At 35.5% G+C, this 144,179-nt stretch overlaps 4 protein-coding genes across 14 annotated transcripts; 1 reads left to right on the forward strand and 3 right to left on the reverse strand.

Moving 5' to 3' along the window:
* Positions 1 to 4,293: 4,293 nt before the first annotated feature.
* Positions 4,294 to 16,718, reverse strand: LOC18435140 (uncharacterized). Its single transcript, XM_006845191.4, has 2 exons — positions 16,225 to 16,718; positions 4,294 to 5,538 (listed from the first exon to the last, which is right to left on the reverse strand). Exon 2 carries the CDS (start codon positions 5,412 to 5,414, stop codon positions 4,458 to 4,460), a length of 957 nt encoding a protein of 318 aa, XP_006845254.1. The 5' UTR covers positions 5,415 to 5,538; positions 16,225 to 16,718; the 3' UTR covers positions 4,294 to 4,457.
* A 2,242-nt stretch (positions 16,719 to 18,960) lies between these two features.
* On the forward strand, positions 18,961 to 45,724 carry LOC18435141 (Adenine nucleotide alpha hydrolases-like superfamily protein). 2 transcript variants are annotated; one of them, XM_006845192.4, is made up of 7 exons: positions 18,961 to 19,497; positions 38,147 to 38,501; positions 38,585 to 38,671; positions 44,559 to 44,680; positions 44,761 to 44,839; positions 44,939 to 45,330; positions 45,451 to 45,724. In XM_006845192.4, the coding sequence occupies exons 1-7, from the start codon at positions 19,205 to 19,207 to the stop codon at positions 45,497 to 45,499; spliced, it is 1,377 nt and encodes a 458-aa protein (XP_006845255.1). In that variant the 5' UTR covers positions 18,961 to 19,204; the 3' UTR covers positions 45,500 to 45,724. The 2 variants fall into 2 exon arrangements, 1 of the variants encoding a protein (XP_006845255.1); XR_016058255.1 differs by having other exon boundaries at positions 18,962 to 19,497; positions 44,756 to 44,839.
* Positions 45,725 to 64,908: 19,184 nt separating this feature from the next.
* On the reverse strand, positions 64,909 to 79,362 carry LOC18435143 (Copper amine oxidase family protein). 9 transcript variants are annotated; one of them, XR_016058258.1, is made up of 14 exons: positions 78,688 to 79,362; positions 77,314 to 77,429; positions 76,886 to 77,191; positions 72,909 to 73,021; positions 72,488 to 72,818; positions 70,747 to 70,962; positions 70,403 to 70,639; positions 70,257 to 70,318; positions 70,035 to 70,157; positions 68,868 to 69,053; positions 68,338 to 68,478; positions 66,999 to 67,267; positions 65,853 to 65,934; positions 64,909 to 65,268 (listed from the first exon to the last, which is right to left on the reverse strand). XR_016058258.1 is itself a non-coding variant. In XM_020667776.2 (13 exons), exons 2-13 carry the CDS (start codon positions 78,075 to 78,077, stop codon positions 65,149 to 65,151), a joined length of 2,136 nt encoding a protein of 711 aa, XP_020523435.1. In that variant the 5' UTR covers positions 78,078 to 78,106; positions 78,688 to 78,827; the 3' UTR covers positions 64,909 to 65,148. The 9 variants fall into 9 exon arrangements, 4 of the variants coding, with proteins under 4 accessions (XP_020523435.1, XP_006845257.1, XP_088726597.1 ...); XR_016058256.1 differs by lacking the exons at positions 70,035 to 70,157; positions 70,257 to 70,318 and adding an exon at positions 69,258 to 69,574; XR_016058257.1 differs by having other exon boundaries at positions 70,035 to 70,318.
* Positions 79,363 to 130,009: 50,647 nt separating this feature from the next.
* Positions 130,010 to 140,657, reverse strand: LOC18435146 (Phototropic-responsive NPH3 family protein). 2 transcript variants are annotated; one of them, XM_020667647.2, is made up of 5 exons: positions 140,055 to 140,657; positions 136,681 to 136,747; positions 134,419 to 135,591; positions 131,782 to 132,356; positions 130,010 to 130,256 (listed from the first exon to the last, which is right to left on the reverse strand). In XM_020667647.2, the coding sequence occupies exons 1-4, from the start codon at positions 140,123 to 140,125 to the stop codon at positions 131,820 to 131,822; spliced, it is 1,848 nt and encodes a 615-aa protein (XP_020523306.1). In that variant the 5' UTR covers positions 140,126 to 140,657; the 3' UTR covers positions 130,010 to 130,256; positions 131,782 to 131,819. The 2 variants fall into 2 exon arrangements, with proteins under 2 accessions (XP_020523306.1, XP_011623754.1); XM_011625452.3 differs by lacking the exon at positions 130,010 to 130,256 and having other exon boundaries at positions 131,480 to 132,356.
* Positions 140,658 to 144,179: the final 3,522 nt, after the last annotated feature.

Genomic DNA, 144,179 nt, shown 5'->3' on the forward strand with positions numbered 1-144,179 from the left:
TTATTAATGTAAAAAATAAAAATAAAATAATATTAATAATAATAAAGCTCACAAACTTTATATACTACACAAAGGGCTTACTTTTTTTTCACTTTTTTTATCTCCAAATTACCCAAGATTTAGTCATGCGAACAAGGTTATTTTCCTTAAAGTGAGAAACAGATTTAGGCATTGGACCACTTCACTTGTACTATTTGTAAGTAGTCCAACTCAAACATTTATAATATCTGAAATCATCTCCCATTTGAAAATTCACAAGTTTACATGATCATACATAGGGCATTTGAACCTATCAAGTTGAATTTTTACAACGAGGAAATGGGTTCAGACATGGGTTCAAATACTCAAAAACCATATCCTGTTAGAAAAAAAAACTCTTTTTTTTGAGAGAAAAAAATAAAAAAATAAAAAAATAAAAAATAAAAATAAAAAAATAAAAAAAGTCCTGTTAAAAAGAAAAACTTGAGCGGGTTTAAACATTAGGCATCTGCCAATCTAATTTTGCTCCACTTGTGAATTTTTAAATTCAAGAGACATGTTTAGATATACAATGTTAGAATGAACCCGCTTACGGGAAAAGAAAAGAAAAAAACATAAAAAGGGTGAATTAAACACCGATCATTTGCTTTATATATATATATATATATATATATATATATATATATATATATATATATATATATATATATATATATATATATATATATATATATGTGTGAAGAAGGTAAGACCTTTGCTTAACTTGTGTATATACAATCTTTTTTTATCAAATAAACATCTTATAGCGGAATTCATATGTATACTGCAAAGAAAGCATGCCCATGCATTGGGCATCTCCCACTTGGAAATTTATAGGTTAGCATGCACATGCCTTGGGCATCGGAGCACACCCGCTTGAATTTTTATATGTAGGAAATAGGTTCGGACATAAAGAAACCATCTCATAACAAAAAAGAAGAATTAAGTGGATTTAGACATTGGGTATTTGCCTATTCAAATCTGCTCCACGCATGATTTTTTAAGTAGGAGACATTGAAGAAGCCCATTTATAATAAACAAAGAAGAATAAAAATTAAAATGACAACTCCTGCTTACATACATTAATTATCTAACCATGAGGCAATTTAAAAAATTAAAAAAATATATATATAACGAGAAGTAAGACCTTTGGTTAAGTTGTAGATATGCATTTTTTTAAAAAAAATATACATCTTATAAGATGAAAATGAGTTGTTCTTGTCGATCTACGGTGAAAATTATCTATACATCCAATTTTCTCAAAGTCAACGGCTTGGCTAGGTCTTTTGATGAGTTCGCCTCTTGTTGGGGTAGCATTAATGTCCAGTGAATATTCCATGGATGCAAGTTGACTATGATTGCTCCAAACAAATATGGTATAAAAACTAAAAATACAGGCAATTATAGTTCATAAAATCGAACCGGAACAATTAATAGAACAGGGGCCAGAAGCGGTTTAATTGGTAAACTGGCCAATTCAACCGTTCTAACGGGGCAAGTTTCGGGCAGTCAAAAAATTGATAAAATAAAAATAAAAAAAATAAAAAAAAATAAATCTACTAAAATATGAATAGCATATAGATAATGATTAAAACAAAACAAATTCAAATAGAGTTGAAAATTAATGAAAAAAATGAATTTTAAAGAATTGATTTGTGTCTAGCGGTATTTTTAAAATTTTCTAAAAAAGATGAGAAAATAGAAAAGTGAATATTAATGATCAAAACAATTTTTAATCTTTACCATAATGTAAATAACGTTAAAAAATATATTATAAACCGAATTCCTTATTTTTTGGATTTTATATACATTTTTTTTAAAAAAAATACCAGTCGATCACCAAACCACCCGAAACCAGAAACGTCAAGGGGCCGGTTCCGATCAAATGGGTGGTTACCGGTTAGATCGCCCGATTTTTCTAACATTGGGGGCAATGCAAATTATGAGCTATATAACATATAGATGCCTATAGTCTTGTTAATTGTAACGAGTGTTTTAAAATCCTCCATATCGGATTGCTAGATCGGAGTTTCAGATTGGGTTTGAACCAATCCAAATCGGTGATTTAGAAAAAAACATTAAAAATAAATAAAATAAAGTAGAAATTAAAATAGAGATTAATGGGGTAAGAAAAAATATATAAGGGTGGCTTTAGGAGGACAACTGGCCAAGACCCATACCAACGCTGAACCAGTTTTGCCCCGACTGATTCCCATCCAAATTGGGTCCGCATCAGAAATACTAAAAGTATGCAATTAAAGTATGGACGAACGGTCAGAAGTCTCCTCTCCGTCTGCACCAAATATTTGATTGGACCATGGTGATACTAATGACAGTTCTCTCCTTGTAATCGTATAGATCACAGTGTTGTTTAATGACCATCCAAAATAAATTAACTCTACCATCCATAAGGGGGGGGCTGGGTTCCTCTCAGTAGGATAAAACCTTCTGAATAGGCATTGAATTTTTCCTGGGGTGACATAATTTTCTTTACATTGTACTCGGGAAAAGCTCTGATGCATTTTGGCCTCCGAACAGTACAGCCACAAAAACGAAAACATTGCAAGTACGATCGCCTGTTTTAATATTCTTACCCCATAATCAACAACATCCTTTGAAAATAATGGATGGTGATGAAAAGCAAATAGGACCCATCAGAACAAGAAATAACTCGTGCATGATGGCAATGGGCCGGGCGACCCAGCCTAGCGCCATCAGCTCGGCTCAGTCAGCCCAGGCCCTAAAAAACTAGGACCAGGGCCACAAAATGTGGCCCGAGGTTCAGGACACTACAGCTCTAGGCCAAGGCCGGGCCTGGCTTGGGCCAGGGTCGTCCTAGTTCGTTCTTACTTTTAATCTTTTAATTTTTCTTTCATACATTTGGCCCTGCCTAGCCCTAATAGGTTCTAGGCTATTTTTCTTTCATATATTTGGCCCTGCCCAGCCCTAATAGGGCCTAGGCTAAGGCCTCTTTCGCCTGGGCCAGGGTTAAGGCCAATGTTGTCCCTACCTAGGCTTGGCTTGATGCCAGCCCTACTCCTATTGGAGGTCCCACTCTTTCAACATTCAACATATTGTTATGATTTTACTGAACATGCGCTCTATTTTAGTAATTGGTTTTCTTATTTGTATTCATGCCATTTTCAGTATCGAAAATCTCTGTGATGACCTGAAAATTTGTTTTAATCTCTAATTATAAAATTTAAAGCTTCAAAAGTAGTGCAGATCAAACAGATCTACGAATATTTGAAAATCTTTAAAACTGATGGTCTATATAATGGATTACATGATACACTATTTTCAAGACTTGAAGTCCACATTTTTCTAAATCCATGTATCTCAAGGTCGAGATAATCATATTTGAGGGTTTTTCGGCATCGAAACAACTCTTTCTAGTGAACTTTTGAAGTGCGCCTTAGTTTTATTGTTTAGGGCCTCAACCTTATATAAACTTTTTCCTTTTATTTAACATGCATCAACCTTATATAAACTTTTTTCCTTTTATTTAACATGCATCTAGTTTATTGATGTACACTACAATAGTCCCATTAGGACAGTTAAAACCCTATTACCTTATGTAAACTTTTTCCTTTTATTTAAGATGCATCAAGTTTCTTGATGACACTACAATAGTCCCACTAGGACAGTTAAACCTATTAGGTGGATAGACTGTAGGACTCTGATTTTGTTTAATATTGTGATGCTAGGTTAACATGTTTGATAAAGCTTTTCCAAGAACTAAAATTGTTGTCCTCCTTAAAAAGCACCATATAAAAGTTGAATTTGGAGCTTGGTTGAGATTATTATTGCTAACATTTGAAAAAGCAAAAAACGGTTGGGTTAATGAGACCTGTTAGAGCATAGTGTGTGGGTAAAATGATTCATGTTGGCTGAGTGCTTGACCAATGCCTAGCCTGCCTAAATGTTTTTGTTTTTACAAAATTTGCCAAGAATTGAAACAATGTTAACAGTTCAATTTCAGCTTAACAATAGGCTCACCAAAGTTAGTAATTCTTATTAAAAACAACCTGCACGGTGAAAGGATTCAGCACAACGATAGGAATGCAAGTTCTTCTTTGCTAGTTTCCGAAAGCCCAAGTGGCAGGCATTAGGCATGGTTCGCTAAAGTTTAACAAAATTCACACGTATATTCTTTTTTTGTCTGCTTTTTTTTTTGGGGGGCGGGGGGGTTGTAGTTCAGTCATATGAATCAAACTTGAGATGTAGCGTTAGGTCAGCCTTTGTCTGATAAACAGGTGGAACATTACTTGGAACTTTGTTTTCAATGAATAAAAGACAAGACCTCATTATAAGGAATCATAATCGATCGTATAAAAAACCTTTTTACATTGACAATTCATATGTACACAGGGAGAAGGCAAAAACGGTTACCATTTGAGATCTGATTCGTATCACATTGGGACGCATATCAGGATATATTAGGCATTAGATGCCTTGTAATAATACGGCTGGCTAAGATTATCAATTGCATGTATCAGTTTTCTCCTTGGTCCAACAGCATTTGCACCCATGTCTTTTAGCTTGGCCATGGTTAACTCCAACAACTGAATCCCATCAATCTTTTGTGTGTGGAACAGCTCAACAAACCGGTCCAAGCCCAGTGATGAAAGCCATTTGCTCATACCCCCAGCCCTTTCAAGCTTCCTTTCAATGTTCTGCACTCGCCTACTCTGGTTGTCCAAAGCACCTATATTGATGAAGTCTGGACCCCCACTAACTTCTCTGCGCTCATAAATGCATGGGCAAGAACCAGGAAACCCATGATTCACTGATTTTGGTAGAGTGCTTTCTTTTCGCAATCCTATAATATTCTTCTGTGATCTAGGATTCCAACATTTTACTTCTGAAACCAAGGCATCACCATTGCGGAGCTTAAGATGTGGAGAAGGTGGTATACTTTCACCAATACCTATCCTCCTATTTGCTTCTTGTGTTATTCTCCTTACTTTGGCTGATCCACCTGTCAATAATGGCTGCTTTGCTGAGGGATTAATTGATGCTTCTCTAATGTGGATTTCAGAAGACTTTGTTTGCTCATTTCTAAGCGATTTTGCCCCTTCCAAATAACCCACCTTGGATTTCTTCTCTTTAATGCTAAGATCCTTTTTTACATGTTTGCTTGCAGTTTTGGGTCTATTCTTAGCAGTTCTCGATCTGGCTCTTGTGATCTTGTTTCTTGAGGCTTGAGGAGGTGGTTTTGCACTTACTGGTAAAGGGGGAAGCAAAATTGTGATTCTTTGTTTTTTTACTTTAACCCAATCATTCTCTTCTTCTGACTCTGCATTGAGTTCTGAGTTTTGAGGCTGCAACCCCTTCGACACTGTGGTGTGGTTTGGAGCAATTGCCCCTAGCTTTTTGCGCTTCGGTTTAACCATTTAAATGAAGTATAGATTAACACTGCATGAGTGGAGTTTCCGAACGCTCCAAGCAAGGAACATGCAGAGAGATTGCAGCATAGAAATAGGAATGTGCAGAGATTAGTTGCACTTTACATTCCTCCTGGAAGTGAATAGAAGGTAGATAGGTTATTCACATTAGAAAGAAGTCCAAGAGCCCAAATAACTATCAGAGAGCAGACATTGATGATCAAAAATAAATTATAGAGCAGTAATTGCATCAAAGCATTTTCTCCAGGAGCTTATACTACCTAAGATACACCTTTTCATACAAAATGGCAAGGACATTTGGGGCATGGAGATAATGGAGTGTAGCTACAGTGGCTGTTTCAATTTGCTTGGTTCCTGTAGTCTGTAATTCATAGAGACAAAAATCATGGATACTATAATCAATCAGCAACCTCGTGCTTCCCACATTTTACCAGCTGGCTAACAGCAGAGCCACAACAGGGGCCACAAGTTATAAATACAAGTACGAATATGAGATCCATAACTCGTAGGAGCTTAGACACATAACCTCTGATCCATCCTGCACATATGACTACAATATGTATACATCTCATCTCTATACACACACATACACAGACATAGAGAGAGATAGAGTGGTTAAAAATATAGTAATCAAGTAGATAAGTGATGAAGAATAAGAGAGATTTTAGGAAGTGAGAAAGCTATAGAGATATAGGGGTGAGTAGAGAGAGAGAGAGAGAGAGAGAGAGAGAGAGAGAGAGAGATGGAGAGAAAATCATATGAAGGAGAGGATGAGATGGAGGATTTACAGTGGTGTCTAAACTGACCCCCATGCCCCACTTAACGCTTTTTATAATACTAAATAAAAATATTAAATTACAATACGGCCCTCATGGAAGGGAAATGACAAATAAGTCCTTATAAAAGGGAAAATGACAAATAAGTCCTTAAGAACTCAAATACAGGAGAAATAGATATAAAGATTGCATTCACAGAATACCCCCTCAAGCTGGTGCATATATGTCAATGATGCCCAGCTTGCTTAAGATGACTTGTAGTTGACGTTTCTCAACAACTTTGGTAGAAATGCCTGCTAGCTAGTCTTTTATTTTAACATATGGAAGGTAAATTTCTCTGGCGGCAACTTTTTTGAATAAAATGTCGATCCACTTCTATATGCTTAGTTTTATCATGTTGGACTGGATTCTGAGCTATACTTATAGGTGCCTTGTTATCACAATACGAGGGCCCTTCACAGGATAGCCAAGTTCTCGTAAAAGAATTTTAGCCAAAGTAATTCACATACACCATGAGCCATTGATCTGTACTCAGCTTCTGCACTTGTTCTCGCTACTACTGACTGCTTTGTACTCCTCCAAGTTACTAGGTTACCTCCAACAAAAGTGTAATACCGTGATGTAGATCTTCGATCTATAATAGGACCAGCACAATCTGCATCTTTATAAGATTCAACTCATAAGCAAACCGTCCTCTACATGGTGATGATTTTAGGCACTTGAGAACTCTATAAACAGCCTCAAGATGGGTAGTTTGTGGAGCATGCATAAACTGACAGTCATGCTCACAGCATATTCAATATTTGGGCATGAAAGTGAAAGGTCTATTAATACCCGTTTGAGAGGATGGATAACTAAGAAAAACACATTGTGATCCCCTTGAAGAGAGGGGTAGGAAGAGGAGCAAGAAACCTCTCTTCCACATTATGGTCCCCCAGAAGGAAGGAAAAAAGGACTGAACTCAAAGTAGGTTACATACATTGAAACAAATTTTTTCCCTGCAACTGGATCATAACATTTGTGACACTTTTGAGAGGATGGATAACCAAGAAAAATATGTTTTATGTATTTAAGATCCAATTTTGTACAATGCGGACCAAGAACATGAGTAAGTAAATACAACTAAATACTTTAGGAGGAACACCAAACAGTAGATGATCACGATGGAGAAGTTTATAGGGAGATTTGTGGTCTAAATTGCAATATCCGATTGATAAGATAGGACGCAATGTGCACAGCTTCTGACCAGCACTTCTTGGGTACATTCATACTCGAGTGGAGCACCACTAACTTCCAGGAGGTGTCTATTCTTTCTTTCCGCCACCCCATTTTGTTGTAGTTTGATGATCTGCTCTATGTTCTTCCAAATAAGATAGCTGCTCGCCATTGGAGTCCTCCCCACCTTGACCAGATCAGAGCACCTTGATTTTAGTGTCAGATTGTGTATGGATCATCATATGGAAGACCTTGAGGATATTAGGAAGTAGGAACCTCAACTTTGGTTTTCACAAAATAGATCCATGTACACCTAGAGTAATTTCCACAAAAGAAACAAAATAACGACAGCCAAAAATTGAAGTAATTATCCACCATTTTTTTATGGCCATATTTTTCTCCCAAATTCAAAATTACCAAGCTCTTCACCTCAATTCAAACTGTCACCACAAGGCATCATAGACACTTCTTAGCTGTGTGATGTGTGGATGTAACTCTGGGGTTTAAGTGGTGTGCCTAGAATATAGGTAAACATAGAACACTCCTGAACTGGACTCAACAAGGAGAAACAGATAACCTTGGGAACATCATCCTAGGAGTGAAACAAACCTATCAGTGAAACAAATCTAAACAAAATAACAAAAAGATAAAATGGAGCACAATGAATGGAAAAGAGAACTCACAAAATGCTCAAAAGAAAGAAGCATGTAGGCCCAACACCTAGACAATGATCTAATTGAGACTTTTCCTACCTTTTGCAAAAACTCAAGCAATATTTTGAAAGGCGCTCTGTTCCTCCCGAGTAGGAATTAGGTCGGTTGGAACGGGCTCTGAAGTCCCTCAAAGGCCCCAACTAAACCAGTAAATGGGTGGTCAGTCCCCTATTTGGAAAAGAGGATGTACTTTTATGGAAGTTCTCAAGGAAACAAAAAGAGTATGCAATTGACAAAAACTTATGCAAAATAAATTGGATTTAACATGATCCAAATGCTAGGGGCGTCATGTTTATTAATTGCACTTGAAATTGTTTCACTTTTGTGAGAAAAACCTGCTCGTTTGGATTGTGGTGTCCCATGCCCAACTTGACTCATCTCTTGGTTTGGTTCCTTGCCTGCTTATCACTATGACGAGCTAGAACAGTACAGTTTTCACCATTTGCCATTTTTTGTGGACTTCATTTTGATCTATGGAACAAAAGTGGAATCCACAAAATGCATGTTTTGTTTCATCTAAGAGAACTAACCATCACACTTGAGGGGACATCTAAAATTTTGGGTATTTAACATGGAAAATCCATCATCTTTTGCTTCTTTTTCCAGATTGTTTGGCACTATCCACTAAAAAATGAGGCTTCCCTTTTCACAAAGCACAACATCAAGATGGTGTGATTGGTAAAACTACAAGATGCTTTTCTTCAAAATAGCCATAGAAACATGACTTGCACTCAAACCATGCCCACACTTGCCCTCCGCTTTTGGCAGTCTCTTGTTCGGGAAAGAAGGTAATGAGATAGATGAAACCCATATGGACTGTTTCTGGTAATACTACTAGCTAATCAGTCATACCTGCCATCCTGGGACGCCTTTACCATGCCATTTGCGATTCACTCCCACTGCGCCTTTACCATGCCATTTGCAATTCACTCCCACTTCTCTTTTTGTGGCTATTCGGTGTTTGGATCAACCTAGATTCCTTTTTCTTTCCTAAACCCACTCGATTCTAAAACCTATCAAAACTCATGTTCTGTATTCTCTTTTCTCTCTAAAATCCTTTCAAAACCTTCTTTTTAAAACTCTAGAAGTTTTTAAAAACCCACAATTGTGCAGCCTTCCCTCTCTCTCTCTCTCTCTCTCTCTCTCTCTCTCTCTCATCGTGTATAAATTAGATCTTAAAGCTCCATCTTTCCTGAAACCAATTAAGAAATTTCATGTTGTCTCTCTCGTAAGCCCTTTAATCCATATTTATGCCCCATACACCACCTGGAATCCCACACAGCCCCTCCACAGCATCCTTCCACCATGTACAACCCCCCGTCTAAAGTCAAGCACCATACACAACCCGCCCCTAAAAATTCCAGAAGCTGTCCATGATTCAGAATTAGTTGATGTTAAATCCCCACAGAATCCAGAAGTTATGGGCTTAGATTGCAAAATCTACACACAGCCCACATAAGACTCTGCAACCATACACAGGCTCGGTATAGTCTTTTAAACCATATTCTACACTGTCACGATTGTAATCCCCAGGTTATATCCTGACGTGCAGTAAAATACTCCCCATTGCATCTTACAATCCTTTGTTCCACTTAAGATCCAACTTCAGGCCCATTTAGACCTCATCATTAACCCATATATAAAAACCCCACCCTAGGCCCCCTTTAAACCCAGCTATATGCCCACCCTTGGCCCATTTAAGACCCACCTTTAGCCCCATTTAGCTCCATTTGGAAAACACTTTAGATCCACTTAGATTCTATTTTTGGTCCATTCTAGGCACATTTTAGGATCCTCTTAAACCCAATTTATTTCATCATAAACTGCATGCCTTTTTTGTTCTCCTCAAGAACTTCATGAGTGCATCTCTTTTCCATATAGGAGATTGACCACCCATTAATGGTTTTGGATTAAGGCCTTCGAGGGGCCTCAAGGCCTTTTCCACCTAACCCAACTTTTCCCTATCAGGGGGAACAAAACTCTTTCCAAAAACTCTTTTAGAGCATAGAGTAGCACACTTAGGTTAAGTTTCTAACAATATGAGAGAAAAGTTTCAGTCAGATCATTGTGTAGATGTTGAGCCCATAGGTCCTTCCTTCTTAGCATTTTAGAAGAAAAGTTTTGGTCGAACCGATTATATATTGCACTCCACCTTAGTTGTTGGGTGCTTTATCTAGGTTTAGATCACTTCTTAAGTCAAGAAAAACTCTAAGGTCCCTAGACCTTAACCCTAGGGTGGCATTCACTAGTTTAACTATTTCTCCTTGTTGAGTCTAGCTCTTGGACGTTTTATGCCTACTTAGATAACTAGATTCTAGGCTCACCAATTAAACCCCAGGCTGAGATATCCACATGAGGTACTGAAATTTGCAATCTTTGAACACCACTCAACCTCTTAAAAGAACGGTCATAGCTAAATGGATCAATAAATAACAAAAGATGCAAGTTTTTGTTACCAACCTTTCGAAACAATTAAGTCGATATTGCAGCGCCAACTTGTGCTGTGCCACGATCCATAAACATCTCAAACTCTTAAAGAGCAATTAATTGTTCTAGACTGCCAGTGATTCAACATGCATGCATCACATCAGCAGTGCTTTATTGAAAGGTAAGAAAAGAAGCCTTCTCTATCTCATGAATCCAGGATATTTATAGATTTTGACTCATTTTTTGCAGGAGTATCCTTCTTATTTTGTTACTCATGACTCACGGGTCAGGTGGATGGTAAACTTTATCAAAATAGACTAGTGGAGAATAGCGTGCACTCTACCATTTTAACAAGGTGTGCTGCCTTGTGTTGCTTCCTTGCATATACCTGAATTAACAATTATTAGAAGAATTACGTAACCAATGGAACAATCAAACACATATTTCTTGGTTTGGAGGTCCACCATCTTCCAAAATCAAAGAAAGTATTTGGACAATGCATCTTGACCCTTGGCTAACATCATGGTTGTCTGTCTCTTTTACCACTTCACGACACTAACAAGCATAACATCACTGATGCCAGTTTACTAGGTTCACCCTATACACACTCAAGTGAGCCTGTGAGGGATAAATTCTTTACAAACACACCTAAATCTTTTTAATGCACCTCATAATTGAGGAGTATACTGTGCACATGATCCCAGCTACTAGATCAGGCCCTACAGTTTCATCCTTCAATAACCAAACTACGTGGCTATGGTCATGGAACCTGGAGGCTCCATGCTATCCACATGCATAACCATACCAAGAATGGGCGCTAAGCAGAGCAGATTACTGTTCTAGGTGGTTTGTCTATCTGGAGATCCAGGTTGTGCCACAGACTAGATGTCCCAAATAGTTTGTGCCACATGGCAGGTCATGAAGATGGCTCAAGTGCGCCCATTAAAATCACGGCTTTTTCCACACACCAAGGCACGAAGCAGTCTCTCTAGCCCACATTGGTCCATCATGCACTCACCCATAAAGGCCCTACATGCCTAAGGGGCAAGGGGCACTGAACCAAGAAGTACTACCAATAGTGATATGTCGGCCTGAAATACTTTCTACTAGGAGAGTGTGCTATTTTAACAAAACTAACATGTGATTGTATAATCCTTCTTTCTCTTCAAACTTTTTTTATTGGTAAGTGAGGATCCCACAGGTCCCCCTCCTTGACCGAAGTACATGAAGCCATGGGGCGTCTGATACTACAGGACGAGCATTTCAATATTAAGCACATAGTGGCAGCGTGTTATAAGGACCGGACTCATCATCAAACAAGGAGAGAAACAGCCAGGTCCAAACTGGTCATACAAGCCGTTCACCAATAAGACCAGGCTGTAACTAGTAAATATGTTCCTCCTCATGTCAACACATTTCATTGTTTAGTGGGAATCACACTTACTTGTTTTTTAGTACAAGTAGCTACAGGTTTTGCTATGACCTTTTGCTATGCCTCTGTTCAATATATAATGATTGAAGTAAACTTTGTTTGGTTAATCCGATCAGTTCATCGATGGTTGATATCCAAGCCTTATCCCAATTATTTGGGGTCGGCTATAAGAGTCATGTTCTTCCACTCTTCTCTAACGGTTGAGGATTTATGATAAGATGTGGCAAAGTTTTACACTGGCTGGCTACCTAACACAACCTACCTCCTTTACCCGGGCTTGGGACGGGTTAAGGGAAATTTTAAGGTCCTCACCCTTATTAAACTAAGAGCAGGCTGAAAATATAAACGAAAAACACAAAGGAAATCAAATTAGTTAGCCGTCTGAACCAGCAAATTCAATTAATCTAAACTGACAAGTTTAGACCTATTTTGACAGTCTTTTGAGCAGCCAAGTGCTCCCCGGGTGGGGACCCCTAACCCCGTTAGGGCACCAGTTTCTCATTCAGAACTGGCCAGTGAGGTCCGGTATTGATAACCCTGGTTGCACCACATACTGCTCATTGTTCCATGCAACTTGTCCCACAAAATTGGTGGAGCAGTCAGAAGCTAATTATCTATCTCTAGGTGAAGAAGTCCCATGGAAATGGACAATGAGCAAAGTAAATGATGATGAATAATAATGGTCCCCTTTCCAAGAGAAAAGAAGACGTAAATAAACTTACCCAAACCAACAACATATACCAAGTCTACACAGTGATCATTAAGAGCTCACTTCCCAAACACTAATAGGCAGCTGGGTCATTAAATGTTCTCCCTCAATTTGACCTAGACGTTGCTTTAGCAGAACAGTTGAATGCTTGAATCTCTTAGTTCAGGCCCCAACTTCCAGGTACTTTACAGTAGAACCAATGTATGATTCAATTGTGATATACCCTCTCAAGGAAAGGGTCACTTCATTCCCCAAGAAGTACTCCGATGGAGAAGTCTCCAATAGCAAAAACATTAACTAGAGGGGTCATTATTCTGACATGGACAGTTTAATAGACTCAGTGAGTCCCTAAGTCTGGATCAAGTCCAGTAGGACTTGCCAAGCCCAACATATCTGGATCAAGTCCAGCAGGACTTGCCAAGCCCAACAAAATAGTTTAAATACAAGGGAAATGGAAACCAGACCCTATTTTGTCCACACTTTCTTCCCCTTCAAAGCTTCATAGGCGCTGAAAATTTTCATTTGGGGTATTTCTGCACCCTCTGACTGATTGAAACCTTGGATTCAACAAAAAACTTCAAAATCTCTCAAACTCAAGATTTTGATTTTCGATTTAGGGTTTGACAAAAAAATTTGGGCTCAAATCTTAAGATCAAGTAGATCTAAGTCCAATCTTAACTTTATTTTTAGGGTTCCAATTTGGGGCATTTGAGGATCAATTTCCAAGGATTGGAGGCCTTTATTCTTACAAGACATATATTTGGGAGTGTCAACTTTAAAACTTTCGGTAAGCAAAATTGGGTTCAATTTGAAGTCCTATAAACATTGATTTTAGACAAAGTTCACTATATCTAGTTATATCTTCTTTAATCTTGTATTTTTATTGCATTCTCTCAAAAGAAAATGATTAGTTCTTTTACATTGATACACAAAATACTTTTATACGTGTACAAATGTGGAAATTGGCATTTCATATGAACTACAACACTATCATTTCTCCATCTTGTATAATTTTTCCAAATGTTTATGATTCTTCCTTTTTATTTTTTCTGAATTTTCCCTATTTTTCCTTTTTTGGGCCTTTTTTTTTTTGCTTTTGTTTTTTTTTTCAGAACAGGGAAAAACTCGCCAAATAAACGTGGGACTCACTGAATTGACCCAAACTAGGGCATGCCTCCTTGCCGAGCAGGTCTGTTGTTTAAAACATCCGTTGGCGCCACTTCTTTCAAACCCAAATGCAACTTTTTCCATGAAGGTTGAGGTAATAAGCTAGAGAGAGTAATTATCTCGATAGTTAAATTGGTTGAATCATCTTACAAGTTATAATGCCTATAGTACATCTTCCTTAAAGGAATCTACAAAGGAGGGTAGCTAAGAAGCACAAGGATAGAGATATGGAAGTAATTATTGGCCACAGTCAATAACAATCATTGACAGGCTTTTTTAGAAAGTTAATAATCATTGACGGGTCATTTTCATGTCCATAATTAGTCAAAAGCAAGTCATAAGGTGATGTGACAATGCACTTTCACAGATACAAATGTGCAATTGAATCTAATTCAATCTAACCCTATTCTATTGAAGTCTGGATCAGTCTTGTTTTCCTCTATAAAAAATACGCCCCTAATGTATATTAGAGATCCTAGATGGTAAGAAATCCAGTAGAATGGTGAGAACAAAATTAGGTAACATTTGAATTTATTTTATGGTTTGGTTTTAATTGGGATTTATATTGGGGTTGGTTGTTAGGAAGTTGGAATGTTTAGAGGCTCAGTTGTTTTGATTGTCTTGGAAGATAAGGAAGGTTTCCAAAGGCAGGAAGAAACAAAATGGGGAGAGAGTAGCACATATAAAAAAGGAGCTTGGAAAAAAAAATAGAAGTCCAAAGAACCCAAGGAGGACCAGCCCCCTCAAAGGGACTTGTATGGAAGTTTGCCAACCAAAAAGGCACCCTTTTAATGAATTTTACTGTATTTCTCAGTTTAGGCATTTATCCTCTTAGTGGTTAGTGGGATCGTAACATTTGGTATCAGAGCCAAATACTAGGCCGTTTCAATTGGCTGTGACTGCAATGGGGGAAATAAAACAAGGCATAGAGTAGATCAAGGAAAACATCACCGATCAAAGGCAAATCTTGACAACTATCAATTCTTTGATTGCCACGCTCAAACACACTGATGGAGCACGTTATGTGTTGCAATTCATAAGAGAGATAGTTGCCTCAATATGTAGATGGGTCATGCCTACATGTACCATGAATACCATTGGTTCTATGGAGCTAACAATATGGATGGTCAAAGCGAGATCCCAACATATAAAGAAGTTGAAGAAGAGAAAGAAGAACGTGAGGATATAGAACTCTCTGGAAAGAAATGGAAGTACGAAGGGAGAAAGCTGCATAAGTGATTGAGGAAGGTGCAGTTGCAAGAGATCTGTACGGAGTACTAGAAGTAGAAAGCCCACACAAGCAAAGTGGCATCACAAAAAGTAAGAATCATGAAGAAGATAACAACCCTATGGAATTGGAATGGCAACTGGGGACAAAGGAAAAATAAATCTAGAGGACAAGATTGTTTTTTAGGGGTCGTTTGATACGAACTTGGAGATTAAGGATTCTAGCAGGTATGAAATCTACTGGAATAGAAAACAGTGATTAATGGGTTGATTTTCCTAGTTAATAGGGATTTTTGGTTTATAGGGATTTATGATGTGGTAGTTTGTTAGGAAGTTTTGATGCTCAGAAGGTAGGTCATTTTGATTGGGTCGGAAGATAGGGATGGTTTCGAAAGGCAAAAAGAATAAATATGGAGAAAGTAGCACATAAAAAGGAGTAAATTAAAAACAAAATACACAAGAAAAAAAAAAAGAAAAAAAAAACACTAAGGAGGATTAGCCATGTCCAAGTAGTTTGTATGAAGGTCTGCACCCTTGAAGAGGCAAAACTTTTAATGAGTTTTATTGTAATTCTCAGCTTTCAGCCATTTATTTTCTCATTGTGTATTGAGATCCTAACAGTAAAACAGAACCATTTTGTTTTGTCACTGAAAGTGGTACAGTTAAATGTCCACAAATACCATGAACCCTTCACCGACAATTTCTGAAATCAATTCATGCAATCATTCTCTAGTGCGGAATTTCTAATTGAAAACAAAAGCAAATTCACAAAATCCAAGTAAAGCATTGTAAGACGACTAAATGATACAGAGAAGGACTTGGGATAGTCCAGCACAAAGAACAAAAACAACAATTAGAGCCGATCTTTCCCTCTTATTTAAGTTGAAATTTCTTTCTTTCCTTTCTGAGCAGTAATTTTCAATGAATAGATCGACTTAGAGTTGAAATCATCCATAAGAAATTGTTTTCACTGTGAAAATCACAGGCAGAAGCATCTAATTCTTCAATGCAATGACAAAATCGCAGAGAGGCGACAGTTTTAGAAGTAAAGAAAACAAAATCCAGCAGATTTCTCAGATGAAAGATAATTCTCAGAAAACCTAAGCAAACAAAACTGATCAAGTGCATATACCTTCGGAGGAAGCAGAGCATGTAAAAGGCGACCGTAATTGGTAATTGAAAATTTTTGCAACTTCGATCCAGTTGATAGTTGCAGTGGCAGAGAGAGGCCATAATCAAGAATAGAGAGTCGGCATTAACAACCTTTAAGACTTCGAAGCAACGGGTCTGGGAATATTTCCTTCAGACTTTGAGAGCAATATTTTCCCTGAATTGCCCTTTTTTTTTTCTTTTTTTTTTTGTTTCAGTCAAAGAATCTTAGTCGACGAGCGCTGCATGTCGAGCACCACGGTGCAATTTTAACGCGTATAATTTATGGGAAAGTGTAGAATCAGACCATTTACCTTTAGGAGAAGGTATCCCATCAATCTTAGACCATTGGATGTAAAATTGGATGGCTGTAATTATTTTATTATTAAACTCAAACCTCAAAAGAAATTTTTTTTGATGATTGTGATACATCCAAGCTATCAAATTTGACCCGAGATGATTATAGTTAATTGTGATCACCTTGTACCAAAGTAAATAATCTCATTGTATACAATCTTAAAATTTATATGGGACCCACTTCTCAACCATTGGATATGAATGATTACTCATGTTATAATTTATAAAGATTGTATACAATGAGATCATTTATCTTTTATATAAAGTGGTCACAATTATGTACAACAATCCCCGAAGTGAAATTTGAAAGCTTGCGTGTGTCACAAAGTTCTAGAAAAATTTCTCTTAAAGTTTGAGCTTGGTCATTAGAATAAATGCTGCCATCTAATTTTCACATCCAATGGTTAAGATTAATTGTGACCACTTTGTACCAAAGATAAATGATCGTATACTTTTCCTAATTTATATTCTAATAAGTTTAATTTTTATTTTTTTTCTCAAAGCTCTCTTTTTTTTAGTTGAAATTTTAACGTCCTATTTTCTTGGAGGGGCGCACTAGCAAATAAATAAATAAAAATAATATATATATATGAATGGGAATGGATTATGTCAATCCATGAGCTGACTGCTTCAGTGTCAACCCACGGCCCAAATTCAATCTAGGCCGATCTGACGGTCAAAACCTCATTTTGTATTTGAATTCTTTTTTTATAAATCCAAATCACTTGAAATTTTAAGCGTTCATTTTTCTTAACAAAGCACACCCTATAAAAATCTTAAAGAAATAATTCGTAAAATAAAAATTGATCAAAATACTTTTGAAAATTTTTAGGGGTATTTTAATCAATTTATATTTTACAAATGATTTATTTTATATTTTTAATTAAATTCTCCTATTTTTGAATAATAGATGTTAAAAATTTTAAGTGATTTGAATTTGCATAAAAAAATAAAAATTCAAATACGAAATGAGGTCTTGACCATTTACTGGGGTATTTTGGTTAAATTTTTCATATAAAATAATTTTTTGATATTTGTCAAAGATTCACTTGTTTTTTATGAACACGCGCCTAAAATTTCAAGTGGTTTGGATTTATAGAAAAAAAATTAAAATTCAAACATTACCAAATCATTAGATCGGCCCATATTCAATCTAAACCGTTGGGCTCATTTTTATTTGTGAGCCCACTAGCTCAAATGATCATTTTCTTATATATATATATATATATATATATATATATATATATATATATATATATATATATATATATATATATATATATATATATATATATATATATATATAGGGATAATCTAAATTTCACAACCCTTCAAATTACAAAGGTTCAAGATAGAGAGAATTGTGAAGGGTAGATTTAATTAATTTTGTAATCTATTTTTTTTTTTAAAATTACTTTTTTGGGGCAATTTTGTAAATATTGTTATAAGACACAGGGTACTTTTGTCATCTCCATAAATAGTAAAATTGAAATTTTAACTAAAATATAAGGGCATTTTACAAATAAAATTTTAGGATACTAACTTTAAAAATGCTATTATAATTTTGTGAAAATTTCAAATTTGTCATTGCTTAATGGTAAAATTACCTATTTAAATAATTTTTTAATAAAAAAATTAATCTTTATTTTGATAAATACACCCATCACAACCCTTTCTAACTTGAACTTTGTATTATTAAGGGTTGTTAAATCTAGACAAACCCATATATATATATATATATATATATATATATATATATATATATATATATATATATATATATAGTGCGATTTGTATATAGCCGAGGCTCTAAACAATCAAAGTAAAGTACACCTTTGAATAGTATCGAGAAATGTGGTTTCAATACTGGAAATTTTTGGGATAGCCTTCAAATGTATTTTTTTATTTAATTATAAAATTTAAAACTTTAAAAATAGAGTAGATTGAGCTGATTTATGAAAACTTAAAAATTTTGAAAATTGACGATCCAAAAATCATTACAAGATGCACTAGTTTCAAAACTCAAATTCCATTGTTTTCTCACGTTCATGCATCTTGTCAAGATGGTCAATTTGAAGATATTTGAGCATCACAACAACTTCTTCTAGTGAAATTTTTAATGTCGGCTCTAATTTGATTGTTTAGTGACTCGACTCTATATAAATTTTTTCTATATATATATATATATATTAGGGTGTTCAGTATAAAATAATTTATTATTGTACTCCATAAAATTTAGACAATTATATATATTTGTTTTATATAGAGTAATAAAGGTATTTTTTATCATTATAAGGGTATGATATTATCCACGTGGGTCACATCACCTATATAAAGCATTAAATAATACTCGGGTCAAAATTAATGATTAGATAGGTAAATATTATTGAAATCATATTATTTGACGCTATTTGGAGGTGTGCATTACTTCGTTGTTTCGGCGCTATTAAAACGTCACCCAAAAAAAAAAAGAAAAAAAAAAAAAAAAACAAAGAGGCGAATGTTCAAATTGGGGGATCCATCATAGGTAATTTTCCTGAGAACATATGACAATTATTCATTCATGCACCAGAAGACGTAAAGCTCCCCTCTCTCAGTAGCGGACCATGGCTTGTTTAGGAGGCGGACCTTGCAGTGGTGACGGGGGTGCTTGTGGCGGCAGGACGCAACGCCAGCGGTCATCACTGCCTCCATCATCAACTGGCATTGCAAATACTAAGCTTTGCTGCAAGTGCCAGGAGAGAGATGGAGTGGCAAAGGCGAATCAGACCGAGTCTCTTTGCCCACCCTGTCTCCGTTCCTCTCTCTTTGCCAAGTTCAAGCTTGCCGTCACCTCTCACGCCATGATCTCCCCAACTGATAAACTCCTCGTCGCCTTCTCTGGTGGCCCGGCTTCCAGGTATCTCTCGCTCATTCATTCTCTCTTTCCTTTCTCTTCTCTCTCTTGATGAGTATCTATTTAAATGGCATGTAATAATCCTATTTCTTCCTCTTTTGATAACTTTCTCTTTTACAGAGAATTAATTGACATAATGGTTAGGATTGATCGGGAAGGCATATCGCCTTTTTTTCAGTGCTCTTTTATGGTCTAGAAGTAGTTCAATTGTCATAAAATTGTTTTCGTTTTTGAGTTTTTGTTCTGATTTGAAGAGACTCGATGAATTCCTCTGTGAAAAAAGAAAAACCAAAGGAAAAAATAGTGGGCGTAATGTTATGGTTAAAGTGCCTAGACCACTGTTCTCTAATGAGTTTATGCTTGATGCTTTTCATGCTCTAGTTCACAAGACCATTTACCAGAAATATGTGAATCTGCTGTCCACTTCATACAGACAATTTACTCATCGAGTACAAACCCTATAATGATTTTGTTAGAATACAGTTTGAGTAGAGCTTACTTCTTCTAGGTAACATAGTTATTTTGAGGAGTGAATAAGATTCAGTTGTGGTTCTAATGTTTTCTCTTGTAATTTGGCCACAATCTCCCTGAAAAGTTCTGGCAATTTTTATGTGATTCGGATTGTCAAAACTTATTATTTCAATACAGATAGCATAATATCAAACATATATGCTATAAGAAGGCAATCCCCCTGAAAAGTTCTGACTGTTTTTCTACAATGTGGATTTTCGAAAGTTCAAAACTTATAATTCCAATACAGTTAGCATAATATCAAACAGATATGGTATAAGTGGGCGGATTGTGTAAATGATTGAATATCAGTTTTTTTTTTTTTTAATATATGCAACCATCCAAATTCCAACAGTTACCATAAGTTATATTTAAGTGTTTACAGGAGGTGAATGTCACCCTCTCTTTCTTAATATTTAGCATATAAACTCATGTGGCCTTAGGTAAAGTGTGTGTGGGTATGTTGAAGGAGCTCTTTTTAGTGGTTCTTTAGGATGGATTTAGACTCTATGATTTCTTTCTTTTAGGTAGACACTTGAGCCATTTAAAAGTTCCGAAATTTGTACAAGATCCGTCTCCTTGACAATCCAAGGTAGCCTTCATCAAATATGAAGCCTTCTATCGATGGTGATTGTTTTGTAGGAGAGACTTAGTGGTAGCTTTTGGGCATGCCATGGATAGATATCCTACTGGCAATTAACAATTCAAAAAGAAAACATAATATGCAATGGTTCTAATTCCATTTTAATCTTTTATTTGTAAACTAATGGATGTTCAAAAATTAATGATTACATTTATGATATCTTAGCTGTTGGATTTGGAGTCTGTCCCTTGTTGGTGCAGGATGTCCATAAAATTTTCAGAATTCTTGGTGGCTAATAGAAAGAGGGATGTCCATGGGATTATTGGACTTGTTAGTTAGTGGTAGAGAGAAAATATATGAGAATCCATTTTATATAGGATTTCAAATAAGGTATAAGCTTCACTTGAGAAATATTATTCAAAAAAGGTAAGATAACTCCATTTTGAATAAGAAAAGCTTCTTCTTCATCCATTCCTCCTGAAGGTGTAAATGTTGAAGATGGATATAATGGTGATGCAAAGGGTGCTAATAATAATAACATAGTGGTGGCTAATGAAAAGGAGGTTGCCCTTAATGGTGAAGTGAAGGAAACTATTTTGCACTTGACAAAAGATGAAAATAATTCATATGGTGTAGACTCTAGAATTCGGTTTAGTGATTCAAAAATACAATTAGGAGACAAGACGCCATCTTTTACTGACTCTACTCACTCCAATTCAAGCTTTGAAAATGATAGACAAAATGGGACAGTGGATGTAAAAGCGAATGAGATAGAAAGAAAAAGAAAACATATGGAGAATTTCATGAGGTGAATGAAGCCCCTAAAAAGTAACTTCTTTCTCTCACCTAAAGCTCCCCTCTTTCTTTTAGTTTTTTCTCTAGAAGCCCTAGAGTGAAGAACCCATAGGTGATCCAAAAGCTCTCGGAGCTTCCATCAAAAGCTCAGGATTTATACTTTGTATACGACACTACCGGTTCTAATAATCAGTAGTCGGCCTGAGGATGTTAGCATCAAAATCTCGAAATGGAGGATACACGCGCGAAGAGAACGTAATGATCACATCAACTGCACATGAAGAATCGAATTTGAAAAAAGGTATGTGATTTCTATTTGATCTGCTACTTTTTTTGTTTCTGCTACTTCAGATATTCTCCTTAGATTCCAACATTGGTATCAGAGTGGATGTTACCATTAAATATGGTTATGACGTCAGTTTTGGTCCAACAATCTGGGGCTTCCCTCATCCCAAGTGCGTAGAGCATATAATGAATCAACATGGTCTAATCTAGAACTCATGATGACCAAGGTGACCCTATACACACCGATCCCTTAGTGATGTTCCCCATCCAATACTCGCGCCTCCCACTTGAATAAGGAATATTGACGAACCCATCTTCCTCCCATGCCATTTTTTGATGCTCCCAATTTCACAATCCATCATCATCATTTGAGCCTTATCCCAACTATTTAGGGTCGGCTGCATGAATCTTGTTATGTCATTCTGCTCATAGGTTTAGGATTCATGACAAGATTTAACAAAGTTTTACGTTGAGTGCCTTACCTAACACAAACCTCCTCCTTTACCTGGCTACATCTCTTCTTGGAAACCAACTGAAGACATTTTGGTGACCTTGACCAAGACCAATAGGATGAAATTAGTTTGTCGAGTTGATGAGGCCTTCAAATAATTGTAGATCCCAGTTCCACGAGAGAAGTGAGACATGCCTAATGCTAATGCCATTAGACCACTTTCATTCAACATAGACAAACTAGGGAAGAATTAGGATTGCTAGTAGTATACAAACATTCTTGAATGACACCCTTATTTCAGAAAATGTATTCATGATTTTTCATATTTGCAAAATTTAACATTCACAAATACAATGCATAAAAATATTACTCATGTTTACTTTCACAAAGTCAGGGAATGTATATTGTGTTAAGAGTCTCATCCCTATTTTCTTCTATGTATAGAAATCTGGGATTTCACAAAGCATGTATTAACTGTTAGCATCAGAAATTTCATTTTTCTTAAATAGTATCATCAAGGACTCCTGAAATTCTCAAAAATACTGCACGTAAATTTCTCAATAACTAATAAGGAATATGTACTTTTACTATATTTAGACATGTAACAGTAATACAACATGATGTTTTCAATTCACAGATAAATTTGTATCATAGGATTTGGAAGGGGTCACAAATGTGTACATGATAAAATCACAAATTAATGCAATGCACATTTGCTCCTTCCCTGTGCAGGAAAAAAAATACATACAGTTAATCATTCATGTGCATGACATTCTGCACTGGTCCTCATACATGTTACTTTACATAAAATTTCAAGGACCGGAGCTAAGAGGCATCTATCCTTCTTCATAAGTGGAATGGGATGTGATAGCCCTAACCCAATAACAAACATAAGAGGGATGGCGCCCATCCATATGGTAAAAGGGGTAACTCGAGGACCAACATGACTTTTCAGTCTCCATTCCTATGGAATCTAGCAATATTCCATTCTTGTCTATGAATGGGGCACAATTGCACTCCATCCAAATAAAAATGAAAAATAAGAATACAAGTGCTTGAAAATAAAAGAATTTTGCTTGCTTTTTGAGGCAACATGATAATCATTTCAAATGAGAAAAAACTATTGTGGGAGGAAGTAGGACATGTTATGGAGTGGATGGTATGGGTTTGGGAACACTTATTTTGAGAGTGGGTACAATTTTCCTTTGAAGAATTGCTCCTTAAACATGGTTCCAGAGAGGGAGTCCCATGCAACTAAGGTAGGAAATAATGCAAACACTACAACTAAAAGCATGGTAATAAGTACCCTAAAAACGAAAAAGGAAGAAAAGTGTATGCATCAATTACATATGAAATTTACATGAAATTTGCTAATTGCTTTCATGTGAATTCACAATCTTCTATAATTTAATAAGTGAACATGGATCACACCTTCTTTTGAATTTTCCTATCACTAGTAACAACATCTATATAATAGCTACCTTGATGGATCTACACAATTCTGCAATCCAACTAATGGAGAATGAATGAGCATAATTGAATAGATGGTTCATGCATTCACGAGTGAAGTAGTAGATCTATCCCGTGATCTTAGTATGTTAAGGTTGACTTTTCATATTGGATAGCTTTGCTTGCCTCACCTCCGTTCACTACCAGCATCCTCAACCTCCATGGACTCTTTTTTCTTGGAAATGCTGCCACTGGGTTAGCCCTTTTGGTTTGCTGCTACCCTTGGGCCCACCCACTTTGGCAAGCAAGTTAGTGCTATCACTCATAAAGCAGCATCATGCTTCTAACCCTAGATGTTGAGATAAGTGATACTCCAAAAAAGCAGGATCAATATCTCCATTTGGTCCTCGGAATGAGGAAGTGACTAGTGCACAAACACTATTTGTGCTTGCCACTAGCATCACTCATGTCACATATCTCTGTGATTCTTTCTCTCAAATGCTCCTTCATGGAGATATTTGGTGGCCCATTAAATGCCCACATGAGTGCACGCATTACAGAGCAACCTTGTCTTATATGCCTGACTATTGGAAAACTTTTAGACTGACATTTTTGGATATTGTGCATGCCACTCAATATAGGGTAGTATGCACAATGATCATTACTGATCCATGCCTGACAAGTCTCCATCTAATGACAAGCCTAGGTTATGTACCCTTTCCTCCAGGGGGTCCATGCTGAAGTTTTGATTTCCCAATACTGCTTGCTCATCTAGCATTTTCCCAGTACTGCTTTCTCTTCTAGCATTACTTGGAAAAACACATATCAAAAGGCTTCCATTGTCAAGCATTTTCCCTTTAAGGATGTGGAAATGCCCTAGCAATTTATGACTGTGAAAGTGGAAGGAAAAAATACAGTAAATTAATAACATGGATAGGCGATTTTTTCCACACAAGGTTGCTCATTCACAAAGAGTATTATTGTCTTTAACACTTCCTTGAGTCTTCAAGAATAAAAAATGTATTACTTCCAAAGCAAACCAAAGCAAAAATTTTGCACAGTCAAACAGGGGCCAGGGCTAGTGATCAACATCAGATCAGATTTGAGGAGCCAGCTCTTGGTCCTCGTCATCAAAGAAGTGGTCACATCCCATATGCGAAATCCCACTTCAAAAGGGTAAATTGATTGTAGTCTATAGTCCAACATGACATGCAATCATTTTCCCTAGGCATTACTAGCATCAAATGGCCACAAGAAACAACAAAAGCGGAGCTCAAACTATGTAAATATGTTTCTAGGGCCTAAATAGGGTTTTTTGAACACAAGCAATAGACAAGACCCCATTGGCTGCATCCAGCTTTCCAAGTTACCCCAAAAACATATAAAGATTGCCAAAAAGTGGCACTGGATGCCAGGTCGGGCCCCTCGAAAGTTTGAGGCCGTACAATAATAGTGCACAACCTAGGCCACAACAAAAGAGGGACGAACAAAAAGGTTGTGGCCCGCACAAAAAATAATGTGGCTGCGGTCAAACTGTAAAGTGTGTGGCCCAGGGGACAAGGGCTGAGGTCGTGTGAATACATGTGAGGCTGCAGCTACTGCATGAGGCTTCGGGTAATAGAGTAATAGAGTCGAGACCTCACAAAATGTTTGTACTTTCGTTGCCTCACCTTATTTTGTGTGACCTCAGAGGCAGATCGCAGCATGTGTGCCTGCACATGCCATATGTGTGACGAGTGGTGCACATGTGCACATGCAAGGCGTGTGGGCAGTGGTGGTCTGTGCGTAGGTCCACGTTGGCATTATGCACTCTCGGGTCCATCGTGCATCCACTGCATTGGACAGGTGCTCGTACATGCGCTCGCTCGTGACCTGTGTGTAGCGCGTGCACCAAGCACGTGCGTAACGCATGCTCATGCGGTGGTCCCCTATGCAGTAGCACCACCAGTCCAGGGTGTGCGTAGGCCCTCCCAGGGCTCATTCGGCATGCTCGGACAAGCTCCGAGTTTGCCGATCGTGCCTGTGCGTGTGCTGCACATCCCCTGAATCAAATCTGACCACCACAGAGGCTACGAATTTATGGAAAACCCCAAAAAACCACAAAAAGGGATGGAAAAGTTTCTAGAAAATACAAGTTTTTTTGTTTTCGTGTGCCAACCACGCCGGTTATCTGATCTAAAAGGCAGACTTCTGCTGTAATGGCTCTGATACAAAAAAAAAATAGATCGGATAGATCACATACCTTTTTCTAATTCTGATTCTTCCCATGTGGTTGATGCGATCGTTCCGTTTCTTTTTGTGACCATCTCCTCTAGTTCTAGAGTTCGATATTTGCATTCGAAAGCCAAGTACTGATTATTAGAAACGATAGTATTGTATACACAACTAAAATCTTGTGCCTTTGATAGAAGGCCTGAGAGTTCTTGGATCATCTATGGTTTTTCATTCTAGGGTTTCTAGAGAGCGAACTTGGAGAGAGAGAGAAGAAGCTTTAGGTTGTAGAAAGAATATTTTTGAGAGATATGTAGACCAAAATGATATGGGGACTTATGAGGGTTTGGCATTGAATAGAGCAGACTGGCAGACCAAGATTAGTGTAGCTGACCTCAAATAATTGGGACAAGACAATGATGATGATGATGATGTAGACTTAAGAAAGTTTTCACTTTTTCTCTTTTATATAGAAACTATCCCATGAAGGTATCTTATTCAAAAGGGAGTTATCTTACCTCTTTTGGATAATATTCCCACAATGAAGCTTATCCCTATTGAAAATCCCATATCACATAGGAGTTCTTTACCTTTTCTCTTTACCACTGACATGTCTAGTAATTCCATGGACATTCTCTTCTCTCTTAGCTACTAAGAATATAATTTCAAGGGCATCCTTGCACCCATAAGGAGTGGATTCCAAATCCAACATCTCCCACTCATCCCGCAGTGGGTACACAAGAAAAGTATTAGGCCCGATAATCATCATTTGGTGATACATCTCACCACAAGAACTCTCTCATACTCTATCGAGAAATGCGCCTTACATAAACCATTATAGAAAGGTAAGACTCTGGAATTTGTTCACATAGTTGTTCGAATGACATTTTTTCAAAGAATAGTGGGAGTTTCATGATCTCGTTATTAAAAGTTAACAAGATCCTACTGGTAAGGAATGATAAAGAGAAGATCGATACCACTAAAAGAGTGGTTGTCCCTAGTTTCTATGAGAAAGACATGGGCAAAGTGCATCACATGCTCGATATTGAGATCAAGCACAATCATTCTAAGAGGCTCTTGAAGTTTGTCTTAATTGGCTTAAATTAGGAAATTCTTAGTTGGATTTAGGATGCATGATATAGGGCCGATCGATTGTCTTTCCAAGGAAGGTCCATATGTTTAATCTAAATCTCTGTACATAGATGGAGGCTGATATATGAAAAGATGATTTGTGTATCACATGCTAGTGTAATAGGCAATCTTATGAATGTCATTTTTTGAACATGACAAGATGTGATGTAGGGCTTGTCAAGTCTCTACTAGAGCGATCCAAGTCTAGAACATTGGCAAATTGTGAACTTGATACTCCGATATCTCTAGAGAACCATAGACTACTCATGGATCTATCTGAGAATGATTCCCACTATGAGGATAAAGAAAGTCTCATTGGATGGGTGATCTGGATTATCGGTGGTTGACATCAGAAAATGTCTCCACTTAAGGAGTGGAACTGATTTCTTGGTGCAACAAGTTAGGGGACATGATTGGCATGTCCAATATGGAAATGGAGTATATGGATTGGTATGTAGCATTGCGGGAGAGCGTATGGCTCATGAGGAACCTGCAAAACTAGGGATCATAGTGAGTGCTGGAGAGCTAGTGAGTGTGTTTTGGGGATAACACAATGGCACATGCTTTAACACAAGATCCCAAATATCACAGTACGACATAGCACATAGAGACCAAGTATCACCATGTGCAAGGTGTCATTGAGAGGAAAGAGACAGTTATGACATGTAATTCCACTAGCAGAGCCATGACTAAGTTTATAGCTTGAGAGAAGTATAGGGCTTGTGTCTAGGGATTAGGACCTGGGAGTCCTATGTGGATTTTTGCACCATTATTATTGTCTGACTTTTTCAATACACGGTTGTTGTTCTTGACTTACCATTTATTTGTGAGGAATTTATGGTATTGTGTTTGTTCAAACTTCAAAGCACAAAAGTAGTTTGATTGCATGGCGTTGACCACCCTTAATGTTTGGTACATTTGAGGATGAGACACACATGGGGTGTGTGAGTATCGTCTCGATATGAGATTCCATAGTTAGGAATCGATATGATCCATATGAGTATGTTGTTCCACCAGATTATGTAGCCTATATGATATCCAGGTGTAAACATTGGGGATGTTCAAGCTAGTTCCTTGGGTGCGACCCAAGGGCGCATGGGATGTGGCAGGTTGCATGTTTGTGATTGAACTAAAGCCTGCATGGTGTAAATCTAACTTTGATCTTAGTGTTGTTTATCATTTACACGTTGGCGTGTGACTCATACCACACGTGTTTAGCGAGACCACTACTACCATTGAGGTAGAGGTGTATAGGATGATCTTTGTTTCCTATTACACTGTGTGACATATGGCCAATCACCTAGTGACCGTGAGCGCCTTCATTGAGCGTGTTACTTTATCAGGAAGTGGAGATTTGATGTTGCAACTTTAGTATGCTCTCCCATGGTCATGTATGATTGGTTGGGTTTGGGGTCGAGCTAAGAAAGCAGCTAGGTCAAAATAGAATAATAGTAGGGCTAGGGGGAAGACCTTTGGCATCACACTCTAATCGGTAGAGAATAAATGTACTCTAAAGATGCTATCAGTTGCAGCGACATGAGGTTTTTATATTGGGTGTTCTTTTGCAAAATGTTTTCCAAAACCTAGTATAATGTAATGTAATACTTTTGCAATTGAATTTCTTGGCTTGCATGAGAATGATGTTTTCATTAGATGAGCTGATTGGGAGTACACGAAGGAGTTGAGCAATCTTTTGAGAAGAGAGTATCTCACAAGGGATTAAGAAAGATATTCCATCCCATGTGGCCAAGTGAGTATAGGGTAGGCTGGAGCATTTTAAATAAAGAGAGAAGAGGTTTTCCATGTTAGTTTGAAGGAGGCTTACCTTGGTTCGCTTTGTATAGATGCAATGCTCCTTAATGTCTCATGATACATTTCCCGATAGAGAATAAAAGAATTCTAGTGTTGTGATGTATCACCAAATGATGATTATATGATCTAACATCTTTTTGTGCACCCACTACAGGAGGAGTGGGAGATGTTGGATTTGGAGTCTGCCCCTTGTGGGTGTAGGGACGATCATGAAATTTTTAGAATTCTTGTTATCTAATAAAAAAGAGGGATGTCCATGGGATTATGGACTTTTTAGTGGTAGCGAGAAAAGATATGAGAATTCAATGTGATATGAGATTTCCAATAGGTGATAAGCTTTACTTGAGGAAATATCATCCAAAAGGGGCTAGATAACTCCCTCTTGAATAAGATTATCTCATGGGATATTTTTTATAAAAAATTGTTAAAGAGAGAGAAGAAGGATGGAGAACTTCATGAGGTGAACATGCCTCTCAAAAAGTAACTTCTCTCTTTGCTCCCAAAGCTCCCCTCTCTTTCTTCCAATTTTCTCTCTCTAGAAGACCTAGAATGAAGAACCCATAAGTGATCTCAAAGATCTCAGGTCTTCCATCAAAAGCTCAAGATTTATATTGTATGCTACTTTGCCGGTTTTAATGATCAGTAGTTGACCCAGAGATGCGAGCATCAAACTCTCGAATTGAAAGATATGCGCACAAAAGAGAAAGTAAGGATCGCATCAACTGTATAGAAGAATTGAATCTGGAAAAATGTATGCAATTTCTATCCGATCCGCTACTTCTTGTGTTCCGCTGCTTCAGGGATTCACCCCGGATTCCAACAATTAGCAAGTATTTTTGATGGAGAATTACCTTAAAAAATGGATCAAAATAAACTTGGTTGTACTCTAGACTCGGAAATATTAGAAATGTTCTCTACATACTATCTAGTCTGAAATGTATTTCGTTCACAAAAAATTTCGACAACAATCATTTATTGTCAACCTATCAAAAAAAAATTGAATTTGTTGTTAAACATAATGTGACCAATAGATATTCTATAAAACTTAAACTTGTAAGCAAAGGTTTAGGACATCATGAATGGATCAGCTTCTATGAAATTCACCTATTTGTAGCTTGTTCTATCTATGTGCTTCTAGCTCTCCTTCTTCTTCTTTTTTTAAATGGATCAAGGAAACACAACCCTCGTAACTGAGGTGTTACTCTTCATACTATTTGTAAGTTTTACACATTGATTTGTATTCTATCTATTTCCACTTGCTGCCCTAGTTTCAAAGAGTAGACACTATTTCAAACTTGTTGGAATTTCTCTACTTGTGAATGGACCTTTGCTTTTATTTTATTTCTTAAAATATTCATGATGATGATGATAACAATAATTCTTATAAATATATGACAAGATTCTATGATCATGCAAAATCATCCAACTAAAACCATTTTGAGACTTCGATAGTATAAAACTTATATTTCTCCTCTTACCATTTTGGTTTAAGAAGGGTGAGAACTTTAATTTTCCCTTAACCCGCCCATAGTTGTTGGGTACGGGAGTGGGAACGGTACCGGGATCGGTGGTAGGATCGATAGATCAAAGCTATACTGATGATCCCTGTGTTAGGGATTGATGCCCGTACCTCAAAGGTCGGGATTGAGGTCCATGTGTGTTGGGGATCGAGCTCCTTTATTACATAGGATCGAGAATTATTATATAAAGGTGCGAGATCCTATACATAAGAAGCGAAGTTCCTAAGGGCATGTTTTTGAGTTTCTTAACTTAGGGAGCGCATTACTTTAAGTGATCCAAAATATTATGGAGCGAGGAGCAACTTTTATAGTAGCGAGCTCCAATTTCTTAGAACACAAGGAAGGGCATTTTTTTGAGTTTCTTAACTTAGAGAGCGTATTACTTAAAGTGATCCAAAATATTATAGAACGAGAAGTAACTTTTATAGGAGCGAGCTCCAATTTCTTAGAACACGAGTTCCTCGTGTAGCTAATAAGGATATGTGGCTTAAAAATGTATCTCCTAGCATTGTTCACCAATAACATGCATGCTTAGTCCTTCTATGAAATAAATAAGGAACTTTAAAGCGATCCCATATTGGTGGGATCTGGATGCCATATATGGTGATGCTTGTGTTTCGTTATTTTGAAATCTAGATCTCAATGCACTCTAGAGCACAAACCATAAGACTAGGGAACTAGATCCTATAATGTTCAGAAACATGAAATTAAATCTTAAGGAACTCGTTCGCTTATCAGATGGAGCGAGATCTCGAAAACACTAAATTAAATTCAAACGAGATACTCTTTGGGATCGAGAGAATTGAGGCTCTGCAAGGGATCACTAAGCAAGGGAGGAGATCCCGGTAAAGGGGTTGGGTCGTGTTAGGTAGACAGCCAACGTAAAATTTTACCAAAACTTAGCGGTCTCCAATTAATTGGGAAAAGGCTATGATGATGATGATGATGATGATGATTTTTCCTATCATAGATATCTTCCTGAACTTTGATTTGTTTGAAGTAAATAAAAAACATGGAAAGAACTCACCAGTATGCACCAAAAGCTTGTCATAAGGTTCCCATTTATGTCTTAGAATACAGTCATGTGATGTGCAGTGTGGAGCACGAACCAGATGTGGCGTGCAGTTTACAATGGCACATGAATAAAAGTAATCTATAGGTGCATGAATCCTGAGTGCTTTAGAGTCCCCCCGTGGTGCATGATTTGTAACCACTTCCTGGGCTATGAATCCAGGGAGGTTTGGAGCTCAATCAAGCGCACTATCCAATCTACTGTAGCAAATGCAACTATAGTCCTCTTGGAAGCACAAAACCAGAGTTTTGTACTCTGTTTTTTGGAGGGAAAGAGAGAAGAGGGAGGGGGGGGGGGGGGTGGTTGGGGGGGGAGGAAGGGGGTTGGGGGGTGGTGGGAGAGAGAGAGAGAGGAATGGAACCCCTGTGTCCCCTCGGGTCTTCTTTAAGTGTCATTTACCTGAGAGATGCTGGATATCTAGCATAGCATGTCACCAAGGGTATTACAAAGAGAGACAAGAGCAAGATGCCAGATGCCTAGGTTATCAAGTCACTAGGGTATGACACAGAGAGAGAGAGGGGGGGGGGGGTGGCAGTTATGGAACTCCGGTGTCCTTGCGAGCCGTCTCTCTTACTCATTTACCTGAGATACACAGGACACCTAGCTTAGCAAGTCACCAAGCTGTACTTGTATTACAAAGAGAGACCAGAGAGGTGGAGGGCTGTGTGTTGGATTGCTCAAACCCTTGCAAAGCCTCCTTTTGTAAGTTGTTTCTAATATTTTAGAGAAAGAGACATGGGTAATGTTTACTTCAAAAAGATCATGTGCAGCCATTTAGAAAATCATGTGTTAATGTTTTGAGGAGTTTGTGGGTGGTTCTTTTGACATAACAGACACTTAAAAAAGAATAATGAAGCTTTTTATTTAAAAGAATGAAGATACACAATGCCAACAATTCCTCACTTTCATTGAATAATTTTTCAAAAAAAGGTACCATCATTTAGGTGATGTTGTATGTTTGTATACTGCAGCTAATGAAGCAATTTATTTGAGAAAAGTGTTGGGTTTTGTGGCCTTTAAAGGCCTAGAGAGCTTGTAAATGATAACTTTGTAGTAGAATATGTACTACAATGGGCGTGTGTGCATTTGCTGACCATGGGTTGGGCAGTTTATGACCCTGGATATGTCCAAAACCTTTAACCTTGGGCATGTGGCACTACTGAAAAAGGTACAGTGGGTCGTCCCTTGTTGAGGTTGGAGGGATGCCCATGGATAATGTTTGTAGTCCAGGAGAACTGTGTGGTCTCTTATGTACGGTTGTAGGCCTGTGGGAGCAAGGTTCAATGCCTCAACAACCTTCTTCACAACATGTACACATGACAACCGCATTACTGGGAAGCAGCCCTATAGAAGGACACGTGTACATGTACATAGAGAGCCCAATTTGCATTGTGGTGACAAGTGTTGTACTTGCTCTTAAATGCAGGGACTGAAATCCACATTCTAAGATCATGGTCCTACTGTTTATTGTCCAACATTGACATGCCAATTATGAGCCCCAGCATAGAGACTGTGGATCATGAGTCTTTGTTGGGTTGGATAAGAAAACAATAGTGGATCATGATTCTTGGATCAAGTGGAGTGCTCTTATTGTTGCTAATTTTAACCCATTGGTACCAGTCCATTCTCAAAATATTTTATTTTAGTATTTAAAATATTATCATGATTTTTAAAAAAAATTCAGAATTTTAAAATTTTATTTTTGCTATAAAATTCATTAAAAAAAAGTATTTCTGAAATTTTCAGAACTTGAAAGGACACATGTGGGGACCAAGGATCCAACCCCCATAGGCGTGTGCCACCCATGTGTGGAAACATGTGGCCTTGTGGAGCCCACATAATCCCCCTAGGGTGGCACACCCCATTTTTTTGTCACTTTTAGTTGATAGTTTTAGTTTGTCAGGAATCTTTTAAAATTAAAAAGATTTGATTCGTTTTCAAATGAGAATTTTTTGTTAAAAGATTATCTTTGACTTCCTATAGATTGGAAGATTTCGATAATACTAAAAATAATTATTATTTAAATTTAAATAGAAGTTGGATATGGGTTAAATTATAAGGGGATAAAGTTCTTACTTTCCACCCAAAATCATGATGGCTGATTTGTAGGACGAATGACTCTGATTCGATCCCTTTAACCCCACATATTCCCTATATATTCTATTCCCTATATATTCTATTGGTCAAGCTGAGAATAAGATAATGTATACTTGGATGGAATCCTACTTCAAGTGGGACATAGATTTGTTTCTATTTAACAAAATTTGAACCCCTCTCGCAAAGTATCAAATCAAGATCTCTCTCTCTCTCTCTCACCCTAAGATCTCTCACCCCCTCATGCCAACCTCTCTCTCCCATACTTTCTCACACCAACCTCTCTCTCCCCCATACTTACTCACACCAACCTCTCTCTCTTCCCATAGTTTGGGATTCCATCCTCTCTCCCAATCTTTTATGCCTGTAGTCACTTAATGAAAATAAATGAAGAAGGATGGGATGTGAAACCCTAAGTGGGGTTTGCTAATTTTTGAAGAAAAGAGAAGTACATGCAGCCTAGATAGAAATCAACACTAATGTTCAGCCCAAATTTGTTCCTATAGGGCTTGTACAAATCCTAGTAGAGTTTTTGAGCTCTCTAAAATCCTAGATTGAATGGTATTGCCTGTAGAGCTGCCCTATCTCAGAAATTCCAGCAAGACCTAAAAGACTAGAAGTGCACCATCGGTCAGGGAATTGGGTGTGGGGTGTATCAAGACCTGAGAGGGTAACTCCAGACATCTTCTAGTAAGTTGTTTGCTCCTGGATGATTTTAATTTGTTTTGGTAGTTAAAGTGAAGATCCTAAGTTGTGTCTAGGGTATTAAATTTGATTTACAGTACAATGTGGCCTATGTAAGTGGAATTCAGGTATATTGAATAAAAAAAAATAAAAAAAATAAATTTATTACCTTGAGTTCCACATAGCCACTCCTTTCGAGAAGTGCTTAGTGACTTACCATTGGCAATTTTACAATAGATTCCAACAATCATCCATTGTGACAACCAAACTGCCAGAGCTATCACTAAACGCCGTATGAACAACAACAATTCAAAACATATCATATTGATAGGAAGCCAGAGAACATATAGAACACTGGAAAATAGAGGAAATATATTAACCTGATGATCTTATAGTTGCTGATCATTAACTAATTGTTTCGACACTAGTACACTTGATTGGAGTGTGATTGATAGGGATTGAGATGCGCAGGAGCCATTTTGATAGGCCTGTGATGTGCCACCCTGACATTCATGAATTTCTTATGGAAACATGACCTGGGCCATGTTATATGTTGTCTTTGGAGCATTGGTGCATGTGTGGTATGATGGGTTGCAAATGTGGCAACATTAGCCTTCAAGCATATGTGATTATGTAAGTGATCTTTGAGGGTGATAGAATATGCCGTTGGGACAATTTTTTATTTTTTTAAATATGATTTGTCAATGGGTATTTAATTGGTCAGTGTGTGGTGAAAACCCTCGGAGGTGATTTAGTGTCACTAAGCAACCACTAACTAGCACGTCTTCATAGACCATGACATCTGCATTCTCTAGGCCACAAAGAAGCAATGAGCAAGATTTGTTATCCATTCTTTTGTGGGTCCTTATGGGATTGTGGCCTGACTTGCTGCAACAATCGTTTATCCACATGTTAAGATGATGGTTATCCACCCATATAGTGATGTATGAGATCCACATATTAAGGAGATTTGTTTCATATTGTGTGATATATATTATGTGGTAGAGTGTCCAGCCGACAATAACCACTACTAATTGATTAGATGCAACTTATAAGTCTGCAGATTTGCTTATGTGTCTGCCTAAAAGACAACTTTTTTTTTTTCCCCTCAAATAATTTGAAACAAGTGTGGGAATATCGGCTTTTTGTTTCTTTCTTATTTGTTATGACATTGCCTAAAAGACAACTTTTTTTTTTTTACCCTCAAATAATTTGAAACAAGTGTGGGAATATCGGCTTTTTGTTTCTTTCTTATTTGTAATAAAAATTTAAAAGTAAATTTTCTTTTCCCAAAGATATTTTCCAGTATATCCACTGCTTTTCAGAAGCATTGCATGTCTTATACATTAGACCAGCCACCTATGATATCTATATGTTGAATTACTGTTTTTAAACCGTTCCCCACGTTTTTTTCAAAATAAGTGTTACCCATCTTTCTCTCTTTATGAAACATTATAGGCAAGTTACTAAGAGGGGTTTTTGTGAGAGTTTGTGCGATGTAATGCATGGCTGTCTTTCTATCTACAAAACCACATCTCTATAATATCCTCAGTGACCTGTTAAACCTGGCATGTGATCCCTCTCTCTCTCTCTCTCTCTCTCTCTCTCTCCCCTCTGTGTTAAAAGAAATAGAAAACCTCCAGGGACACCGGGCTTCTATTCTATTGCCGTCTCATTCTCTTTCCTCTACACAGCACACCACTATTTTTGTGCACTCAAGAACACTCTAGTTCTGTGCACCAAAGCGGATTGCATAGTACTCTTGATTAAACACTACACTACTCCATATTGGTGATCCAGAAAACACTCTGAAATCGTGCACCATGATGGACTGCATTCATGTACTGTACTGCATGCCAGGCCACCCTGGTCTGTGCTCCACTATAGATGACGAGACTGCATTCTAACAGAGGGATGGCAACCCTTTGCCAAGCTTTTGGAATTGTTTTCAATTTTGTATTTTACTTAAAACAAATTGAAGTTTGAGATGATATTTGACGTTTGAGTAATGTACGTTCTATACATCAATACTATTATATAATGCTTGTGCATTTGTATATTTTCACAACATGCTGTGTAATGCTGTCACATGGCATCCAATCAATTCATTGTAATAAATATCAATATAGATATAAGCAAATTGTTCATGGTAAGTTTTAGTTAGTATGTATCACAGTGATAAATACGAATTGATTAATGATTTTATCCATATCTAGTTACTACTCTTATAATATAATCGTTTTTACTCTTTGACACAATCCTATCAAACCAGGATCTCTTTGTAACCTTAGGCTCAGTACATTTTGATGACTAAAACTGTCCTTTTTTTAATTCCACCACACCTGTCCCCTCTTCTTTCTCAGTGTTTGCTCATGCATAGTCTAGTGCTAATGGCCTGTGATGTTTTGCATGACAGAACTACTGCTATATGTTGGTGGTATCAAAGCTAATGGTTATTCCGCTCTTGGAAAAATAAATTGGCTAAATCAAAACCAGTTTTGGCTGACTATTCGATAGTTATAATTTTTCCTCTTGGAAAAGTAAACTCTTGTTTTTATTGCATACCATGTGATTATTGTATGTTTTTTGAATGGAAGCCATGAGGAATCTAATAACAAACTACAGTAGGCATAGGAGAATAATGAGGTGGTTGGAGATGAGTCTGTATGTAAGGGGTGCTCTTTTGAGTTGCTTATTGGATTATATGAGCTTCTTAAATGATACAAGAATGCGTAGAAATTCAGAATGCAATTGAAAAGAGACACACTCAAGGGCTAAGAGAACATTGCAATCAGGACTAGACTATTTTGATGTTATCAATGTCATGGACAATCAATTAGCTAGATATGGCAATCTTAGTTTTAAGAGAAGACAGTAATGAAGTTAATTGAAAATCTACCTCTTGGAAGGACATAAAGAAAAATTCTAGTCATAATAAAACAATTCAAACCTTAGTGCCACGTTTGGATCCTTGGAGAAACTTGTTTGAAAAAAAACTATTCCCTGTTAAATATATTTTTTGGAAGAAACATTTATGTAAAATGAGTTTTCACTATTTGGATAACATCTGGATGCAACCTGGAGGATTCATTTCTACTTGGAAATGGGGTTAAATGCAAGGAATTCTAGAGAGCCAAGCATGGTAGAGATAGAGAGAAAAGGAAATGACTAGAGCAAGATGGAAGTTGATAGATATTTTTGTGATGGGGGAGAGACAGAGAGAGATGGGAAATAAAGATATCAGTATTAGGGGATTTGGGGTTAGGCTAGAGGAGGGAGATGAGAAGCGATTGCCCTTTTCTGTTTGGGCCTCAATGAGCTATACGCTCGTTTTAATTTGTTTTTGTTTGGCTTTGTAAGGAAATCTGACAGTGAAATTAATGTTTTAGTTTTTGGGGAGAAAACTAATTTCTCTACTTTGGGCTCAAAATGGAGACATTGATTTCTGCCCCAGATTTCGGATGCAAATGGCAGAAGTGGGGAATCTTCTTGAAAAATATTTCTTGATAGTGTTGTTCTAGGGATCCAAACGGCGTCTACATGACTTAGGAGGGCATGTTAGAATGTAAGGAAGTCATAGAGCAAATGTGAGACTAGAGAAAGCAACAAATAAGATACTAGAATGAATAACTTCAAAGTTCTTTGTTTTGTCAAATTAGATGAAGAAAAGAAAAAAGAAAAAACATTCTTGTCACACTTTAGTCCAATGTTATTGGTCTATTTTTGTTGTCGTATGACCTTTGGGTTACATCGAGGAGTTCCACACCATATTTTGATATAATTATCATAGTGAATGGGGACTTCAATGTGAGTTTGATGTTTTCTACTGTTTTGATTTTGTTAGATCTGTTTTATGTGAATATCATTTATATGTGTAGATGTAATTTGGTCTTCAAATGGCTCCATGCTGTTCAATTTATAGAATTCATTCACACTTTCATGAGTTCTATATGAAAACTACATATGCTCAATTCTTATATTATCATTACTTTCATAGTTATTAGGAACTTTATAATGTTAAGTTGGTACTTTTCAAAAAACCATGATAATTCCAGGGTGGCATTAGAATTTGTGAACGAAATGCAGTCAAAGGCACAGAGAAATGCAGATGCAAGCAAAGAAAAATGCTTAGCAGTCTTTCAGGTTGGAGTTGCATTTATTGATGAAAAAATGGTTTCACAAGCTTCATCAACAGAAGCATGTAGAGCTGTTGAAGAAGTCAGAGATATTGTTTCCAGCATGGGGAATCCATCAAAGGAGTTGCATGTTTTTCCTATTGAAGATATATGTTCCATTGACACTGAAGGCAGTGATGGAAAAGACCGATTGAAGGACTTACTAGATGCCATTGATGATGTAACGGGAAAAGAAGATTTTGTGCAGTATCTGCGAATGATTTCATTACAAAAGGTTCTCTTTTTTCCTCACTTCTCTACGATTATCTGATACTGAAATAGACATGCATCTTTTCTTATATACTTGTTATATTGCAGATTGCTGTTGATCATGGATACAGTAAACTGGTATTGGGTTTGTGCACTTCTAGGATTGCTTGCCATGTGATTGCAGCAACTGTGAAGGTTCGGATGCTACTATACTTTTCTGTTGTCAATTTTTGAGTCATTTTTCTTTGCCTTAACTGAATAAAGTTGTCACAATTCCTATTTAGCCTGGGCTTTTTTTTTCTACTGTTTCTGAGGTGTTTTAGAATTTTGTAAACCAATAATTGGTGTCCAAGTTCATATTTCTTGGTTCTCTTAAACAGCAATAAGTTGAACAAAAGTGTAGAGAATGGCTTAAGCAGATGCTAATTGTGGCTCTGGATTTTTTTATGATTCTTTTGATATGACATAAAAATTGTGGACTTCAAGGGTATTGAGGATTCTGAAAGAGAAGGACTCCTGTGGATTCCTATGACGGCATGAAATCCATAGCTGCACTCTTTTCGTTTTTTTTGGTAGTTATCCCAAATTAGCCAACCGGTCGCAATATTCATACCCCGAGCACACAATTATCCTCACAAAACACAAATTTAAGCACAATCTCTGAAAGTTCAGCAGGTATTTCTCCTGAACTCAATGAAAGTTGGGCCTCATTTCTAATCCACTGGATTACACTCAAGGAGTGACCTTTAATAGGGTTGTGAAAATCATCGAGCAAAAGCATGACACCTTCAAGTGGGCCATACATGTTTCAGCCTTGCTGTGTTTCAACACTAAAGAGACCAATGTCGCGTTCTAAAATCGTTGCCTCCAAACATCAAATGGCATCCCCATTCCTCACCACGTTAGGACATCCTTAAGCTGTTCCATCAAAATTCAGCTTTGGATGTTCCTTAGGAGGAAAGAACCATTCAGCTGCAGGGCAAGGCATAATGATATAATTGTCACTTGCTAGGTTTCAAAGAGTCTTATGCTTGATATTATCAAAAACTAGAAAATATAAAGAGTCCTTGTGCTGGATCCTACTTCTACCTGTCATTTTGTCCATTTTGGAACCAAAGGGTGATGCCCCTTTAGATGTCTGCGTGCAAGAGGTGTCTGTGAAACGCTTTACAAGACTTATCCATGCTTTCCTTCCAAATGCACAAGCTATTTGCTATTGGGACTGACATCTGAAATACTAAGACTCCCATTTCACTGACTTGACCTCACACAAAAAATGAAAGATGGAAAATCCCTATTACTATTATAAAAAGAATACATGCCCCTCCAAATGATCCAACTATAGTGGCAGTGGACCAATAGGTGATGTGCTGTTTCTTTGGTATTTTCTCTCAAAGCGTACATATTACGGAATATAATGCCCTTATGTTGAAGGAAGTTTAATTAAAAGATCTTAATTTTATAGGCTAAGCACTTGTTTCTCAAAAAAGAATTAGCTAACCATCTAAAAGTTGAATACCTCCCCACCCCATTTGCCTTCTCCCCCCTAATCTATTGAACTATGAATAGTTCTCTTGACTCCTACCACATACTTCACCATACTTATTTCACCTGTAACTTCTTCACCAATATCCTCCTTTCTCACAGAGATTCTATGAATCTAGTCCAAATTTTTGTGTATTATCAACTATATGCCTATCAGTGAATTCCTTTTGCGGTCCAACATCCAGCTTATTCCTTGAGGATCCTCACAAAAGCACTTACTAACTTTACATTTTAGGTCATGGTCTCACAAGCCCCAATTTGAGGGCAGTGGAACATACGGGACCTACTTTCATCGTTCGTCTGGTCATAATGGATATCATAATGGATATTTACTTTCATTGCCACTATCAACTGGGCCTATTCCTATATCATTAGTCACTCTGCTTATCTATCTCCAGGTTTCTGACATCTCTATCAAACATCAGTATGCCTTCTGCACTTGAATTCATTAAAATATCTGGACATCGTAAACCTCCATCTTCTTGGCCTGACCTTCTAATGTATTTGGATGGTAAAGCCCTCTTTACTATCTGAATCACACCCAAGTCCCCTTCGTAAGGTTTGAAGCCTCTTTACATTGCCTATGGTGGACCCATTCCCCTAGGCCCCATCTTCTATGGCACGTCATTCAGTCTATATGCATTAGATTACTAAAATGTCTAGGTATTTCAAATGGGGGGCATGATAATAGGTATGTTGTCAAAGAGATTATTGAGACTGATATGCCATTTGAAAGATAAAAGGGTACACTTCGACTCATCAAAAACTCGAACTTGATTCAGGACACAGCCTGGTTCCAAGCCAAATCGACTCACCAAGTCTTTGTGAAACTTGGATTCTCAGAATGTTTTTGGTTGTTTGGAAGCTTACCTAGCAGTTGGGACTTTCCTGAATTTTATGAAAGACTTAGGAAGTGATCAATGATAGGGGTAGAGATATGCACATGAAGTTAGAAAAGAATCCTAAATTGTATAAACCACCAATGTCTCCCCTAATTTAGAGATTTAAAGCAGAAATGCTCCATTGGGATATCATATAGGGACTTTCACCAAGAGCGTATGCATAGAGCGTTGGGTGATTGCAAACTCTATCCCATGTCCTTGTTTCTTTAGAAAGATATATTTGTGGAAGGGTAGAAAAAAAAACCCATGCTCATTCCCTTTATTTGAGAGAGTACAAGAGAAAAAGAGGAGAAAGAGAAAAAGAGGAGTAATTTGGATAAAGAAGAAGAAGAAAACCTCTAGGAGCATGACCACAATCCAAGAAAAACGTAGATGGGAAGAAGAAACCAGTGTGGACGACAAAAACTGCTCTTAGTCATCCATTTCCACAGCAAAGGCTTGGGAAAAGAGAAGGGGAGAGAGAGGAGGTCACTTATGGTCTCATTCTTCATCTTTTCGAGGAATCAGTCTCTTGTCTCAATAAAAGGGGAAGGATTTTTCCTTACCAGACTGGTACTAATGTCAGTAGTTGCAAAGATATGAAGCTAGTTTGTTTTGGTAAGTGATCTTAAAGCTCATTGTTCAATTTTTTATTCTCTTACTTTAATTTTGCCAACTTGGTGGTCATGGATGTTTCATTAGATTAGTGTTTTATCAAGATAAGAAAATGTGTGTCCTGCTGTTTGTTTTGTGTTCAGGTTTTGTTTCTTATTATTATTTACTTAATCCCGATGCATGCAACAACACAATCTGGGAATAGTTGAGGATCGATTAAAGGCTTAGACCATCATGGATGGTATTTTTGGTTTCAGAGCCCCTTTTTTTTTAGTGGTCATAAATGCAATCAAAGTTGATAGCAAATGTGGGATCAACAGAGTTTTAATCTTGAAGTCAAAGCTATTGAGGGACCAAAAGCCTTCATACCGGAGAGCTTTGACTGAAGTCAAAGCTATTGAGGGACCAAAGGCCTTCATACCAGAGAGCTTTGATTTGTATTTGGTTGTTTGAGGGTAGTACGTGTGGGATGTGTCGCCCACTCATCTCCATAAGTTGTTGGGAGAGATATCCCAACAAAACCAACATATTTTGGGTCTCTCTAAATAAAAGAACAGTATCAACAAAGTGAATTACTGGAGAATAAGGGCAACTCCAAGAGCAAGCTTTTCAAGTTTCTTTCTATACGTTGGCCCTCTGTAAAAAAGTTGATACATAGAGAAAAAAAGAACAATAAAAAAAGAGGATAAAAAGGAGAAAGAAATAGAACCTAGGTTGCTAGTATAGTTCATTTCTTCATAAGTACGCCAATTTTTTGATTTGCTGAGAATAAATAAAATATTATTGCTTGGAGTGGGTTAACTTGAGGTTTGGTTTTCGATTTTTCTCAGCCACTAATCAACAATAGAAAAACAAAGGGAAATAGTGAATGGAGGAAGAAAGAAACACGAAGAAGACACAATTTTATTAATCTTGCTATTATTGGAAAACGGAAACACAAGAAGAAGAAGAGAGACAAAATTTTATTATTCTTGTTGGTAAAAAACTCTTTCCCTTTTCATTGGGACCAGGAACAAATTTATTCAGTAGGATGGGAAGCAAAATCATAAAGAGATCCGTTCTCTTTTACCTTCTCTTCCATGAGCCTTTACTCTGCGAATGGATGAATAAGATGAGTTTTTGTCTTCTTTACTAATCTCATCTTCTTCTTTTCTACCATTCTCCATGATCATCATTGTGCTCCCTTTTGGAGGGCTCTCTCTCTCTTTCTTTCTCTCTCTCTCCCCCCATTCTTCCTCTCCTTTTTGCCCTCACATTTCTCTTCTGCTCCTTTAGAGAGAGTACCAATGGGTGTATTTTTTTTTTCTTTCTCCCCTTCATTACGTACATATTTTCCCAAAGAAACAAGGACATGTAGAGTTTTAACCAACTTTCCCACAATTCTTCTCTTTGGAGAGAGTCCTATATATTATACGCCCTAGGGGGGCTTTCCTCTTTAAATCCCTAAATCAAAGGGATCTGGGTAGAGTTTAAGCGATTTGGGAATCTTTTGCAACTGTGTGGATGTCTCCAAATCTATCATTATTTGTATTTTCTTTCCTCCAGAGTAATTATGGATCATCAAGTCTTTCTAAGTTTCACCATTTTCTTCCCCAAAGAATCCAAATGTTTTAAAACTTGCCAGGTGCCCGAATCAAGATGAACCCATTGTGTCTGAAGCATAAACTTCTAGGATATCAATATTTGAGGGGAAAAGTTTATATAGAGCCAAGGCTCTAAACAATCAAATTAGAGCCTACCTCAAAAATTTCACTAGAAGAGGTTGTTTTGATGCCCAAATATCCTCAAATTGATCATCTCGGCATCAAGATGAATGGACATGAGAAAAAAATGGATTTCAAGTTTTGGGAATAGTGTATTTTGTAATGTATCTTGGGACCGTCAATTTTCAAGATTTTCAAGTATTCATAGATCTGTCGATCTACACTATTTTTTAAGCTTTAAACTTTATAAATAAAGACGAAAATATATTTTAAGGCTATCACAAAGATTTCCAGTATTGAAACCACATTTCTTCACTTTTTGAAGGTAGGCTCTAATTTGATTGTTTAGAGCCTAGGCTATATACAAACCGCACCTTATTCCACATTTACTTTCTTGATGCACAAACTTGCAGCAGGGAGGGTTGGAGGGAGATCTAGCATGGATATCTAGGAGTTCCAACCAATATGATGATATGCCTTTACCATGTTCTCTTATAGACCATGGTATGTTCTTTAAATTTGTGCCAAGAATCAACAAGTTCATGAGCCATTTAAGGCACTCTTCAGGATTTGGATAGAAAGCTAATGAGTTGAAATGACATCTTTGAAACATTCTGGACAGAATATAGTCATAATTTTTCACAAGTCATCAACTAAAAACTTCACTAACTATCTCATTGGAATTCTTGTCATGGAGGAATGCCTAGTATATGCTTCAGCATTTTACAATTTTCAAAGGACCCACGGTTGCCTAGAGGCCTCATCTTCTCACTAGTGATCCTCTAATTAACTTCAATCACATTAATTTTGTTCATTTTTTCACGAAAACTGACCAACAAGTGGAAAATCCAGTTCTAAACAAAAGAGCCTGAGGGCATGATAGTTTTGGCCCCAAAAGATGTCCTCTTTGACTAACTGTTTCTTTAACTTTAGGGGAATTTCTCAAAATACACCTAACTTGTCAACTATTGTTTTACCCATTTTCAACTAAACTCATGATCATGTGTATCTTGATGGGTTTTTGAAATTAAATAGAAAGACATGGGTAAAATATTAAATAGTTCATCGCTTAGGTATATTTTGATATATTTCCCTTAATTTTAACTTGAAGCAAACATGTGCCTTTTGTTCTCTTTAGACAACTGGTATTGATCCATTCAACCGAGAAACACCAGTGTGTTCTAAGGCTTCCCTTTTTTGTGAATTTTATCGAAGACTTTCTTTTACCGTATTTTCAGTGTTCAGCCTACGTTCATGGAATTGAAAGATTTTTTGGCCATTGAATTGTGCATTGGAAATATCCAATTGACATCTCCTTGCCTGGACAACTATTTTCAGGGACAAGGATACTCCTTACCTGCTGACGTACAATATGTTGATGCAAGATGGGAAGTCCCTGTGTTGTGTCCTCTCCATGATTGTGTCATACAAGAGCTGACTATGTTGTGTCAGCTCGATAAGTGAGTGTGCCATCTTATGAGACATATATTACAATTTGTTCCAAATAGAATGAAGTTGAAGAATCTTGTTTGCAGGGCAGTTTGAAAACTTTGCAGCCACTTAAGGTGCATCAGCCGAGTGTCAACAGTATAATATCTTCCTTTGTGGCATTATTGCAGGTATGATGGCATTGTTTTCTTTTATTTTTTCTCGATGGCCTTTTGTGCATGTACTGCTCCTGTATTTACTGCGAAACCCCTATCTCATTTACCTTGCAGGAGGAAAATCCTTCAAGGGAGAGGACAATTGTAAAGACAGCGGAGAAACTCAGATCATTCAGTTTCAATAAGCTAGTTCATTCTATTGATAAGCTAGCATTTAGGAGGAGGCATAGGTTGCTTAGGTTCAACTGTATTGAGTCCACTTCTTCAGAGGCCCTCTGTGCAATTTGCAGTAGCCCACTTGAAAAATCAGGCGTCCCATGTAGTAATAGTGAGCTTGAGTATTCTCAATCTGAGATGGTCATGTTTCGATCTGTATGCTGTCCTAGTTGTCAGTTTCAAATTCTTCCAGAGGAGCCATTGGACATGGAGCGCTTCTATTCATTTCTGCCCCAGTCGATGATCAGAAAAGCAAATGGAGATGTCATTGCTGATCAGAACTCGCTAAGGTAAACATATTATTTAATTTTTACCGTGCCTTGTGGATTGATTGAACCAATAATGATTAAGAGTGACCCTCCCAAAGAAAAAACTCTAATTGGAGTTGGTTTTGTGTCATTTATCATTAGGGATCAAATACAAGACTGCTTGCTCTCTGAGGATGAGGATGGAGCATAGTTATATGACTCCCTTGAAGTTTACTACATAATCATTGGACTCCCAAGGAGATCACGCTTTTGGGTTTGTATGTGTTGTGCTCTTTGATGATAGCCAACCCTAAATGGTGGGGATAAGGCTATGATGATGACGATGATTGTGTTATGCTCTTTGATTTTAATAGAAAAAATGTATTTATTTATCGGATAAAGAATGGTTCTTAGTTTATATATGGTACTTCAGTTTTTCCTGTTGTGCATATGCTCCTTTCATATTAAAAAAAAATCGAATGAGCTCTGCAATGGCAAATTGCTTGCCTGGACAACTTGATCTATCTCTTAGCCTGTGCAGTAGCACAATTCTCAGTGACATTCTTAATTGCATCATCAACAATGAATTCTCTTATTAGTTTATTCACTATATTTGTTTACTTGTTTTCTTGGATATGCTTGGTTGTTATCAACCAGCACAACAGTTCATGTGTGCGCTTGTTTGAGTGACAAAATTGACCGAAAGAATAAACACCATGTAAGAAAACTTGTCAAAGCAAATCAATAAGGTTGCAATCTTAAACAATCCAATTAAGGTGCACCTCCAAATTTTATCGTAACATATAATTTTGGTGTAAAAATTTATTAGGATTATCTGAAAATCTATTTTTATATCTAATTATAAAAATTTAAGCCCAAAAATAGTCAAAATCAGGCAGAACTATAACCATATGAAAAGTTTGAAAATGGACGGTCTAGATAATGTGTTGTAAGATGCATTATTTTCACGACTCAAAATCTTTTTTTTTGTAATATTCATACATCTTTATGTCTAGATGAACAACTAGAGAGTTTTTCACCGTTGAAACGACCTTCTCCAATGGATTTTTGAGGTGCATCCGTATTTCTACATTTTAAAGTCGCAACCTTATATAAACTTTTTCCAATCTTATATATCTCAAATCTGACACAAATCTTTTCCACTGCATCTTCTCATTCACAATCCCATCCTCTTAAATTTCATGTTCAACACAAAATTATGAGGAAAATATTATACTACATGGTTTCTGGGATCAAGGGCGGCGATAGGCAAGGCCTAGGCCAGCTCTACTCTTAGGCTAGGTGGCTCATCTTTCTAATTAATGGGCTGGGCTGGGCTAATATATATATATATATATATATATATATATATATATATATTGTTTTAAAAATTTTGTTTTAAAAATTAAGACAAACAAAAACAAAAATAAAAACCAGCAAGACTTGGTTGTCTTGGTTTAACTCAGAGACGGCCTAGATTTGAGGCATGGCTCAGCCCGCAGGCCAAATTTTGAGAATTGGGCCTGGTCTGGACCTAGCCACGGTTTTTCGCTCACCCCAATTGGGATTGGGTAATTTTAAATATGCCGAGAGAGAGATAGAGCAAGGAGAATAAGAGCACGCAATCTCGTAAATATTGGTAATCTTTTGAAACACTCTCATTGTTCTTGCAAAATAAGTGTTAACTTTTCACAAATAATTGTTTTCTATCTACAATAATGGGTCAAATCATGTTCTGTTACCTAGGGTATTTTACACAAGAACATGTTTCGCAAATTTTTTGACCCGTAACCACTTTGTGGAAGCAAAAAAAACATGGATACTAAAAATTCAAAGGAAAAAAAAAGGTTGACGTATTATAGACACCACATTTGAAATCGGTTAGTTTCCCTAATTCCCAAATCCCTAAATTCCGTAAAACTTGTAACCTCATACCCTAACCACTTTCTCATACCTAAAACTCAAGGCTTTAAACTTATCCAATACCCCAAAGTAATAATCCTAGACACCCTTGAGCCTAACAAACATGGAAGACCAACTTGAATACCGATCCAATACCCAAAAACCTGAAAACCGAACCCTAAAGTTCTAGCCCTGCAAATCCTTTAAAACTCCCTCAAATTGAGGCATACTTGATTTCAAACCTTAGATGTGGTCACAAGCTTTCAAAAGGGTCCCAGAATCACTCAAATCAAAATGTGATTAGAAAGTTAATCGCCCGAACAAGGTTGGTTGCAGAAAATTCTAGTTTGATCCTGACGATGCGCAGTGTGCTGTCAGGCCTATTGTGCTCGATGGTGGGATATGTGTCGTTTTCCTCCATCATCTAGAAAATCCCAAAAAAAATTGAAAATTTGGAAATATTGTTTGGGGTTTTCTAAAATCTTTTGGAAGGTTCTGAGTCATGATTTGACTCTTTATCAAACTATGAATCCTAATATTAAAAGAAAGAAGAAGTTTATATAAGGATGCAACGTTATAATGTAGAACTATGAATGCACCTCAAAAATCCATCGGAAAAAGTAGTTTTAATGTTGAAAAACCTTTTGATTGATCATCTCGACATCAAGATGTATGGCTATGAAAAATAAAAAAAATTTAAGTCTAAAAAATAGTGCATTTTACAACATATTATCTACACTGTCCATTTTCAAGATTTTCTTATGTTTATAAATCTACTTGATTTTAACCATTTTTTAAATTTAAAATTTTATAATTAGATATAAAAATAGATTTTGAGATAATCCTAATAACATTTTACCTCAAAATTATATACCATAATAAAATTTGAAGGTGCACCTTACCTCTACAGCTACGCATGCATCTGTATGCTACGGATGCATCCGCGTGCCAACTGTACCTTAAAAGAATATTCCTTGAGAGATGTCTAAGACCCACACCTATATGACTAACTCTAACCCTCCATAGAAAATAAACCTAAAAAATCATCGAAAAAATTCTTAGAAATTAGAAGCCAAAAATTATAGGAAAAACTTCTAAAAGTTTAAAAAAAAAATCCAAAAAATCATTGAAATGCCTTAAAATATTATTTAGAAATTAGAAAGCTTAGAAAATTAGCAGAAAGAGCCAAAAATCCCTTAGACTAACCTAAACACTAGAAACCCTCGATCAAGGAAACCCTAAACTCATTCTCTTTAATTTCAAAATTGTAATTTTAAATTCAAATTCAAAAGCCTTTTGAAGATAATGTCCTAAGCACATCAGAAGGCCTAGGATGGACATACCCTAGGAATTCTCGAAGAAAAGAGAAGGAGATTAATGTAAACAACCCATGGTCTGATACTGTCACTAACTCTAGGTCTTCGAGTGTACTAGTCCAATCGGCTGAGGAAGTAAGTTTCCATTTCGTTTGCATTAATTTTAGTTTCTACGTTTTATTGTGGACTTTGTGTAATTTCAATTCGGCTTTGCTAGCGGTTTTCAAAGAGGATTGATCGTTCACAATCTGGTTTCTATTTGGACTGTAATTTGATGGACCCTACCTTTCTCTCTTGATTATTAATTTTTAACAGTTTAAAGCATGAATTTAAGGAGGTTTCATCTGATATCTCTTCATATTTGCATTATAAACAATTTGGAGCACATCAAGCTTGAAAATGGCACAAAATATGCCAAAAAATTACCTTGAAAATATGATTTCTGACAAATCATAAATCTTAAATTTTATATAAGAAAATTTTACTGATTCAGGAGGGTAGAGAAATTGAAGACGCAATCGCGTTGTAGGAGAAAAGGGCAAGAATCATACTACGCGTCGTCTTTGACTCTTTCGGCTTATCGTCCTTGACTCTTCCGGCCTATCTGCCTCCATATGATGCACTGTGCATCATTTGGTCCAGTAAGGCAAATGACACATACTGTGTCGTTTTCAAAACCACATCCCGAAACTTGCTTTTTTCTTGTATCTACCCGTGGTTGTTTCAGAGGGGTTGTGCTTCCCTATTCCATTCTTTTCAGTTATGCTTTCCTTGATTTAGTTTTGAATTTTTCACCCATGTATTGTTTTCTAGATCTTTGCACACACCCATATCATAGGCAAAAAATCAATCTTCAATTTTTTTAAAAATCCTCCAAAGTTGGCATTAACGCAGAGAGGGGTACCTAGCTATTGCGAGCCGAGACAGTAGGGGACTTTAATTATGAGTGCCTCTCTACAATTATTTGCCCCAAAGCAGTACATACATAGTAAGACCCTGTTGAACCCTTTAACAGGTGACCAAGACTTACGTGGGTACCTATTCATACCTAACCGCCTTTCAAGTTTTTCAAATCTTCCAAACTTTTTGAGTGATGATTTACTTACCTTGATCATGGTTAGCTTTGTCAGTATTTGGTCTAACCTATCTTAGTTAAGGATTGAGGCTCCAGTCTTACCCTAGATTAGGATTTATTGCTCACATCAAACCAAGATAAGGTTCGACCCTATCTCCTCAATCTAGCCTATGTCCAGAGCTCTATGTCACTAGTCTGAGAGGCACCATACAAGCACCCTTCAAAATCATAGTATTTATGTGGGTGAGTCTAGTCTTAACCCATGGGAATTATACCCGGTAGTACATAAGTCCACGCTAGTGGTACTCAGGATCGTTGTTTCGGAACCACGGCCCCCCCAAGTCAATAGGACCCGCAATATGCTAAATAATTAGGGTATCAGGCCAGGGTAATCCTTTAAGACAGGGGGATCAGCCTAAAGCCCTGTTAGCATGACTAAGGTAAAGCACATGTTTAAACCCCTCAAATCTTTGAGCCAACGACCCTAGTCGGGTCAACCCCATTGCTCAGTTATCTAACCCTAATGGCTAGCCAGTTCGGGGCCCAATAGGTCTAACCTCAAATAGGTCTATGGATAGCCCACCTGCCCATGCTACACCAGCCGGATCCAAGGTCCTAGCCTAAGTCAGTTGCAGCCACGTCCTAAGGTATATATGTTAAACTAGGTTTATACTATCAAACCTAGTCAACAGAAGAAGGGTAGATAAGAAGTTCAAAACCCTAGGTGACCTTCAGCCAATTGGCTCGAATCAGTTTAAACCTTGGGAGCCAACAAATAGTTAGACAATTAAATCAGGTACCACCTACTAAGAGTAGAGTACCTAGACAAGGGCATAGTTCTCGTTACCATCAATTGATTGCCTTGAGGGCGGACACCCACTAGTAGTAGCCATGGGCTTCACACCCTCTTCCAGTCTAGTGTTGGCGAAAGAAGCAGTCCCGAATCTAGGAACATAACACCCCAGTTCAAGATAGGAGCAGGTAGACCTAGCCAACCAAAGTCGATCCCAAATGTCTAATCACCACAAGATTCCTCAAGGTCACCCTTCTCTCACATCTATTAGGAGGATCCTATCTTGACAGCGCCTTTATACGGCCATATTGTCTAAACACCAAATAATATACCAAGCCTAGTTCAACCAAACAACTAGTAAGGTCCGTAGGCCAACAACCCGCTTACCTAGTCCAGCTTGCTCCCCAAATACAGTCTTTAGTGTAGCCAAATGTAATAGAAAATCTAGGTAGGTCACATATCCTAGACCCACGTTCGTCGGATCACGTTAGGCAATCAGTTGTCTGACTAAGTAGAGCTGGTGCCAACAACTCCGTCAGCCAATATGCAGACAAACATGAAATACCTACATGTCTCTTTAGAGAGAATGGAAATATGTGATTTCCCAACTCTTAAAACATATGTACAACGGACTTCAAGAAATCTTTAAGATTTGTCGACGGGGTACATCATGCCACAATTCATAAACAATTTTTTCGAGAACACATCACTGCATACCTGCACTCGGTCTTTACGTTGTGTGACGGACCCAACTAGCTAAAGGCAATATTATCGGATAACCTATCAAGAAAACCCCTGATATGGTATCGAGATTTTATAAAGGGTAATCCACAAGCAACTCCTAATGAAATATTTTTTCTCTCATTATTGCAGGGAAAATCCAAGACCTATCACCCTCGGTGCCGAAAGGTAGTAGACAAAAACCTGGTAAGTCTTTCATCGATTTTATTGCAAGATTCAGGGGTGACACCATGCAGGTTGTTGACTGTTCACTTCCAGAGCATGCAAAAATCAATATGACATTGGAAAATGCCGCTCTAAAATATATCACATTCTTCAGTAAAAAGGTGATTATCTAATCATTCAAATTTATGCTTGAGAGAGTTGCACTTTACAGACAGCAAAGGAGCATGAAGCTAGGTTAGGTTATGGCTTATCAAGAATCCAATGCTAGCCAAACCTTCACAAGAGAGTGCCTAGAAAGGTCTCACTTAATGAAGAAGTACATTTATGATCGACAAGCCAAGAGATCAGCCCAAGCCCACCTCTTCTTCAAAGTAGCCTCAAGAGGAAAGCAAGGAGCACTCATGCACATGGTGGACAGAGCACCACGCTAGAGAAATTCACATCCATAGACAAACCGATATGTAAAGTCCTCAAGAAATTACTTGGGCATAAGCTTGTGGAATGGTCTACAGCTGGGATTCCTACTTTTTACATCAGAAATAAATCAATATGGTGTGAATGGTATCAAAACTATAGTCACAACCCCATATGATGCATTGCCTTTTAGGCAAAAAGTTCATAATCTCATCGATAAGGGTATTATTAAGTGTTTATAAAGTTGAATAAAGAGAAATGATTTATGATGCTTCCAACATTAATCAAAGCCAACCTTATTAAGGTCGATGAGCCAGAAACCCTGCCCAAGCTAGAAGATCATTCACAATGGCCTTAGAGCATGGGAATAAATCAGCTTGGAGACTTACTAATCATCGGAAATGAATCCGTAAATGAGCTTGCTCAAGACTCTGTGACAAGGGATCCTTAAAATTACAATGATATGGATATCCTTGGTCCATATTCCACAACTCAAGAAAGGGATGAATAGCAGACTATTCTATGGAGAACTCTTGTTGTAGTTGAAGACACAACCCTACAAGGATTCCAAAATATCCTAGTAATACATTGGCAGAGCGGGGGCAAAAAATCCAATCAATTCGATTTTACAAGAATCATTATAGGGAACCAAATCATCCACATGAGAGAAGATGAAAACGCCTTGAGGCTAGGGATTCGTAAGGACTAAGGTTAGGAATGCACTAGTCCTAGGTCTACAATTAAAGCAGAAATAAAAGGTAATCTATCTCATGGGAAGTTCTCAGAGTGATCAAATAAATAAATTAAATTCTAATGTAAGAAGACAATCAAGGGAAAAGAGATCCAAGTTCCAAAGAAAACTCATCCCCTCAAGAATCAATAGAGGAAGTCAATCTCCTCCAAATACTAATAGGTCCACCTGGGCCTCCTTCATCAGACTTCTTCACAGACCCTCCTAATTGGGATGAGAGGCCAAGAGTAGAGGATTGAATTATATTATCCTATAAGGTGGGTTCAACAAGTAATAATGAAGAGGTGGGAGAAAAAAAAAGTACTTCTGAAGAATAAATCCTATCATTTCTAAGAGAGTTAGAAAATGTTGACCTTATAAATTCTAAAGGGGGCGGTATAAATTCTAAGGGGGCCATCCGCATTACCTTCTCAAAACTTCCTAAATAATCCACCTATCTAGGACAAAGAGTCGAACATTAAATATTCAACTGAGTCATCCCCTTGGAAGGATGACTCACGTAAGTGCAATAAATAGACAAACAAATAAGAATCCTAGAAATCAAAAGGGCCAGGGGCATGACTTCGTTAACTAGGGCGGCCTCATCCAATAATGAAAATTTAATAGGGATAGCTGATGAGGTCATGGTCTCAACCATTGAATCCCAATATGCCATGAGGCCATTAGGTGTTAAACCCACAATGCTTCTTATGCGAGAGTTTCACTTGAACTTAGGCGAGAAGGAGCTCACTATGGAATTAACTTTCAAAGAACAACAAAAAATTTTAACTGAAAAAGATTATCGAAAAGGAGTAGGGTGATCATTCATCCCTTTTAATAACCAAGTGTGGCATTTGCACCTCTCTTAGACACAATATTCTGAAAAAGAATTATAAAAACAAGAATTATCCTTTGAACAAGGAAAACACCTAATGAGCTTAGCCAATCAAGTGGGAGATTAAGTGACTAGGAAGCCGAGAGTGACTTCGAGTCTGAAATTCAAGGTTCAAGTAGGGCAGTTCAAAGGGAAGTTCAATGAGAATTTGGCGACCATTGTTGGAAAAGTGATGGATACCAACCTGGGACAAAGAAAATCTGAGGATAAGTAGAATAAGAACCTCCCTACCACTTAGAGAATGTAAAAGAAGAGCACGTTTCAAAAGAGACACAAGTCTTGACCTAGTTCTAAAGATGAAATGCCACAACAAAGTGAAACACAACAAATTTTAAGTAAGAAAGAAGATCCTATCTTCAAACATAAAACTGAAAAGAGACAAGACAACCCAAAGTTTCAAGTGTCAAGCCTCAACCACCAATAGAAATCAAATAATATGGTGGACACGAGAGAGAAAGAGAGATAATATGGTGGACAAAGTTTCAAGAGTCAAGTCTCAACCACCAATTGAAGTCAAATAATATGGTGGACACGAGAGAGAGATAATATGGTGGACGAGAGAGAGAAATTTGCCAGGCTGAAAATCCAAAGTAAAGCATTGAAAAAGGCTACCGGGTTGAAAATCTAAAAAAAACCTTGTGTGACTGATAAAATAAAATAAAATAAAAGCCTGAAGTTAAGATGTTTACAAATTCAGAAGAAAATTTTCTCAAAAGGTAAATAGAGATTCAAGGTCAAGAAGGTGCTACATGTTCAAAGTCAAAGTAGGTCTAGGTAAATAAAGCACAATCAAAGGGGCATTTATCTCGCATATCATGATTAAAGAATTATCCATGTAAACCTGAAAGACCTCAAGCATTTGAGTAGGAGGTGGAGGAACGAAATTGGAAGTCTAAGGAGATTCCAAACACTTGAGGGTTGTATCCTGTAAATTCCAAGACATTAGTTCATTTAAAAAATCCAATGAATTCTCCTTTAGATTGCAACACGAGCGTTAATGTTCAAAGATGAAGGAGTACTTGATGATTCCTCGTCCTAACAGTCCCAATCTAGATGGTCAAGCTCATAAGGCCCACCAAAATGGGTCTCAAGAGGTAAGACCCACATTTTTTAAAGGTTTTTTTTTCAAAATCTCTTTTAAAATCCTCTTTAAAATATCATTCTAAAACAAAAACAAAATAAAATCTAAATACCATTCTAAAAAAAAAATCTATCTCTTTTAAAAATTTCATATTGTGTCTTATCATTTAGAAAATTTTATTTTCCTTATTAAAGTTATACACCCGATACCTAAATCTATTTTAAAATTCTCTTTCTATTTCAAAAGAAGAAATTGGACATCTTATACATGATGTAACAACATTTTCCCCTTCTCAAAATTTCTTGAAGAATGAGTTGAATCTTTTAGGAGAATCTTCCTAATATAAAAGCCTTCATAAAACAAGCTTTAGAAAACCTAGAAGGGAGATGGGACAATGGAAAAGTAGCCATGTTTAAAAATCGAGAAATTCAAAACTAAGAAACCGAAGACGTAATATTAAGTGGCATATGGTGATCAGCATCAAGAAACATCTTAAGAAAAATTCAAATAAAAAAACCCTAAGATGAAAATACCCTAAGCAATATTCAATAAGCCCAATGCATCAGCCTAGTTAGTTTGGGGATCTGGTAGCCAGTCACCTCTTGCCTGTTGATGACATTGTTTTATAAGTGTATGGGAATTAATAATGTGGTTTGACAATTGCGCAAGCATTAGTTATGGGATGAAATTTCTATAAGGCCTAGGCTTGAAAACAAAATAAAGCATCATCGCAAATCCTCGTCTGGAAAGCACTTTCGAGTACGAAAATCTCCAAGATGGATTTAAAATCAATTTCCAATACTGACAATAAAATTGAAACTAAAAAATGTACAGATCTTGTGGTTCTATGAACACTTATTTTTAGGGTGTAAGAGATGGTCTTCATAATTTGTTATTATATACATGATTTTTTTAGCTTAAAATCATATTTTTTTTCACAACTGCAATGTTCAAGCCGAGATGATCGATTTAACGGTTTTCCAATACTTGAGTAGTAACTTTCCATGAATTATGAGGTAAAAGCTTTACTTATTTTGATAGCGCTACAGCCCTATCTAATTGAGTCCTAAATGATTGAGTCCTAAATGATCTAAGAAATTGTATAACCTTTGTACACCCATCATGTGCACTTTTACTGTTCTTTAGTTCTCTTATTTTTTGGCTTTTTGTTTGTCACCTTTTTGCCTTTGTTTTATATGCCCGTGCCTATTTTACTCTTCTTTTTTTTGTCCTATGCTTGTTTGTCTTTTTTTCCTTTTGTTTCATATACCCGTACCTATTAGAGAGGCAGAGCCTTCATTTATAAGTGGAATGCATGCCATGTGGTAGAGTGAAGCAAAAGAGTAAAAAAAGTGAGAAATAGAGAAATAAGAAAAATTGTAATTTATAAGGGTGAGGTTTGTATAAGGTGTCAACCTTATACTATTGAACTAAGGTGCACCTCAAAACTATGGTGAAAATGCAGTTTTGGTGCCACAAAGCTTTACAATGATATGAAAATCTATTGTTGTCCTAAATTATGAAATTCAAAGTTCCAGATATGTTGATGATCAAGCAGATCTAAAAACACTTGAAAATATCGAAAATGAATGATCAATTTGAGGGTTTTCCAGTATAGGACCAACCTTCTCTATTCAGTTTTTAAGACGCACCTTACTCATACAGTATAAAGTTGACACCTTATATAAACTTTTCCTAATTTATAAATGGACGGACAAAACAGATGGTGGTGAAAGATTTAGCCAAGGCACTAACTAGGAGTCTGCCTAGGTGGGCGGAGTGCCCCTTGGTAATTGAGTGCGATGATGTGGCATCTCGGTCCCAAAATATACTTGTGTATCTTCTAACTATTTGGTATAACCAGTATCTTTTAACTATTTGGTATATATATATATATATATATATATATATATATATATATATATATATATATATATATATATATATATATATATATATATATATGTGTGTGTGTGTGTGTGTGTGTGGGAAATGATCTAATGCAACGATTGTATAGTAGTATAATGCAACAACACCTCTAGAAAACCATATTTTTGGCATTTGTAGGACTCCAAATTTTGCACACACATTCTCGTCATCCTCATAATCAATCCAATGAAAAAAAATTTCAATTTACATCCTAGATATAGTAAAAATTAGTACCCATCCAGCAATGAATCTCGACCATCCATTTGGTGAATTTCAAGATCTAGGCCTTAATAAATTCAAAATCACTTTTTTATTTTTTAGTATTATTAATCTAATGATAATAATGCTATATAAAAATTTTGGGAAAAAAAAAATCCTTCTAAGGCCTATATCTAACCATCTCAATAAAACGGACGGCTTATATTAATTGGGCTAGAATAAAAACTTTTTATAGCATTTTTTCACAATTTCTTTGTTGTGATTGCTCTTCAGAATGAAAAGAGTGTACATTTAAAAATTCGTATCATATAAATGTCTCTAACATGGTTTTTGAAGATGGTTGCATTATACTACTATACAACTGTTGCATGAAATCATTCCCATATATATATATATATATATATATATATATATATATATATATTAAAAAAAACATATTTATAGGAATCTACTTCTTTGTTGCCTACCTGCTCCTTGAAGAATAGGGTGCGCCAAAGAGGCGTAATTGTAGATACCCCGTTTAAAATTGGCTAGTTACCTTATTAGTTTTTAAAATCCTAAATTCCCTATAACCTGTAACCATGTACCGTAGTCACATTTTCAGACCTAAAATCCAGCTTCTAAACCTATATCCAATACCCCAAACTAATTATCCTAGACACCCTGAGATTAATAAACATGGAAGACCAATCTGAATACTAAGCTGACACTCAAAAACCTGAAAACCATGTAGACCCTTAAAACTTACTCAAATTGGGCGAGCTTGATTTCCAATCGTAGACTAGATCACAAGCTTTCCAATGGACCAAGAATCACTTAAATCCGACATATTGTTTTAAAATTATGGCCCGAATAAGTTTGTTTGTAGCCCATTGTGCCTGAGGATGGGATATGCATCGTTTCCTCCGTCAGTTCTCGAAGTTCCGAAAAACTGAAAATTTGGGAAATGTTATTTTGATTTTTTTCTCAAATCTTCTAGAAGGTTTATGGGATGCAGTTTAACTCTGGTTTACCCAATCTAAACCTAGGCAACCTAATCATAATCAAATTAGAACTCCAAATCTCATAATAATATTAAGAATATTCTCTAGCAGATGCCTAGCAGATGCCTAGGACCCAAACTTGTATAAACATAAGGTTGGCAATTGGTCGGGTCCGGATCTGAATAGTCGTGAAGTTATCAGATCCGACCCAAAAAACAAAAAATGTATATATTAAAATATATTAAAATATTATGTCAAATATATGTACATATTATTTAAATATAATAAATAAAATATATAGTTATATTTATTTAAATATTATTAACATTTATATGTTACATATTATTTAAATATTAACACTATTTAGGTCGGGTCCGGGTTGGGTCTACATGGACCCGGATCCAAATACTATTCGGATCCAAAATTTGGACCCGAACTGCCGGGTCCAATTTTTTGAGCCATACTCAGATGCGGATCAGATCTGGTTCCATTTCCACCCCTATATAAATCACTACAACCCTCCATAAAAAATAAACCCAAAAATTCAAAGAAAAATCCTTCCAAATTAGGAACCAAAGATTAATAGAAAAATCAAGGAAAAAATACAAACAATCCTAATAAAAACCTTAAAAAATGTTTTAGAAATTAGAAAGCCCAGAAAATTAGTAATAGTAAAAAATCTCTTAATCCTTAGATCTTGGATACCTAACCCAAGCGAAATCTTACAACTATTATCAACAATTTGAAAACCCTAATTTCAAATTCAAATTAAGAAGCTATAGGAAGCTAATACACCAAGTAAAATAAATGCCTTAAATGAACATTGCCTTAGGCATTCTTAAGAAAAAGAGAAGGAAATCGGTAACAACAACATGCAATCTGATTTGGGCACCAACTCTGGGTCTTCAGGTGTACCGAGCCAATCAGCCAGAGGAGGTCAGTTCTCCTTTAATTTTAGTTTGATTCGGCTTAATTTTAGTTTATGGTTTTTATTGTGGATTATGTGTGATTTCAAGTCAGTTCTGTAAGTGGTTCTTAGATGAGGCTGATTTTTTTAGATCAAATTTCTTTTTGAACTATAATTGGACAGACCCCACGATTGTCTTTTGATTATTAATTTTTAACAGTTTAAAGCAATGGTTTAAAAAATGGATCGGTGACTTGGATCAGGCACCCAAAAAACCAATCCGGATCTGCGAATCGGCGATCCGGATCGGGAATCGGGTGAATCGGTCAGAATAAAGCTTAAAAAAAATCCGAAAAAATTATTAAAATTCATTATTAGGAATTCAATAAGAAATGAGGGTACTCCATTAAGAATTTTCATGTTTTTGAATGAATATGCGAATATTGATATGTTCTTTCGCTGCATGAACCGTCATTCAACATTTAATTTACATCACACAAAAGTATAAACATAGAATTATCATGAAATAAGTATATCAACATACATGGACTACAATAAAGCATAAAATTAGTAACATATGATCTAAAAATAAAATGATAGACGACGTTATTGTTCTTCTTGGTCACGCTGGTGCCATTGATTGAATTCGTTTAACAATTCATTCATTCGATCTAAAAACAAATCATCGATATTAGCAGGTGTCTGACTATTCCCAAATCCCTGAGTGTTAGTGTTTTTTTGTATTCCCAATCTAAAATCCCGAAGCTTGTCCATCCTTTATGCTCACCTGCACTGTCGTGCTTATCCCTATACTGTTGCTGTTGGGACTCGATATGTGAATAATATGGCTGGAATAGGGTGGCCTCAGAATCATCATCTCTCTCATTTTCTCTTTGAATAATATGAATTAAAAAAAAAATTAACAAATTTTCAAAAAAAATTGATCATCGATTAAAAAAAAAAAATCACAAATTTTCAAAAAATTCTATCATGGATTACAAAAAAAAATTCGATCATGGATTAAAAAAAAAAAATCACAAATTTTCAAAAAATTCTATCATGGATTAAAAAAAAAAATTCGATCATGGATTAAAAAAAAAACATCACAAATTTTCAAAAAATTCAATCATGGATTACAAAAAATTTCGATCATGGATTACAAAAAATTCGATCATGGATTACAAAAAATTCGATCATGGATTACATAAAATTCGATCATGGATTAAATAAAATTCGATCATGGATTACAAAAAAAAACATAAAAACATAAAAAAACAAAAAATTCCATCGTGGATTACAAAAAAAGAAAAAAACAATTCGATCATGGATTACAAAAAATTCAATCATGGATTACAAAAAATTCTATCATGGGTTACAAAAAAAAAAAACAAAAACAAAAAATTCGATCGTGGATTACAAGAAAAAAAAACAAACATTTCGATCATGGATTACAAAAAATTCGATCATGGATTACAAAAAATTCTATCATGGATTACAAAAAATTCGATCATGGATTACATAAAATTCGATCATGGATTACAAAAAAAAACAAACAAAAAATTCGATCGTGGATTACAAAAAAAGAAAAAAACAATTCGATCATGGATTACAAAAAATTCAATCATGGATTACAAAAAACTCTATCATGGGTTACAAAAAAAACAAAAAACAAAAAATTCGATCATGGATTACAAAAAAAAAAACAAACATTTCAATCATGGATTACAAAAAAAAAACAAACATTTCGATCATGGATTACAAAACATTCGATCATGGATTACAAAAATTCTATCATGGGTTACAAAAAAAAAAAAAAAAATTCGATCATGGATTACAAGAAAAAAAAACAAACATTTCGATCATGGATTACAAAAAATTCGATCATGGATTACAAAAAATTCTATCATGGGTTACAAAAAAAAAAAAAAATTCGATCATGGATTACAAAAAAAAAAAAAAAACAATTCGGTCATGGATTACAAAAAAATCGATCAAGTATTACAAAAAAATCTATCATGGATTACAAAAAAAAAAAAAAAACAAAACAAAAAACAAAAAAAAAAAAACAAAAAACAAAAAACAAAAAAATTCCGTACGGGACTTGCCGATTCACTGTACGGGACTCACCGATTCCGTACAGTGAATCGGCGAGTCACTATGCAGAATCGTCCGGTTCTCTCTAGAACCGGACGATTCCCGTTTTTTTTGCCGATTTGATCCGTCCATGACTATTCCCGAGTTGAACCGGACGAGTCAGGTTCGACTCGGCGTTTTTTAAACACTGGTTTAAAGCATAAATTTAGGCATGTTTCGTTTGAGATGTCTTCAAATTTGCGCGGTAAACACTTACTCGAAAGCATGTTTTGTGTAAGCACGATCGAGATAATACAATGCAGCAAAACATAATATGATAAGATTATCAGTTTTGAAATAATTTATAATAATGTAAGAATAATAAGTATGAATATTATTATAATATTACTAATAATATAATTTTATTAATAACAAAGTATTTTAAATATTTTAAAAAAGGAAGGATCATATACTATGAGACCATTTATCGTTAAGATGTCAAATTGGATGGTTTGGGGTGTGTCATGAAGTTCAAAAAAACGTTTTTTGAATGTCGAATGAAATGAATAACACACTTGCAACCACCCAATTTAAAATCTGATATGAGTGATTGTGACTTATTTGTACTAAAAGTAAATAGTGTCTGTATATACGTTTTTACAATAACAATGGGACATATTAATAACGTATCTTATAATAATATAAAAATATACATAATAGTAATATATTACTATTAGTAACAAAGTATCAATAATATTATTATAAAAATAATAACAATATATATTAACAACCAATAATAGTATTATTAATATTGAATTATTATAAAGATAGTAAACATTAATGTTATTATCTTAATAAGGGAAAATATCATGTCAGCCCACTAGCTGATGGAATATTATAAGCTCAATGGTCCATATTGAATCTAGACCAATCTTATGGTTACAAATGTATTTCACATTTGAATTTTAATATTTTTTTATAACTTTAAATTACTTGAAATTTGAAACATCCACTCTCCATTATCAAGGCGCATCTAATAAAAATATTAAAAACTTATTCAAAATAAATAAATGAACCAAAATACCCTTGTAACTTTCAAGGGTATTTTTGTCAATTTATTTTTTGTCAATTACTTTTTTAATATTTTTATAGTTTTGCCTATTTTTCAATAGTCGACACTCAAAATTTCAAATGAATTGAATTAGTAAAAAAAATAAAAATAAAATACAAAATACAATCATGACCCTTAGATCGCCCCAGATTCAATATAGGTTGTTGGGCGTTATTGTAGTCGTCAACTAGTGGGCTGACCTTAGACTCTCCCTGTTAGTAATAATAAAGTATTAACAATTTTATTATAAAAATAACAACATATTAATAACCAATAACGGTATTATTTATATTGAAATGATTTATATTATTATAAAAATAGTAAACATTATATCTTGGGTGCGGTTTGTATAGAGCCCGGGCTCTAAACAATCAAATTAGAGATTAGCTTCGAAAAATGTCGAGAAATGTGGTTTCAATACTGAAAATCTTTGTGATAGCGTTAAAAATATTTTCATATTTATTTATAAAGTTTAATGCTTTAAAAATAGTGTAGATTGATAGATCTATGAAAACTTGAAATCTTGAAAATTGACGGCCAAAAAATGTGTTACAAAATACACTATTTCTAGAATTTGAAATCCATTTTTTTTCTAATGTTCATGCATCTTGATGTCAAGATAATCAATTTGAGAATATTTGGGCATCAAAACAACATCTTCTAGTGAAATTTTTGAGGTAGGCTCCCATTAGGGAAAAGTTTATATAGAGTCGAGGCTCTAAAATATCAAATAAGAGCCTACCTCTAAAATTACACTAGAAGAGGTTGTTTTGATGCCCAAATATCTTCAAATTGATTATTTTGACATCAAGATGCATGGACATGAAAAAAAAATGGATTTCAAATTTTGGGAATAGTGTATTTCGTAACGCATTTTTTGACCGTCAAGTTTCAAGATTTTTAAGTTTTCATAGATATGTCGATCTACACTATTTTTTAAACTTTAAACTTTAAAAATAAAGATGAAAATATATTTTTTGGCCATCACAAAAATTTCCAGTATTGAAACTACGTTTCTCGACACCATTTAAAAGTAGGCTCTAATTTGATTGTTCGTAGCCTAGGCTCTATACAAACCGTACCCTTAACATTAATGCTATTATATTAGTAATGATAAAGTACTAATAATAATATTATTAAAATAATAATAGCATATATTAATATTGAGTATGATAGTATATTATTATGCATAATAGTAATGTATTATTATATATTACAAACTAACAAGAAGAAGAGCAACAACAATCATCATCATTTTAGCTTTTTTCCAATTAATTGGAGTCAACTACATAAATCCTAATTTTCCATTATGCTCTAATAAAAGCCATAGCCTCAGTGAAGCCATAATATATTATTGTTGTTATATTATTGGTGTAATTTGTATATGGCGTCAACTTTAAACCATCCTAGTAAATTATGCTAAAAAAATACAATTTTAGTGCACACAAACTTTGTGATGGCCTAAAAAATTATTGTCATCCCTAATTTTTAAATTTAAAGCTCTAAAAATGATACAGATTGAAAAGATATATAAACAATTAAAAATCTTGAAAATAGATATCTAGATAATACACTAAAAGATGCATCACTTTCAAGACCTAAAAGTAATCTGTTTTTTTATATATCCATACATCTCGATGTTCTTTTATATATCCATACATTTCGATGTCAAGATTATCAATTGAAGGATTTTGCAATGTCAAAATAATATTTTTCGATGGGCTTTTAAAGTGCACCTTCTTCTACAATATAAGGTTAACGTATGTGAACTTTTCTTTAGTATTTTCATTATGATATATAATAATATCAATAATATTAACAATTTGTACAATAATAATATTGATATAGTTTATAACAAAATATCATAATATTATATAATAATATTATTATGAAATATAATAATAAAAAAATCATCATATTATATAATAATATTATTATGAAATATAATAACAATATATAATAAAATTGTTGTTGTTTTCAAAGTACTATAGTCAATAAATAGCAAATCTAGATTATGCAAACATAAGATCCAATCCAAACATGAGACTTCGTAAGCTAAATATTGTTCAAACCATCCAAACAATCATATTTTAATAACCAACTCATACGATCCAAACATGAAACTAGCACAGTATAACCTAGGCATTGTTCAAAACCATCCAAACAATCACATTTTAATAACCAAGTTCTAGCAAAACTAAAGTCCGATATACTAAAGTTATGATTCCAAATCTGGGTTTATTTACTCAGGAAGCCAAACGACTTATAAATTCATTTCCATTCTTTTGTTTCAGGAACGTGGATGACCCCGTATATGGCTTCAGAGAGGGAGGGAAAGTAAAGGACAACAGGAAAAGAGAAGAGGGACTAATAATGAAAAAGCTTAGAACGAAAGAGAAAAATTTTATGTAAAATTACAACCTTCTAAAGTGAAATACACCCCAAAATTCCCCCACAAAAGAGTGTTCCGACTTTAAAGAACCCTCGAATATATCATCTCGACCTTGAGATTTGTGGATATGAAGAAAACGATTTCAAATCTTAAAAATGATGCATCTTGAAACAAATCATATAAAACATATCAAGATTTTCAAGTATTTATACATGAGGAGGGAAGGGGCAAAGAAAGGGAAGGACAATAAGAGAGAGTAATGGCAAAAGGAAAAGGTCCACAACAATACTGAGAAATTTTTTTTTTGTAAAATTACAACCTTTTGAAGTGAAACACACCCCAAAAATCCTTACAACCTTCAGAAGTGAAATACACCCCAAAAATCCCCTAGAAAAAGAGTGTTTCAACGTTGAAAAACCCTCCAACTGATCATCTCGACCTTGAGATTTATAGATACAAAGAAAAAGATTTCAAATCTTAAAAATAATGCATCTTGAAACAAATTATCTAAAACATATCAAGATTTTCAAATATTTATGCATTTGCTCAATTCGTACCACTTTTGAAATTTTAAATTTAATAACTGGGGATAAAAATAAATAAGTAATGATCCTATAAGATCCTCCCCACCCAGATGTGCCCAAAAAATCACCATTAAAGTTGGCATGGATCTCTAGAAAAGTTATCACATGGACGTGGGACTTGACTTTTCTATAGATCCGTGCCAAATTTAATGATGATCTTTTATAGGTGAGGGAAGGTCCTATAAAATCATTTCTCAAAATAAATTCTTAAGCCATTATAAGGTCCAACACCAAACTATATCTCCCAAGTAAATTGTGCAAGATACTTCTACAGCTTATACAAATCCCACCCATAATAAAACGCACAAAATTACAAATGCTATGAATACACGAGATTCTGAAATCCATCACTACAAAGTCGCATAAAACTGGTAGTCCATCAACAACAGAGTCAACAAACAACAAGAAAACTAATACAAGGGATTTTTTTTTCTTTTGGGGGGAGAAAACAGTCTCACACCAAGAACAGCATTCGCAACACAGATTTTAGCTCTGTAGGCCTTTGCAGCAACTAAATAAGACACAATAGCAAGAGGAAAATCACCCAAGTTTAAAGCTTTGAAACAAGCCCATTCTGAAGCGGCTTTGGCACCCCAATTTCCTTGAGATCCGTCTCAGTTGAACTGGGGGGAACATCCACAGCCGGAGAGCAGTTGAAGAAACCATGAGGCTGCAAATCATCAACCGATACCCATCATTAGTAACATCCTCGTACTCTATTATTCTCCAACTAAGGCAACAATGCAATTATGGTACAAGGCAGTAATTGCTCAACACTGAAATCCCTCACGCGTGACATGCTTCTTTCCCTCATGAAGGAGAGTTGAATCATTAAAAATGTTTTAACTTTTCCCACAGGTGGCAACCTATATAGAAATGCGGAGTCCAAATCTATTTAAAATAGATTTTAATCCAGTGACGAGTGCAAATTTTGGAAGCTTAAAAAAGTGAATCAAGCATGAATTGTTCATTACTTAAAATGATAAACTGAATAAATGTCCTTGAAAAACTGCAAATTGTACTTCTTATGCTGATTTTGCACCAAGCATCCCCGCAAAACAGAAATGGTGGTGCTTATCAGTGCAAAGATCAGCTATGAAGACTTGGTATCTGATCTCACATAAGCTCATTTTCAAACATCACGATCAAAATTTAAGCAATTCTACATGGCCCAAAATATATCCTTAAAATAAGGGAACAATAAACAAGAATATGACAATAATATCACACAAATATATTAATCATCAAGCCTACCATAAGCATAAACCCTATCCGATCAACAGGCATGACAGGCCAATCTTCAAGACGAGGTATGTGTGTAACTCCAAATACATACCTGTCATACAAGTTACAAATTTAGGAACAGCTGAACATAGAAAACATATATGCAGACGCAAACTAAATGAGGAATGTCTAAAGGCAGCCAGGCATTAGAAACAAGTAGGACATGCAGAAAGCCATCGTACATGTAGGAAATGCATATTCATTAACAAAATAAAAGTTTTCTTCCCTTGAGCATTTTTTTTTTTCAGAACCTTCCCTTAAGCATTTAATCCATAAATCTCATAAAGGTGATACAGTTTAATGTGACAGGAGCATCGAGAAAAGGTCTGAAATGAAAGAGATCAAAATAATCAAGTTATTGATTTTTTGAGAAGCCAACCCATATGTCACAAATCCATTTCCCTGAGAATCAATGTTCTGTACAGTTGTACAAGAGAGAGGAAAAGCTTTTTCTTCTTTTATTTCTTCGATCATTAGAATAGGAAAAATTTCTCGACGCATAATACAAAGCTGGCATCACTAAGAGTTTATGAAGCATTCAAAAGCATCCAATGGTTTGGAACTGATTGTTGAGCCATAGAAGATCACGAGACCAACAGTAAATTCTTGTTGAGACTGAAAATTAGGAGCAGGAAACTCGGGACCAGGGATATTTGAGCCATAATTGCATAAAATATTAATTAATCTTTATTTATTCAAGTTGATAAATAGATCAAGGCATCAGCAATTTTCAAATGCTTAAAGATCACAAAAGACTAAATCGTATGTTTACAAATGCAAACAGAGAGAAGTAGTAACTCATGTCACAGAGAAGGTAGATGGCCAAGAAATTCAGAAGGCATCAAGTCAAAACATTTCTTAAAGGACAAGGTTTCTATGAGTTCAAGGGCTCAATATGTAGGAATGAGTCCCTCTTCTTTACAAAAAAAAAGACCATTGCTTTCAACTTTTTTTGGAGGGGACCAAACGTGCATCCACCTTTAAGATAGATGTTTTACGCCTCGGGGGATGCAAAAGTAGGACTGCGTCCCCTGATGCGTACAACAATTTTCCTTTCTTAAATTGCATTAAATATTGCTTGAAAGACCATGCATGTCAAAGAATTGCACAACTGACCAAAGAACAATATCATTTTCTTCCAGAGGTCTATTCTGCTTCACCCATGTGGCCAAGCCCTCATCAATACGTGGATTTTGATTAGGAAACTCTCCTCCAGGATACTTTTCATCACGTTTATATGCAGTAACCCAAAGATTGTGCTTCAAGAAGGCAGCTCTCCGTAGAAACTTAGCCTCTGAACCAGCTAAGGGTAAGCAATTTGAGCCAGGCAGCAACTTATAGCCAGTTAATTGCCCAGTTCGGTTGACAGACCTGGTGTTCCGAACCTGATTAACACATACCATAACACATGTGGCACATGGCATCAGTTGAGTAACCCTTTATTGGGAAATGCTCATTATTGTCGAACAAAATCTGAAGGACAACAATAGACTCACAGATTTGGTGACAATGAGATACATGCATGGCATGGCATGCCATATAGAAGAATGTGAAATGAGGTTATGAAATTCCAATAAGTAGATAATGAGATTTTACACAATCACTGAAACCAATTAAGTATAACATTTTGTATTTCACTCCTGTACAAAGAACAAATCTTACACAACACAACCATGATGCAGAATCCAAATACCACCTCATTAATTGTCCTTAGTTCTTAGGTTTAAAATCAAGGAGGTACTGCCCTTTAGGTCATCCTTCATAAGCATAAAAAGATGCAGAATCTATTTTAAAAAAACAGGATTTTTTTAGAATCACGTGATAATAAAGAATTATCAAAATAATATCTATGACAACTTATTCTTCCAACATGAAAAAAAACTTCTAGAATAGTTAAGATTTTCAAAGTAGTTAGTTTCTATTTTATGATTCGAACAAAGCTGAAGGTTGCAATATAACTATTCATCCCCACTATTCCCCCTAAACTTTCCTGGACCATTTTCAATTGCCCTAAAGACAGGCTTACCCATCTCTGCTGCACTGTAGGAACTCCATAGGAACTAGTTCAAATTCCTCAAACAAAGGTTTTAAAGCCCACTTGCCATCAAACCCCCAAGAAGAAACTCCACCATTTTAAAAAATAAACCCAAAAAAACCTAAGAAAAAATGGTCAACTTGACAGCAGTGATGCCATATTTGTATCTTCCACAAACATATAGCAATAATTTAGAAAGAACCATAACTCACACTATTTTCCCCTTATGCCATTAAATTATATTTGAATAAAGAAGCACCAAAACTATAAAGATTGTTTTTTTATAACTTAGTTGAGAGTCTATAACTACAATTTTGACAGAGTCTATTAGAAGATTTCACAATGCATGCAGAGGACCAATCTAGAATGAAACAAAGATTCTAGTTTTTAATGATTTGAAGAGAATAACAAAATCCTTACGATCCAATGCCGAGCAGTCAACGGATTACAATCACGCATTGCTTGCAATTCTGATCTGAGCAGTTCCTCCTCTGCATAAAATGCATTGTTGTGAATATTATTCTTTCCTGGCTCCTCAACTTTGACATTCACCTCAACTACCTGGCAATATAAACATATATCTCAACGACAAAAGGTTCACCATAGAAACAAGGTTTCCTTCACTAAATGGACTGGGAAAAAAGTAGAATCATTTAGATTTGCTTTCCATCTTGCATAGATGTATTGATCAGATAAAGTGAACTACAAAGACACCATGGGGTTTGATCTCTGGATTACACTATTTCAGGTCATGATAATTCAAATTGTTCCATCTTCACAAGTGGATCATGGGCACTTTTACCATGTAAATATCATCTACATGCATTTAGAGAACAATAAAGTACATATTCTTTGATATTGGATAGAGGATGAAATGCAGAAAACTGCAAAAAGAATAAAAAACACATATAAGTAATTTGGGAAACATGCTAGATGATAGAGAAGCTTACCTGATTAAGTGCTTCCCCAGGCTTGCAATCTACAGCCATATCCAAGCGAGCAACAAAGAAGTGCTGATGAACTGGAGCATACAAGCCAGGAGCTATTGTTGTTCCATACTTCCTAGATTCACCAGGTTGCAGAGCTCCTAAGCTGAGAATTCCAGTTAACTTCACTTCAGCCTCAATTTTCCCATCCTGTGAGCCAAAAAACATAAAAAGGCAGATGTAATATTCACAGACAAAAATGTTTCTCAAATGCACATCAAAATATCCATAAGTTAAATGGAAATCAGACAATGTTTATATCATAACAAGCTTTTCACAACATACAAATGAAGTAACACCCACACATTTACTGACATAGTTTCCAAAACAAACTAAAGACAGGAAGGGATTAACCTTTAAGCCGCAATTTGTAGTTCATTTCTTTTCCTATTACTGAGTAACCAAAATAAGCTGCAAGTTCTTTGCTCAAAATAGACGCAATCATCATTAATCCTTTCATACCACAAGTCATTCAACAAACTCTTTGATGGATGGGTAGAAAGGAAAAGCTATTCCATTCAAAGAGGGCTTTCTCTGAAACATCTGAACTCTATCTTCTAGGAGATTTGGAGGGCATCACCTATGTGGGAGAGTTCGGTTTAGGGCAATGCACATCTCTTTGGTGCCTCCAAGAATTAGAGCTTTAGCGCACTTGGGATTAATAATCGGGTCTAAAATGGAGGACAAAAGCAACAAGAGATCAAATATGAATCCCTTATCTCATTATCATAAGATGCAAAAAACACGGTGACAGAGACTATGAAACTAATTCTGACATCAAAAATTTTGATATTCGTGGCCCATTGAGCATGGGACCCTTTGTTTTTTTTGGGGGGGGCTAGATCAGTGGGGAATACAGGCCCCAACCTGTTTTTAGAAATAATTAGCAGTTTTCGAATGCTTCAGTGGGAATGGAAACCTAGACCGGTAGCTGAGGCTCAAGTGTGCTACCACCATGACCTCAACCCCACCTTTTTAGGGAGAAGAAAAAGATACTGTCAATATTTCCTGAAGTAGCAGTTCAAATGAACATATATAGAAACAATACAGGTCATCCAAAGGTTTGTGAATATTCACAGGATACATAGCTACAAATAAAGTCTAGGGAAAGTATAGAATGAGACCATTTACCTTTGGTACAAGGTGGTCACATTAATCTTGGCCATTGGATGTGAAATTGGGTGGCTGCAATTATTCCATTGACCAAGCTCAAACTTCAAAAGAAATTTTCTCGAACTTTGTGACACATCCAAGCTATCAAATTTCACATCAGATGGGTGTAAGTAATTGTGACCACCTTGTATCAAAGGTAAATGGTCTCAGAATATACAATCCCTAAAGCGTTAATATTACGTTTTCCAACAGTATCGTCATTAAATAACTGGAAGTTGATCCATTCAATGAAGAACCAAAACCTGGATGCACATAGAATCAAAATCACCAAGTCAATTTTTATTACCAACAAAAATAGCATCTAACATAGGAGTAAAAAATGTCACCTGATAAAAGTGCCAAAAAAATCCATATTCGTAATTAGCCACAGTGCATATAAAAGATACAGTTAACCGTCTTGACCTCCGGACTTCTGCCAACCCAGTTCTCCAATCTTGATGTTTCCATAATATTCCATGATCTTCCTCATGCAAGCAGACACAGTTTTCAATTGTTTCCACTCCCCCAGTGAAATTTGTAAAATGAGCATCAAAATATTTGATGTAGCCTAAACAATCACAACCCTGCATCACGACAAGCATTTTTATAACTTATCAAATTTGATTTGAGTAAAATGAAGCATGAAATTTCAATGATTAAATAAAATCCATTGTAAGAGACCATCAAATACCCTTTTTAGTGAATGTGCATTTTTTCCAAGGCCATCTTCTCCTGCATCAAATGCATTCTTTCTGTAATGTGGTTCATTGGGATCCCCATAGGGAACAACCATCTCAACAAAACTTAACCTGTGGGCTACAGGTCTCCGACCCCTGCTTCCATCAATATATGCCACAGAGTATATCACTAGGCCCTCTCTAGGAGTGAAACCAATTCGGAAGTTCCACTGTGTGGGGCAAAGAAAAAGGTAGATCAAGACAAATGTTAGCAAGTCAACTTGCATCCGAAATACTTGCAGGATTTAGTGGGCAACATTATACATATAGACATGTATTGAGAATTTGGACATAAGGTATTACTCTTGGGCAGTGAAAGAAAAATCATTTCAAGTCAGAGTTTAAAAACTCACCAGAGTCAACTCAATTGTCAAGTGGGCACGTTTAATGGAGATAAAGCTCGAGATGTTTCTCAGTTTCACCTTTTATACAGTTTTCTACAATGATTGACTAATTAATGGCTTCCTTTTATGTCGTAGCATTCTAGTAGATGCTTTGCTTCTTAAAATTCTTCACACAAACTCGAAAGACTTGCCAAGTTTTCAGAGCTAACTTATACAGAGAGTTGACTCAGTTCTAACAGTTAATGAGTCAGTAAACCAGCTAGAAGTTTTGAACACTGTTATTATGTTATGTCACCTTACAACAACTAAACAATATTATGTCAATCATGTTACAACGCATAAGATCATATGCACATGCCCAAGCGCATGAAACACACTCACTGGAATTGGATTTTGGAATATAAGGTTTTTTATTTTTTAATATAATAAGAGGTTAACTTTTTTTGGGAGATTAGCATAAATTACCTATCAAAAAGTGTGAGTGTGCAAATATATCAACCAACAGAACATGCAGCGTACCAAAGTGTGGGGATCAAAATAACTTAAATTAGCCCTTGAAAATAATAAAAGACAACTAGATTTTGGTATCAATAATTATCAAGAAAGCAGTTTATCATATGAAAATATAAAAGGAATATATATATATATATATAAAATATTCGCCCACACATGAAATATCATTCCTTGAGTGCGTATGTCAAGCAATACATCTATTTCCTTGTTTCAAAGAATCCAATATGATTGAATTCATCTAAATGTCTAGGTTTCAAAGTACTTATTTCCAATTCAAAATAAACCTATAAGAACTATGAGCCAAGCAGAACATAAATGTGAGATAATGAACTAGGTGTTGAACTATGAGCTGAAAGAGTTGTCAGAGAAGTTAGACAACCATGGTTATAATTTCACCAGGACACCAAAACAAATTTCGATTCCAAAAATATCAACGAATAGACATACATTCACATATAACACATGGATGAACACATATTAACATGGACCAACAGGCAGCTGATCTATCCAGAAATACTACCGCATTCAATGTTTTAAAAAACGGCCCGCCTGGCGCCTAGGCGGCCTGGACAAAAAATCCGCACGCCTAGACCGAGGAAACCCTATAGGGGCGGATGTACCTGGGCGGGCTAGGCAGGCCCCCAAGACCGTAAGGCCTTTTTCGTTTTTTTTTTGGGCGAAAAGAGCAAAGAGGGTCATGTTGACCCCAAAGTTGTATAAAAACGTTATGGGGTTTATATTTAACCCCTAAAATGAAAAAAAAAAAAACTCAATATATGAAAACCCCCAAAAAAAAAACTCAATATATGAAAACCAAAAAAGTACTACTGCAATTCACCTTCTGCCATTCCACAAAATATCCATTAACCCGAAAACTTGGACCCTCTGGCTGAAGGATGTGAAGGGGTTTAATATCACTTCGATCAATGCCCCCTCGTGTCTCTCCAGGGGTATAATTCCTCAAAGGGTCAGCTGGGGGCAAGGGAACTAACTTTCGGTCCTCAAACTCAATAACAACCATGTTTTGCATATCAACAAGTATATGAATTCCTTCAACGGGGCGTGCATATCCATTCTCCATTGGACAGTCACTTTCAGTTCTACAGAAGATAAGTGGTTTTGCAAGTCTGCGACTTGGGGCATCTGCATCACTATGATAACCAACACACCTGCAGAGAGAATGAATGTTCAGAACGACAGATATGATCATCCTAAGTGTATGCAAATGTCAAGACACACGACATGAGAACATAACCCACCATGCATCGACCATTACAAGATCCATGTCCTCTATACCCCTCTTTTTCATTGCCTCCCTGAAAGGAGGATAATCCTTGACAACAGCTTCACACTCGGCATATTCCACAGCATCCTGCATTTAGCAAACACAATAGCTTGCATAAGGAATTCAAATTTCAGAGCTACTATACTCTGCATCAAAGATCTAACAACATTTTTATACTCATTGTATATTATGGAAACCTTTAAGTACCATACGGTCATGCAATTTCTAACAGTAGATTTTAGCTATCTGCATAAAATATTTGATTTAGAAATGCAAAGAACGCATTAAAGGTGAACTCAGGGACACATGTCAACGGATAAAGCAATGCAGCTCTGTGATATGTTCTTAATTTTGCAATTTGCAAGAGAATAGGCTAGTTAGTGGTAGATAACAACAACACGTAACTCTCTATTATCACAGATACATCCACCACAAGTTTCAGAAGTTACCACAAGGTGAAAAGAAGTTAAAAACTTGAACAAGAACTGTTTTGACCATACTGAGGTGAATAACTTGAACAAAGTAGACTGCATGAGGAACTTCCAGTTATATACAAGCCAAACCAATGAGACAATCACTAACTAATATTATTAAGGTAATTGCCCTAGATAATACTCGTTTTTCAATTAGTGGCAGCAAATGATATGACAGAGGAATTACTTGCAAAGAACATCATCTTGTAGTCTAGTTCTGAAAGAATCAGGATAGTAAATTAGGATCTACTGAGAAAATGGCTATGGAGACAAGCATTTTTTAGGAATTGAATCAGAAATGGTATGGAGATGGATCACAGCAGGTAAATATTGGCACAACAGGGAAAGATGGCGAGTAAGGCAGCTGGGGACCCTTGACCTGTCTAGAGAGGCATCACCTGTGGGGACTTTCTTCTACAGTAACAAGTTCAGTTTGTGGACACCCTTGAAGGGTCATTTAGGGCTGATATTTTGCATGGGAAAGTGCCTTTCAGGTCCATTTCCGAAGACTCAATTTTTTGAGGGAAGGGATAGGAGAGCGAACTGGTAAAAATGAGTGCTTCGAGCATCATACAGGCAGTGCTTTGTGCCCAAAATGTTGCAGGGACCCAAGGGAGGACAGTGTCAATAAGGTTCCTGCAGTGATGTACTAACCTAAGAGGAGTTTGTTCCAGTGTCAGGACTAGAAAACCTAATTTCAAAACGGGGTGGTATTCTCTCTATTAAGTCCTTCACATGCCTCCTTAACATGCATGCAAGTATTGCAACCTTAGGCTTCCTATGTTTGGTAGTTCATAGCCCTTCCAAGTACTTAATGCTTCAGATAGTTGGCAACTACAAACAACACTCAGAGAATCCAATTTACTAAAGTTTCCAGTCTGTGGGGAGGCCGAGGAGAGGATTGATCACCTCAGGACTAGAAGCCTCCTATCAAAATGGGGCCATATTCCCTCTATTAAGTGCTTCACTACCTCCTTAACATGCATGCAAGTATTGCAACATTAGGCTTCCTTTGTTTAGAATTTCCCTACCCTTCCAAGTGCCTAATGCTTCAGATGGATGGTAACTTTATGCAAATAAAAATATCTTTTTAATTATTTTTTTTATATTTTTCTAGGACCTAGAAATATATTATTTGGAGTTTTAGTTTTCTTTAAGGTTATTCTTATCTTTTCAGTTGTAGAGATTTAAGGGGTAGAATTGTAAGTTTAGTTTTTTTTTTTAAAAAAAAGATGGATATGGATAGGGGCATGGGGCTTAGCATGGTTTGGTTGGTTAGGATATGTTAGATTTGTTTTAAAAGATATGGGGGAGATAGAGTTTAATTTTCTATTTTTATTTTATTTTTGTTTATTATTCATTTTAGTTTGCATCTAAAGGGTAGAGGTCCCTTCATTGTATGATGGTGAATGGAAAATAAAGAAGGTGTTTTGATCTTGTGAAAAGAACTAGGGGTGGACCCCCTTGCAGACCTAGAGATGTGTGATGCAGTATTTGAAATCCAACACTGTGAGTCTGAAGGAGAAATCAAGATTAAGCTCGAGATCCTAGTATTCTCCACTTCAAGTTGCGCACAATATATGTGATGAATTGGTTTATTTAAGATAAAGTACAGAGAAGAATGGTGGGACTACCTCACCAATTATTTGATTGGCCTTTTAAGAAGTAAGCTCGAGGTCGAGCTTCTCCCAACCCCGGGAGAATGATGCAAATAAAAAAATGATTTTTTCAATTTTTTATTTTTATATATTTTTTTAGGACATAGAAAATATGTTATGTGGATTTCTAGCTTTCTTTAGGATTATTCTTGTCTTTTTAGTTGTACAAATTTAAGGGGTAGAATTAACAGTTTAGCTTTTTAAAAAAAGACGGATATGGATATAACTTAGCATGATTGGGTTGGTTAGGATATGTTAGACTTGTTTTTAAGGGATAATTTTATTTTATGTTAGTATTCTAATTTTATTTTATTTTTATTTATTATTCAATTTATTTTGCATTGAAAGAGAAGAGGTCCCTTCTTTGTATGATGGTGAAAGGACAATAAAGAAGGTGTTTTGATCTTGTGAAAAGATCTTGGGATGACTCCCTTGCAGACCAAGAAAGTTAGTTTAATATATTAACCTTTTTAATTATATTTATTTTATTCTGTTTATTATTTTCTCCCTGCATCATAACTACGGACAAGACTCAAAGAAATCGATTTCCTAATGTTTCCAGTCTGCAGGGAGGCTGAGGTGAGGATTGATCATCTTAGGCTCCATAGCGCATTTGCCGGTCCCTCTTAGATCTTTTTGGCATGAAAAGGTGATGTTGATTTTTGTAGCTGGCCTTCTTTAAAAGTGGGATCTAGTACCCAATTTTCTCCACAATGTTCCCACTCTATCAAAGATGTGCCTAGTAAAAATTCTATGGAACATTTGGTTAGAAAGGAACAGGAGAATAATTTTAAACTCAAATCAAACAAGTGAAATTGATAGAAGAATATATTAGGGACAAAGTGCTCTTAGGGGATTATGGTCCTCGAAGAATTCAACTAGATGGAGGGCTTAAGATTTGGTTTACCTATGGGTGTTCCTAACTAGCAAATTAATTTATGTTGACTAATGCCATGACAGTTGGAGAGCTCTCAAAGATGTGCCTTTAATCATAGTTTTGACGGGAGTTTCTGAGGCAATGCAGGTCCCACATGAGACAGATCTTTCTAGAGACTCGGAAAGCAAGATTCTTTTAGCTTTTAAACACCCTGTGGGATCGGATGACACTACAATAGTACAACCGTAGATATAGGTGTCCCACTTATTGACTTCCAACATTTTCCTAACGCTTGAGCAGTGGTGCCGCTTGAACACCATTATGTTTCATACATATGAGAGTTGCCATTCCCCTGAAGATTGGTGAGGTGATGTAGGTGTAGACTCCAGCAATGAATTGATGTAGAGTTAAGCAGTGAATTGAACAATTCAATAAATCCCGGAGGTGAAATGATGTGTCCATAAAAGATGCATTGGTAGGGCATCTTTGGATAAAGAAGACAAGTGTCAGATAACAGAAAATAACTAACAAATACACTCGACTTTGAAGCACAAAATACATGATCAAATTGGCAAGAGGGGTACTGAAGCAGTTCTACCCATGTTCCTGTAAACCTATAAGCACAAATGCTTGCAGACAAAGAGAATGTTTGCTTATTCTAAAACAATGTACATATTAGAAATATCACCAAACCACTATGTTTAATATGATGATTGAAGTTGTTAATGTACCGACTCCATGAGGTATTTAGATTCTAAAGTTTATCATTTGCTTGCAAATAAAAACTAGTGAGTACGAATAAGCGAATTTGTCTCCAAAACTAAAATTCATAGACCAACAAAGTTTTCCTACAGGCCATGGTATTCAAACTGCACCACAATGACCAATGACGCAAAACGAGCAGAAGAGTAAGGCCAAAATGCAATGAAGGACATAATTGTACCATAGGAGGCTGAACATCTGGAACCACTTCAGAGGATACCGCCTTTCCTCTGTGATGGCCACCTCGTGTCGCTGCATGAACCTCAGTAAGTTCCACGATCCAGATACTTGTCTCATTTGACTTCTTGTTGTAGACAACAAGCCTAGCTCGCCTTGGAGGAAGCTTACTGGGAATCACAGGGCCACCTTTGGTTTTGGGGAGTAGAGAGGGTTGGAAAGGGGGGAAGAAGTACGCATCTGCCAATGCAACCACACTCTTATCTGGCTCCCACAATACCACTTCAATAAACCTCATGCCATCCCTCACCTGCAAAAAGTCAATTAAAAAGAACAGAAGAAACAACCAAATCTTTTAGAAATTGATTAAAATCAAAGTCACCTATACAATACTTTTAATAGAATAACTAACAAAGAAGTTTATTTTACAACCTCTGGCGTTTTCCCAGCAGCCCTGACAGTAGCCACCGCCACTGCAATCTCCGCCGCGGAAAGTGGATCCAATGGATGCCTGGTTTGAGCCCTCATCATCACATGTATCCCAGCACCTTTAATATAAATTTTGCATCAGGAGATCAGACTAAGATGGGAGAAAGAGACAGTACATCTTCAGTAACCCATGGATATTTTTTTTGATAAAAGTAACCCATGGATATTCTTATCATTTGAGTAAATAAATAGAGAAAGAAAAGAAAGAAGAGGCAACTTTGAATGTAGAACAAAGCCCCAAACCCCTCTTATAAAAAAAAAAAGAAAATGAAGTCCCAAACCGCATCCCTCGTTACAACCAGATGTGCTAAACCACTAAGTACTCTGACATTTCAAAACCGTACAATCCATATAATTTTGAGGGAATTCAAGCATTTCAGACCCAAAAAAAGAACAAAAAAATTAATAATGGTGTCTACGCAATCACCCAAATCTAAATCGTTATCCACTGACCAATCTTAAAGCACAGAAAAACTCACATTGGTTCAGCCATAACAGTAACGGGAAAATAGCAGTAAGAGTGACAACATAACAATTCTAGTTGAAGAATTCACAAATAAAATAATCATGAGCCATAAAGCCTAATACAAGAAGATCCAACCTCTGGGAATAAACCAAATTGATTCAGCTGTAGCAATAATGGAAAAACAAGAGAATACAGTGACACTAACAACCCAAATCAACTAACCTGCAAAATAAATAGTCATCAATTCATGACATCAACATCTTCACCACACTGCAATTTCATCAATCCACTTATAAATCCGAACAATTCATACAACCCAACATAAAAAGATCCTATCTCACAGAGAATAAAAAGTCCAAATTAATTCATTTGAAACAAAAAATGGAAAGACAGTAGACAAGTAATGACAATGACACCTCAAATTCATTGATGCACTCATTAATCACATCAGTTCTATAAAACCCAACACAAAAAGCTCCTAGGCAACAAAAAAATAACTCAAATTGATCCAACTGCAACCCAAATAAGAAAACAAGAGAAGAAGAAGAAAACAAAACTCAAATTCATACATCCCCCAATGAATAATCACTGGAACAGCCACATTTCATTAACCCCCGAATAAATAATCACAAGTGATAAACCAAACTCAATAATATAACAAAACCGAACTCTCCTTCATCCAACTCCACAATTATGAAAAAAAGGTGGCCCATCATAAATCCCAATACAAGCATCCCAAATACATAACAACATCAAAACTCTCACATTAATCCAGATAGATTCATGAAAAAGTAACATCGAAGAGAGAGTAACAGAGAGAGGGGCAAAGAAGTGAGAAAGAGAGAGAGGACCTTTAGCAGGCGGTTCGTGGAGCGCATCAACAGGGTGAATCAAACCAGTTAGGGCGAGATTTTGCTTCTCATCTGTCCATTCAGGCACCTCTGCAGAAACCGCCTCTCTTGTGAGAGGAGCAGAGGCGGCCTTCTCCACCACGACAGAGGAGGAACGAGCTCCTTCTCTCGACTGCGCATTATTACCACCAATGGCTCCATTAGAGGTGCAACAGAGCGTCGCTTTTTCCTGAGTTGTGGCCATTGCAGGGGATTTGCAAGCTCTCCGAAACCGCCGTAGTAACTGGCGTTGTTACAATCTGACATACAGCAAACCTCTCTGTGCACACTGACCCTCGACCCAACCCCCTCTCTCTCCTCTATTCTCTCTCTACTTTTTCTTGATCCCCACAAAACAAGTAAAATGGAAACAGCTCAGGAAAGAACGCACATAAGAGATCCACTGTTCTTCCACAGTCACGACACTCCTCTCACACTCTCTCAATCTCTCTCTCTCTCTCTTCAATGGAGTCCGGACACAGGCTCTATTCTCTCTCTTCTCTGCGTTGATCGGGAACGAATCTCTGGAGAGGTACCAGCCACCAAAAATGGCAGTCGCTTTCCTTCTCTCTCTAACTCCTACAAAAACTCTTGCTTATCACATAGGTTTCATCTCTCTCTTTCCAAAACCCTTCCTTATCATATGCCACCCGACCGCCACATACTTATATAGTTGGCTTTCACGTGCATCACACCCATTTCCAAACTAGGGGCGGCAATGGGTCGGGCCCACTCTATTCCCCTATCGTCTTGCCCAAGCCGAGCCTTGGCCCAATTATGACCATAGTCGGTAATAAATGGGCTCGCCATGAAATCGAAAACTAATCATTTTTAAAATAAGATGTCCCCATGAAAAAAATGGGTCAAAAACACTGATCTGCAAAAATCTTCATGTAAAGAAATCACGAATATATATATTAGAAATTTTAAAACTCTAAATATATATATCACTCAACATAAAAAAATTAATAGTAGTGAGGAGTAATAAAAATGACCTCCCTATAAATATAAATTCCAAATCTTCAATGTGATATGTTTCTAATCATAGGATGGTTATCTATTCTATTCGTCAAGAGAAGTATTGGTAGGTGAATTCAATTTTCATCTTTTTAAAAAGAAATAATCTACTCATACTTGCTAATATATATCACTCAACGTAAAAATGACCTCCCTATAAATATAAATTCCAAATATTCAATGTGATGAGAATGGTTATCTATCCTAGTCGTCAAGATAAGTATTGGGTAGGTGAATTCGGTTTTTATCTTTCTATAAAGAAATAGTCTACCCCATACTTACTAACTACGGTCTACTCATAACCTCCTGAATAAATACGTACCATACCTATAGCAAAGAACCAGAGAAAGTTTAGGGGAGAATAAAAATAAAATAGAAATAGAAATTTCATAACACAGGAAAAAGATATTTAACTTTCCAAAAAAAAATCAGAGTATATTAATAGCAAACCTTTTTTCAAAATTTGAAAAAGTGGCATTTTAAACTTCTTCCTGAAAAACATCATATTTTTGCTCATCTATTGAAAAATTTGTAGATTAAATCGCCCAAATTTTTAAAAAATTCATGACTAAATCGGCAATTTGCTAACTATGATCATGATTGGGATAGGACGGGTTGGGTAAAATTAAAAAAAAAACAAAACAAAAAATAAATAGATAAAAAAATACGAGCCGTATCCTATTGAATCTTAAATGGTAATGACCTTTAACTTTCTCTTAACCAGTCTCATGCTTGTGTAAAAAGGTTGGGTTGTGTTAGGCAAACATCCAATGTAAAATTTTGCCAAAACTTATCATGAATTCTGAACTATGAAATTGAATGGTAAGTTCTATAGGAGAACTGTAAGACCAGTTTTGCTCCATAATACGGAATGTTGGGTAGACAATAAAATAATATACCCATAGAATGAGTGTTGCTGAGATAAGAATGTTGAAATGGATGAGTGGCAAGGCAAGATATGGTAGAATTCGAAATAATTTCAGATAATTTGAATGTGATATCAAAAGGACAAAGGGTAAGCCTAAAATGACGTGATTGGAAGTATTGAAAAATAATTAAAAAAAATCGATTGAAAATAATATAAAGAGAGATAAATATGAAAAAAGATTTTTGTTGTAGAGCTTGTGGGTAACTAGAGAGAGGAACAATGGCTTTGAGTTTTTTCTCTCTATCCTGTAATGGGTGAGTGAACTCCTTTCATAAGCATGGGAGTTTATCCCCTTGTCACATATCAATATCTCTAGCCATATCAATAATTAAGCGTTTTTTTTTTTTAATTATTCTTTTTTTTACCCCAAAGAAAAAAACATTCGGTTTAATGTGACCATTAGAATATTCATTGATGGATAGTTAAGAAAAAAGAAGAAAGAGAATAAAATTTACCATAAAAGATAATCAAAAGATTTGAATACAATGAGATCATTATAGTAAGTATTTAATATAATTAAATTGAATTAAATATATTTAAAAATAGAAGGTAACAGATGGACTATGAATACTATGGTGGTCATGAATCGTTAGTAGTCATACTCCAACATGAAGTAGTCTGAAAAAATATGGCGACTTATAGTCTCACTGAAAGTATGGTCTTTAATAAAAACCATATAGCCGATATCAATTAATTAAAAAAAATTATGATAATAATAATGACCAGGGTAGGCCTTTTTTTGTCTTAGCCCAGCCAAATCCTCAACCACAATTTATAACCTAGGCCCCACAGTTTTTAGGGGCGGGTTGACCAGGCCGGGCCCAGCCAGGGGGCCTACTGCCACCCCTATCCAAAACCAGGAGCATGCCAAGAAATTGAGTAAGAGCACATCTCACCTCCTTTTCTCTCTCTAAATAGATTAATGTACTCTCTCTCTTAAAAATTGTATAAAAGTTGGAACCGCCTTATATGATAGGAGCGCGCGCATGTATCGAAAAGACAATAATGCAAAAGAAAAAATGTGCGGGAACGTAGGTCCGGATGCATAGGATATATTCAAGCTTGAGTTGTCCAATTGCGGGTTCAATTTGTGGACTGCTGAGTAGACCACCACTTTGATAAGAACACTTTATCTCTCTAGATTCGCTTTCTCTCTCTAGATTTCTAAGTCCCCTAATGTTTTTTTGGTGAGAGGGAGACGCATCAGCCACCACCAAAACCAAAGCAAAAGTTAGAGAGAAAAAGAGGGGCTTATAAGTAAAGTTAGAGAGAGAAAGAGAGGGGCCTCCTCTTATATAAATTTTGACTTGATGAACACATCATGGTGCAGTAATATACACCCACAACAGTGACATTTGAATTGGCTTTATGGGGTTTACTTACCAAAGAGGAGTGAGAGTGAGTGGTGTGAAAGGGCAACTCCTGATTTCCAAAAAAAAAAAACTTTGTTTTTATTTTTGGATTTTAGGGCATGTCTCCAGGAATGGAAGGCCTATTGATTTCTAAAGCTCAGAAAGGAAGGGCATTAGAGGGATATCCTCTTGTGTGAAAAAGGGGGAATGTTGCAACCTTAAACGATCAAAGGCGTAGCTCCAAATTTTATCATAAAATGTAATTTTGGTGTAAAAAATACTTAGGATTATCTGAAAATTTACTTTTATAACCAATTATAAAATTTTAAAATCCAAAAACTGTTAAAATCAAGTAGATCTATAAACCTCGGGCAAAGCAACACGGGAATCAATCACCCCGTGTCGATTCCAGTAAAAAAAGCCGTATCGTCGGGTTCTAGAAAAAGGGGAATCGGTCACCCCGTGTTAATTCCAGTAAAAAAAGTCGTATTGTCCGGTTCTAGAGAAACGAGAATTAGTCACCCAGTGTCAATTCTTGGAAAAAACGCCGTATCGCCTAGTTCTAGAGAAGAACCGGCGAGTCTCTACACTGAACTGCCCGAGTCTACAGTGAACTCCCCGACTCAATGTACATAATCAATAGATGATATCGAGTTAATGTACATAATCGGTAGATGACATCATGTACACAATCTACATTTGTTTTCAATTTTTTTGACATCATACACACAAGGGAAAATTACATAAATGTCTGTTTTAGTTTTCGTTATTACAAAAATACCGAAAATTTTCCATTATTACTAATATGTCCATTTTTTTGGACTTCATAACCATTTTTTCAAAAAAAGTCGAAACTACTCATTTTTCGGTTTCTCAAAAACCGAAATCAAGCCAATATCGGTTTTTGAAGAACCGAAAATTTAAAATTTTCGTTTATTCAATAACCGAAATTTTTTTCTCTCTTGGCTATGTATTCTCTCTCCATCTCTCTCTACATTACATGGGTAAAAAATAGATTTTTTTAAACTCTCTCTCTCCCCTTCACCCAACATCTTTTTTTGGTAAGTTTCACCCAGCATATTGAGAGAGGAATTTGGCCTGGTTTGGATATTCCCATAGCTCGAAGAGCTTGAATTGACAAGAGATATCTTCTTGACGGTAGGGCATCATGGGCTGGGTCATCCACTTTCCATTCTTCTGGGCTCAAACTAGTTGTTCTCCTTATTCAAATAACTATAACTTCAGACAGGTAGAGAGAGAATACGTCACAAGAGAGAGAAAACGCCACAAGCAAGATAGAGAGAATATAGAGCACAAGATTTCTTCTAATATTCTAATCTCATAATCCCTAATATTTATCCTAAATTTAGGGGCTCAAACTAGTTGTTCCCCTTTGATTTTATCGGATAACTATGACTTCAGTGAGGTATAACTATGACTTCAGTGAGGTATAGAAAGCATTTTTCGGTTCTTAAATAACTGAAAATTTTAAAATTTTCAGTTATTTATTGGGTTTTTCAAAAACCGAAATTGGTATGATTTCGGTTTTTGAAACACCGAAAAATGTGTAGTTTGGTCTTTTTTTTTTAAAAAATGTTATGAAGTCTAAAAAATGGACATATCAGTAATAACAAAAAATATTTGGTAATTTGGTAATAACGGAAACTAAAAAGTATTTGGTATTTTGTTAAATTTTATGTTCTTCAACCACCGAAATTTTAAAATTTTCGGTGTTTCAAAAACCGAAATTGGTATGATTTTGGTTTTTGAAAAACTGAAAATGGGTAGTGACCAATTTCGGTTTTTGAAAAACCAAAAATGTGTAGTTTTGTCTTTTTTTAAAAAAATTGTTATAAAGTTTTAAAAACAGACATATTAGTAATAACAGAAAGTATTTGGTATTTTGGTAATAATGGAAACTAAAAAGTATTTGGTATTTTGGTAATAACGGAACCTAAAAAGTATTTGAAATTTTGATAATAACAAAAACTAAGTACTTGGTATTTGGTAATAACGAAAACTAAAACAAACATTTGGTATTTGGTAATAACGAAAACTAAAACAAACATTTAGTGACCATCATGAGACCCCATATCGCATTCATTCGTGAACAATATACTAGTCCTCAAGTATTTTATACATTTGAAATGTCTTTGAAGTTTTCGATGTGGGACACTTCCCATAGCAGCTTGATAACAAAGTTTGTAACCATTAGCGTACAATTGAGCAAACCATGCGACCAATTAAACCATATGTTTAATTAAACCATTAGTTCTTATAGACTTTAGTTTATTATAAAAAATATTTCTTAAATTAATAAAACAAGTATTTTAATAACTATTTTTATTATAAAAATATTTATTTAATAGGACGAGTCTTTTATAATAAATTACATTTATTATAAAAAATATACAAGCAATTTAAAATATACATATAAGAGCCATCTTGTTTTTTGAATCACGTTTAGTATAATATTATAATTAATAATTATATTAATTACATTGATAACCAAATCTTATATGTTTATTTATTAATATATTTTTATTATAAATTATATAATTTAGTATCTTTTGTTATAGTTGTAAATTAGATTTTAAAATTAGATAATATTACAAGACAAATTTTAAATTTATTCTTATTTGAATACTAAAATTATTATAAAATATAAACCCCTAATTTCAATTTCAATGTATAATATTATTGTTAGTTAGGTTGTGATAATTGTGGACGAGTAAAGATAATTAATAAATGTTTGATCTGATATTAATTTACTTTATATACGATAATATTATTTTTAATCTAATAAAAAAATGAAAGTTTTAAATGTAGTACCCAATTTCTTATTAGATTCCTTAAAAACAATATTTATAATGATTTTTAATAATTTTATTTTATTTTATTAAGGTCAAAACCGATCGATTCGGCCGATTCCCAATCGAAACGTCGATTCACTGATCCGGATGGGTTTTTGGGGTGTCCGATCCGGGTTATCGATCCGTTTTTTAAACCACTGCTATAATAAACATATGAAAATATTGAAAATTGGCGGTCTAGATAATGTGGTGCAAGATACACTATTTCTGGGACTTAAAATCTTTTATTTTTACATATTCATATATCTCGATGTCGAGATGATCAATTAGATGGTTTTTCAACATTAAAACAACTTTTTTCGATGGAATTTTGAAGTGCACCTTTAATTATACATTTTAAGGTTGCAACCTTATATAACTTTTTCCTTGTCTATAATGGGAATATTTATATAACTTTTTCCTTGTCTATAATGGGAATATTTCTATCATAGAATCACAGAGTAATTATTTTAAAAGATAAATTTTTGAGCCATTCACATGCATATCTCACCCTCATTAGGTTTAATTAGGTTAAACCACCACGGCTTAGGGACGGGACTCGGTCCATGCCCAAGCCAATTAACTCAAGTCGAGTCCGACTTGGACCGTGTCCATCCAAGCCAAGTCTGTTCAAGGCGAGAAGTGTTAAAAATAAAAAAATACAAAACAATCCCAAAAATAGGAATATTTCGTTTAAAGTAAAATTAAACAAAACATATCTACACAAGGTTCAAAAAATAGAGAAAAATGGATTTTAAAAAATTCAATTTGTGACAAGGGCATTTTAGAAATAATAAAAAAAATAAAAAGTAAAAATAAATGTTCATGGTCAAAAGACTCCAATATTTGTTAAAGTCATAGAAACATTAAAAAAAAAAACATATCATAAATAAATTTTTATTTTTATTTTTTTATAATTTTTTTGAATCTTTTTTAAGATCTTCCCGTCAAATCACCCTGCTTAGGAATACTCCTACTCCGCAGGGTGGCGAGTCCAGGTTGGCTTACCCGAGTTTTTGCCTATTGTTTAAACCAGTGTTCGCAACATTGAACCGGAATGGTTAACTAGAGATATGCCTAGAAGTGGTTTAACCGGTAAACTGGTCAATTCAACCGTTCTAACATGACAAGCCTCGGACGGTCAAAAAATTGTTGAAAAAAATAAAAATGATCCAAACAAATCTAATTAAATATGAAAACATATAAGGAATGATTAAAAAAAAATTTCATTCAAATGAAGTTGAAAATTAATGAAAAAATAGATTTTAAAGAATCAATTTCTCTAGGGGTATTTTTAAAAAATTTCGAAAAAGATGAAAAAATATAAAAGTGAGTATTAATGACCAAAATAATTTATAATCTTTACCATAATGTAAAAAATATTAAAAAATACATTACAAATCAAATTCTTTATTTTTGAGATTATATATATATATATATATTTTATGCTTTTTTTTTAAATACTGGCCAATCATTAAAACCTCCTGAAATCGGGATCTGCATGTGCCGGTTCCGATCTAACGGGATGGTTACCGGTTAGATTGCCCGATTTTTCTAACATGGGTTTAAACCCAAATATTGAAAACATAAATAACACAATTACTGATTGGAGTAATGAGCATTGCACTTATGAGAAAAGAATGATTTAATAAAGGTCTTGAATTTAAAGTTTTTCTTAATTCATCTTAAATTCAAGTAAATAAGGTGAGTTACGTATCATACGTTAGGTAAGCCGTCAACATAAAACTTTATCGTTTCGAATCGAATAATGAATCAATGACCTTTTGAGATAAAAAAAAAAAAAAACCACGTACTGTTTAAACCTAGTGCGTTTGCCACAATGTCTTTGGAGGGACCACTAGACGTTAGCGCAAAAAATGAGTACCACGTAAATATAGCATCGTACGTATTACGACAGCGGGAGTCGATTGACACAAAACATCACGTGACCGCAAATATAAAGTCGTAGGAAGGTGAAAGTGGGCCGCATTAAGATTACGACAATAACTTTACTGTGCCCTAAGAATGAAACACAGTACGTAAACTTTCAGTTGAGATATCTATTGTAATGTATTATTATTTTGAAAAAAAAAAATGTTTATATAAGACCATAAATATCTAATTGATTATCTCCATATCCAGTGTAGATAGATGAAATAAAGTTTTTAAGTCTATAAAATAGTATATTTTATAGTATATTATCTGGACAGTCTTTTTTCAAGATTTTTATTTGTTTATAGATTTGCTTGATTTGAACCAGTTTTTGAATTTAAACTTTTATAATTTGAGATGAAAATAGATTCTGGTGACATCCTAAGTATTTTCGATACCAAAGTTGTATCTTACAACAAACTTACTTTGATTGTTTAATGTTGCAATCTTATGTGAACTACTCCTTATTATTTTTTTTATTTTTTTTACAAATCATTTTTACATAAAAGGCTACACATCCACACTTTACATAAAATAAGATAAAATAACCAAAATGTTCCCACAAATTTAACAATTATCTTTGTCATTTTTTGTTATACGAAATGTTTTTTAATTTGTTGAGTGCACCATGGGAGAAGAGGTGATACTCCAAATTTATTCTCAAAATAATATGCAAAAAGAAATATTATAAATGCTCTGAGTTGTCCGATCACACTCATATGCTAATTGTGGCATTATGGCAAAAGTTATCCCTGCAGTCCGTTTTGATAAGATGGATCAGAATTGCGACTTGTAAAGGTTTTACTCAAATAATTGCTCTTCATTTGAATGAAAGTGGAAATATACTTTTAAGGGTTAAAAGCTCTTATAACATCATTCAAGGTGTCAATTTTTTTTAATAAATATTAAAGGGTATATCTTTTAATTTTTATTTCATTTAAATACTTTTTTAAAAATATATTTAATAATACCCAAATTACATGAGCTCAGAGCCGGGAACTTTTACACTTCAGTAATTTGACCCACATGGGTACCCCTGTCATTTGGATAAAAACTCTTAGTGGGTCAAATTGCTAAAATCTTCATTCTTATCAAGGGTTCTCAATTTAGAATGATAATGATTTTTATATTTTTAAAATATTTTTTGAAAAAATACTTGAGTGAAAAAAAAATTAATATGTCAACATTAATTGAAATTACTGATTTAGTAAGTGATTACAATCCGTCAAATGATATTTCTCCAAAAAGAAAAATAAAGTAGAATGAAGAGTGAGGAGTACATGTTATTGATTGGGTGAGGTTTGCATAAGGTGCCCATCTTATACTATACGAGTAAGACGCACTACTAGTTTTATTGGAAGTAGTGGTTCAGGTGTCAACACCTTATGAAATCTATGTTCAGCCTTAATTATTGAATTTAAAATTTAAAAGAGGGGGCAGATCGAGCATGTCTATGAATACTAAAAAATCTTGAAAATAAACGGCCCAGATAAAGTGTTACAAGATGCACTATTTTTAGCACTTGAATTTTTTTTTTTCGTGATGCGCATACATCTTGAGGCCGATGATCGATTGGAAAGTTGGAAAACTTAATAATATTATTTTCTACTTGATTTTTAAGATCGGACGTGTATTACAACCTTTTATAAACTTTTTCGTTATTGATTTCAACGCGTGGGCTTGCCGTAGAGGGAGAGAGACGCTGTGAAGAACCAAAGTAACAAAAGCAGAAGTAATTCTATGGTAAATAAATAAATAAATACAACAAAAGATAAATACATGCCATGTAATTTTAATATTTTTAATTTTTTCTAACTAATTAACGGTGACTAAAAGCCAATGGCAATAATAAAAAAAATAAGCTATTTTTTTAACATCATAAAAAATTATTAAAACTGCCATGTTTGATCATAGATTCACAGAAGAAAAAGAAAAAGGAAGCTATTGTGCTTAATACCACAAGTAAATTAGTTAATAATCAATAATTTGAATAAATACATTTATTCAATAGTGGGTTATCGGAGGAGCATACTAGCTTCTAAAAATAATGTCCTTTAATGTGGTCGAAAAGCTTAGGATAAACCTCTTTTGTAATCATTTAGTTTAGAAAAAAAGAAAACATTAAATTACCCCAAAAAAAAAAAACAAGGTTAAGTCGAAAATGCCTCAAAAAATGAAGTAGAAATGCATAAAATTTCTACAATTTCTAAAACAAGTTACATCATCCTATTTTTAACATGGGTTTCAATCCCTTGAAACTCTATTTTAAATAAGAAATTAAAATTTAGTGCCATTTTAAATCCCTTTTTCTTTAAAATTGACATTGTTGTAAATCTAAACTAGATATATCATATTTATTAGGGTGTATTATGCATGTGTCGGTCATCACCTTGCAATAGGGTCCTTTTGTATTCATTGATTTATCCTTTTAGATTTTTATATCTACAATATAGCCTTATTCGTATAAGGCTTTCTTTCATGCATAGATAAATTGTTATTTGAAGCTCCTCAATTTTGTATTTTCAAATAAAAGAATATGACGAGTACGTCACTGTTCTAAAATGTTGACCTTAAGCATTTCGAAAATTATTTTCAAGACAAATATTTATGTTCATTTAAAATGCAATATTTGAAATGATCAATAGTAACCTTCAAATTTTAAATTTTTAATTACATATTTATATTTGAAGATATTTAAAGCCAATATAAACATTGGATTTGAAAATTAGCGATACATAAGATTCCTAATTTTTAAAAAATTACTATGTCTTGCTGTGAAAAAAATACAATTTACACTAAGTAAAGTAGGAAAAGTTAACATAAAAAATACAATTTACACCAATTTAAAGTAGAAAAAGTTAATATAAGTTGGTATCCTTATACTGCAGGAAATAAGGTAAAAAAGTTGTTTCGACATCGAAAAACCTTATAATTGATCATCTCAACCTCGAGATCTATTGATATACAAAGAAAAATAATTTTGAATTTTAAAAATAATGTTCTCTACAACACACTAACTAGACCATCCATTTCCTAAATATTTAAGTGTTTATAGTGTTGGGTTTATGTGGCCTTTAAAGGCCTTATGAGCGATTGTAACAAAACATTTGATATACTGGATCTTGAACTCAGTGGGAGTGTGGTCTCTCGTAGATCATACTATACAAACGATGTTTACATATACCGGACTGTGCTTGACAGTCTAGGCCAGTCAGTTGGAAAAAAAACCCATGTTACCTGGGCATAATAAATAAATCGAGAAGGGTTCCAGTGGATTATCCCTTGATGAGGTCAGAGTATATGCCCAGATGAAGGAGCTGAGGAACTGTGCGCCTCCTGTGTATGGTGGTGGCCTACAGAGACGGGGGTCAAAACCTCATCCTTGTACCATCACACATCATACATATTGATAGACCGTTTGGGAAAGCAAGCAAGCCACCTTTTAGGGTGAAGCGTATGCATGTGCGAGAGATACCCCTATGCGCCATAAGTTGTGGTCGCATAAGGTTTTGGTGACCTTGACTCGTATCTAGGGGAGAATCTGAAATCCACAGACTGAGATTGCGACCCATTAGCTCATCGGCCAGACTTTGGTGACCCACGAATGAGCCCCCGCTTAGACTGTGGGTCATGGGCAACACTGGGTCGACATGATAAAGTAAGCGTGGTCTGTAGTCCACAGTTGAAGGTGGAGTGCCCCATTATTGATTTTATTCCTTGACCATATGGATTATTTTCCCATCAAATTAATTTACTTATGTTTTTTTTATGATAGATATTATTTTAAAATTGTTATTTGAATTTTTTTATAAATCCCTGGATATTTTATTTATAAAATATGGATTTATAAAAATAAAGATATTAATTTTTAATGATTTAAATATTCAAATAATATTTTAAAATTTATTTTTTTATTATTTTTAAATATATTAATTTTATGGGAGGCCCATTGTGTACGTGGGTCCACCATATTCTAGAAGGTGTGGCCCATAAGTCCCTGTCTTGGGTAGTAAATAACCTCTTTATGAGATTTATTTATATTTTATCTTAAATTAGTTTGAGTTGATAAAGTGTTTTATCTTTAAGAGATTTGAGTAAAATCTTCTAGAAAGCTTGATAAAACTTATAGATATATTTTAGATAAAGACAATATTTTAATTACTTAATTTTTATTTTGACGTAATAATGGTCAAAAGAAATGGGAATAATGGTTCAACACATTCCGTAAATGTTGGTGGTCCATCTATGAAATGAATGACTCAGATCTCTCACCCCACAAGTCACCTTTGATCGACGGTTAATTCAATTTTATAAGGCAATCAATGAAAATCTAAATCCAATATTATATCTCTCTTTCCTCTCCCAAACTTTATCTTTTAAAAAAAAAAAAAGATGGAAAAATAGAGCTCATGTAACCCTCTCTCCCTATAATGAAAAAAGGAACTCACGTAACTCTCTCTCTCTCATCCCTCTCAAGTCATCCTCACCCAACTCCTCTCTCTCATACTTTATCTTTATGTGGGTTTATCTCATCCTCTCTCTACCATGTTACTTTATCTCCTCTCTCATATTAGATAAAGAAATGGGGGGCCATGCCCCATTTTCGAGACAAACTTCTTCCCATGGGTTTGGGCCTTGAAAAATTAGAGAGGGTTTTTTTTTTTTTTTTAAAGTAATTTTTGGGGGATTGGTCCTGAAGAGTTATGGGTGAGCATAAGGGTTACATTGGAGAGCTTCCATTGTGCTTGGCCGAAATCAGATTTTGGGGTTGAGATTGAAAGAAGACCGTCGATCCAGCACCATCGGATGATGGTAACTCGGTGTGAGATGTAATAAGCCTGGTTGAGGTAATTTTTGACACTCTCCAATTTTATTTTGCAGATTCATCTTTATATTCTCAAGCATAGTAAATTGTTATTTCATTGTAAGTGATATTTTGCCAAAACAAAAGGGGTACATTAAAAAAAAAAATAAAAAAATCCCCATCAAAGAATCACATTGGTCGCACTTTCATATAGATCTACTCAATTGGCACTATTTTTAAATTTCATAATTGGGATGCAAGTATATTTTTAGGTCGTCTTAGAGGTTTCGGCACCAAAACTGAATCTTTTACATGCCCAAATTGTGCACCTTAATTTGATTGTTTAAGGTTGACACCTTATATAAACCATACCCTTTAAATTTGAATATGAAAATGATTTACAGTTTCTTCAGTTAAAATAAAATAAAATTACTTTGGTACTTGCCCTTTTTGTGGTTTTCCTATTGGAATAAGTTTGAGGATTTTCTAAATAATAGTTTTGATTATTACAAATAAATATTATAATTAAAGTTTTGAAAAATAAGCAATATAACACCATCCAAATTTCTAGATACTTCAGTTACAAAATTCTTATTCAAGATTTATTCATGCCAATTCAATAATAGGTTTTAAAAAATGATCTTATATTTGATAAGAAATAATTTATGCCAATTCAATATATGATATTTAAAAGCAACTCACAATATATAAATTTTGAATAAGGAATCTATATCCCACCTTTTTTTATTTAGAGAAAGTATATGATGAGACCATTTACGTTTGGTACAAGGTGGTCACAATTAATCTTGACTATTGGATGTGAAATTGAGTGGCTACATTTATTTCATTGGCCAATCTCCAAGTTCAAATGAAAATTTCTCAAATTTTGTGACACACCCAAGCTATCAGATTTCACATCGAATAGTTGTAAGTAATTGTGACCTCCCTATACAAAAAGTAAATGGTCTCATTGTATATAATTCCTTTTATTTATTCTTATTGAAAATATAGTTTGAGGTATTAGGAGTCAGAGACATTCCTTTTTTGGGGAAGAATCGTCATGCAATACCAATGTTTTTTTAGTTAATCTTTGGATTTTTCTATATACATTAGAATTCTAATAAATATAAATAAGTACAAAGTTCAAATTATATGAAGCTACTCAATTCTCTTATTCAAGGCAAAAGGAACCTGACTAGTAATCAAGTTCCTTATTTTTTATTGGTTTGTCTAGGGCACCCATGTCTCACATTACTGACATGGCTCATTTAAACAAACCCACATCCTCTAGAGTTAAAAAATTGTTGACCACCAAAGTTGTTTCTCCCTCTACCTCTTAATTCTGATGACCTCTATTAGGTGGACAAAAATTTTGTTGTTCAACAAAGATATTCTGATTTGGATTTGAGTGTCCTTTAGAGATAGGGGCTGATTTCTAATTTCATGGCTTTGAATAAGAGATATAATTTTAGAATAAGAAGGGATCGGTGGCTTAAGTATAATGATAGCAAAGCTTTATAGGTTTGCCAATTGTTGGCAAATCATTACAGATACCCTTGAATCTGTGTATGTATTTTGATAAGGTAGAATTTCTTTTCTGCAGAGTTGCATTTGTTGGGTAAGTTGAAACTCTATAGCTTGAGAACTACTTGCATAGGCATTCTGGAGGCACTTCCAAACCTCTGTGGAAGTCTTAAAATCAACAAGAAGGTTGAGACACTCTTTTGATAGTGTCCTTATGATCCAAGCATTAAGGAGTTGTTTGGACTTTAGCTATAATTTGTAGTTTGGATTTTCGATTTCACTATTACCATTAGGAGAGAATTTTTTTTCACTTATCATAGGGCAATCACCATTTATGAATCCAAAAAGTTCCTAACTCTCAATTAGAGAAAGCATTTGGGTTTCCCACAATAGATTGTTGTTCTATGTTAATTTAATAGATACAAATTGCGACATGGAAGGATATGGATACTTGTTTGATGAAGATGTATTTAATGGAAGAGGATAAGAGAGAGTTGGTTTGGAGATTTTTGTTATATAAGAAAGAGTAGGTTTGGTTGGGATGTGAAATAAGAAAATGAAGTTGGAACACAAAATATGAGAGGACTTTGCTAATAAGACGATGGATTTGGATTAGATAAAGGGTGTGGTTTCTATAAGGTTGCAATCTTAAACAATCCAATTAAAGCGCACCTCCAAAATTTATCATAGCATGTAATTTTAGCATAAAAAGCAAATCTTAGAATTATCCGAAATCTATTTTCATACCTAATTATAAAATTTTAAACTCCAAAACTGGTTAAAATCAAACAGATCTATAAACATATAAAAATCTTGAAAATGGACATTCTAAATAATGTGTTGCGAGTTGCATTATTTTTGGGAATATATATATATATATATATATATATATATATATATATATATATATATATATATATATATATATATATATATATATATATATATATATATATATATACATCTCGATGTCGATTTTTGATGTGCATATTTAATTCTACATTTTAAGGTTGCAACCTTAAAAAAAAATTTCCTTAGAAAAAAGGATATGAACTGATGGAGTCTAGAGAGAGCGAGACATATTGACAAGGAAGATGAAGTTAAAGGTGAAACAAGATAACAAATAATAGAGAGATGGAATTAATGGTGCGAGCATGAGACTTATTGCCAAGGGAGATGTAGTTGAAGGTGAAACAAGACAACAAGTAATGGCGATAAGGAATTAATGGGTTTAACGAGTATGGGACAGAGGGTTTAATTGGGTGATCAATAAGTGAATAAATACCCATGCTCAATGCACCAATTAGCTATGTATGAAGAGAGAGATTTGTACGCAGCAAAAAACATTACTTGGGTTGAGGAACGACTTCAAGATGGAAGGTTGGGAGGATTGGTGATGTTCTGATACCAGATGCCATGAAAGAATTTTAGAGAGAAACAAAAATTTGAAAAGATATTGTGCCTCCACACACTTACGGTAGCTCTTTCATTGTATATATAATGGTGATACAATGATACAATATATGCTTTTCTATTTTGTCACATATAATATAAACTTTCTTATCTCATTACATTATCTCAAAAGGAAATAACAATATTTATACTTTGGCCTTTCCAAAAAATAGGATTGTTGGATTTTGTTTTTATTATAAGCAACATACCGTGGATTAGTTACTTTTTAAATCTTATACTTCATATTTTTTAACAATGATAAATGTGTTCATGCTCAAAATTTTTGACAGAGAAGCCTCTGCCTGGTTTTCGGACCTAAACTTGTTGAAAGAATATGATAGAGAATGGGTCCCGTCAAATTTTGATTAGAGAGAGAGATTGGCCACGAGACTGCCATCACATATCACTAGCGTGCTGGGTCGGGATTTGAACCTACGGGGTCTGAGGGCACTAGTGTTAATGTGGGGTTTAGTGGGGTTCTTTCAATGCGGCGGAGTCTCAGCCTAGTTTCAAAATTCGTTCCCGAAAATGAGGGGGGCCGACCCCTATTTATAAACAGATGGCCCCCTTAATCATCGTCCATAATCTTAGATCAAATCTACGTCATCTAATATCTTAGCTATCGGTGGGCTCACTGACGTTGCCACCCATGTCGTTATGTTTTGCTGCCATTAAAATATTTAAAAATATAGATGCACATGGTGACATTGATCCTGTATAATTGCGTAAGATGCAACACCTCGATTTACGATTGACTTGATTTTGGGTGGTGGCTTGTTAGATGGCCAACGTCACCATTGGCAACATTGGCATTGTTAATGCCACCTCACATTCAGAATTGGCTGGAACATGGCTATTTGTAAAGTTAACTCTCCTACCCACGTTGTCTATATGATGAGAGTTACTTCTCACCGCAATCCGGTCATCTCGAGGTCTGCCGATGCACGGTGGTTTTGGCCAATGAGGAACAAATGTTGTTGGTGCCCTAATTCAACAATGGTGCCCCCATCACGCATGTAATGATAGTTACCTTTTGTTGCAGTTTGCGCATTCCAATGTCAGGCAATTGGTGGCAATTTGACCTAATCATGGGCTAAGACTATTAGTACTGGCACCAACATTGCTTTCTTCAGCATTGTAGACAATGATGACTTTTTGTAACTGCATTCCAAGGAGTCTGGTGACTTGAGCCACTGCCCTCCTAATGTTATTGGCACATTAGAGACCCCCGAGTTGCGCTGACAATGTGGTGAGGCCACACCCAATGTTGGTGGTGCTTTTCAGATCGATGATTCCAGACTCGTTTTTCATTGATTTTAGGCAGTTTGTTCTAGATCTTATCATGTATTGAGGCTATTCCCAGCCTTTTAGGGGTCTTCCCGGTGTTTCAATTTCAGGGTTGAGTCTTTGTGGTGGACTTGTGCAAGGGGGTCTAGGTGTTAGGGCACTGGCTTAGGGACCCTAAGTGGTTCTAGGGCACATCAATCTAATAAAGATCGACCAATCAAGGCTCCTGCCCAAGCCTGAAGATCATCCAATATGGCCTTAGGGCATAAGAAGAAACCAACCCGAAAATTTAGTAAATGAAGATCAAAACGATAAAGTTACCCAATCCCATATTGCTAGGGAACTTCAGAAATTAAATTATAAGAATTTCTCTAGCTCTTGGTCTATTCCATGGGAAACTCCTATAGAATTGAAAGAGTCTAACCTACAAAAGGAGCATATTGCCCCTATAATAAAAGTTGTTGTGGAGATCCTCAAGAGATCAAAACCAAATAATGATGGTGACCCATAGGAGGGAAAAATACAAGCCAAGGATGTGAGTCCACAAAGGGACCAAATTATCCACCCCATGGAAAAGGTACCAGATGAGCATGAGCTTACTCAAAATCTTGTAGCTAGGGAACCTAAAAAATAATATACCAAAGATTGGATTAGCCCAAGATCTATAATCAAGGAAAAGAAAAATGAACAAATTATGCAAAGAATTCTAGTCACAGTTGAAGACATGAACCCTCAAAAGGTCCAAGACACACTTGTCTTAGACAGTGAGACAAGGGCAAGTGATAGAAGTGAAAGGAATAATCTTTGTTTGGGTTCTAATATTCAAGGAAACAAAGAGAAACAAAGCTACTCATGAAGAATCACGGTTACAATTGAAGATATAGGCCCGCAAAAGATTCAAGATATCCCCGTGATACATGTCACCAAAACGGTAGAGGGCTTAGTCAATCCCTTATTAGCAAAAAAAGACCTACAAGCTGTCAAGCTATCAATGAGCCTAACTGAGATCCAAAGTTAGGGATTTCCATGACCACAGTAATGGAGAATGCATTAATCTTGAAAGAGCAATCTAAGAAGAAACAAATGAGCCAAGCTTAAGGGATTCAGTTTAATTGTCATCTAAGAAAGACCCAAACAAAAATCTATTCCTTCAAGAATGGATGGAAAGAATTAAAACTCTGGAAATCTTAAGAAGTCCACTTAGGCCACCCTCACTAGATTTCCTCGATGATCCATCTATTTAGGATGAGGAGCTATATTTAGGATGAGGAGCTAAGCCTAGAGCAGTCAATCACACCATCCTCTAAGGCGAATCCAACAATTAATAATAAAAAAGTGAATGGCCCATATTTTACCATTCCTTAATATTCAACATCTTTGCAAGAGTTAGAAGAGATTGGATCCCTAGAAATTCTAAAGGGACTACTTGGGCCACTTTCACAGGACTTCCAGTATAACTTGCCTATCTGGGATGAAGAATATCAAGAATAAGATAAGGGCAGGGGCATGACACCACTACTTGGGGCACCCCATATTCAAGAGAAAAAAAGATTTAGCAGGGGTAGTCTCATCCACCAGCTTGATAGAGATCGTCCCATCTAATGAGAATCCTATAGAGGTTGTTCCATCCAACATACTAAAAGGAGCAATCTTAATCGTCAATGAAAATATAATAGAGGCGGTTCCATCCAACATATCATACGAATAGTCTCATCCAATGAAGGAGACCTTACAGGGGCAACTCCAATAAACCACTTGATAGAGGCATCCCCATTTGATGTTGATAATATAGTAGAGACAATCAATGAGGCTTGCGTCTTATCCGTCGACTCCCAAAATGCCTCAAGGCGATATACTCCTCAAGAGCAATATGAAGTTTCCAATGAAAAAGAATACCAAAAACGAGTATGGTGATCGCTTGCTCCCCTCTCTCAAATAAGCCAAGTAAGGCATCTATCCTCTGGACTCAAAATAAAAAAATAAAAGAGCAAATAAGAAGTCATCCCAAGTACGCTTAGGGATGTAAAAGGAAAGAGAGAGGGAGGGAGAGAGAGAGAGAGAGAGAGAGAGAGAGAGAGAAAGAGAAAGAGAGAGAATCACCAATAAGTGACTTTTAAGTCTAAAGATCAAAGTCCAAGTGAAGCAGTTCATAAGGGAAAATTCAACAAGGAATTCAATAACCTATGTCAAAGAAGTCTTGAATATCACCTAGTGGTAAGGGATATCTAGAGATAACTAAGATTAAAACTTCCCTATCACTTGAAAGAAGGAAGGATGATCAAATTCTCATCTGTTTCTAGGATGAGGTGTCACAAAAAGGGACCTTGGGGGAAAAAAAAAAGAATAGAAATTCCGATGAGTTGGAAGCTCCAAAGGAACCTTGAACGTTGGGAAAAAAATAAAAAGTCACCAAGCTAAATAACCGAAATGGACCCTGGAGGTGATGTAAAAAAAAAAAAACCCAAAAAGAAGAAGAAGAAGTTTTCTATCTTTTCGTCTCTTCTCCAATATCTCTAAAAATTATTCTCAACTTCTCTTCTTAAGTCAAGATGGTATCAAAAAGCAAAGCAAAATTGAACGCATTAGTCCAAGTAATTTTGAAGAGCCTCGACTATCTGAACTTCAAAAAGAGTGGTAGTGGATGAATAAAATTGAATGTCCAAAGAGATTCTGAGCACTCAGGGGCAATATCCCAGATTATCTAAGACACAGGTTTGCTCAAAAAAATTTCAAAAAACTCTCCTTTGAGTTGTGATACAAGAGCCAAGATTGTAGATGAAAGAGTATTTGATGATTCCTCGTCCCAAATGACTCAAGTAGAGGCTCGACAAGCTCATATTAGAAAAAAAATAAAAAAACAAAAAGCTCGATGGTAGTATGAGCCTAAACTGCTAACCAAACTTATTTTTCAAAAGTCTCCCTATTTTTTAAAATTTCCCATATGTATTTGTTAGATTTCAAAAATCTTAGTTTTTTTGTTAAAATCAAATACCCAAACACCTGGTTCTGTTTTTCAAATTCTCTCTATGTTTTTAAAATTGCTAGAAATGTTTTCTAAAACAAAGGAGTTTAACAAGCCTATACATGATGCTATCAGGTTTCTGCCTTCTCTGAAAGTCTTGAAGTATGAACTAAGACCCTTAGGAAAACCCATCTTTAAGAAGAACAACCTATAGGTTCCCAAGACTTCAGCCTGAACATGTGGACCTTAAGAATTTAGAGTCAAAGGCTACTAGAAGTTTAATTAACCAGAAATTCATCACCATCATTTCTTCTGAAATTCAAAATCCCCATTCGATTGAAAACTAGAACCAAAAAACAAAGGTTTAAAGCAAAGATGACTGCACTGATGTCCCAGGTAGTATTGGGGTGATCTCAGCATGGAGAAGTCACCAGCTCAAAGATAGCAAGGTTCTTATTGACTGTCACTTTGGATCCTGAATATCAGAGACCTCTCAATGCCACTGCCTCAAAGATAATATAGTGTCAGTTTGATGCCTTATATATAAAAAATATCCATTGGTGTATCGCCTCCCCAAAGGGTACTGGTTATTCCTAATGATGACGCCTCATTTTTCTTTCCATTATGTCTCAGGTGTATACTTATTTACCATTCACCTACTGTCCTAAGTGAATGCTAAAGATGGGAAACTGTAGATACTCCCCCCTCCCCTCCAAAATTCTGGATAAGGGAATTCTTAAAAAAATCATGATTCTAAGTCCCTAAGGACCACACAAACCCTAATGAACCATAGGCAACTTAGACCCATTTTTATTCTCACAAAGCCATCCAAACCTATCTAAAGCCGTAATAGACATTGAGAGCTTTCCAACGATCCAAGAATCACTCAAATCAAACCTATTGTTGCAAAGTTACTAGCCTCAGAAGTTCACCCTAAAAATTACTAAAATGCATATGGGTTGGGCCGCGTGACAGGCCGTGCCTAGTGTGGCATGATGGGCTCAGACTATTCCTTCTATAAATGCGTTTTTAGGCAGTTTTGTTATCCAAAATATCCAGAAAAATTCCATAAAAAACCCTAAACCTAATCCAAATAGAACCAGGAGACTTGATTTGATTATTTCAACCCTAACTCTAGTTAAAACCCATAAATACCCCCTTTAAAATCTAGAAAATACATAAATCAAATGCTGAAAAATCCATAGAAAAATCGATAGGAAATTCTCAGATAATTAGGAAAATCCTAGAAAATTCCAGATAACTAGGAAAATCCTCTAAAAAATTAGAAAATATCCAAAAAAATTAGGATAAAACCTAGAAAATGAGAAATTCGTCCAAAATCCTAAAAAAAGGGAAAAAAATTCCAAAACACTTAGAAACTTATAAAAAACATCTAGAAAGTTAGAGAAAGCCTTAGGCTAGAGATCTTAAGCCCAGATCCGATTAAAAAATTCCTCATCCTAGGAGCAATTTCTCCTATATCCAAATCGAAACCTTAGAGACATACTTCAAGAAGGCATCAAAAAATGTAAATCAACTTGTAGTCCTAATACGGGTCCCAACTCCAGGTTTCTCAAGTATGTGCTCTTTATTTTATTTATTTATTTATTTTTATTTTTTATTTTATTTTATTTTCTTAAAATTTATTTATTTTTAGATTTATTTAAGAATTTAAGAAGTTGTTAAGGTTTATAAATGGACTTGAAGTTGGTGCTGCCATTGGACTCAAAAAAAAGATCGGATCAGTATAGATCTGCAAGCTTTCTAAGCCCATAATTTGAGCGACCCCACTATCTCTATGGATATCTAAAATTAACTCGTTCTGTATGAGATTTGAGTTGATCTCTCTCAAAGAACAACATAAATCTGAACGTAAACACCCACACACATATATGAATTTCAATTGGTCTGCCCCTATGGTCTAGTTAGGGCTGCTTTATGATGATGCAGGGCCCTTATAGGCATTCCTCCCTCCTTCCCCCCAACCCCGTAGTTCTTTTGGGGTTCGCTCTTGAACATATGTTGGATTATTTTTAGGGCTTAAAACCTTTGCCCCAAGACTATCTTGGGTTAAGGCAATATGGAGCTGGACCACTCTTGGTCTTACTCTTATATCCTGAGACCTTTCTGGGATGGAAGCGCATGCTGACAAATTTCGAGCTTTGGTTCGGATTTCTCTTTGACCCTGAGATATGTTGGGCTGGGAAATAACTCATGTTCTCTCTTTTTCCTTTTTGTCCTGCTCAACTTGAGCAGATTGACACTACCCGTCACCATAAGGGCGTGGGCCCAGAGATTATCTCCTAGGCTGGTCTGGGATTTGATGGAGATCGGGTTGTGGGAGATTTGTCACATCCCGCATTCCCTTTAGACATGGCCCTAATCAGCCTACTTGATTATGGGTTGATTACCCTATTGGGCTGCTAATTTTGGCTGAAAGAATTGCAGGTTACAATTAAGAGCCCATTAAAGCGACATTCCCTTAGCCTAGATCATTGAACCAAACTTTCAAAAAAAATATGGACAACCTAGAAATTACCTGCTAGTCTCTAACTCTTTTGAAATCATTGAAGCTTAGTTTATTCAATTAAAATATCAACTATGAAGCACCTAGGATTTGTAGTCCAAATTCCATAAAAAGTAGATTTTGACAAGCCATGTCTAGTGGTGTGACAACCACCAGAGCACTAGGTGGATCAGAGTGGCGAGATCTTGATTTCTCGTCTGGATCTACGTGTAGTCACATATAAGATATTCTTTAACTATGTTGCTTCGTTACTAGCAGAACCTAGGGAAGTAAATTATTCTGATCCCATTTTTTAGTAGGAAATGCATGTTTCTTGCTTTAACCCCCATGATCTTACACTTCCAATCAATATAAATATATATTTGCATGTTGATGGTGAATCTTGGAGTTCGTAAAATACATTAAAGGCTCCTTTAAAAGTTAAATCGTGACTCTTGGATGTGACTCTAAGTGTTCTCAAATTTGCTTCGCTTGGCCGAAGCCTTCAAATTTTAGGCCCAGATTGAAGTGAAGCGAAGCTTGGTACCGTTGCTTTAGTCAGATTCAGGCTGCTCCAGTGAGATTCAGGTCAGCTTTGAGCAGATTCGACTGAAGCTTCGGCCTCTTCGGCCAAGCAAAGAAATATCTATATAAAAGTTTTTTTTTTTTTTTGAATTTTTTTTGCATTTTTCATTATTTTTATATATAGGTGTTGTCGCTTCCGTCAGATTTGGGTTTGCTTCAAGCAGATTCAACCGAAGCTTCGGCCTCTTCGACCCAAGCAAAGAAATACAATATAAAAGTATTTTTTATATATATTTTTAAAAAATTATTTTTAATTTTTCGTTATATATATATATATATATATATATATATATATATATATATATATATATATATATATATATATATATATATATATATATATATATATATTATTAATATTTTAAAAAAAATCCTAAAGCTTCACTCGAATCAGTTGAAGCACCAAATTGCTTCATTTTTCTCATCAAACCAAAGAAGACTCAGCCGAATTGTTTTATTTTCTCACCAAACCGAAAAAGACCTCTGAGAGAATCCAAATTTGTGACTGTTCAAAGAAAATTGATATATCTTCACATTGTTAGCGATCACTTTAAGTGCTTCTAAAGCACCTATGCATCCATGTCTTATACTCCGCTATGCTTTCTCTCCTTTGTTCAATAAACACAAAGGTAAAAAGGGTTTTATATATGGGTGAGGTTTGTATAAGGTGACAACCTTAAACAATCACGGTAAGGTGCACTTCAAAATCTTGTTATAAGATTTATTTGAGGTAGTGGTTTAAAAAACGGATCAGTGCCCCCGGATCGGGCACCTCAAAAGCCCATCCGGATTGGTGAATCGACGATCCGGATCGAGAATCGTTCCAATCGATCCTAGTAATCCTTAAAAAAAATCCAAAAAAATTATGAAATTCATTATAAATGTTATTTTTTAAGAATCCAATAAGAAATACGGGTATTACATTATTAACTTTCATTTTTCATCAATTTGTGGATAATTAAGATGTTCTTTTCCTGTATGAACTTATGTTAACCGTTAAATTTGCATCACATAAAACCGAAAACATAGAATTACCATGGATAAGGTATATAATCATACATAGACTACAAGAAATAATGGATTAAATTGATAAAAAATAGCCACTAAAATCTCTAATTGGCGGAAAATCCTAATCCACTAAAAAAAAAAAAACCAAATTATTACAACCTAACTAACTATAATAAAAAATTATTACAACCTATCTAACTATAATATTATATATTGCAACGAAAATTGTTGGTTTATATTTTATTATATAAATAATAGAAAATTTAAAATAACTTATAATATCATAAATTTAAAATGTATTATTGACAACTGGAAGAAAAATAATACATTACAAGATTTATAATGCAAATAAATAAATAAATAAATAAAATATTTGATTATCAATATATAAATTATTCGAATGCGCATCAATTTTCGAAATAACACTTCAAATTTTTAAAAATATAATTTTTTAGAATTCTAGAATAAATTTAATAGAAGAGATTGTTAGACATAGAGAAATATTTCAAATGTGTCTGAATCATATCTTAAAATTAATATTCCTAAATTTATGTTAAAGCTTACCATATTATAAAAATAAAAATTATAATTAGATAAGTTATTCTTATTTTGTATTAAAAAAATATTTGTTGTATTAAGAAATATCTTTTATTTTTTTTTACAAGAAATACTTGAGAAAATATGATATTTGTTGTATTTTTTCTTTTTTTTTTGACAAGAAATAAACGACGATGTTATATTACCTTTTTTTTTTTTGCTTGTTGTATTACTTTTTATTTATTTTTATTTCTTTTATCATATTCTTTTTTTCATTTTAGTTTTTTTTTTTAAGACAAAAGTAAAAACCTATTTTTCTTTCTTCTTTTTTTTTTTGTTGTTATGAAAACAAATTTTAGTTTTTTTTTTTAAGACAAAAGTAAAAACCTATCTTTTTTTTTTTATGATATTAATTTTTAACTTTTTTTTTATGATGTTATTTTTTAAAATTTTTTTTTATGATATTATTTTTTAATTTTTGTTTTTTATGAAGACAAAAAGTGAATTTTGCACAATACTAACATAACGTGTAAAACCTTTGTTGCTAACCGCGACAGCCCTTCGCGCGCTGCTGAAGAGTTTTGTACAGTAATTACTTATATTGTGTAAATTTTCAACAAAATATCACTTAGCGCAAGTCCCACATCAAAAAATTGGAGAAAGTCAATAAGATATAAATACCTTTACAAAAGCCTTAATGCCAGCGCAATGGAGAGAAATGGTAACCTGAAATGATATTTTGAAAAGCAATTACCAAAATGTCCTTAAGTAAGGACTCGCCCTGTGACGTCACTAAGCGGCTGGAATCATGAATAGGGACATATGACGTCACTAAGCAGTTGGAATCGCGATTTATGGCGTAATAGGGGCGAAGCGGCTGGAATCGCAATTTATGGCCCGATAGGGGTGTGTGACGTCACTAAGCGGCTGGAATCACGAATAGGGGCGATAGGGGAGTGTGACATCACTAAGCGGCTGGAATCACGATTTATGGCGTAATAGGGGCGAAGCGGCTGGAATCGCGATTTATGGCGTAATAGGGGCGATAGGGGCAGCTGGAATCGAGATTTATGGCGTAATAGGGGCGAAGCGGCTGGAATCGCGATTTATAGCGCAATAAGGGCGGCTAGAATCGAGATTTATGGCGTAATAGGGGTGAAGCGGTAGGGGCGAAGCAGTTGGAATCGCAATTTATGGCGTAATAAGGGCGGTTGGAATCGAGATTTATGGCGTAATAGGGGCGAAGTGGTTGGAATCGCGATTTATGGCGTAATAGGGGCGTGTGACGTCACTAAGCGGCTGGAATCACGTAATAGGGGCGATAGGGGCGTGTGATGTCACTAAGCAGCTGGAATCGCGTAATAGGGGTGATAGGGGCATGTGACGTCACTAAGCGGCTGGAATGGCGTAATAGGGGCGTGTGACGTAACTAAGCGGCTGGAATCGCGAATTATGGCGTAATAGGGGTGATAGGGGCGATTCCCGATTGGCGTAATAGGGGCGATAGGGGGCGATTCCCGGTTGGAGTAATAAGGGCGATAGGGGCAATTCCCGGTTTTGCAGAAGAATCGACACGGGGGTCCGATTCCCATGTCGTTGCAGAAGAATCGGGGGCCCGATTCCCTTGTCGTTGCAGAAGAATCGGGGGCCCGATTCCCGTGTCGACTTGGGCGAGTTGCAACGTTGCAGAAGAATTGACACGGGGGCCCGATTCCCGTGTTGACTTGGGCGAGTCCGTTGTGACTCGGAGATTTTTAAAACCCTGATTTTAGGTGTTAAAACTCCGTATATTAGGTGTTAAAACTCTTATGATCTCCCTAAAATGTATTTTTCATCCCTATTATGAAATTGAAAGCTCCAAAAATAGTATAGATCTAGCAAATCTATGGCAACTCAAATATCTTGATAATGGATTGTCTAGATTATGTATTAGACAATGTACTATTATTAATACTTAAAATTAAACGTTTCTTTTGTATTCATATATATTAACAATGTACTATTATTAATACTTAAAATTAAACATATATTAACAATGTACTATTATTAATACTTAAAATTAAACGTTTCTTTCATATTCATATATATTGAATTGGATTCATATACATTGATTGGAGGATTTTCTAAAGATATTCTAATAACAAAACAACAATTTCCTATGAGTTTTGAGGTGCACTTGAGTTGACACCTTGTATAAAATTTTTCCTTGATATATATTATTGATTCGCATTCCATTTTTATCATGTGGGACTAAAAACTCTTCCTCGCTCTAAAAAAATATAAAAAAGTGCTTATAGCTTGCTCCTATGGAAGTATCCTATACAGTTATCCCCCGGGTGAAAGAGATACCTAGGAGGTTTTTTTTTTTTAAACAAAAGCATACTGTTGTCCAAACGGTTCAAATCATTTTTAAAATATTTTCGGATTGTAATCCAAAAGTATTCCAATTTTAAGTACATTCAAACTGGCCCAAAGTCTACTAGAGATGGATATTTCATATTGCACGGCACAAAACGCACGCTCAATATAAATACCAAGGTTTAAAAACATGTTTAAGTGACCTAGCTTGCCTGAAAACCAGTCTGGATTAACTGTGGGATTAGAGATCCCGCCTAGTGAATTCTCGAATAAATTTCTTTTAACAAAGTAAGGAATAAAAAATTGAAAATATTAAAAATAAATTGGTTTGTCAAAGAATTTACCAGAACCAACTGCCTGCATGGGAGAAACCGGTTGGTTCTGGATATTTAACAAGATCTGTATTGGGCTGACCATTCCCGATCCAAATTGATCGGCTCTGACCTGAATCATCGGTTGTCAAAACCACCATAAATACTCATGAAACATGGCACGAAGAGCCTACTGCTCATGACTTAGTAAGCAGGGGAATAGTTATAAATCTACAAACTTTAAAAATGGTAATACATCAGTTTTGATCCAAGATATAAGTTGCAAAAAGTTGGGCAAATACAAATTACCAAAAATAGGTATGTTAAAAATCGTGAATATTTCATATTTGGCTTAAAAAAATTGAGGGAAAAAGTTAGATAAATATAAATGTCATAAATAAAGTTATAGTTTACAGCAATTATGTGGATACAATAAAGTGAATGAAAAATAGATACAATAAAGTCATTGAAAAATAATTTTATTTGATTTGTTAGCATTTAGGGTCCTACTTGACAAATATTTTGTCTAAATCTCAAACTGACAAAACATGGAACGCTTCCATTCTTGTGGTGATAGAAAATCATGCAATGTTGATGAGGAGAATACATTGAAACCACAACAATAACCCTACGTATATGATTGCTATTGGCCAAAAAGCAAACATCGATATATGACTTTAGTTACAACAATATTAAATCAACATTAACAAACAACAAATACATTAAAAAAAGGAAAATTGTTTCATGCCTGCTAGACCGCGTTTCAACACATGCGGTCAAAGTGTAAAGTCTTTAAGATGCAAGTAGGTGTTCCATCTAAAAACAATGAAAACTAACAATCCAAATGTTTTCTTACTAGAATTATTATTTTTTAGTTTTTAAAATTTATTTATTTTTTCATATTCATGATCTCCATGTCAGAGATTACATGTCCTTAAAAATTAACTATTAAAAGCCAACTCCAAAATAGATTTATTAAGAGGCCCGTGTTTCTACATATGCGGGCTTGGCCGCATAGAAACCAGGTGCTTCAAAAAATATATTATTATTGACATTAGAAAAATGGAAGACATTCTTTTAGAACTTTTTTTTTTTGAAAAAAAGATAAAATGTGCATTTATATCAGTTCTATCATGAAAATGCATTTTTTTAAGGGATTTCGAAAACTCAAAGCTTTTAACGAATTTCAAAATATCAATTCCTAATTTAATCAGAAACTTGCTGAACATATATGTGGGGCGTTCAAGAACTAGTCTTACATCTGGTATGCATGTTCAAATAAGACTGATAACATAATAGTAAGTAGCATGAAAAACATAGTTTTCTAGTAATTTTCTAGTAAACCAATTGAGTCATATTCGGGGAAGGTTTTTATAAACAATATGCGGTACCTTTTACTTGGGATTTTCACATCTTCAAGGGACTTTCAACAATGACTTTAAAAGATATAGTGAAAAAGGTCTGTGCCATTTTTGAAAAGTTTGTCCTCGGGAAAAGTCGGGTTTAAATTCCATAATTGACACAATGCAATTTTTTTTCGGTTAATATTTTTGTGAAGAAAAATAACTTTTGGTTGTTTCAAAATAATATAAATTCGGGGTATAGTTTTGTAAAAAGTATTTATGTCCGGTCAAAAAAATTTATGCTTGGTGGGAACATTAACTCCATTCACTCTCTCAAGTAAAGCTCAATCAATCTAGAAGTACTTTTTTAGGCTCTAAAGTTTTTAGGGATGTAATCTTTTCAACCTACAACCTACCTAAAGAAAAAAGAAAAAATGGAATTTGAAATGCAAAATGTATGTGCCTTAAAAAAATAACATCCTACTATTGAAAAGAGACCATCTAAGATCATATAAGAACTTAAGATCCACTTTTGATTTTGAAAACAATCATTAATTCTTATGTGGACCCCAAAATCTTAAATCGAAGATTAAAAAAAAAAAAAAAATCCCATCTCAAAACAAAAATTGCCATCCAAAAAAAGTGAGTTCGATTTGAATTTTTTTTTGTTTGAGTGGCGCTTCTCAGGCCTCTCTCTCTCTCTCTCTCTCTCTCTAACCCTCACTCTCAGCCCTCTCCTCCCTTATTTTCCCTCGTCTCCATACATGCTGATGCGCGAGAAAAAAACTCAAAGCTCTACTCTCTCTCTTTCAAAAGCTATGCAAACCTAGAGCTATGCTCTCTCAAAACCCGGAGCTATGCTGCATAGAAACTCTTGCTCTCTCTCTCGCTCACAACCCCGAGCTCTGCTACTGTCAAGAACACCTCTCTCTCTCTCAACATCAGGCCCTCTCTTTCGCTTAAAGCTCACAAGGCATCAAAGGCTGCTATAGAGCAAAAGGCAAAAACAGACGCACCATTTTTTTGGTTTTCTCAATGTCTTTCTCTCTAGGAAGCTTAGGGCTTTCTTTAGGGAATCCGTATTCCTCAATCTCTCTTTGTTTTTGTTTCTCTATTTTTTTTTTGGCATAGGTACGTCTCAATCTCTCTTTATCGAGATTTTAGGGCTTTTTCAGGTAGCCATTTGAATCAGATACAGGCGAGAAGAAAAGTTATCTTGGAGAAGATTAAAATGATTAATGGCTTTAAGTTGATTGATGTTGTTTTTTAGAGAAAAAAAGTTATTGACGAACTTGGATTGACAGCAGTACGTGTATTTCACAGCTTTCTCTCTCTAAAGGTCACGATGGCAGTCTTCCCTCTTTCTCCCTCTCCTGTGCAATTGCACTCCTCCCTCTCTTTCACTCTCAAGCAGCCCTTTTCTCTCTCATCAAACCTTTCTCTTCTCTATCCTCTGCATGCAATCTGACTTCACCTCCTCCCCTTTCTAAGTGTCAATCTTTATGTCTGCATCCTCCTACAATTTTCCAATCCCCTCTCTTCTCTCTCTAAATGCTCCCAATCCCATGTTCTCTCTCTCTAAAACCTCACAAAAGCTTAAACCCACAGTTTCTGTCTCCTCTGTTCCAATTAATACTTCTCTCTCCCTTTATTTAATTTGTCTGCCATTAAAAATCCTCTCTCTCTCCATGAAGAAAAAGTTGCCCCTCTTCCCTTGATCTACGTCCTTGTACGTTTACTTTTGTCGCCCCTATTCACATCGGTCCACAATATTTTAATAAAATGACAAATTTGAGGAGAGCGTCATTTTTTTTTTTTTTTTTTTTTTTGGAAAATCAATGAAATCAATCATCCAAACATTTTTAACAACATAATAAAATAAGACTGACAATGTTTTTCAATTAAGGTAGAAAAACTTGTATTTTTTTTGTGCGAATGTTTTTTTCTTTCACATCCAAACTGGCCCTTTATTATAAGATGAGAATGTAAACTATGCGCCCTAGTGAGCATTCTATATACCTATTCCCTCACTTTTACTGGGAATATTTTAGATTTTTTCAATCTAAAATAGTGGGAACCACCTAATAATCACTAGATGATTAATTTATAACACTTGGATTTCAAGTGACAATTTGGAAAAAAGAATTATTGAGCTTAGTCTATGATGAAGGTGTTACATCCTCAAAAAAATATGGGCTCACAATTACTTCGAAATTGAGATTTACCTGAGGGAGTAAATTGATACTAGTGCTCCCACGCAATAATAAAATCTTTTGGCTTGATATGAGATTGTATACTACACGAATATACACTATTGGTATAAAAAGTTGGGAAATTTACATATGTGCCTGTTTTTTAAACTGATATAACAAAAAAACTCTAAAATAGACCGTTATTACTTAGAAGGACGGGCTGCTCGAAATTTTTAATTTTTCACCAATTTGCTGTCGTCCGATTTTTTTAATCATCAAACCGCTTGGTAATATCAATTGCCTATTTAGACCTCATTTTTTGAAACTTTAATGTAGTCTGATGTTTATAAGATTGGACCGCGTTTAGATTTCTTTTTTTAAAAGTTTAAGGCGATTCGATGTTTCTAACATCGGACCGTATTTAAATCTCAAATTTTGAAGGTTCAAGGTAGTCATAAAATCAAAAAAATAAATTTAATATGCAACCTGATGTTTAAAACATCAGATCATGGACAAACTTGAAAAAAAAAAAAAGAAAAATCAAGAGAACAAAAACTTCCGTATAAATATCACATATTTTTGGACCATGTTGTAATAACTGCCAAATAAAATGGCGCGGACATAATTTATTACTTTTGACTTGCCAGTGGCATTTCTTTGCATAAAACCAAGAACAATGACTTTCAACTTAAGTGCAGGCTGAGGCATCCCTCCAACTCCCATATTTGTCTGCCCGTAACCAGCCAAAGGTGGGTCGTTCAGAGGAATAGGGTTTAGGGAAGCTGATGCTTCACATTACATCCCACCCTCCATTCCTACACATTACGCATTAGGACACATTTGTAGGCTCCTTCCAATGTCACCAGATTTGACCCTCACGTCATTAGGATAACAATATAACACTTTAAAAAAACTGGAACCGAGTCGCCCAACGGTGGTGAATTGATCCACATTTGCAATTGAGATCCTGATCGGGTGATTTTTTAGGGTCAAACGATTTCGAAATAAAAATATTAAAAAAATTAAACCACGCAAGAACTGTATTTGCCTGACCGAACAACCCCGGATCAACTACAAAAATGAGTGATTCCCAGTGCATCGGATGTGGTTCTGTAAGAAAACAGGATCAGTCCCCTACTGGAATCGGCTTTTTTAAATGTACTGTTTGCAACAAAATCGAATACGTGGGGTTTCGACTCGGTTGTGTACTTCATGTCACCACACCACCTAGGTTCACTCTCAAGAAGTTCCACCTAATTTCTTCTCCAAAATAAAAGTGCACCATTAGCCCACTATCTTTTTTTTTTTCTTTTTTTTTTTTTTTTTTTTTTTTTCAACCTTAAATAAAAACTTAATTGAAAAAATGAATTAGTACGGACATAAGAAACAAAAAGGAAAGAAAAAGAAACACACGTTAAGAAATAAATGCTAAGGGTAGATGGACTTAAATTAAGGTAGTGTATATGGTTCCTTTTCCAGTAGTGTCGATGGTTCTTTTTTCTGTTTACTTGGCTAAAACAAACCACCTTTCTTTGAAGTAAAAATTTAATATCATCTATAATACTTTTTGGATATAGTGATATCCAAAATCATCCCCATAAACAAATCCCATATTATATGGGATTGTGATTGATATTGGCAAGTCTCTTAAAGAAAATAAAATTTCAAAAGGATTAGGACTCTTATATATCTCTCAGTTTTGAGATATACGTAACATCTATAGTAAGTTTCTTATTTAAGTTGAGCTGGCCTATTCAAACGAGGCTAAAGAACAATTTGATTTCATAGCCATAATGCGATTGTGGCCTATTTGAGAATTTCTGACCAAGTTGACCTCATGGGGTGTTTGATTCGCGCATTGGAATTACTTGTCAACTGCAATTGCGCCCTCAAATTGAATTTCTTTTGTGAAACTACTCTCAATTGTTTTGCAAAAAATTCTCTCTCCCTCCATTATTTTTAATATTTCCATTGAAATTAAGTTTACCCCACTCATATGGAGGTGGGTGTGACCATGATGATAAAAATCACTTTAGCTCCTTTGAGAAAGGGCAAGTCTTTGTAGTTACTAAGAAATAATTCATTCAGCATACCTTTGAATTCTTGCTACACTCTTTTTTTGTGGGTAATACAGTGGGGAAGACAGATCCCTACTCATTTTTTTCAAATAGATTAGGGAGTTAACTTTTTTCAAAGTGTTAGTGGGTGCAGTCAGCAAGATTGGAAACCACAACGTGATAACTAGACATGGGAGTGCTATTACCACGACCCAGCCCCTTTCTTCTGGTCCATAATATGATAGTATTCATAATTGTAACTTTCACTTGCTGCACTCTGGCATTACTCCACTATCTCTTTCTAAATTTCTTTCTCCACTGGTTGGCATTACTCCACTATCTCTTTTTAAATTTCTTTCTCCACCGGTTGGCATTACTCCACTATCTCTTTCTAAATTTCTTTCTCCACCGGTTGTATGAGCCAATTTTGCAAAAGTTGGTGGTCCACTAGCTCACCATACATGTAAATCAATTATGATCACAAACTAATGAAAGCACACTTACCATTAAGAAAAGATAGTGGTCCATATCATTCCACTTGAAATTGAATCTTTTATTTATTTGACTAATGAAACCCATGTTCTTGCTTTTGTGTAAATGATCACTTCAAAGATAATGGAAACATTCTAATCTTATTTTTGCTTTCTTTAAGTCCATATAAGATCTAAAGTACGTCTAAATGAGACAGTACGAGGATGGCTGCCTCCCAAATCCATGTGAGAACTCTCTCCCTAAAATGGAATAGACAGAGGTGCCAAACATACCCCACTTATTTCTATATTTTTGGAAAAATTACACATAACCCCCTCTTCATATTTGTAATCGTAGATATACCCTTGAATCCATAGAAACCCTAATTGTCCACCTCCAAGTTCAAAGAAAATGATATTTAACTCTTTGTGAACCTATTTCACTGTCTATATTACAATAATTATCAATTTTCTTCTCTATAATGACATTTTCTTCCAATTTTTCTTAACCTGTCTGTGAGGTTCATATGAGGTTCTATTACAGATCTTATGATCAGGATGACACAATATGGGAACCATCTTCAAAAAGCATATTCTTATAGTCAGATCTATATACGAAATCTTGTACCATGAGATGTTGCATAGGTTCAATCAAATTTGGTCAAGATTTGGAATATCAGTATCTCATAAAGTGAAACTATCGATACCTCACAAAGTGCAAGATTTCATTTGGATACTTTTATGATAATTGATAATTTAATATAAAGAGGCAAAATTGTAATCAATGTTTGCACAATCCGTAAAGAAGATGAGAAGGCTAGAAATAAGCGGTTTGTGCATTGTAGTTTCACTCAACAAATCTAGGAATGGGTTTTTGCATTGTAGTTTCACTCAACAAATCTAGGAATGGGTTATGAATGATTTACCATTGCAAGGTCCTCTTCCTAATCATGCCAATGATATTTTTTTATGCTTTCTCAATCATGTAAATGGTGATGGTTTTGCTGTAAATAGGAATTAAGAAGCCATTACAACAGGTATTAAGAAGCCATGTCCAAGCTATCATGAGTAGCAAGTTGTATTTGTACTTTTTTGTGAGATTTATGGAAGTGATAGTTGTGAATGTTGGAGAGAGAGGGAGAGGTAGCTTTTCTAGGGTTTAAATACAAGAATTATTGGATAAAAAAAAGAAGATAAATATTATAATTTGAACAATGAATAAAGTAAAGAGGGGTTAAATGTCTTTTTTTTTTTCCAGAGGGGATTCATTTGCTTACAAAGGAGGTTTATTTAAGTTATAATTACAAGAAAGGGGTATACGTCTTTTTTCCCATTTTTTTTGTTGCCTCTGGTTATTAAGCTAGAACTTTTTCTTCTAAATTGGTGGTTCAACCATCGATTCACATCTGCTTTTGCCAATCTTTTATTTATGCTGAGACTGAAGGAAAATTGTTTCATACGGGTTGGACCGTATTTCTACAATATACGATCTAGAGGTATAAAGCATCCATCTTCAAGATGGATGTAAGTAGGTGGTCCATCTAAAAACAAGGGTAACTAACTGTCTAAATGTTTTTGAATATAATTATTGTTTCTAGTTTTTTTTTTTAAAATTCATATTCATGTTCTCCATGTTAAAGATTATTTATTCTCTAAAAATTAGAATCAAATTATATTTAAAAATATTCTTATTGCCAAACCTGCATCTATACAATATGCGGGCTGGCTGCATAGAAACTGGGTCCGAGACTAAATCATAAGGCGTTGGTGTATGATGTACGTGGTACACCATTGGGACCTCGATTTTCCATGTCCCATAGCGGATGGTGATATTAATGTTAGTGGTATCTGATAAGTGCCTACAATGATAATTAACTATTTTTCACTGTTTGCCCATGGAAATGGATGTGAGAATGTTGTTGCGGTGTACCATAAACCTACAGGGCATGTTGGTTAAATGTGAAAATATTTTCACTATATGATTAGGTGTGAGAGTTTTTTCACAATTATTACTTGCCTATTGGTATAAAAAAATATGATGGGATCGGTCGGTGCGAAAAAACTCTCTCATCTAATCACATGAAAGAGTTCGTTCATCTGAAAATACTTTCACGAAAATATTTTTACATGTACCAACCGTGCCCCTAGTGTATGATACGACTTGCATCCTGCTCACTCTCTCCATGGGGTAAGATAATAATAGTGAATGCTAGACCCAATTCCCCGTATGTTTAACGTTTTTCAATTAAAATTCAAGGACTTATTTTTTGAACTTTTAGGATTTATTTTCATGAGTTTCTTTAGGGATTTACAGTTACTTTGAGAAAGCAATGAATAGTAAATACCGTCTTTCTGTTGTATGTGAAGTGCCATTTCATGTCCAATTTTATTTAGGAGTTCAATGTAATTTGAATTACTTAATTGGGAGTTCAAGTTATATTTTGAAGCTTAAGTTAGGTTTAGTGTAGGTTGATATAAGGGGTTTTGATTGAGAGTTTGATATATATGCTTGAAGAATCCAAGTTTCACCAAGAGCTATGAAGCTAGGCTTGTAAACTTGTATTGCAACCAAATTTTTAGTTTTTTTCCTGTAAATTTGATTTGCATCAACTGGAATCAGAGCAGGATCTTCCTAATGTGCCCTAGAATTGCTACAAGTTTGTGCAATGGTTGCTAGATGAGCTCGAATATGTTCTAGTGACAAAAGTTAAATGAGAGGAATTTAATGAAGTGAGGAGAGCTGACAAATGGGCATGAGAAGTACGTAAAAAACATAGGGGATTCAAGGAACCCTACCCGCTCCGATCGATATTCAATCGGTCATGATATTGGCAGATCTAGAACCAATCATGATGATGAATTAGGTTCATCGGATTTTAATTGACCTCATAACCAAGCGAGGGATAATTTCCCTGCGTTTGAAGATCGATGCACGTCTTAGATTCTCAATTTGAATTACGCTTCATTAATCCCACACACACTCTCTATGTTTGATGAGAATCAGGTTGACAGTCCAATCTATGATGAAAAAGGAAAAAATGAGAGCCAAATGGGTGATCTGATCCATGATGATGAAGGGAATTTTTTGATTGATCCAGTTTCTGATGGAGAACAAGGCAATTGCGAGGGAAACCAGGAAACCCTAGTTGTGGTTGATCATGAAAACTATCATGGTAATGCGGATCATTGATAACATTTCCCTTGATACTGAGATTCAAATAGTAGAAGCGGTGACATAGCTTTTTCGATTATTATTGGAAAGCTAATTCAGAGCTTTACGACCCCAATACCCACTCGTTCGTTTTTACTTACTATTTTTTTTCACAAAAAAAAAAAAAAAAAAAGAAAAAAAAAAAAAAGAAGTGCAGTTTGTATTGAGTCGACGCTCAAAACAATCAAATTAGGGCCCACTTTCAAATAGTATCGAGAAATGTGGTTTCAATACTAGATATCTTTGTGATAGCCTTAAATTATTCATCTTTAATTATAAAATTTAAAGTTTTTTTAAAATAATATAGATCATGTAGATCTATAAAAACTTGAAAATCTTGAAAATTAACGGTCCAAAAATGCATTACAAGATGTACTATTTCCAAAATTTCGAAATCGATTTTTTTCTCATATCCATACATATTGATGCCAAGATGATCAATTTGATGATATTTATGCATCAAAACAGCCTTTTTTAGTGAAATTTTTGAGGTGGACTCTAATTTGATTGTTTAGAGGCTTAGCTCTATATAAACTTTTTCCAAAAAAAAAATAGGGGCGCCTCTAAGGGCCCAAAATTGGAGTATAAAGTTCTGAATATCTTTTCCAATGCGGGATAGTTGGAGTTCATAAATTTATAACCCGACATATATAATAAGATTTGTTTCTTCAAGAATTACTTTTATTATATTCTTAGAGTTAGAAAGGAGGAGGTTGAAGAAGAATGTTGTAGATTTAATGCAAGATCCATCTTAGCCAACTTCAAAAACTTGAGAATGAGTTTTTCCTAATAAAAAAAAACAGGGAAAATTATATATATATCCTTTATATTTAGCATTATTACAAAAAATACTTTTTAGTTTCCGTTATTATAGATATATATGTTTTTTAAACTTCATAACAGTTTTTTTTAACAAAAAAGATGAAACTGTCCTTTCTTTTTTTTTGAAAAACCGAAGTCTTTAAAATTTTTCATTTTTCAAAAACCAAATATCAAACTCCCCATTTTTTATTTTTGAAAAACCGAAATCTTTAAAATTTTTAGTTTTTCAAAAACCGAATATTTATAATAAATATAACCGATATTTATGTAATTTTCCCAAAAAAATAATGACGGATAGGATGCTTCGCATTTTTACAAAGAATTCAATTAAATTTCAGGGACGTATTTTTTATATTCCAAGGGTTTATTTTTAGGATTTTTAAGTTTTTTTAGAGATTTTAGGATTAGCTTTGGAAAGGTAATTCGGGTTAAGAATCTTCTTTCTTCCATTTAGGGGTGAGAGTGCCACTGTATGTCCAATTTTAATCAAGAGTCCAAGATAATTCAAATTATATAATTATGAATTCAAGTTATATAAGAAGTAGGATTTCTGAAAGTGTAAGTTAAGTTAATCTATAAACAGGAGTTTGTAAAAGCTTTTTGTTTCAGAGTTTGATACTATTTGTTTTGTGAGTCATAGAGTCTTGACTTATAAGGTGCCATAATTAATTTTCAATCAAAATTTCAATTATTTTGATTTCTCCTTGTAAATTTATTTTACATAAATAATGTGTAAAAAATGTTTGAATTTCCATGAAAATATCCAAATTATGAGCCAAACTAGAACTCCTAAAAAAGCAAATCAATCTTTAAGAAGTCATAAACAACATCACTGTATCAAGAAAACAAGATTGGTGAAAGTGTATACTTTATCCATAAATAACAAAAGCAGAGGGCTTTGTGCTCCCGTAGGAGTACGCTGTCCATTTACTCCCTCAAGTAAAGCACATTATAAGATTAATTTTGGCGTCCCAAATTTTGAGGATGTAACATCTTCAACTCATAAACTAACCTTTACAAAAAGAAAATCCCTTATTGCATTCTATACATTCTTGACAAAAAAATGTCTCAAGATAAAAAAAAAAATCAGGTAATTTTTTTCAGGTGAGATCTAAGAGTTAGAAAACTTAAAATTCCTTTTTCTTTTCTTTGAAGATAACCATCTAGTAATTCTTAGGTGGTTCTCAAAATTTGGGATTGAAAAATTCATCTCAAGCACGTCTTCTAACCCAGAGAGTAGGTGTATAGTATATGCTTCTAGAGGAGCATAATATACGCACTCATATAAGAAAGATTATGAAAGCATTTGTGTTTATTTGGGTGCTTAACAATGGGAGTCTCAAAGGCATATTACATAGTAAACGCCTAGCCGGTTCAGCAGCACGGAATCGACAGGTCCGACCTCGAGAATCGGTCACTCTGTTCTGGTTCCGCATATATGTAGGAAAACATCATAGTCTAGAAGGAAACCGACGCTTCTCTACAATAAAACGGCGGGACCGTTGATTCGCCGATCCATACTGGATTTTGGTCGGTCCATTGTTTTTTCACCAGTTCACTATTTTTTCCGCACAATAAAACGGCAATCCGAACTGCTGATTCACCAATACGGATCGGTTTTTAGGATGCCCGATCTGGGTCACCGATCCATTTTTTAAATCACTAGATTGTAAAGACCAGGTTGGGTTGTTCCTAACCACTTTAGCCCATTCCTCCCTCTACTCGATCCGTCATTAAAAAAAAAAAAAATAGACATGTACACTACTTGTAATGTAATGTGGTCACCCTTTTAGCCGGTTCTTCTGTCTCTGGATTTTGGCAAGTCCAAATTTGCCAGGTGCTTGAACATGCTCCTTTCTCTAAGGCCCTCCAAATTTGCGCATTGCCCATGTACAAGTAGGGGATTTTTTTTTTTTGTTGGAAGCAAGATACCTGCTAGATTTGTCAAACAACAATGATTTGGAGTAACCACACTGTGCTCAAAGCCACTTCTCATTCATCCTATTTTGAAGTTCTTCGGCCATAATTTATTTGATTCGAGACTGCAATAGCTTTGTATGAAGTCTTCAATCCTCTTAGCGGAAATGAGCCTTGCATTCCCATGTGCATAGATGGAGTCTCTATGTAAACTTCTGTCCTTCAGAAAGAACAACCTTTACGATACCTATTCTACGTGCCACAGTGGGACAACTGGTTTGCTTTAAGGAAGCATCTATCGCCTTATCCGTGTTAGGATTTAAGAACCCTCTTAGATACAGAAATAGGAATCTCAAGAGTTGGATCCCATCAAGATAGTATACTTATCCAGCTAGAAACAAAATAGGAGAAAATACCATAATATGAGAAATAAAGCATAAAACACACACACCGCAAGGACACAACGATTTACGTCGTTCACCCTAAAAATGCTACATTCACAGGCACGACAAACTGAAATCCAATATACCAATAAAAGTTACATCACAGATTTTGGGACATAGAGTTACCTCTTTAACCTTCGACAAAACCCAGTCGAGCGAACCTTTATAGACCCACTGTCCCGATCAGCATGATCGGTACGACCCATCAATCTCTCATCTCTACTCCATAGTTAAACCGTTGTCACTCGCTCTCCCAATCGGCACAACCCGCCGATCTCTCATCTCTATTCCATAGTTAAATCAATGTCTAGGAAGAGACTCATCTCTATTATCCCACAGTTAAACTACTGTCTAGGAAGAGACCCATCTCTATTATCCCATAGTTAAACCACTGTCTAAGAAGAGACATCTCTATTTCACAGCTAAACCACTATTTAGAAAGAGACCATCTCTATTCTACAGCCAAATCATTGTCCAGGAAGAGAACATTAAGAGCAACCGAGACTCTCTCACTAAAAGGAGAATCCACCCAAAATCTCCGTGGGGAAAACATCGAACTCACCTTAGGAGAAAAGCCTATACTAGTTTATAAGGTCAACCTCATTGTATTGGTTGAATAGATATTCACCTTTGGAACTCAAGTAGCCTGTTGGTCACTCTTTATAGTACAATGTTGCCTTATAACTGGTTAATTAAGTACCAAACATCACCAGTGCTGGGCTCCTAGCTAAAAGGGTTAGGGTAAAATATATAAGGTGCCGCCTTAAGCGAAGAAACGGTGCTTGCTAGCAATCAGTACTAAGAGAAAGCCAATCGAACGGCCTCGTTTTAAGATTGGCATGCATGATATGCCTAACTAAGAGTAAGCTCTTACTCTCACAAAGTTATAAAAACTTGCTTGCCTTGTTTGCTAGCTAAGGAACGTGCTAGCGCTGGTAAGTGACTCCATAAGGTCTAACGCAAGACTAGCAGAGTCTTGGCCTCTGCTAACTCAAGCTAGTGCTTGCTATTGCTTCTTTCATATACCTCCCCACCAATAAATAGACAAATGGGAATAACCGAACCATGTCTATGAAATGCCTGTATCATGTAGCTCTTCAAAGCCAAAGTGATGCTCATTGGTCAAGTGACCAAAATATTAGCAAATCCCACACATGATCGAGGAAAGAGTACCAATAATCACATGAAAGCCAGTTGCCGAGGAAAAGATAGAACCATAATACTATCCAAAATAGTTGGAGGTGCTTGGTAATGTTTCATTCCTTGTGGCACTGGACCATTGTGGTTCCTAAAGGACTCGTACTTCTAGCCAATGAATGATCTTTCCACTACTTTCCTGGAGCGCTTCTTGCACTGGGTCATCATTATGACCTCATTCCTTCCTTGGTAGAACCTGGATTCAGAGCTGCTAGAACAGAGTCACTAGCTCGCAAGAGATCCTGGTCATGCAGCACCTATGCTACCCACATTCTGAGTCAACTGATCCAAACTTCTGCTCCAGCTGCAGGAGCAAGGGGTGTACCGATCCCTTCCGCTTCGTTCGTCCCTAGCTCGCAAGCGAAGTTTTGGCATGTCAAGTCTCTTTCAACTCCACTTGGTGATGAATATTGGTCCTCTTAGAATAGGCTAATATAGGTAGGTCAGTTCCAGAGTTAATATAAGTAGGTTTGTCGGTTCCAGAGTTAGTGTTCAGTAGTCTGTTAAGCGATTGAATATGGGTACTAGTAGAATAAGCTGTTGAAAAAGGACAAGCTATTCTACTTCTTCGATGGCTTACAACTGTGGCAGGAGGCGGAGCTACAAAGGCATGGCATGTAGGACTTGGCTTCATCACAAGCAGCAGCGGAGCGGCTTATCAACCATAGTAGCAAAGTGAAGCCTAGTGGCAAGTCCAAACCAGCTAAGCCCTTAAGGGGAAGGGTTCTATGGTGAAAAGGAGGCTCCCAACTCCCTCAAAGGGAAGATTCAAAGGTAAGCTCTAATTACTTGGGTTGAAGTTCTGGATGCTCTATGTGGAATGGCCCACGCCAAGCACACGATGGCCCTAGGTCATACCATCGACCAAAAAACCTCTCCCCAGATGAGCCATTCCGTATCCGTTTGGCTGAAGGTATAACCATCATTATATTACAAAGATAGATCGGATTGTTGGATATGGTGATATCAAAAATCACCCACATAAGGAATTCCATATTATATGGGATTTGGATTAATATTGATAAGTTTTCTAAAGGAAATAGAAATCCAAAAAGATTAAGACTCTGGAATATATCTCTTAGTTCTTGAGATATATGTAACACCTATAAGAAGTTTCCTATTTGGTGTGGACTCCTAACCTTATATATATGGAATAAAAATGTAGAGAGCCCAATTTGGGTCACCATATGGGAAAGGTGGCCTCCTTTATATAGAGAGGTTGGGCCTCCTCTGTTCCAGAAACAAGGCCTCCCTTTAGAGAGAAGAGAGCTTTTTACAGAGAGAACACAATGGATGTGCCTCATGTGATTAAGAGGCTGGTTTCTTGTAAAGCAGCAAAAATCCTTTGCTATTAGGAGTTGTCCAACAATAGTAGGGTGAATGACATTCTATTGGACAACCTGCCCCTGTATATCCAGCTACCAGCTAATACCTAATTAGGAAAAGAGACAGAACAATAAGCTCATCCCTTTCTTGGGCTGAGGTGAAGGGCCTTTATCAAAAAATGGTAGGCAATGTCAATTGATAAATCATTGAAAGGCCACTACCTCTACCTCTCCAGGCTGTGCCTTTGCCCTTGCTACTGATGATGGTGAGGATTGAGTTCTCTTGGACTCTATAACTAAAGCAGCTTCGGTGCTTCCTCTGCCGTGGGCGCTTTGGTGGGTAAAGAGCGCTCTCTGACCATTCCCATAACTTACTCCTATTAGTATAGTAGAAGCGCTCTCCAGCCATTCCCATAAGTTCCTCCTATTAGTTTAGCGGCACAAGCGCAAACGACACTAGCAAGCATGGCATCAAAAAGAACATTTCCTCCGGTCAGTTGGTAGGATAAATAAGTTTATTTGTCTCTATGCGAACAAAGGGAGAAGTAACAATAAAACAGTCACTAGCTTGATTTGAAAAAATATAGAAATTAAACGAGTGAAGTGAGAAGCAAGAAAACCGGCTTAGAGGAATGAGAGATCGTTGAGAAGGGAAAAATTCATAGGATGGATGATAAAGAATGGTTAACCTGCCTTTCTCATGATGGCTGCCCCACAAACCTGCCGATCTGAAATGTATGCGGAGGATGTAGAGGCCGCATCGTCGTTGTTGGAGGGACAAATCATATTTACATGCTTTCCATCAATTAATGTGTTATGCTCGTAGGAGTAGTCCTTTATATTCTATCTGCACATGAATCAGGCAACCAAAAGGTCCTAGGAAAAGAGAAGTAAAGAATGCATAGAATCTGAAACTCACCTGGTTGTGATGACTTCGAGTATAACGTGGGCTACGAAGATTGGATGGTGATAAAGACTCTTTCCTTTTGAAGATCAGGCAGGCTAGTGAAGGGATTCCTTGGTCTTGTATTTAAAAAGAATGCTATTTTACACGATAAAATTCTTGCCCTTACCCCAGATATACCCACCAGTCACTTGGTCAATCCAGACCCAATGACTTACTGAATCCAAGTCCATGTTCTTGTTTGTGTAAGCATAACATTTACAACCTGAATCTGGTATATGGTAATCAGGGGAATCATAGCCAAATATCAATTACAGAAGGATGAGGTTATTTATCATTCTTGTGACAAGCATTCACCTAGTTATGGAAAATCTCCAACCTTCATAGTCTAAAAAAACTGATGGTTGGCCAGTTGTCTTATAAACATAGGCGACGAGTGTACGACACACTTCTATCATCAACAAAGTTAAGATCTAGTACTATCTGAAATGTTTACATAGGAGAAGACACATCAGTACAGGGAATGTATGTTCATCATTCCCAATTTGCATATAAAGAATTGAAACTCATCTGAGTTCCTCAATCAATTTCATGTAAAAGCAAATCTGAGAAAGTGGAGCCCTTTTCTAGGACTCCCTTTATGTATCTCCATTGTTTTATTGACCATTCCTTGGCAACTTGGTTCCTTGGAGATTAATCAGGTTTTTCTCGTACTTCTTGGTTTATCCTTGTTTAACTAGGTTATTTCTTTTAATTATTTGGCTTGTCCTCATCATTTAATTAGGCTTTTGTAGCTTTGAAGCTTCAAAAGGGAGGTGTTCGAACTTCAAATTCCCAAATGATGCAGGCATTTTTCTCTAACTCTATTTGAAAAATCATGTGTCTCTCTCACTTCCCACTTCAAATCACAATAGATACTCTACTTCCACCCACTTCTCTCTCTCTCTCATATTCTTAAGTCCCAAATAATCCACAAATACAGAAGCTCTCTTAAAAATCCATTCTTTTCTTTAGTCATTCCTTCATAAAACCATAAAATAGGTAAAAATCTACTAATCTTTGGGGACTTCGAATCCCATCAGTCACAAGAAGGCGATTCCTTGAGAAGACCTTTAAGGTTTATTCATTTAAAATTCAAGTAGAATCATGAGGAGTTGTAAATACTTCGTTGTTCCAGCTACTATGATCTCATTACACTAAACACAATATCTCGGTCAGGAACAGACTCAAGGCATGACATAGGTGGTCAAGGTGGTGGGTGCCACATATGACGTCATGAGCTCTATTTCTACTAAAGTAAAGAAACCCTTCCCCCCTACTCTACCCATTATATATATATTATATATGGAAGATACTACAAAAAGCATATAGGCGAAAATAAACCGTGATTTCGCCTATCCTCATCACCATCCAAAGTTCATCGCACGATCACAACTGTTCGATAGTGTTTCATTTTTCATTTTTTTTCTACAAATCGGAATGACCTAAAATTTGGAGTGTGTTCATCAAACATAGGTAAATCTACGAAAAAATATCAAAAACATATTTTACATGAAAAAAATGACAAAAATTCCCCCGAAATGTTTCAGGGGTATTTTATTCAATATTGTTTTTGCGATATATTTTTTTTATATTTTTATTAGGTGTGCCTCACTAAGATGTAAATATGCTTCAAATTTCAGGTCATTCCGATTTGTAGAAAAAAATGAAAAATGAAACACTACCGAACAATCGTGACCGTGCAACGAATTTTGGACGGTGATGAGAGTAGGCGAAATCACTATATATATATATATATATATATATATATATATATATATATATATATATATATATGGGTGCGGTTTGTATAGAGCCTACATTCAAATAGTGTCGAAAAATGTGGTTTCAATACTGAAAATCTTTATGATACCCTTAAAATATATTTCATCTTTATTTATACAGTTTAAAGCTTTAAAAATATTGTAGATCAATGAAAATTGACGGTCCAAAATGCTTTACAAAATACCCCACTTCCAAAACTTGAAATCCAATTATTTTTCATGTCTATGCATCTTGATGTCAAGATAATCAATTTGAGGATATTTGGGCATCAAAACAACCTCTTCCAGCGAAATGTTTGAAGTAGGCTCAAATTTGATTGTTTAGAGCCTAAGCCCTATATAAACTTTTATAAATAAATAAATAAATAATAAATAAATAAATATATATATATATATATATATATATATATATATATATATATATAAATATATATATATATATATATATATATATATATATATATATATATATATATATATATATATAAGGAAAAGATCATGTCAGCTCAATGGCGTACTGCTACAGTAAACGCTAATAGCCCAGATAGAATCTGAGCCGATCTAACAATCTTGGATGTCCAATTGTGTTTGAATTTTAATTTTTTTTCTACAAATCGAAATGATTTGAAATTTGGAGCGTGTGTACATAAAAAATAGGTGAATCTTCGAAAGATATAAAACAAATATTTTATCTGAAAATAATTGACCATAATACCCTTGTAAAGTTTCAAGGGTATTTTGGTCTTTTTTTACGGATTATTGTTTTTATGTTTTTATTAGGTACACCATAATGAGAAGAACATACACCTAAAATTTCAAGTGATTTGGATTTATAGAAAAAAAAAAAAATTCAAACACAATAGAAGTCGTGACCGTCAAATCGATCTAGATTCAATCTGGGCCATTGGCGTTTACTGTAGCGGTCAGCTAGTGAGCGTACTAAATCCACTCCCATATATATATATATATATATATATATATATATATATATATATATATATATATGTGTGTGTGTGTGTGTGTGTGTGTGTGTGTGTGTGTGTGTGTGTGTGTGTGTGTGTGTGTGTGTGTGTGTGTGTGTGTGTGTGTGTGTGTGTGTGTGTGTGTGTGTGTGTGTGTGTGTGTGTGGGAAAGGATCTTGTCAACCCACAGACTGACAACTACAGTGTCACCCAATGGCCCATCTTGAATATGGGCCCAATCCAATGGTCATGACTTCATTTCGTATTTCAATTTTTATTTATTTTTATACAAATATAAATCATTTGAAATTTTGATCGTCTATTCTTCAAAAATAGGATAATCTAATAAAAAATAATTTGTAAAATATAAATTAACCAAAATACCTCCAAACTTTTCAGGGGTATTTTGGTCAATTATATTTTACGAATTATTTATTTATATATTTTTATTAAGTGCATCTTGGTGAGAAGAATGAATGCTTAAAATTTCAATTGATTTTGATTTGCAGAAAAAAATGAAAATTCAAATACAAAATGAGGTTGTAACCATCAAATCGGCTCATATTGAATTTGAGTCTCTGGCTGACATTATAGTTGTCAGCCCGTGGGAGAATCAGAGGTCAACTCACTAGCTGGCAACCATAGTAAACACCCAATGGGCCAGATTTGATTTTGGACCAATCCAATGGTCACCATTACATTTCATATTTGAATTTAAATTTTTTTTTCCTACAAATATAAATCACTTGAAATTTAGAACATCTATTCTTTAAAAATAGCAAAACTATTTAAATTGACCAAAATAACCCTAAAGCTTTCAGGGGTATTTTAGTAAAAAAAAAATTACGAATTATATTTTTAATATTTTTATTAAGTGCATCTTGATAAGAAGAATGAACATCTTGAGCTACAAATGATTTAGATTTGTAGAAAAAATATTGATATTATATTACAAAATGTAGTTGCGATTGTCAAATCGCTCAGATTCAATCTAGGTTGTTGGGTTCATATCATTCTATCAGCCCACATGATCTTTTCCATATATATATATATATATATATATATATGGGAGTGGATTCTGTCAACCCACTGGCTGACTGCGATAATGTTAGCCAATAGCCCATATTCAATCTACAATCGCATTTCGTATTTGAATTTTTATTTTTTTTTCTACAAATCTAAATCGCTTGAAATTTTAAGCGTTTATTCTTCTCATCAAGGTGCACCTAATAAACTATAAAAAAAAATAATTCACAAAATATAAATTGATCAAAATACCGCCAAAATATTTCAGGGGTATTTTGATCAATTTATATTTTACGAATGATTTTTTTATATTTTTGTTAGATTCTTCTATTTTTGAAGAATATACGCTTGATTTGAATTTGTAGAAAAAAAATGAAAATTCAAACACGAAATGAAGTCGTGACCATCAGATCGACCCAAATTCAATCTGAGCCATTGGCTAAGACTGTAGCTATCAGCCCGTGGGCTGAAAAGATCATTTCCCTATATATATATATATATATATATATATATATATATATATATATATATATATATATATATATATATGTATATATTTATTTATTAGATTCTTCTATTTTTTAAGAATGTACGGTCCAAATTTCAAATGATTTGGATTTGTAGAAAAAAAATGAAAATTCAAACACGAAATGAGGTCGTGACCGTCAGATCGACCTAGATTCAATGGGCCATTGGCTGAGACTGTAGCTATCAGCCCGTGGGATGACAAGATCCTTTCCGTGTGTATATATATATATATATAAAAGGTGTGGTTTCTATAAGGTTTCAACCTTTAACAATCCAATTAAGGCACACCTCCAAATTTATCGTAACATGTAATTTTGGTATAAAAAATTATTAGGATTATCTCAAATCTATTTTCATATCTAATTAGGAAATGAGTAATGATCCTCTAGGACCCTCCCCCACCCATGTGTGTAAGACCCCAAAGGATCACCATTAAAGTTGACATGGATCTCTAGAAAGTTATCACATGGATGTGGGACTTGACTTTTCTATAGATCCGTGCCAAATTTAATGTTGATCCTTTGGGGTCCTACACACATGGGTGAGGGAAGGCCCTATAGGATCACTTCTCTTATGAAATTTTACACTTAAAAAATGGTCAAAATCAAGTAAATCTATAAATATATGAAAATCTTGAAAATAGATGGTCTAGATAATGTGTTGCAAGATGCACTATTTCTGGGACTCAAAATCTTTTTTTCATATTCATACATGTCGATGTCGAGATAATCAATTAGAGAGGGTTTTTCAACATTAAAACAATAATCTCCGATGGATTTTTTAGGTGCATATGTAATTCTACATTTTAAGGTTGCAACCTTATATAAAGTTTTTCCATATATATATATATATATATATATATATATATATATAATTTCAGCTTTAAAAATTAACTATCAATATTGAGATAAATGCTTCTCACCAAATGATAAAAAGACATCGGATTTTTCAACAGCTCATCTTTGTTCTTTTGAAGCACAAGTGATATTGTTGTATCAGAAATCCATGTTTTAGCTCCTAAAAGTCCCATTATGCCACATTAGCCGAGAGAGAGGTATAACTCCTTGCCACATTAGGACGCTTGCCCTGAATAACACGTAATTAAGAGCAAAGTTCTACAATGTCAAGCAAGTCATGTTGGACTTTGCTTATGCTGCTCCACATGATTTCTAACTCATTCACACACAGTAGTAGGATGCTACTCCTCTAGTCAATGCCTAATAAAAATGATATTATCACTGGAAGTCTTCTAAAATAAACTCTGTGAAATTTTAAAATTTCAGAGTTTGGCAAACCAAGATTTTGGATATTTTTTTAGTCCACAAAATTTTGTCTAAATCTGCCACACTGCGTCTGTGAAGCTCATTTTTCTAGTCTTTGGGTAAGAAAAAATATAATTTTATCTTCTGCATTCTCAGGTAGGAAGTCACTCTTGACGACTAATTGAATAAGATACCAATAGTTGTTTATAATAATAGATCACATGAATTCGTTTGGCCATGAGTGTGAATAACTCTAGAGAATAAATCCATATATACTTGCTTATACCCTGTAACAATTCGGCTTCATGTCCTTTCATGGATACACCAGAGTCTACTTTGGACTTTATAAATTGATTTACACCTAAATGGCTCTGCTGCTTTCCTCTTCTTATGAGAATCAAATCAGGTGACCTAAGAGATTTGAAAAATGATCAGTAGGACACAAATCAATCGATTAGAAAGCTAACTCATCAAGTGTGGCACACGTTATTGGAACCTCTGAGTAATGCTAGGTTGATCAACTGTGAGATGAGTGTGAGAGGAGAGAAGAAGAGAACTGACATGGATAGATAAAGAGATTTATATGCTCTAGTGTAATAAAGGTGCGCTCCAGTGGCTCCAACACCAGCATCTTTCTCCAAATCTCTTCCAACGGGTTCCACCTCTGCAGTTCTGATTTTGCAAGAACCAAGAAATTCAGGCTCTAGAAAAGAAGGGGGGGATTGTATGGGTTTGGCAGAGAGACAGAGGTTGGAAAATAGTTCCATGTTGAGAAAGAGAGAGAGGGAGAGGTGGCTAAGGGCCCATAACAAACCTATTCTTGACTTTTGCATAAACTAAGACTAATGGGTTGGTACAGGCCTGATCAGGCCCAATCTGAACCATTAAGACATAGAAGACCTTAAAGACATGGGCCTAGTCCAGCCCACTCAGGCCTAGCCCACCCTAGCCCAACAAGTCCTAAATTTAGACATGGGCCCATCATGCCGGGCAAGCCCACTTGCAACCCTCATTCTCACAATATAAGTCACTTTGGACAAGTTAGAACTTGGGACACTGGCTGTTATACCCCACAGGACATACGCTAAACAACATCTAAAGGTCCTCAAGGATCACAACACTCTCACAACATTAAAGTGCCTAACTTGTCAACTAGACATGCAATGAATTTGGTTTTCATCATGGAGATCTTTCATTATGTTAAAGGATCTGCAACCTGAAAGAAGGCCATGTGGAATTCTAGGGAATAAAATACAAAATCTTATTTTTTTCTTTTACTAATATAACTAAATTCCACTTACAAGTGCTACAGAATATTAATGTGTATAAGGAAATCTACTCTTATATGCAACCTAGGATCTTCTTTTTTGGGAAAAAGACATGAACCCTGCTCTCTAAATTACAATCCTAAATAATCTCCTGTCTTATAAATGTCCCGTGGAACCACACAAGTTAAACAAAAGAATGATGTCTTACCCCTCCTTACCTTTTTTATTGTCCAAGTTACAAAATTTACGCCGCTCTCTAAATTACAATCCTAAATAATCTCCTGTCCTATAAATATCCCATGGAACCACACAAGTTAAACAAAAGAATGACGTCTTAACCCTCCTTACCTTTTTTATTGTCCAAGTTACAAAATTTACCCTTCTTTTTTCTAATAACCTCATTACAAACATCGAGTTTGTGATGCCACTTTTAACTTGTGAGGTTCACAAGACGAGAGAGAGAAGTATTCAGGGAAAGTTGCTAGAGAGAGAGGGGAAGGAAGAGGTCCACAAGGGAAGAAGAAAGAGAGAGAAGGAAAAGTAACAGGATGATTATGAAAAAAAAGAAGGTAAATTCTGTAATTTGGAAAATGGAATAGGTAAGGAAGGGGCTAAACGTTTTTTTGTGTTTAACTTAAGGGGTTCCATGGGATATTTATAGGAATAGGAGATCATTTGGGATTATACTTTTGGGTGTGGTTTGCTTAGGTCGCAACCCTAAACAATCCAAGGAAAAGGTGCATCTCCAAACTTTGTCATGCGATGCACTTCTAGTGTCAAAAAACTTAGGATAGTGCGACAGTTTAATCTAATTATAAAATGTTAAATAATGCGACAGTTTAATTTAATTATAAAATTTTAAACTCTAAAAATAATTCAAATCAAGCAGATCAATAAACGTATGAAAATCTTGAAAATGGATGGTCCAGATCATGTGTTACAAGATGTTTATTTTTAGGACTTGAAATTCTTTTTCCCTCTATATTTATACATCTCGATATCGAGATGATCAATTAGATATTTTTCGAATATCAAAACAACTTTTTTTGAAGGATTTTAGAGGTACGCCTTAATTCTACACTTTAAGATGTCAACCTTATATACACTTTTTTCTATAGTTTTAGAGAGAGAGTTTACGTCTTTTTCCCTTCTTTTTACTAAAAAATAAATACAACTCAGTCCAAGGGCTGAATACAAACTTCTACAGTGAATTCTAATGCAAATAATATTCCTACAAATTGTAATAAAATAGCAATAACTACTGAAAAATAAATGAAGAACAACATGGATGACTTACTCGACTTAGGACTTGCTACACCCCACACACGATTACCTGACTGATGGCGCACTCTGCTCTTCTCGGCCCTGTTGAATTCTCTGAGTCAGGAAGCTTCTTTTTGGAATACCTTTTTCAAAGGGTTTGAAAGCATAAAACAATAGGGTTTTTCTAGACCATTTTTAGGACCTTTCTAAGGCATGCTACAAGTGGCACCTTGCGCCCCTCTCTGTGTTAGCTAGGTGGTGTGTGCACCATTAAGTCCTCTAGGTGGTGCCTGCCACCGCTTAGACCAAGAGAGAGAGAAAAGAGAGAAGGATGTGGAGGAGAGAGGACAGAGAGAAAGAGAGAGGCCAAGAAAAACTGTGGTCCTTAACTCTTCCCCATGAGTTTCAATGTGTAAGGCTTCTCCAAGGCAAGTCAGGCAGGACAACAAATGATTACAATAAGATGGACATGGCAGTTTCCAATACCATTGACTTCCAAATCCCAAATCAGTTACTTATTAGGTCTTTAAGTGTTTATCTATCTCACTCACGCTCACACCAGCACATTCAAACAGACTATTTTATTTGTGAGGTTCTTCTAGGTGAGTTTGCACATTATCCAAGGATAAAAAGAAGATGTCTCGAGCAGTGTATTGCCAAATATCACCAAATACTGTAGGGGCTAGAAGGTAAGTTGGCTTATTAACCATAGCATCTTATCCAGCTTGACAAGAGAGTAATATCAATAAGAGTTCTTCTGCAATTGTATCTCATTTTTAGGCCCTATCTGGAAGCGCTGACAAGCCACTACATAAGCCAGGCTTATTAATGATGAGAGACACCTTTTCAGAGAAATGGCACCATGGCCACTATGTTCCTTTCTATGCATAAAAGTGGGAAAGTGGTTCTATCAACTGTGAGAAACTCAGCTCCAACCAGGCTGCATGTATAAGACTGCATTTTTAGGTGGTTATATGCGCATCTGGACAGGGCCGTAATGTCTGGCACTATTCCAAATATTTATATTACGTTCTTGCTTGTACATTTGTGGATCAACCTCCTGTTATTTCAATAGACATCAAAACATAACAACAAAAACTGAAAAATATTCAGACATCTCTTATATTTCAAGAGGTTAAGAAATTTATAACCATGGTGTTTCTTTAAGGAAACCTCTATAGTTCAGTAAATGACTAATGACCTTACCAAACACTTTTCAACTATATTTCGGGAATGCAACTACCATTTCCCAGTCTATGTGCATTCTAGCCAGCAATATGTTTAATGATTGAAGGAGATGGAGGCTTCAAGATAGTGGAAGGCCGTTAAAAAAATTTCAGAGGTATTCTTGCCACTAGAACCCAGCATTGGGCAAACAATAAGTAACAAATTTGTTCTGCTGCCAGCAGAAGCCAAAGAAGAAGATGACTGCAAGACCAGCACCCCCACATTGTGCTGAAAATTGCTTCTATTCTACTTATGAGAAGAAAAAAAAAAAAGGAAACTTGCTTGTATTCTAGCTGTGCAAGAGACAAAGGCATTCCACACAAATCTGGACTCACCTATACAATGATCCATACGTATCCTAGGCAAACAAAGCTCCAGAAGTGGAAAGTACATATAATACCTGGCATTAAACTAACTCAAGTGTAATTGACCCTTCAGCTAAGAAGAATTCGCTCTTACTCTCCCAGGTGTAGCCTTAGACTCAGTCCTCTGTGATTGCTTAGATGGTGAAGTCGACCCTCGGGAACTGCTGCGACGAAACAAGTTCATTCTACCAATCTTCCGTGAAAAAGTGCCCATAAACTTGTGGGAGCTAGATTTCTCCAAGTCTTGTTTCATGCAAACATGATCTTTCTCTAGATCATTCAACCGCATTCGCATTCGTGCTAGCTCAAGTTTGAGCTCTCGATTCTCTCTCCTTAATGATGCATAGTTATCCCGAGGTGACATCGCTGCACTAAGTGCACCACTGCTTATCCTTCGGGATTGAAATGCAAGTTTCGGATCATCGTCAGGAAAAGACCCACATAAGGCATTACGGAGCCTTAACTGCTCAAAATAAAGGACTTGGACGACCGCTTGCACTGGAAGTCGCTCATTCTGAGCAGCATGTGCACCTGCTTCTTGTGAGAGCTTTTGGAAGTCTATCAATTTGCAGAGTTTCCTTCGTTCCAAGTCTGATAATCCTTGGTGGGCCTGAAAGGCAAGAGGAGGAAATGTGACCATGCTAGATCCTTTGGTAATCAACAATTTCCACTTTTCATCATAAATTTTTTTAATGATATCTATTGTTTCAACGCAATGTTTTAAAAAATGCAGATTTGAATCAAAACCAGGTTATTTGGATTGGGAATCATCAGGGCCGAACCTCTTCCGGTAAATATCAGAAACCGGTAGGTTCCCCCTACAACACGGCTAGTTCGCTAGAGAACCGATTCCCAAACACTTTATTCAAACTTGCATTTTAATATTTTTGTAAGAGGGGTGGCCAATGGCCCACCCCTCCACGTGGCCCATGCCACTTCATTGGAGGTGTGACAAACTACACAACGTCCCCACTTTTTATAAATCCCCCACCCAACTCCCCCCCCCCCCCCCAAATTCACTCTATTTCTTATAAGCAATGTGAGATTATACCACATGGTCACGCTTGAGTATTATAAGCCTCAGGATGGAATATATAGAGATAAGTATACAAGTTTGAGAAAATTAAATCAAAGAGCTTAGAAGGCTTTAACCTTCGCCTTTTTTATTTTTTAAATTTAAATCACATCCATTTACTATCCCATAAATATTTGTTCTCTCTCTCTGTATTGATCTTTATATGTTGAGAGAGTGTGTGAGTTTAATCAAGTTATAATTGATAGAATAGCCCTACTAATTACCCAATGTGATATGAAAATCACCTATTAGAAACAACAACTTGTACTAATAATAATAAATCAAATTTTTTATCTAAACCATCCATTTTTTAGTCGTACTATGAATGTATTGTCTTAAAAATCTATTTTATTGGACAAATATCAATATCATATCAATGTATTGTTCAATAAACAATTCACACAGAACATGCTATTTTTTTATGGACCCGCACATGTACAAATGCGGGCTTGGTAATAAATATATATTTTAAATATAATTTGATCTTAATTGTTAGAGAATATATAATATTTCACATGGAGATCATGAATATGAAAAAATAAATAAATTTTGAAAAATAGAAATAATAATTATATTAAAAAAACATTTGGACCGTTAGTTACAATTGTTTTTAGACGGACCACCTATTTGCATCATCTTTAAGATGGATGCTTTATACCTCTGGACCGCAAATTGTACAAATGTGGTTCGGCCCACATGAAACAATTGTTCTTTTTTTGTAGATGCTTAGGTTTCTAGTTTCCTAGGTAAAGATAATTGTCTCCATAGATAATTATCTTTCTCTTTACCAATAGTTGAGACTTGAGAGAGAGAGAGAAATTTGAGTAGGATAAAAGTTTTTCCAAGGTTAGGAAGCTTGCAAAATGAAACCAACATTATATAAAAAATAACATGACAATTACCTAGATTTTTTCCATTTTTCTTTTTAAAACCAAAAAATTATAAGCTAGATCTTTTGCCACAATGTCGTTATTTCAAAATTCAAATGGCAAACACCCACCTTAAGGCAATTTCTCCCTCATTGCATCACAAACAACATCAAATACATGAATACCAAGATCACCAAGATCATAAGATCAAAGAGCTTGGGCCCAGCAAAAACCAATATTTCCTCCCTCATCATCTCTAAAGAGAGAAAGAGACAAGCCCCATGAAATAATGGGTAGAAACACAACAGCAATGTGATCAACAGGCATTCAAACAGGATATGGTATCTCAATATTCACTTATTTTTGCAATATAATCAAAATTCATAATGCATTGTCCCCATTGTTTCTTGAAAACCCAAATAACATTATTTATGATGATTTTTAGTGATTTCTTTAAAAATTTTAAGGCTGAATCCTGCCAATCCGTCTTATTCTTTGATTCAGATCACTGATCCGACCTAGTTTCTGGATGGATGATCCAGGTCGCTGATCCGTTTTCTAAAACACTGGTTCAACATCACACATTTTTCCGAAGAATAACGTTTTTAAAACTTAATAGTATAGTCTGGCACTGGACCTTCCATTCAAAAGCCTATCATTACTCTGACTGATGTCTGTGCACAGGGGCCTACCACATAGAGATCACCAAGCATACAAAATACAGTTACCTTGAGGTAAATATCAATTGCTCTGTATAATCCATCATCCAACATGCGTGCATCTCCTGGTAGTATCTCTGCAATGGCCATGAATTTGGTAAGTCTGAGGTTAGCATCGGGAGCAATCTCTGCAAGGTAACTATCAACCAGTTTTGCCACTTTGATAACAGCAGTCTGTGAGGGAGATTGCGGGCCATCGGATTCATAAGTCGAGCTCTCATCCAAACCATCTTCACTGTCATCTTGCTGTGAAAAATTCACCAAAATTCTGTGCACTGTGTCCACATCAAAAAGGGTATCACCAGAATGACGAAAAGAAGGGATAAGGAGGTCATCGAGAGTGGCCATATCCAGTTGTGATCCAATCCTCCTCTCAAGATCTAATCTGCATGCAATAGAGCAATCAAGCATCACAGCTGTTCTCAAAAGCCCAAATAGGAAGCTTATAGGCACAGCAAGCTTTTCCACAGGCAAAAGGCTGGCAATAGACTCCACCAATACCCTCTGCTCATTCTCAACAGAGCCTGCAAATTCAATTTTTGACCCATTTGATGCATTCCACAAAGTAGGCTTCTTTGTAAGAAACTTTTGAGCATAATTCACAAGAGATGCCCCGATGCTCTCTGGGCGAACCCCTCGGCATCTCATGGCTGTTATGACTCTCTGATACATATCAATCCTTAGAACAGAGAGATCTTCTATCCACCAATCGCCAGAACATTTTGCTTGCCTATTGGTGTGCAGCCTACCAGAGCTGCTGTACTCTAGGCGTGAGAAACTCGATGCTATCTGCTCTGTGCATGCCTTTGATGCTATGGCATCTGTGCATCTACCCACTAATTTTAGCTCCTCAGCAAGGGGAAGCAAGTTCTCACACTGGTGCAAAACTTCAACAGATTTTTCAAGGTTCTTACAAACCACACCATCCAAGTATGCCTCTGCTCGAGATGCAAGGTTCTCTTTTGCATAGTCTTCGGTCATTTCCAGGTACTCAGAAACACAATAAAGTTGGGCAACGTTTGACGCTGTGATCTCAAAGTTGATGCCATAGCAGAATTTTGCAGCAAGCTCAAATGCCACTGCTCCTCCAGGTAGATTGAATAATTCCAACCTTGAAATATCAGAATCCCTGCGCTCTGCTATTAACTTTCGGATTCGCCCACTTCGAGATACAAGAGGGAACTTCAGGTTTGAAGCAAAAAATGACAAAGATATATCAGACTCCATGCTTTCCCAAAAAAAATTACATTTCGAAAACTTAACTATTGCAGAGTATCTAGGCACTATGCCGTCAGAGAAGAGGATGTTTATGAAATATGATACACAGCCATAACAACCAAGATTAAAACAACAGAGAATTGGTTCCTTTCAAAGTCCAGTATCGTTGCAGGAATCAATATCAGATATAAAACAACAAGCAGCAGAACGGATCACAAGTATCAACTAAAAATAAAATAAAAGCAACGGTCCATTGGAGTCACGCAATCCTAATCATTCGATAAGGTAGTTCAACCAATATTTAAGATAATCAGAAATTCCTTGGTTATTATTGGGAAGAGGCTCGACATCACATTCAAATTCTTGAAAGATTGAATTTCAGATAGTATGGAGAATGCTAACATCGGGCACGAAATCAGATCAGACACCTTCACTATCACATGTACTTTCAGTGAAGCCACTTAAACATGGTTCGTCAAACTGTGCAATCAGAAGCAATTGCATCAGTGTCCCATAGCTTCATCAGACATGCAAATGTTTTGAAATATCAATTTCCAGATACTGTGAAGAGAGCTAACATCAGGCACCTAACAAATCAGACACTTTCCATAGCACATGTATGTTTAAACATGGTTCCTCAAACTGTGTAACTGTGTCGATGTCCCAAAGCTTCATCAGACATGCTATATCAATAGCTGTTTCCCCAAATGTTTGATTTCTGCTTTGACGTATATACTTCTAGAAACTATATAGTTTCATTTAATTATCAAAAAATGAAAAAGTAGAAAGAGTTATGAGGAAGAACATTGTGGACCACAACTAATAATCCATTAATCACTGTAGAGACGGGTATCTTGTTATAAAATAACCCCTTTAGAGCGAGAAAACTTTTTGTTCCAATTTCCATATGTTATGGAACATGAAGCATTATTGTCAAGTTAGAAAAATAATGGATCAGTTGCAACAGAATTTCCTGAAAATTTTAAAACATTTAGTCATATTCTCCTAGGCAAAGACCAAAACATTCACAAAATTGAAGTTCAAGATACTAACCTTATGCAAGGGAAAGGTCGCACCATTAACTTCAATCATAATATCACTTGGAACATCAGAGAAGATCCTATCATAATTGACAACAAGTTAAGCACCAAAAAATTAGCAGAGATTGGAGCCACATTAGCAATCTATTTCCAAATCAAAACAACAATATAGAACCCTGAGTGCAGTTTAACATTACAAATAGCTCACCTCCCCTAGGCTTTGTCTTAGTGGTAAGATATCTGATATCCATGAGGGAGGTCATGGGTTTGTGGATTTGGACCCTTGAAAGTTGTTCCAAAAAAAACAAAGCTAACCTACCTCTTTTCTTTTTTCTCCTTTTCCCCAAAACAGCAAGTTGCAGATTCTAAACATGAAATGGAAAACCAAATGTATATATGTGTGTGTGTGATTATACAAAGTTGTGTCATATTGTTAGTCTTTGTACAAGATTGGTGTCACGATAGACAAAATGTACACCTAAGAGATCAAAATTGTGCTCGACAAAAAATAAATACTTCAAATCACACATGGCAACCTTCGACTTACGCCTCGTGCAAAGATGATAATACAACATTAATAATTAAAACAGCAACCGAGGAACAGGAAAGTAAAAGAAATTATGAGACTGAGAAAATGAAATTATGACAAGACATTCCTCAAGAGCATCAAATTGCAGCTAAGTGGGGCACTTATCTGTTATTCGCCTTAAGTTTTCAGATGACAACACTGTTTATTGTGAGGCACTCACAAAACGAAGCAAGGAACCACCAGTTTTTCATTTAGGGTGCGGTTTGTATAGAGACTAGGCTCTAAACAATCAAATTAGAGCCTACCTTCAAATAGTGTCGAGAAATGTGGTTTCAATATTGGAAATCTTCATGATAGCCTTAAAATATATTTTCATCTTTATTTATGAAGTTTAAAGCTTCAAAAATAGTGTGGATCAACAAATCTATGAAAAATTGAAAATCTTGAAAATTGACGGTCCAAAAATGCGTTACAAAATACATTATTGCCAAAACTTGAAATTCAGTTTTTTCTTATGTCTATGCATCTTGAGGTCGAGATGATCAATTTGAGGATATATGGGCATCAAAACAACCTCTTCTAGTTAAAGTTTTGAAGTAGGCTCAAATTTGATTGTTTAGAGCCTCGGCTCTATATAAACTTTTCCCTTTCATTTAATGATATGAATAGAGTTCATTTTGAGCTGAAACAGAATAAAAGAGTCATAGGGCTGGACTGAAGAACAGTTAGTTAGAGGTAGTACAAGGATCTGGAATAAATAGACAGGGGGATTGCCATCCACTTCCCTTAGGATGCAATTTTAGAGTCTTCCTCTACCAAGATGTCAATAGGTGTTAGATGTTAGATGCAACCACATGTTCTTCATCCCCAAAGCTGACACTCCATTGATGATCCTAGAGGAAATCATCTATGTACGGCTCCAACTCTTTTAGTAAGAGGTTCAAAAGGAACCTATGAGATGGTGCTAAGGGATGATGTTTTCCAAGAAAATAATGCATAGAGAAGCAATAGCATGAGACGGTTTAGGATATATATCGAAGTGACTAGATCCAGGGAATGAAATTCAACTGAGTGTACGGAAAACAAAAAGATGGTGATTCCAGTCAAACTTTTAGGGTAGATATCCGATCTGAGTGGGGCAATATGTTATTTCTTTAATCTTTGAAGAAACTGTGAAGCTAACACTATAAGGGGAGGCTTGTATTGGGAAGGAAGGTGCGTTGTCTAGCTCTAGCTCAAGAGATGCTAATGTTCAATGTTGGAGTTCTAACACTTTGGCCTGAGGGAGTAACCCGGGCTTTCAGCTGGCCACTAAGCATTTCATTGTCGATATGTAAGCTAAGATTCCAACTTTGGATATGTATTATGGCAGTAATAAAACTGTGAAGCTAGCGGGAATGGGGTTGAGGTCGTGGTGGTAGCACCACTTGAGCCTCGGCTACCGGTATAAAAGGTCTAGGTTTTCATTCCCACTGACGCATTCAAAAAACAGCTAATTATTTCTAAAAACGGGTAGGGGCCGGTATTCCCCACTGATCTAACTAAAAAAAAAGAATTGTGAAGCTAGCTCCATATCGGGGAGGCTTGTATTGGGAAATGTTCATAGCAAGAAGAAGGTGTGTTGTCTAGCTCTAGCTCATGAGATGCTAATGTTCAATGTTTGAGTTCTAACACTTTTTCCTGAAGGGAGTAACCCGGGCTTTCAGCTAGCCACTAAGCATTTCATTGTCGGTATGCAAGCTATATGATTCCAAATTTGGATATGTATTATGGCAGTAATAGAAGAATTGGGCTCGGGATTTGAGAATTACACAGCCATTGCAATATAAGTTTATCGTCCCATGGCTTTTTGGTCTGGATTGGGATGCCAATAAGAAGATCAAGATTTGAACAAGACAATCTAGGGGGAATTAGAGAGTGGCTAAACCCCCCTGAACTTTTTGACATTTAGTGAAAAATCTGTTGGTTATCGTATTGGGGATTCATTATTTAGTATTTACAACAGGAAATTGTGCCCTCCAGATCCCAGTTTGAATTATAGCAATACCAATGCTAAAGCTTCAAACCATGTTTAATAGCTCAGTTTTTAAATCGCAAGAAATCATGAGAAAGAAAAACAGACCAACAACCAAATGCAGGATTTGACGAAAGATTTTCCCCTCCTATGCCCAGCCCCTGATGGACCATCTCCTTTTTCTATGCTGCGAGAATAAAAGCCTAAGCTATGTGACAGAGGATGAAGAGACAGTTGTGGAGCTAAAACTTAAAAGACAGGAATTTTTGTCCAGAAGAAAGCAGGGTAGATCACAGGTATCCAGACTGGTAAATCACTAAAAGAACAGAAACCCCAAATCAATTAGCGCATCAAAGTGATGGTTCAAGTAACGGGAACGACATTTTTCAAACGACAAACCTGCGTAGATATTTGAGAACCACACTTTCCACAATTTAAGCTATAACCCAAAACAAAAACACTCCATAGTCATCCCAAACATCACCCCTCAAACCCCATAAGACAGCCCATCAGTGCATAAAAAAGCGGCCCAATTCCAGGCCGAGAAATTGCAAAAATTATACAGTTACAGGTGAGGATCACCAATAATAAAGACCCAAACAGTTCACAAAGATTCAGAATTCCCGCTTCACTACAACAAATCCAAATGCGAAAGAGAGAGAGAGAGAGACGACGTTTCAGCAGTCCAGCATCATTCACCAAAGCCTCAATAAGATATATATATATATAGAGAGAGAGAGAGAGAGAGCTTCAAAATTCAGAATCATTCACAGAATTCTCAATGAAATAAGAGAGCGATGCAGAAGAATTCACAGATTTCTAAAAGAGAGAGAGAGGGGAGTACCATTCGTTCCTGCGCTGGGCAATGGGGCGAGAGGAGCATTTGGGGAGGGGGTGGCTCTCGGCGTGAGCCATTTTAGAGAGAGAAAGGCAGGGTCGTGAAAAGAGAGGGAGAGATGGTAGAAGAGGGATTTAGTGGAAGGGTGGGCGTGAAACGAGGAATGATGAGGAGAGTGGTGGGTCATGGTGCTGTGGACTGTGCTTTTGCCGATTCGGGAAATTTAAAAGGGAGTCTCTGTAGCACCCTGCGTAAATTGTGGAGAGAGAGCGAGAAAGACGAGTAGAGTAGAGAGAGAAAGAGAGGAGTCGAACGCAGAGTGCGGGGTGGTGGTGTCGGGGAAAAGGAAGGCGGTGGGCGGATTTTATGATATCACCCGCCAAAAGGCTTTGATTCAGATGGCCCTCCCTGTTCCCGCTCTCTCTCTCTCTCTCTCTCTCTACAATGCATGACCACCAAACAAACCTCTCTCTCTCTCTAAAACAAACCTCTCTCTCTCAAACAGCCTCTCTCTCTCTAAAACCAACCTCTCTCACTCACTCACTCTCTCTCTAAGTCTCCCTCTCTCACTCACTCACTCTCTAAGTCTCCCTCTCTAAAAGCAACGTCACTTTCTCACTCACTCTCGAGTCTCTCTCTAAAAGCAACCTCTCTCTCTCTCTTACTCACTCAATCGCTCTCTAAAAGTCTCTCTCTCTCACTCTCTTAAGTCGCCCTCTAATTGCCTCTATCCGCGAGTCGCAAATGCGTCATTATTTTCTACCTCTAGACGCTTTCCCCTCTTTACTTCTTCTTATAGACTGTGATTTAAAAAACGGATAGGTGATCAGGATTGAGCACATCAAAATTTGATTTGAATTGGTAAATCAACGGTATAGATCGTTGTATTACTGTATAGGAAATACAGTGAATGGGTGAAAACAATATGTGAAAAATGACAATATGGATCGTCATTTTATTGTAGAGAATTATCATTTTATTATTCAGAATCGCAGTTCCCTTCGTCTTTTTTCTATATATATAAATAACAGGAACGGGTGACCAAATCCCTGGTCAGATTGGACAATTAAATGCCAACCCGGTGTTTTTTAAATCACTATTATATAAGAAAATATTTGGATCGAGCCGCAACCCCATCAAAATAAAAAAAACCTCATTTCACTGAAAATTGCAGTCTCATCAAAATATCTTCAAATCAATGTTCTCAACCTTTACTATTATATTTGTGAAAGAAAAAAAGATTTTAAGCCTTCTAAATAGTGTATAGGATAGCACATTATCGATGTCTATTTACAAGATCTGTATTTTTTTTTTAGCTATAAATTTCATAATCAATGGTGGAAATTGATTTAGAGCTATTACAGAGATTTTTTATTCCTAGAGTATTTTCTGGATGTTTTGAGGTAAAAATTTACTATTTTTTTTTTTTCTCACAAACCCTAGGCTTTATAGAAACTGCATCCATTTATATAAGGCGCTCTCCAAGTAAGACGTACCTCTTTTGCCTTGAGAGTTGAGATATAGTTCAAGTGAAGGAAAGTTTATGTTAATTCAAAAATTTATTTTCATACCTAATTATAAAATTTAAAAAATCTTTAAATGTACATTGTCCATATAACTTATTACAACATGTATTATTTTTAAGACTTGAAATTTATTTTCTTCATATTCATACATATCGAAGTCGAGATTATCAATTGGAGGGTTTCTTTCAATGATAGAAAATTCCCTCATAAAAGATTTTTTAGGTACAGCTTACTTCAATAGTATAAGATTGACACCTTATATAAACTCTTTCACTTATATTTTAGTATACTTTACACTTTATATTGATGTGCAAAATGTTTGAATTTTTTTCCTATCTTACAATAGCTCACATCAATGATTTAAAAAAGCCGGGTCTGAACGGAATCACCCCGTCCGACCTAGGAATCGGTCACCATATTCTGACTCTATATATATAGAAGAAAATGACCGAGTCTAGAAGGGAACTGGCGGTTTGCCACTTGTTATGCTCTGATACCATTTGTTGTACGCGGAAGCTCTAAACCTAATGGGTTGATTTTTTACAAATAAAATACAAAAAAAAGATTCGACAAAAACAAACAACAAGCAACAAAAATAAAGCAAAAAATAAATAACAGAAAGAGAATACCAGGATTAACATGGATGTAATCACATCTGTGACTATATCCACGTTAATCCTAGTGTTCTTTTTCTATTATTTCTTGCCTGCTTTATTTTTGTTGTGTGACTACATCTAGGTTAATCCAGGTGTTCTTATGCTGTTATTTATTTCCTGCTTTATTTTTGTTGCTTGTTATTTGTTTTTGTCAAATATTGTTCTCGTACTTTATTTGTAAAAAATCACCATCGGGTTTAGAGCTTCCACGCACAACAAAACAACGATTCTCTACAGTGAAATGGTGATCTGGATCATCGATCCATACCAATTTTTTTGTCAGTTCACTGGTTTTTCACATTTTTTTTGTTGGTTCACCATTCCGGCATAATTAAATGACGATCTGTACCATCAATTCACCGACCCATACTGGTTTTTGGGATACCCGATCCAGGTTACCGATGAATTTTTTAAATCATTGGTTCAAAGGTTCAAATCTCATATTAATCAATACACACAAAAAATATTGTTGGGGGCGATTTGAATGACGAGTTCCATATTACTATTTGTAATGAGCAAAATCAAGAGGTTTAAAGGTGAAAGTCTTTCAAATATAGGACCTTCAAACCCCTCCAAAGCCCAAAAAAAAGTTGTATTTGAAAGTCTATTCTTCATATTACCTTAAAAATGGCTTGCGGCCTTGGCGGTAGTGTTGTTGAGTCCCATGATGAGGTATTTGACTGCATTCTTACCAAAGAGCTAGGGTCCAAAAATCCCTACTGACTTACCATTTTTTACTCATCCAAAATAGGGAAAACAAATAAGAAATTTTGGACCTCTCTATCAAATGACACAAAATATAGATCAGTTTCTTAACTCCACAAAATATTTTGGATCGGTTCTTAAATTTCCCCTTAATCTTAATCGTACTTAATAAGATTAACTTTCGCTCCCCAGTCTAAAATATAATTTTTTATTAAAAACTTTATAATGGCTTGAAAGTCAATGTTTATAATTATGAAATTTAAAACTTTAAAATATTTGATAGATATATAAACACTTGAAATTTAACAACTAAGTAACATTTACAAAATACCCTATTTTTAAAACTCAAAATTTAATCATAATCAATAAACCAAATTTAAGTATTTTCTTATAACAAACCCCACCCATCCGTTCTAGGGATGCTCTCTCCTGATATTCAAGTCCTTTCTAGGCAGGTGTCAGAACAACTTTTAATATTCAAATTCTGCCGGTCTAACACAAATTGCATCGGATTGGCTTGTATGGGCTTTGCGCTTATCAGCTTCTATATTCAAGTTCTGTCAGTTGTACCGAACCGGCTGAAAGAAAGTGGAAAACATGGATTAAAATGAGATATATGGTCCAGGATAAATCAGCTTTTTTACCGCATGATAAACAGAGTTGATGAGTTAATAGTGTGAAATACAAAAGTGTGGAGGTGACATTGCCTTGAAGTCCACTTCGAGAATATCTATGATTTCCCCAAAATCCTACGACCTGTATAAACTTTTTCGTCACATAAAGTTAATACCGTTTCTCCTCACTTATTTCATCAGTCAAATGGACCCCATGGGACCATGTTTTCTTTCACCCCTTTCTCTTTCTCCTTTCTCTCTCTCTGTTCTTCATTTGCCTTGACCCTCAAGCGAGGGATCACTTGGGGGCCTACTCCCCTTCAAATTTTCAAATCAAGTTTTTGTCTCCCAAACTTTCACCGAAAAGTAGCGGCCCACGTCAAAAGAGGACGAGGAATAAAAAAAGAGAGAATATGGCACACTATGGAGGAGCATACTATATAACAATTCCCTCGAGCGACATGGCTAATTGGGAGGAACTTTCTTTATTCAAAATCTTTGGATGGCTCTAATTATCACTAATGATTACTTTTAAGAAAAAAGTTTAGATTTTGAGTTTTTGAATATCGATGTCTTTTCCTCCAAAAATTGGACCGTTCTTGTTCACTTTTGAGACTTATAATTTTTTTT

Source organism: Amborella trichopoda, chromosome 6, assembly GCF_054954075.1.
Source record: "Amborella trichopoda isolate Santa Cruz 75 chromosome 6, AtrichopodaSantaCruz75HAP2 v2.0, whole genome shotgun sequence".
Lineage (NCBI taxonomy): Eukaryota > Viridiplantae > Streptophyta > Magnoliopsida > Amborellales > Amborellaceae > Amborella > Amborella trichopoda.

What these genes read in the sequence shown, in the direction of transcription:
- LOC18435140 (XM_006845191.4), bottom strand. Translation starts at nt 5,414, where the DNA reads ATGGTTAAACCGAAGCGCAAAAAGCTAGGGGCAATTGCTCCAAACCAC.
- LOC18435141 (XM_006845192.4), top strand. Translation starts at nt 19,205, where the DNA reads ATGGCTTGTTTAGGAGGCGGACCTTGCAGTGGTGACGGGGGTGCTTGT. An exon ending in CCTTTGTGGCATTATTGCAG is followed by an intron (nt 44,840 to 44,938) that starts GTATGATGGCAT and finishes TTTACCTTGCAG; the next exon opens with GAGGAAAATCCTTCAAGGGA. An exon ending in GCTGATCAGAACTCGCTAAG is followed by an intron (nt 45,331 to 45,450) that starts GTAAACATATTA and finishes ATTTATCATTAG; the next exon opens with GGATCAAATACAAGACTGCT.
- LOC18435143 (XM_006845194.4), bottom strand. Translation starts at nt 78,931, where the DNA reads ATGGCCACAACTCAGGAAAAAGCGACGCTCTGTTGCACCTCTAATGGA. An exon ending in CAGATGTTCAGCCTCCTATG is followed by an intron (nt 73,022 to 76,885) that starts GTACAATTATGT and finishes TGCTAAATGCAG; the next exon opens with GATGCTGTGGAATATGCCGA. An exon ending in GAAAATGATATTGTTCTTTG is followed by an intron (nt 65,935 to 66,998) that starts GTCAGTTGTGCA and finishes CTTGTATGACAG; the next exon opens with GTATGTATTTGGAGTTACAC.
- LOC18435146 (XM_020667647.2), bottom strand. Translation starts at nt 140,125, where the DNA reads ATGGCTCACGCCGAGAGCCACCCCCTCCCCAAATGCTCCTCTCGCCCC. An exon ending in CGACCTTTCCCTTGCATAAG is followed by an intron (nt 135,592 to 136,680) that starts GTTAGTATCTTG and finishes TCAAACCTGAAG; the next exon opens with TTCCCTCTTGTATCTCGAAG. An exon ending in CAATTGATATTTACCTCAAG is followed by an intron (nt 132,357 to 134,418) that starts GTAACTGTATTT and finishes CTTGCCTTTCAG; the next exon opens with GCCCACCAAGGATTATCAGA.